The 144,179-nt window shown below is 43.9% G+C and overlaps 2 protein-coding genes across 5 annotated transcripts; both read right to left on the bottom strand.

Annotated features, from left to right (window-relative positions):
• Positions 1-1,794: 1,794 nt before the first annotated feature.
• On the bottom strand, positions 1,795-118,731 carry LOC147629903 (carbonic anhydrase, chloroplastic-like). 4 transcript variants are annotated; one of them, XM_086811415.1, is made up of 8 exons: positions 118,666-118,731; positions 117,799-117,865; positions 117,541-117,695; positions 116,900-116,948; positions 116,393-116,512; positions 5,753-5,872; positions 4,575-4,628; positions 1,795-4,118 (listed from the first exon to the last, which is right to left on the bottom strand). In XM_086811415.1, exons 5-8 carry the CDS (start codon positions 116,507-116,509, stop codon positions 4,050-4,052), a joined length of 360 nt encoding a protein of 119 aa, XP_086667541.1. In that variant the 5' UTR covers positions 116,510-116,512; positions 116,900-116,948; positions 117,541-117,695; positions 117,799-117,865; positions 118,666-118,731; the 3' UTR covers positions 1,795-4,049. The 4 variants fall into 4 exon arrangements, with proteins under 4 accessions (XP_086667541.1, XP_086667538.1, XP_086667539.1 ...); XM_086811412.1 differs by having other exon boundaries at positions 1,795-4,492; XM_086811413.1 differs by having other exon boundaries at positions 1,795-4,492; positions 117,541-117,676; positions 118,666-118,689.
• On the bottom strand, positions 102,220-105,015 carry LOC147629904 (uncharacterized). Its single transcript, XM_086810882.1, has one exon. The coding sequence runs from the start codon at positions 103,572-103,574 to the stop codon at positions 102,462-102,464; it is 1,113 nt and encodes a 370-aa protein (XP_086667008.1). The 5' UTR covers positions 103,575-105,015; the 3' UTR covers positions 102,220-102,461.
• Positions 118,732-144,179: the final 25,448 nt, after the last annotated feature.

Raw genomic sequence — 144,179 nt, forward strand, 5'->3', positions numbered from 1 at the left:
ACCTTCATTTTTTGTAATTAGTGATTCCCAAGAGACTACCTTGCAACATCACATATAAAATATATGTTGACCAAAGCACTCTAGAGCAAGTATAGCTAGTTCCATATGGGGAAATGCAATTATAGGCTCTCAAGATGTAAGCATAGACAATCTTATATGTCAACCAAAGTAGTGTCACACACAACATAACTTTCCAAGAGCAAAAAACTAATAATTTTATGGGAAATTGGTTTTTGCCTCTCAATTTCTTTTGTGATGCTACAAGCCTTGTAGATGAAAGGAAAAATTGCCTTTGATGAGTTTCTTGCTTTGCATCCGTTCATGACACTCCAAAGCTTCCGTGCCTTGTCCTTGTTTGGTGTGCTTTGCAATCAAGAGTGACCAAGGGACTTATCAAAGACCTGTTACCCTTGCATTGCATCCACCAAATTTTTTTTAATTAAACCCTCCTTGGCATGGCCTTTAGCTTTTGTGTAGTCTCTCTCTCTCTCTCTCTCTCTCTCTCTCTCTCTCTCTCAAATTTAACTCCTCTTTAGCTCACTTGCTTTCTCTTCGATTACCTTTATCTTTGTCTTTATAAATACCAGAGTTACAATCGGCTTCTAAACCCAACTTTTGTAGAGACAAGAGATTTTTATAGAACCTTCCCTTTTGAGAAGAAATCCATCACTCTTTCTATCTGGTTCCCCTTGGATCTCAACCTTCTCTCTCTTCTGTCCTCCCTTTCTCTCTCTCTCTCTCTCTCTCTCTCTCTCTCTATTCCCCCTTGCTCGTTGTCGCTCTCTCTTTCTTGCCTCTTGTGTCTTAATCTTCTCTCTCTTCCTATGTGGCTCTCTTAGTAAGCCCTACTAAGAGAACCTTCTGCACAAGGTTATTAAGTAAAGAATGATTTTCTCTCTCATGTTTGTTTCTCTTTTCTCAAGTGTGTTTCTCTCTCTCCTCGTCACTTTATTCCATGCTTTAGGGGACATTTAAAAAAAGGGACACATGAGAATCTCTCTCTCTCTCTCTATGTGCAAACCCTCTGGCAGCACACCAGTTTGTGCTCCATTGCCTTCCCCTCCCACGGATCAAGTTGTGTGCGTGTGTGTGTGTGTGTGTGTGTGTGTGTGTGTGTGTGTGTGTGTGTAGGTGTATGTGTCTTTGAAATAAATATAAATTTATAATTCCATAGATAAACAGACAAAGACAGCTATTTAAAGACCCTAGATAGTTTGATGATAAGAAAAATGGTCTAAATGTAACATGTACATTTGTTGTGATACATGGAACAAACATTGATGTACAACTAGATAAAAAGGTTCATAATTAAAAAAAATTGAAAGAACCTACTAGCAAGTAGAGACTGTAGGTCTGTTACATCAATGTTATGAACAATTAAAAAAGACCAAAAGTAACTATTGGTCCAAAAATGTTAATGGGAACTCTGACAACAAATTACAACCACCAAGACTAAGGGAAGACAAGCAAGAAACAAGTAGATGGGAGTCCAAGTCTATGACTTGTTTCTCATCAACCTATGCATATGTGGCAAGGACTATTTTACCACAATCTTCTTGACCAAGTCGTCAAGGCCCAAGGTCGAGTTCAAATATACAAAGATATCAACGGTCTCAATTTTTTGTCAATTTCTTCCGAGTCTTTGGGAAGACTTGATTATGCATAGGGCTAGCCCAAAACCATACGAGATATATAGACATTGCAATTTTGGAATCAACTTAGAGTAATTAACAAGTTATTGAAAAAAGCATCAACTTAAAAGAATGCTTAGGATCCAGCTTAGTGCTAGAAAAATTGATTAATTGATTTTTTAGTAAAACCCTATTTTGTTGATTTCTTAGAAACAAAATGTGAATATCATATATAGATTTAAGTGTGTGTGTGTGTGTGTGTGTGTGTGTGTGTGTGTGGGTGCATGCACACACATGCGTATGTGTGTGTTACCCATGATATTCTCATCAGTTACAATTTGGAACTCTAGTGATGAGCCCGCTAAAAATAAATAAATAAACTACCAAATATCCACTCATATGGTTAGCCTACTACCCCACAAATACTTAATAAGTATAAGTCATGACACCCCATAATTGGTATACCAAGACAACATGGTAGAGTGAAAACACCTAGTTAAGTGAAGTGAAATTACCTAGTTAGACATTGTTGTTATACACACTTCAATTAGAGCCACTAGCAAAGTCTGGTAGAGGTAATCAAGCCAGGTACATATCATATGTATTTTAGGATATTCTCATCCCTTTGATAGTTAAGTGGCTAAAATAGCCAAAGTGAGAAAATAATTATGTCTAGATTTATTGTCAAGTTAATCGAATAAGAGTTAAAGGTGGTTATATGATGATCATGTGACTTTGGCAGTTATAACCTCTTCTAAACTAGCCCGCATCTAGCGCATGATGGCTATGAGCCATACCACCTGACCAAGGACTTGTTGCAACTGTCACCTTAATCTTGTTAGCATGAATGCTTTAGGAGAGTGGGAGGAGACAAGTCTCAAAGTCCAAATGTATCAAGTAGGAAGATTTGGCTTTATCGAGACAGTAAGCGCTATGGCATAGGGTGTGTGTTTTCAAGATACCTATAAACATATAAACCCACAGACAAATAGACAACTATTCAAATATCCTAGCCACCTTGATGATAAGAAAAATTATCTACATGTAACATGTACATTTGTTGTGATAGATGGAATATGCATTGATATACAACTAGATGAAAAGGTTCATAATCGAAAAAAACTGAAAGAACCCAGTAGCAAGCAGAGAAGGTAGGTCCCTTACATCAATGTTTTGAAAAATGAAAAAAGACCAAAAGTAACTATTGGTCCAAAAATGTTAACGGGAACCCAGACTCGAGAACTCAAACAACACACTATAACCACCAAGACTCAGGGAAGACAAGCAAAAAAGAAGTAAACAGGAGTACAAGTCTGCTACTTGCCCAAAACTTCTTGTGGGCCAGCAGCCATCGAAAGGGCCTACTGGACATACCAGATACTTGATGGGGCCAACATCTTTGAGTCCTGGTCAATTGTGAATGTTCTGTGTACTCATGCCATTTGCTTTTAAGTGTATATCAATGGTCTATGTATAGACTGACACAAGATTTTGCACTCTATGGTATCATACATAAAATGGAGAATGAGGTGTATGTCCCCTACTTGCTGGCTTTTTGGTAATGGATTTACCTTTGAATCTATTTGTATGGCTCCTTTGAAATCGGTTAACCCCGTAAGGATTCATATCCTGTACAAGTTTTCCCACCCCCTCTCATGGCTTCTTTTTTAAGTCATTTAATCCCATGGGGGATTCATATCACAAGTTTTGGGCATTTTCCCTTGTGGGAAAGAGGCCCCCTTTCTTTTAGTGTTCAACATCATGAGCTTCTACAGACGAGACTCTCCATACCTAGCTGGGTGCGGATACCTAGCTGGGTGCGGTGGGGGGCAGGGGGCCCCTGCCCCCCCACCTCACCAGCTAGAGTTTGCTCTGTTAAAACTGATACAAAACCCGGGCAAAAAAACTCAAAAAACAGACTTTTCTTATTAAGAATTAAACTCACACATATTAAGGAAAGGGACAAAACCTATGAAAGAATATAGTGACTATCTTAAAAATAAAACTCAATCTTTTGATAAAAGGGACAAAAACTATGGATTACCAAGCTAAATACCATACAAGAAAAAGCCCATGGTACAAGATGCATTTGGATACAAAGAGAAGAGAGCTCTGAAAAGTGACTTTGTCACAAGGAGAAATAGGACAAGGGGGCATAAATGAACTAGGGGGCTCTGTAGCAATAGAGGCCCATAGGACTAGGGGGTTTTGAAAAGGACTAGAAGGCTTATTATTCTTTTTTCTCATAGGACTAAGCTAGGGGCTTAGAAAGATTTAGATTCAGCAAGCTTGTAATTGAGAGACCAACGCTCAAAAGCTCCATTCACAAAATCAAAGTAAGCTCCATGCAAGGCAAGCTTCTCTTGTTGGACCTCCTCCTTCACAAATGGGTAGCTCATACAGTATAATACTTCAACATTAGAACTTTCCACATAGTACTTTGTCACTTTGCCATTTGGCACAATCCCATGGTAGATGCGCATTTTCCTAAAGAAAAGGAGATTTGTGTAGCTATTTCATGATCCTGATTCCTGATTCCAGACAACTCTTTCATTTGTTTCTAAAAGTCTATGTGACCACTGATTACTCTAGAAGACTCTCTAAAGACACACGCAGACACGCTACGCTGAAGTAAATATTTACGCCGGCACGGCACGGACACCGAGATCTTGGAAATGGACACCCATCTCCAAAGTGACCTCTCTCTCTCTCTCTCTCTCTCTCTCTCACACACACACACACACACACACACACACACACACACACACACACCTAAATTTGTTGGACCCATCTTCCTTCATGCCAAGTAAGGCCTTGACCCCACCGCAACGGCTGTGGCCAATTATCATAATATTCTCTACCTATGTGGCACCAAAACTCCCTGTTCAATATCTAGACCACATTGTGATTTCCATGAGGGCCTTTTTGACAAAAACCTCTTACCTTCAAGTGTAGCACCGCATATTCAATGGCAGATCCACCAGAAGAATGGCTAGTCTGAAAAGCAATCCACAAAATCAACAAATTCATGTGTGATCTTCAGCAAATTTTTTATTGAAGAAGATAACTTGGTTGCCTTAAGCTAATGTTCAAGAAATATGTGTCTCAATTTGCAACACATATTTCTTAAATAAAATGATATAAAATCCAAAAATAGTCGGTCTGCTGTGGACGAAAAATGTGAATTTCTTAAATAAAATGACATAAAAATAGTGCAAATTGTGATTTACTCAGTTGAAAATATAAGTTTTACAAAACAACTTTTCCCCGACATTGCCTAAATTGTTTACATTTGCTAGAGGGCCTTGTGATCTTTACTAAAGTTGCATGAATTTCAGAGAACATGTGATACTTTTGCTTCTTCGCTGAATTTCTTGTTATTATACACTAAATTTAAATGGGCATGGGCCATTGGGACTCATGGCATTACTTTAACCTAGTCCACATAAAATCTATCACAAGCACACACGGAGAGAGAGAGAGAGAGAGAGAGAGAGAGAGAGAGAGAGAGAGAAATTTTTTAGTAAGTGTAGGTGTGTGTTTGTGTACACGTGTGTGAGTGAGAGAGAGAAACATAAGAAGTTTTAGACATTTTCCCACTATGATTCCCACATTGTGGATTACGCCAACATCATGAGCTTCTGCCAGACGAGGCTCCGCATACCTAGCTTCTGCAGACAAGGCTCCGAGGGGGCCGGCAGCCCCCTGCCCCCCCTGCCCCCCACCGCACCTAGCTAGGTATGCGGAGCCTCGTCTGCAGAAGCTCATGATGTTGTCGTAATCTACAATGTGAGAATCATAGTGGGAAAAGGGGCTCTTTCCCACGTGGGAAAATGCCCAAAACTTCTTGTGAATTAAAGAGGGAGAGTCTAAGTATAACTTTTTTCACAAGTGTATGTGTGTGTCGAGATCACTGTAGATTGTTGTGTGTGTGCACTGTGTATGAGAGAGAGAGAGAGAGAGAGAGAGAGCTTTGTAAATTGCATTAAAAAGCACTGTAGCAAAAGTAAAGTGATTGTCGAAGTTGTGGTTTGGGTGTGCCGATGTCACTCGATGGGGGTATGTGTGTGAGAGAGCTTTCACATTAAAAAAAAAAAGTGTGTGTGTGTAAAGGTGGCTACCTCTTTGGAATGAGCGGGCACCAAGCTAGCAATGTTGCGCACGATGAAGGTGTCTCCCAGCTCCAAGCCCAGCACAAGAGCCGGGTCCACTCGCGAATCTGAGCATGCTATTATCATCCACTGCACCCACCACCACCCATTTTTTTTTCCTTTTTAAAGCTTTCCATTTGACTTTATCCATATACAACATAAAGGATCCCCTTTCCCACTCCATATACAAAATAAAAATCCCCTTGCCCACTCCATATACAATTATTATATATATATATATATATTTGTTGTAATTTAAAAAATAAACAACAATGTAAGTATTGATATAAATTATGTATCCTTTTTAAAGCTTTCCATTTGACTTTATCCGGTTTCAGACGAGAGAGAGTTATCAACTTTGGAATAATCTTTGACAAAAATCATATACGCAGAAATAGCAGACTTTATTGATTTATGTAAAGCTTCCTTAGATACAATAGGGATCGTACTCTGGTGGTTCACTATATAGAAACCTAGTATATTGCGTGCATTCAAGGGGTATTTTTAAAATCCCTTATTTGTGAATTTTCCATGATTATAACACACCCTTTTCCTATTCAAATCTATAATATTTTTTTGAAATTTCTTAAATCGTACCCCTCTGTAAGTAAAAATGTGAAATTTTTTTGAATTAAAAACTCCCTTCTGTTGAACTCTCATGATAGTTACATATTTTATAGGGTGACCCCCCTCCCCCTCCCCCCCCTCCCTCCCCGAGGGATCGTATGTCCCTTATCGTTGACTTCTAAGTTAATCTCTCTAACTTTATGTTTAATACTAATGACTCTTTCTGGGAACTTAAGATGAGCTGCCATCCTATGAAACCATGGCACACCCAACAAAACATCTGGATTCAGAGAAGAAATAAAGAAATCCTCTTGATCATCCTAGCTTCACACATGCAACCGAAGCTTTCCAATCAGAGGAGTGACTGGGACTGCTGGGCCGGCCCCCCTCGAAAGGACTTGTATTAATTCTCCAAGCAAAGTGAAAGTACATGTTGAGCCTCGTCTTCTTGCTAAGTAGATTAGGAGGGCTTATGATCCTCAAAACCTACCAGCATAATGACTCAAAGAGCTTGATAATTGTCACCAATTGGTTGACCATTTGGTCCATCTCCAGTTTTTACGTCTCGTTCACAGGCCGGTGCCTCATGTGAAGAGGCCAGTATTTTGCTGACATGGACGGGAGCTAGACTGGTGCCACCCGTGTGTTATGGTGTCGTATGGACGGGAGCCAGACTGGTGCCACCCGTGTATGACTTGGACTGTGTTCGTCGACCCATGGAATTGTCACGCCATGGAAGAGCTAGTATTCGTCCCGTGCTTTGCCTATGGGACTGTCACTCCATAGGGAGACTCGTGCCTGGAACTGTCTTACCTATGGGACTGTCACTCCATAGGGAGACTCGTGCCTGGAACTGTCTTACCTATGGGACTGTCACTCCATAGGAAGACCAGGTTTTTATGTTTTACGTCGTGCCATTTTTGTGCCGACAGATATTGTGTACTTGTTCCATGAACGGGAGCTATGTCCATGATACTATTTGCACATGCACTCATGTTTTGCATGTTTGAAACTGTTTTCGCATGACTTGTATTTTTGTGTTTGCCTGCTTGATGTGTTACTTACTGAGCGGGGACGCCTGCCCCAGCGAGTCGTGAAGTCTGCTCTGTCTTCTGACGAGTTTTGGTGCATGTGAACAAGTAGTAAGTATATTGCACATGTTATTTTAATATTTCATATTTTTAACCTTTGTTTTATAAGGTCATTGGTTCACACTCACTTAAAAGTGGACACCCACTTAGGGGCCAAGGTGGGGAGTCCTACTTAAGTGTGTGTGCACCTACCCACACCCCATCGAACTTAAGTGTGCGTGGGGGTGGGGGGTGGGTGCATGGTCACCTACCCACACCCCATAGAACTGGCCACCCACATGCAATCGTGGGGGGCCAACCAAATCACTATGATATTACTCCACTTCAACCTTACAAATGAAATCCACCACCTCCATCGTGGACCATCAGCAACAATCGTTTTTCACCCTTCTTAGCGTTCATCTCTTCGCTCTTTCAGGTTGCGCATGTACACGAGCAAACGGCTCCTTCTGTACTGCTGTACCCGGCTGCTGACAGGCTGCGCTCCCTTCTCCAATAGGCGACTGCATCTCATACTGGTGGCTGCGCCTGTTTTACCTGCAGGCTGCCCACCATCTACAGGCGCCTGTTTTACAGCAGGGCTGCCCCCCATCTACAGGCGGCTGCCCACCATCTATAGGCAGTTGCATACTTCACAGGCTGCGCCTGTTCTTCAGCAGGGCTGCCCACCATCTACAGGCGGCTACCCATTCAAATCGGCCGGTTCCTCCACGCTGCAGCCAGGCAACTCCTCCCTTGCAAGTGGGTGCTCCTTCTTTCAGAGCAGGTGGCTGTGGTCTTTGCGGTTGTACTTATCTTGGTGGCTACACTAAGTTCTCGACAAGGGGCTGTGCCACCCCAACAAGGTGGTTGCTTCTTCAACAAGGTGTTATCTCTTCTAAGGCTGCCTCTCTATCTACTTTGAAAGAGGTTGCACATCTTCTCCACTGGCGACTACAAGAGGACTTCACATCTCCTGGGTGGCTACACCTTCTACACAAATACCACGGGTATTGGTCCTCTATCTGCCATCCACAAGTAAGTGAATTTCAGATTTAAGTAAAGTATTTTGTGTTAAATCTGATAAGGGATTCCCGACTCCCTATATGGCCAACACCCGTTCGGTGCCGGGTAGTCCAAGCTCTATTGGAGAACCTCGGTCCAAAGGTGCTGAGATCGGGAGAGCCAGGCATTAGTACGAGAGCGCCTGTTTGTACGTGGTCTCGGAATACCAGTGAGGCGCTCTCCGCGGAGTCCAGTGAAAGCACAGGACCGTAGAGACTGGACCACGCTAGTGGTCGTTCTGCTTCGAGCATCTACATCGAATTTCGACTTCAAGCCTATTTTGTTTGGTACTATTTTCATATGTACATGGACATTATCTGGTTCTTGGAACCCATGGAGCATTGTATTTGTTAAATACTCCCAATAAATATATCATATATTGAGGGGGGGATCGGCCCGTTCCGACCCCAGTGCTGGTGTCCATCTTTCCATTTCATTTCATTTCAATTTCAAGTTGTATTAAGTTGTCCATTTCAAATTGTGGTTTTAAAGTTGTGCTATTAAGCGTGTGGGTGTCCAACGGAGTCTTCCCACTTGACGGGATCGGTTTCATTGGTATCAGAGCACGGTTGTTTCCCTCTTCCTAGTGGGGAAACGAACCTGTGTACTGGACATCCCGCTTTCAGCACACTTTAAACACAATGGACAGCCAAGGCAACCCTTTGGAAGTGCCTAATTCGAGGGGTCCATCTAGTGCCTCTCGTGGGTCTGATGCCCTGCGAGGAAGACACAAGCCCCTTGAAAGGGTTAATGATAGTGAATCAAAGGGTCAACTGTCTCCAGGAAAGACAGTCATGCTTGAACAAGAGCCTGTGCTATGAGGGCTGAAATGGAACATATGAGAAAACTTCTGCAGGCTCAAGAGCAAGAGTTAAGTTTTTGCATGAAGATCCCCATGTGCAAAGTGCTATTGAAGCCAGGAAGGCTGATGCAATGGTAGATGTAACTTTTGAGTCCATGGCACGGGACGATCCCCATGTGCAAAGTGCTATTGAAGCTAGGAAGGCTGATGCAATGGTAGATGTAACTTTTGAGTCCATGGCACGGGAAGTGGGCAAGAAGTCGAGGGAGTTGGCACTTGCCTACCTCCTCCGCAAAGGTGATATCAAAGAGGGGGATGACGGAGAGCTGAAATTCAGAAATCCACCTCGTTTGAAGCATGGAGATCCCGCATCTCAAAGGCTGAAATCTTTTATGCAAAAGGAAGAGGTGACAGTCATGCATCTTCTCCACAAGGCACTAAGCCTGACAGATATATGTATGGTGCTCATGGAGGGCATGAACCTTCATTGCATCAACTATTGGCATAGATCTCTACTAATAATATCCATTTGAACAACTATATGCAATTAACAAACCTAGACAACACCTATAATACATCAGGCACTAGGTATTAAGTAGGGTGATAACACTATATCTATAACATATATTCTATCAAAATCTATTAACATTTCAACTTGGAGCTATATTAGCACCAAATCAACACTAGCACATAAAAAGATAGTTTCTCATATGAGGAATCATTTCCTACTCTGGGTAACTTCTAGGATATGGTCGAGTGGAGGATGAGAAGCTTGAGCCTTGGTAGCAAGAGAGGAGAGAGGGGATGGCATTGTGGTATCCAATTCCCACTCTCAAGGACTACAAGGTTACACGAGCCTTGAGTACCTACGAAGAGAAGTAGTAGTTCATGGAGTCATAATTCTCATCATATTCGGCTCTTTTTGGCTTACGGGAAGCCTAGGAACATCTCTCTGCCTTAGTTACAATAGTATATGTAGTGTAAGCAGAGAAGAGAAGAAGAAAGAGCTTTGCCATAGCTATGTGGTGACTGCAAGCATGCTTCATATGCTCTTCTGAGTCCCCACATGCAGAATAATGAAGAGGGAGGGCTAATTTGTTTATAAGGTGGAAAAGTTGAGTCCAACCACCAGAGTTTGTGAGCCAGTGCTAGTTCCACTCCCTTTTGCTTCTAGCCTTCCCTTTTTACCTAATTTAGGTAGTCTAGGCTTGTAGAGCAAGTTTATCCACTCCCCACCTTATCCTCATCTCTAGGTCATGTTCCCCCACTCTCGGGATGCTCCCAGTACTTTAATTAATACGCTCGAGGCCATTCCTAGGTTGTTTCGATCCCCGTAAATTACGTAGGAACCCCTAGGTCATTGGCTAACAGCTTATGAATGACCATTAGTACACTTGGTACATTATTGTCACTCCCGTTGAGCCCTAGCTCCCGTTAATGCATTCTCAAGTCTTCTCTCTCTAGGTCTAGAGAGAGAAAATCATCGTAACTAGCACATATGACTGTGCATCACTGAGCTAGCGGCTTATGAATGTCTTTGGGCTCATTTAGTGCCCCTTTGTCATTCCCGTTGCTTCTTAGCTCCCCTTAAGGTCTTCTGGAGTATTTTCTCTCTCTAGGTCTAGAGAGAGAAGATCATCGTTTTAGCTCATCTAACAATGTTTGAATGTAATTCTGCTCTAACGGCCTTCCGTAGAATAACATTGCATTATTGTTAGTTGCCTTACTCACTTTGTTAGAGCCATCAGATTCGCATTCATACCGGAAGATATTCATAAAATCGTGTTTTGCATGATGTTTGGTCTTTATGAGATGGTCTTTATGAGTTTCTTGTGATGCCATTTGGACTCACAAATGCAGCAACCACATTCAATTGAATGATGGAATAACATTCAATTGAATGATGGAATATATTTTTAGAAAGCATTGTGCTTACATGGGGCTATTCTTTGATGATATCATCATCTACTCCAAATCTTTAGAAGAGCACAAAGAACATCTCCAAGTAGTTTTCAAGAATTGCGAGATAATAAGCTTTACATAAATAGCAAAAAGAGTGAATTCTTTTTGCAAGAAATCAGGTATTTGGGCCGTATTATCTCTAAAGAAGGGATCCACATGGATCCCGAGAAGCTTAAGGTAATAGAAGAATGGCCTCAACCTACGAATCTTCATGAGGTAAGAAGCTTTATTGGCATGTGCTCTTACTATCGAAGATTTAGAAGTTCTCTATGATAGCCGGTCCTCTCCATGATTTAACAAAGAAAAAGATTGAATTTCAATGGACTGCTAAGGAAAACACTGATTTCTTACAGTTGAAAGCTAAGCTCATGACAAAGCCTGTTTTAGTGCTTCCGAGTCTCTCCAAGCCATTTGAGGTCCACTGTGATGCATGCAATGAATGCTTAGGGGCTGTTCTTTTACAAGAAGGACATACTATTGTATTCGAACGCTTGAATCTTGAAGAAAGAATTCTAGGCATCTATGAAAAGGAATTCCTTGCAGTGATTCATGCCTTAGATTCTTGGAAGCATTATCTTTTGGGTACACCTTTCATTATCAGGACAGACCATCAAAGTATCAACAAGTACTTTATGATGCAGACCAAACTGTCTGATAAGCAAATGAGGTGGGCTAATCTTCTTTCTCAATTTTATTTTCATATAGCTCACATCCTAGGTAAGCATAATCAGGTAACAAATGCTCTCTCATGACGACCAAGAGCGAACGCTGTATCTGTAGCATATCACCAAGATCTAACAAGCATGTTAGATGCATATGCTACTAATCCAGACTTTGCTAATGTCATGTCTAAGCTAACCAGTGGGCAGAGCGAAGATCCATATACGATAAAAGATGGATTTCTCTGTCAGAATACGCAGCGGAGGTGATGACCAGATCTGGGAACACGAGCAAAAAAACGCATGCAAAAAAACAGCACAAGAGAGAGAGAGATATAGGCGTGTAACTCTGCTCTGATATACACAAGAAGATCCCGGTATGATACAATGAGTGGTATGGGGGTGGGGGCCTATTCATATGCCCCCACATGTGTAGTCGGCCTGCTGAAAAAGGCTCCACAACTGCATGTACAGTAAGCCAGCAGCATGCAGCCAGTCGGCCAGCTCTGAGGGTCCACGACTGCATCAGGTACAGTCGGCCAGCTCCAATACACACATCTGATGTAGTCGGCCAGCAAATGGATCCTCCTGCCAACTCAAGGCTGTCTCCCAAGCCACAGAAAAATGGAAAAAATAGGGAAAAAATGCGGAGAGTGGGGAAAATGATAAAACACCTCATAAGGGCGGGCACACCCACAACAAAGGCCCTGGTGTATAAAACTGGACAGGAGATGACTTCTAACACCCCCTCTCAGCTCCTGGATGTGAAACCAACCACTGGGAGCTGGGGTGCCGCCTGAGCAAATCCTGAGAGAGCGACTTCGTGAAGAGGTCCACCGTAATGTCCTCCGTCGAATAGAACTCTAGCAAGATGTCATCAGCCACAACGATCTGTTCACGAACAAAGGGCCTCTGGATGACCATGGGTTCCTCCAAGCCCAAACCTGCAATGCAACCTCTGCATCCTCACCACCTCCCAAGCAGCATCACAAGCAGCCCGGTACTCTACCTCTGTGCTCGACAAGGCAAAAGATGACTGCTTCTTACTGCTCCATAAAACTGCTCCTGGGCCTGAAGTAGATCTCCTCGTGTCCGGATCTCCTCCCCAAACTGAGTCACTCCAACCGTGGAGTCGGACTCCATCCAACAATCCCCCTCCTGTGTACAAGAGTCCATGATCCTTCGCATGTCGCAGAAACCAGAGGAAACACAATCCTGCCTCCCAAAGAGACATCTGCAACCATGAGCTCAACGGCCTCATCAGGAAGCTCCCGTCCAATCTGGTGTCCATCAACCAGATCCATGAACCATACAGCTTCTGAGTCAAAAAGGCATCACACTGCTCACAAGGATCAACACCTGTTACGGTGCACAAACAAGTCCTGGAAACCTTATGAAGACCACGCAAGGCCTTCTAAAATCTGTCAACCACCCCCTCTGAATCCGGAACCACAAAGCCTGGAGAAACCACCTCCTTCTGCAAGTAATCACCTGCCTCCTGCTTGGCTTTCCGAAAGGTCCCCGTGGGAAGAACATCCTCATCTACTGGAGGTTCTTTGTCCCGAACACGACGAGACATGACAGCATAAGTGACCTGTTCAGTTTCCTTTGACTCACGAACACAAGAACCACCAACATCAGTACTGGAAAGTTCCTGCCAACTGCTGCCATCTACTGGTAAGCTATCCACCATCTGGTCCCAGAAAGCCCGCACCTGCAGCGTATCCACACTTAAGTGGCCATTACCAGACTGCCACTCATCACAAACCTGAGGACCTGGGAGAGAGAGTACTGAAAGCCTGTAAACTCCATTCTCCACTCCGCCTTCGCAAACCACTTGGCCTGTTGCTTAAACTCCACCCGTACGCCAGTCTTGCAAACCTGATGCACTGACAACAGATGAAAACCAAGTGCCGGAACATACAACACCTGGGAGGAATGCTTCCCCCCTCTGCCATCGGGAACTATCTCCATCCTGCCCTCACTGTTGTGAACTAGGATAGCGGACATATCCCCAGTAAGAATATGACCAGAAAGCCTGCAGAGATCCTGTAAACCGGAACGGGAAGGAGTCATGTGCCTAGAAGCACCACTATCGAGAATCCACTCCCGAGTATCCGTTGCGGAGAGTCCTCCAATCTCCTCCCTGCCTGAAGAAAATGAAACTTCGGTGTCCATCACCTCCAAGTGCACAAAAGCCAGAGTCTTCATGATTGCTGCTGAGGAATCTTCACCCTCCTCGGTCTTCCGCTTGAGACACTGCCTCCAATAGTGGCCTTTCTCGCCACAATCATTACAGGTCCTCTCTGCCTTCAGTTTCTCACGGTCAGCGTCGGACTTCTTCTCAGAAGACTTCTCCGATGAAGCCTTCCCTTTGCCCGAGTTACGGCCTTTCGACCGTTGGCCAGTTAAGGCCTCCGAACCTCCACCCTGAGGAGGGTTCGTGAATCGTTCCTCCTGGTCCAGGACCATGGGCACAAGCTCCTCCCACGTGATGGTGCTGAGCCTGCCACCACACTGGTAATCAAAGACAAGTAAAATGCTGAGTACGAAGAGGGCAAGTGCGACAGCAACGTTATGGCCATGTCCTCTGACGATATCTCCTTCCCAGCCTGAAGAACTTCCTGCTGAAGAGCCTGCAGCTTGTTAATATGCTCCCGCATCGTCAACGACTTTGTAGGGCTCATAACCCGCATCTGTACTTCTAAGGAAATCCTCTTCATGGACGATACCCTGTTGTGAAGAGAAGCCAAATGCTGCCATATACCTCTGGCCAGCGTCATGTGCTTTACATGATTGATTACCTGAACGGACCCTGGCATTGACACGATCCCACATGTGTGTCTGAGCCTCCCAGTCCTTTCGGATCGACGGTAACTCCCCTTCCTCTACTTCCGGCCGTGGAACACCAACGATGACGAAATCGGCGAGGTCGTAAGACTCCAGAACAGATTCCATCATAACCTTCCATATGCCGTAGTTGCTCCCGTCCAACTGACGGTCCACCGGGAACGTGGGGAGTGTCGGGATCTTCACATGCCTCTCGGCCATCTCAAACAGATCTGCCATTGCACAGATGTACTCTGAATAGGGTAGGTGGGTGGGAACAAAGAAGAACTAAAACCTGCAGGTGGCTGTCCAGCAAATCAGCCCGCCTTCCTCTTACACCTTCTCTTCCCAATCAGCCCAAAACAGTCCACCAATCAGCAACACAGTAGTCCCCCTCTTGCTCACACAAATCCCAAGACCTATCTAGAGCCTAGGGCTCTGATACCATGTCAGAATACGCAGTGGAGACGATGACTAGATCTGGGAACACAAGAGCAAAAAAACGCATGCAGAAAAGCAGCACAAGAGAGAGAGATATAGGCGTGTAACTCTGCTCTGATATACACAAGAAGATCCCGGTATGATACAATGAGTGGTATGGGGGTGGGGGCCTATTTATATGCCCCCACATGTGCAGTCGGCCTGCTGAAAAAGGCTCCACGACTGCATCTACAGCCGGCCAGCAGCATGCAGCCAGTCGGCCAGCTCTGAGGGTCCACGGCTGCATCAGGTACAGTCGGCCAGCTCCAATACACACATCTGATGTAGTTAGCCAGCAAATGGATCCTCCTGCCAACTCAGGGCTGCCTCCCAAGCCACAGAAAAATGGAAAAAATAGGGGAAAAATGCGGAGAGTGGGGAAAAATGATAAAACACCTCATAAGGGCGGGCACACCCACAACAAAGGCCCTGGTGTATAAAACTGGACAGGAGATGACTTCTAACATTCTCTTACATGGCTCACGGTTATGTGTGACAAAGAACCTCCGAGAGAAGGTTATGAATGAATCCCATGCTCCTCCTTATGCGGGACATAGGGGAATTCAAGCTACCATAAGTGCTATGGATACATACTTATACTGGCCTTCAATGAGAAAGGACATTCAAGAGTATGTTTCCCAATGCTTGACATGTCAGAAGGTCAAGTATGATAGAGGCAAGCAATGAGGGCTGCTACAACCATTGCCAATACCAGAAGCTTCTTGGGAGAGTATTTCAATGGACTTTGTTTTTGGACTTCCTAAGTCCAGACAAGGAAATACAGGTATTTGGACAATAGTTGACAGGTTTAGTAAACAAGCACATTTCATACCTGTCAAAAAGAGCATTAAGTCCCATCATATGGCTAACCTCTTCATTGCTCAAATATTTAAGTATCATGGGGTACCCATCTCTATAGTTTCAGATAGAGACCCACGCATACACATCGTGGCCATGACTCGTATTTGGTAACCCCACTATAAAATCCATAGAGATGCTTTCCCACTTGCCTTGGGGAATCTCTAATGGTTGCAACAAGCCACCTGCCCTGAGGCGCTCTGCCTTGTTGACTTGATATTTTTGGCATTTTAGTACGTACTCTTGCACATCGTTGTGCATCCCTGCCAATAAAACTGTCGTCTAACCAGAGCATAAGTTTTGCGAATGCCTGGGTGACCAGCGCTTGGACTATCGTGACACTCAACTAAAACATGGCGCCTAGTGTCTGAATCCGTTGGCACACATACTCTCCCGTTGTGGAGTAAGTAGCCATCTTCAATGGAAAAATGTTTCCATTGAATGAGCTCGTCCTAAGTGAGGGTGGAGCCCTTTGTGGAGAAATTATCTGCACTTGCACGCGTGCGTGAATGTGAGGGATTCCTTCTTAAAACTGCTTTCCACACTTTGTCATATGACTGATCGTGTGCACACTTACCATGTAATGACTCCAAGAATTCACTCTTTATTTCCGTGAAAGCAAGTGAATTTACTTGAGGCATCTGGCTTAGTGCATCTGCTACCACATTGTATCGCCCCTGACGATACCTTAGCTTACAGTCATAATCTTGAAGAATTTCTGCCCTTCTAGCCTTTCTACCCTTCAAGTTTGTTTGGGTAGCAAACCATTTGATACTTTCACGATCAAAAACTACCTCAAACTCGGCACCATACAAATAATGCCGCCACTTTCTTAAAGCGTAAATAATGGCATAGAGCTCCCTCTCATAGACATAGTAATTTTGTTGAGACCTATCTAGTTTCTTACTTTCAAAGGCTATAGGTCTTCCATCCTGAAGAAGTACTGCACCAATAGCCTTGTCACTAGCGTCAGTCTCGACCACATAAGGTTTAAGTGGATCAACGACAGCTAGTATAGGGGCTGTAGCCAAAGCTACCTTGAGCTTCTCAAAGCTACGCTCTTGTTCATCACCCCATTGACAGGTCTTACCTTGTGCTTTGAGCTGATCATAGAGACAACAATCTTGGCATAGTCACGAACATACTTCCGATAGAAGCCTGCCATGCCGAAGAAAATTTGAAGTTCCTCTACCGTAGTAGGACGAGGCCATCTAAGAATTGCATCGACCTCGTCAGTGTCCATCTTAATGCCTGAATAAGAGATAACATGACCAAGGTAAATGTTCCTCTTCAGTCTTACTGTAGATAAGAATGTCATCAAGGAAAACTACGACAAATTTGGACGAAGTACAGTATCCATGAGTGTCATAAACGTAGTTGGAGCATTCGTTAACCCAAGTGGCATAACCAAAAACTCATAGTGCCCGAACCGTGGTCGAAAGGCCATCTTAGAGATATCTTCTACTAAGATACGCACTTGATGGTATCCAAAACGAAGATCTATCTTAGTAAAATATCTTGCCCCGTGAAGTTGATCAAACAACTCATCCACTCAAGGTAGCGGGTACTTATTCTTGATGGTGGTAAGAGCATTTAAGCCCTGATAATAAATGCACATGCGCATAGTACCATCCTTCTTCTTAACCAACAAAATTGGTGACGCCCATGGTGAAGTGCTAGGCCTTATGAAACCATGAGCAAGGTAGTCAGCCAATTGACGCTCAACCTCTTTGGCCTCACTAGCACTCATGCGATAAGGTGGCTTACTCATCGGTTTACTGCCTTGTGCGACTTCTATGCCATGTTGCACATCTTGAACAGGGGGTAAACCCGGCAGTAAATCACTAGGAAAAACATCCTTATACTCCGTAAGTAGTTGATCTAACTTCTGTCGTGCAGGTGGAGATAACAAATCATTATGTGAAACACTTTGTTCAACCTTAATTGAATTCATAACATATTGCTCATTAGAACTCATAACATCTTGTGGTGGAGAGTCGACAGACATTTCTGGAGACAAGCAATAACACAAAAATATTTCTTCTATTTCATCTACCTTCTGTAAAATAGAAAGCTCGACCGAACAAATAAGAGGTGCAGGGGGAATATTACGCTCCCCAAGCAAGAGTACATGTTTACCATTGTCCATAAATGATAAAGAATTATGTTCGTAACTACGTTGCAAAGTGCTTCCTAAGCCGTGTAACCATTCTCTACCCAAAACAACATCGGCACGATCCATGTTCATAACCTGGAAGTCAAGGGTCATCGTATGTTCCTGAACTTTGAGCTCAACACCCTTGACATCTGTATCACAAACTTCCTTATCACTTCCAGACATCTGTTCCACCACATACTTATGTGTGCATGGAACCTGGGGAAGCTTCAACTTGTTAATGAGCTTGTAGTTAAGGAAGTTATGAGTTGCACCATCATCTACTAAAATATGGACACATTGCCCATTGATAGTACCATGCATATGATGTAACTCATACAGGCCGAAAGTGGGTTGCCACATAGAAGCAGTCACACAACACTCATGGTGTTCTTCACCATGACAAACTTCTATGATAGAATACTTTGGAGATGAATCCAAAGTGAGGCGCTGCACCATGTGCATGGCCTTTTCCTTTCCCTTGGAAGACTCAGCAGCATTACCCTGCAAAAGAGGATAGTCCTTCTTGGTGTGCTAATCAAAGAGACACTTGAAACACAACTTCTGTTTCTTTGCTCGTTCAAAATCTTTAGAAGATAGAGCTCCACCTGGACCTTCACGTGCTTGTTTACGCTTCCTAGCCTCTTGCGAATGTGGAGAAGTATGCCGTCGCTTGTTTCCTTTGAAACGAGAGGGTGAACAATTATGCCAATTGCTCCTAGTAGAGAAAACATTTCCCTTGTCATTGCCCTTCTTCTCCAAATCATCATCGTATGTATGCACATGCTTGATGGCTTCTTCCAAAGTCAATGGATATTGAGTTTTTACATGAAGTCGATATTCCTTGTCAAGACCTCGTATAAAACCGTGCATCCTGTGGAAGTCATCCATACCTTCAAGCTTAAGAGTAATCTCCCGATACAAGGAAATGTACTGAGTGAGAGATAGGCCATATATCCCAAGTATCCCAATTCTTGGACTTCTCATTGCCCGGCAAAAACTCCTTGGAAAATAATTCTTGAAACTGGTTCCAAGACTGCAGACGTGCAGCTACCGGAAAAGTCATCCACCACTTGTAGGCCTTGAGTAGGTGCAGCCATCATTGAACGCTCGATACAACAGGCTTGACTCCTTGAGCTTGTGATGAAATGGAATTTTTGAGAAGCTCAAAGAACATAGTCACGTTCTGATTGTGCGTGCAAGTAGAGCTTTGAAAACCCCCATATCCATGAGGTCATGATCTCCTAGATCGTAGCTTTTCTCCTCATGCATAACAACGTCAGCAAGTTTCTTAACGACTATCGTATTGTCTTGCTCAGAGGTGTGCATAGCAGGGATCTCTTGCTCAGCCATGCTAGGATGAGAAGCTTTACTCGCTTGATGTGCTAAACCTTGGCCCTTGGTCTCCCTTTTATAGAGCTTTAAAAAGCTACCTTGCTTTTTAGCTTTGATGTGCTTTTTTGGACAAACACAAAATTAGAAAAAGCAAAAACTAAAAAACAAACCTGAAAAAAATGTCCGTACACACGTAGAGATGTGTGTGTGTGCTTTTTTGCTTCTTAGCCCTTGGTGCTTTTTTTCTGAAAGCGGCCCCTTGGCGCGCTTCTTCCCCCCCCTCCCCCCCCTCACACAGCCCCTTGGCACGCTTCTTTTCCACGCGGCCCTGTGGTGCAAATTTTTTCCCCCCCACTGGGCCCCTTGGACAAAATTGTGGAAACACCCAACCGAGAGTAAATCAGCTCCAAAAATGCACATGCAACCATCGTACGGCAATGCACGTGACCCACTGCTTAGAAATTCGTGTTCACAACACAAATTTAGAAGCACGTTGCTTGAATCACCTTCTCGAAGAAGTGAAATTTGATGTAGAAAAACTTCACTTTTTTGATGTATGTGAATCTCCCCTTCAAAAATCCTCAAAACTTGAAAAGGAAAAGGGAAGGGTGAAAGAAAGGACTTTCCTTGAAGTTGGTGTCTTCCACTTAAGCTTATCTTTTGTTGTTTTGCGGTGTTAAACAACAAGAGTGAATAGCTTGGATGGTAAACACCCTTGGCTATGAACTTGAGGTGGAGGGTTCAAAACCTTCCTCCTTGTAGATGGAGAATCTCTCCCCTTGTTGCCACACACACAAGGGAGGGTTCTCGCGGCAGCCAACGGCACTAACGATGCCTTCTTGGTGCAAGGTCTATGCCTTGGTCGCCACCTTGGTTGTCCGCTGTGGTGCACGCCAGCTGGAGCGTGGTCGTATCTACTCTGGCTCGATTCATGCGAACGCGGACCTTTTGCTGCAGCCATGTGGTACTGACCCATGCTAGTAACCACCCAACCATGTCCTTATATAGCCCCTGGCCCTTTCATATTAGGACGCCCACCTAGCATGCATGGCCGGACCTGTGGGGACCCGTGTCCTCACATTTGAAGAATGGATGATGGAGCCGCAGCTCAAAGACTCAATGGCATTAGTTAATGCATATAATGATTCTCAAGGGTTGAGTGCCTCTCAAGACATCGATGTATAAATATGTTAATGAAGAAATATTTTTTTTTCTATCTTGTCTTCATTATGTTTTAATGTGCATGCATGAAGAACATGCTTGCGGCAGACTATGTCTCTCAAGCACCAAGTAGACTAGCAATCTACTGTGTGGGATGGTGTCAAGGCTACATGAAAAGAACAAGCTTTGTGGAAAACTGTGTCTCTCAAGCACCGAGTAGACTAGCCATCTACTACAGAAAGTGTTTTGCTTAAATATGGATCCCAAGCAAGATGGGCTAAGGCACCTTTACGAAGTATAGTTGAGGACGACTATGATTTTAGGGCGGGGTAATGTCATCAAAATTTCATTTTTATGCATTTCCAATGTTTTTATGATCTCAGCACTTTATTTTGCTGGACACACAATGCATACGTGTCATCAAAATAAAGTCAGACTCATAAAAAATGACTTTCTCTCTCTAGAACTAGAGAGAGAAAGTACCTGAGAGGACTCTAACAGAGTAAGGCAACTAATAATAATGTAATGTTATTCTACGGAAGGCTGTAAGAGTAGAATTACATTCAAACGTTGTTAGATGAGCTAAAATGATGATTTTCTCTCTCTAGATCTACAGAGAGAAAATACTCCAGAAGACCTTAGGGGGAGCTAAGAAGCAGCAAGAATGACAAAGGGCCACTAAATGAGCCCAAAGACATTCATAAGCCGCTAGCTCAGTGATGCACATTCATAAGTGCTAGTTACGATGATTTTCTCTCTCTAGACCTAGAGAGAGAGAGAGAGAGAAGGCTCCGGAATGCATTAAGGGGAGCCTAGGGCTCAACGGGAGTGACAATAATGTACCAAGTGTACCAATGGTCATTCATAAGCTGTTAGCCAATGACCTAGGGGTTCCTACGTAATTTACGGGGATCGAAACAACCTAAGAATGACCTGGAGCGTATTAATTAAAGTACTGGAAGCATCCCGGGAGTGGGGGAACATTAGCTATGGCAAAGCTCTTTCTTCTTCTCTTCTCTGGTTACACTATATATTCTACTGTAACTAAGGCAAAGAGATGTTCCTAGGCTTCCTGTAAGCCAAAAAGAGAACTCCGTAATAATGAGCCGAATATGATGAGAATTATGACTCCATGAACTGCTCCTTCTCTCCGTAGATACTTGAGGCTCGTATAGCCTTGTAGCACTTGAGAGTGGGAATTGAGATCGGCAATTATCAAGCTCTTTGAGTCGTTATGCTGGTAGATTTTGAGGATCATAAGCCCTCCTAATCTACTTAGCAAGAAGATGAGGCTGAACATCATGTACTTTCACTCCGCTTGGAGAATTAATACAAGTCCTTTCGAGGGGGCAAGCTTGCACCCTCTTTTAATGACCTCTAGCAAAAAATTTCATTGTCACCTTGTTCATTCAATCTTGGTAATCCTAAAAGTAGAAGCCCAATGGATTCCCACTGACCATGTTCTTGTCACATACCCATTCAATCTTGGTAATCCTAAGCAGTAGAAGCCCAATGGTTCCCGCCGACCATGTTCTTGTCACCTACCATCTTTGATCGACACTTCCAATCAAGGTATTTATGATGCTTGAAGAGGTATATTATTATCCTTCAAGTAAACTTTCAAATTTTGATGGTTTCTTATGCTACTTGAAGAGACATATTAGTATTCTTCAGGTTGATTTTCAAACTTTCATCGTTTATTACGATGCTTGAAGAGGCGTATTATTATACTTCAAGCACATTTTCACACTTTCATTGTTCATCATGGTGTTTGAAGAGGCGTATCACTAACCTTCATGGTCAGGGGTCACAGGAGGAGAAATCTTGACCGTACAATCAGGATGCTGTTATTTTCTGGGATAAGGCCGATGCAGCAATCTGATATTGGAGAATGGATGCAAGCCAATGCTGAACTTGCAAGCTGAATGGAGAATGTGATGAACCCAGTTCTGCCTGCCTACTAGACTGTACTGTACACCCTTCAAGCTCCCACTCCCCCATTCCCATGAAGGTCGGGAATGGCCATGGGTCGGCCATTCCCAGGGGAAAATGGGTCGCCAATTGGCGCTGGCTCCCCATTTTCCTCCTGGGAATGGCCTCCCCATGGCCATTAAGCTCTCTCAACTCAAGAGGCATAACTATCCTTGATGTTGAGGGATGGAAGACACTTGAGGATGTTTAACAAAACCCTCAGTGGGCTATTTCACATACAACTATGGACAATTGTATTCCAACCTAAAGGGATGTTGTAATCTGGATGGATAGATGGAGTTATTTATTGATGGATTGATTGTGTTTTATGATGGTTTCATGATAACCCTTGGATGAGTGTTTTGGTCATGAAAGTGTAATGGTGGCTTGCTCTGCTGGTGATGGTTGGAGCAGAAGGTAGACTAACTTTTGGTCCATGTAAATTATAGGGCTATAAGTGTGAAAGCGGTGCAAGCCTATATATACCACTCAAGAAATTGTTAAAAGGGATCTGCTCACGCAAAGGGAGATTGCTCAACCTTGTGTATGGGGGAGATTCAACCCAGCGTCGACGTCAACTCATCTTTCTCACATGCTGTCCTCCCTCTCGGACGCCTCCAGGCATATGGTGATGTTCTTGTTTATGTTTTCGATTTGGTTATGCACGTGTGTGTGTGTGTGTGTGTGTGTGTGTGTGTGTGTGTGTGTGTGTGTGTGTGTGTGTCTATAGCAGCCTTCAGGTCATACAGGGAACCAAGCCAATTTAGCCCAAAACAAGGATAAAGGAAAAAGCAAGCTAGTGGAAAATAATTCATCTTCTCACGAGGGTTGGCTGAATGCAAAGAAGACGGTGCCTCTCAAACAAAGGCCTCTCCAATCTCGCAATTGGGATGCTTCTGCTCCATCTCTTGGTCAACCTTCTACCTCTTCGGATAGCCCATCTCAAAGGCATGGGTCAATGCAGTTAAGAAGGGTATTCCACTTTGTGAAGAAGATGATTTAGTAAGGGAATTGGATTCTGAGGGTCAGCAAGACCCTGTGGCAATGGCAGAGGCTTGATGCCTCCCTTTCTCTTTGAGGACTGCTCATCTCTTGTACATATTTTCATGCGTACTTCTCTTAAATGTTTTTCTTATAATATACAGGGCCTCTGCAATCAGCATAAATGGAGGCTCCTATGGCATTATATAAATAATACTCATCCAGATGTTGTGTGTCTGCAAGAGCATAATCAACATTCTTTTGCTGGCCAGCATGGGTTCTTTTTAGGCTATGATATATTTTATGCAGGATCTGGACAATTCTCTGGGCTGTGCATTTTAGCCAGACATGATCTGCAGCCCTGTGTAGCATATATGATCTTTGTGGCCGATGGATGATTATCCAATGCATGATCAATGGAGAGATTTTTGAAATAGGCTCCTTGTATGCCTCTCAAATTTCAGCTTCCAGAGCTCAAATGTGGGACTCCATAAAAACCAATATCCTTGGTCTTCAAATGCTCTACTTAGTGGTGATTTTAATAATTCTCCTCACTGGAAGGACAATACCACACATAAATCCCATATGCTTCCCTCTGAAATCCAGCGATGGGAACATATGACTTCATCTCTTCATACTGCAGATTTATGGACAGCAACTCACCCTTCGGTTTTGGGATTCACATATCATCATAATGCTTTTACAGAATATTGGGCCAGGCTTGATAGATGGTATCTTATTCATGCTCAGCAATATGATGATTATACATGTCAAATGTGGACTGATTATTCTCAACAACTATCTGATCATACTCCACTCTGGCTCAACCTTTCTTTTGGTATGCCTCTGGATGATATTCAGCTCTCTTTAGTCAGACATTTGCAGGTTAATCAATTATATCTTTCTCATGAAAAATTCCAGCAAATGATCAGATTGGCTTGTAAGCCATTGTTATCTCATGCTCAGGAGGATCTGGATTTTGCTTGGAACTCTTTTGTACATCGTATTCAAAATGTCATTAAGGAATATGGAAGATGGTACATGGCAGAAACCAGATAGCATATCTAGTGGGCAAAATCATACAAGCAGTCCTTGGTACAGATTAGCCATCAAAGGTCTCTTTCTGCTTCTGAACAGAATTCATTATCTTGTGCTTCTTCCATAATTGATGCTAATGATAAACGCAAGCTTTCCAAATGGCGGACAAGGGCTAGAGTTAAACCTATGCTAGATAAGGGCTGCTCCTCGAAATCTTTCTTTCGAAACTTACACACGTACAGACAAAGTCAATCTATCATGAGAGTCAGGAAACATGATGGTCTTTGGACCCAGACTTTATCGCAGCTAGAAAAACAATGTTTGGATCATTTTCGGCTTCTTTTTTCTCTACCATCTTCTTCTACATCTCAGGCTGCATTGGCTCGGAGCAGATTTATTGAGCTTGTTTCTCCTATTGTTTCTTTGCAAAAAGCTTCAATGCTGGAAATGTCCTTTTCAGATACAGAATTGGATGAAGCCCTCAAGCATTTGGGTAAACATAAATCCCCAGGTTGGGATGGTTTGACGGTTGAATTTTTTGTAGCCTTCTGGGCTGAATTGAAGGGTCCAATCTTGAAGCTCGTTAATGTAGCCTGGCAGCATCAACATCTTCCCTCAGTTTGGAAGCATGGTCTGGTTAAGCTTCTGTCCAAAAAACCTCTGTGTGAGACAATGGATGACTGGAGGCCTATCACTTTGATGCCTGTTATATATAAACTTATTGCTAAAATGTTGGTACACCGGATAAAGGATATCCTTCATGATGGACTTCATCCCAGGCAATATGGTTTTGTTCCAAGAAGGCATATACATGATAATATCTCCAATACTCTCATTGCAATGGAATATGCAAAATACTCTGCTCAAGATGTCTTGATCATGTAGGTGGATGTGGCAAAGGCATTTGATACGGTGCAGTGGGATTATGTTTCTCAAATCATGTCTAAACTTGGTTTTGGGCCAAAGCTAGTTAATGTCATATATTGGCTTTACTCAGATTCCACTGCTCAATGCTTTATAGGGAAACATTTGTCTGAGTCTTGGACTCTAGAACGATCGGTTCGACAGGGATGCCCTCTTAGTGCTCTGTTCTATGCTATTTCTTCGCATCCTTTGCTTCTTTACATGGATCATCTGGTTGATACTAGACAGTTAGAGGGGCTTCAGATTTCTAGTTCACGGCCTTTCATTGCACAAGCTTATGCAGATGATTCATTCTTCATGCCAAAGAACAGTCCTTTGGAGCTTTGTCTATTGATGGATACTCTTTCAGAATTTGGGTTGGTAGCTGGTTTAAAAATTAATTTTCAGAAATCAAAACTCTTACCTCTCAAGCACTGGCATGCTATCCTGTGGCCCAGCCAGATTATTTATCCGGAAAGCATAGTAAGACACTTGGGCTATCCCATTGGCTGGAAAATCAGAAATAAGCAACAAATATCTTGGGTGCTAAACAAAATTAAGGACAAATTAGAATATTGGAAGATCTCCACTTGGCCATTACATGTACGGCTTCGAATTGTTCAGTCCATTGTTCTGGCTTATGTCCAATTCTACCTTCCTCTCTTACATTGGTCATCTCGAGATCTTTCTTCTTTTATGTCTCAAGCCATGGAGATTTTTTGGAAAACTAAGCTTCATAAAAAAGCTTTAAGGTTACTCAAAATGGACCTGCTTTGCTCGCCAAAAATGCATGGTGGTTTGAATATTATAAACATCAAATTTCATGTGCTGGCAAGAAAGATCACTATGCTCAAAACCTCTTTTCAACAAGAGCAGCCTTGGTGTATCATGTTGGCGATTTTGTGTGGTCGGATGCACACAAATGCTTATGGTCGTTGGTTGGTTGATCCATCGGAAGTAGTACTTGGCAAATTTCAAGGTAAAATCCCTGGTTGTCCATTTTCTACTTCCTTGATTCAGGATTGGAAGAAAGTGCTCTCTCGCATCAAATGGTCTCCCCATCCTGCTTCTATAGCTTCCTCGCTTCGAATGGAAAGCATACATTGGAGTGCTGTTTTTTACTCTCCCCTTGCTGTACAACAACCAATCAGAGCTTACAATCTTATGAAATTGGGCATCCGGTTCATTGACGACGTAGTGGATACTAGAGGGCAAATTCTTTCTTTTCCGGCAGCATGCCAACAATACAATCTTGGGATGCATCATAGATCTATATGGAAAGCTATTGCAGATCTCTTACACCCTTTCATTCCGATTCCAACATTGGATGTAAGAGACAGGCTTCAAGATTGGCATCTTCAGTCTTCAAGTTCAAGATTATCCTCTCAATCTTTGCATCTATTGACTTCTATACAGGCTTATCGATTGATATTACCTCCTCCATGGATTGCTAGCATGCTAATTCTCTTTGGCATCTGGATAAGTCTTTAGCTTGGTGGAAAGCAAAATTGACATTGATATGGAAGTTGAAAATGCCATTGAAATAGAGACTTTTTCTCTGGAGATGCATTGTCGGTATTTTTTCAGTGGGAGTGAAATTGGCTCAAAGAAGGATTGCCTCTCCTCTTTGTCCAAGATGTCATCATACTACTGAGAGTGTTCCGCATTTATTGTGGTCTTGTTCATATTCCAGAGACCTTCTGGACAAGATCTCCTATTTTTTATCTCTCAGATTTCCTGCACACAGGTTCTACAAGTTTTTCTGGATGTTTGGCACGTTTTCAGCTTCTTTGTCATAGTATTCTCTTTTCTTCCATTGAATCAGATACTGGGCCTTATGGACCCTCTGGCTACAGCGAAATCATGCATATCTGAATTCACCCCTTCAGCACTCTTATGAGTTCTTCCGAGCCTCGTTGCGACAGTCCTTATATGATGCCGTGCATGAGGAAGATTTGGATGTTTCTTGTGTTCAGCTTTTCTTTTACTGTTTCTGATGGATAGGGCATAGGCTCTTTTCTTGAGCACTGCCCTGATCTTGCATAGAACTTTTTTACTGCTGTTTTTTAAGTTCTAGGGTTCAGACATCCTCTTGATGTCAAACCCTTTTGTACATTTATGATATAATGCAATTTCAACTGGTTTTACAAAAAAAAGTGTGTGTGTCTATAGCTTGTATATTTTGGCTCAAGGTATGGCTTGGTTTGAGTCAGCTATGCATGCTCATCTCTTGTTTATGGAGTAAAGTTGTGTGAAACTGCCATGATTTGTTCCTTGATCATATCTATTAAGATCAGAATTGTGGGCGTGTATACGAAGATCAGAATTGAATCGGTCTATGGTGATCGAAATTGAGTGTGTTCATTTCAAGAGAAGAGAGAGAGTTTTAATTGTCTTTTGCTTGCAAGCGACAGAACGAATTTGCAACAATAAGTTTTTGTGTAATTTTATTAATGAAGAACCTTTTATAGCTTGTCCAATGTCGCATGCGCATAAAGTAGGAGAGAAAATTAATGGTGTAGCAAATGTCAGGCGAGTGCCAATAACCAAATACCTATTCTTACCGATAACGTTTTAGAGTACGGAGAGTGTTGCATATAAGACTTATCCTTAGAAAAAATTGGGGAATCCTTGGCAGAAAGTTTGCAAGTGATGGCAGACATGGGGGTGGAAGCAAGCTTACATGAAGTCATACCAAATTGAGAGAAAATTTTGTCAGAACAATTAAGGTCCTCAATTGATGATCACAAAGGACTTGGATGCCTAAAAAACATGTGAGGGTTTCTAAATCAATGATTTGAAAGGCTGAACCTATTTCAACCTTAGCTTGTGAGATAATAACAAGTGTAAACCCAAAAAAAGGGATATCAGCAACATAGAGAGCTACCACCAAGAAGTGGGATCTTACATATCAAGCATAAATATTAGGCTTAGTCTAAAACTGGGTAAAACCCCTAGACAATAGGAAAGCACATTGAATTTTGGTACCAAAGTCTACGAGACAGTTTCAAACCATATAAGGAACGATAAGTGTGAATAGAAGCCCTAGCCACTGGGCAGCGCCCAAGCTCACCCACAAAAAGCTGACTTTTTCTAGCAATTGGGGCTTGGGCAGGCAATGGACAGCCAAAGTTGGCTGGGGCTTGTGGGCCTTGAGCGGGCAATGGGCAAGCTATCAGGAAAATTGAATTTTAGGGAACCTTGGGCGTTGCCCAACCGGTGTGTAAACTCCCTGATTCCCTACCTACTCATGCTGTGCAGTGATACTTCTCCCTCTACTACACAAGTTAATCCCTCCTCACCCAACTCCCAAGAAAAATGTTTCTTGTACTCGCTCTCTTGAGGATCTCTACAATAACACTAATGCTCATTTGGCTGAGTTCGAGTCTTCCCTCACCGAGCATGCCTATGTTGCAACAGACACTAACTCTAACTTGCGCGACGATCTTCCGATTGATTCGAGCCCCGATGTTAATGAAGCATAACAGAGTCGTGAAGCCTCTCATTGGTGAGCTGCCATGTAGTCTAAGCTTTCTTCCTTGGAGGCCTACCACACATGGACGTTGGTACCTCTTCCTCCTAGACGTAAACTAGTCACTAGCCGATGGCTTTTTCAGCGTAAACTTCGCCCCGATGGATCAATTGAGCGCTACAAGGCACGCTTGGTCGCTCGTGGTTTCAACCAAGAAAAAGGCCTTGACTATAATGAGACTTTTCCCCCCATTTTTCATATGTCCTCCCTGCAGCTTGTCCTTGCTCAAGGAGCAAGATTGGATCTCGAACTTCACCATCTTGACATACAAACAACGTTTTCTTCATGGTGATTTATTGAGGGAGATCTACATGCAATGTGCATCTTCCGATCACCCTACTTTTATTTATCGTTTAGGCTATAAAATTTTATATGGTAACCTAAACTAAAGGCCCAAGGCTCATTCAGTTCTATGTCTCACATGAGAAGGGTGCCATCAAAGTATCCCACAGACGGTCAGAAACCACATGCCTAGTGTGAACCCATACCTCCTCCCTCTCTCCTCGATCTCCAGACCCCCACCCTTGAGTGGCGGTGCCCAGTTATGTTGAAGAGCGCGTAGCTCCACATAGTTACTGAGCTCATAGCTAGTCTTCTTGATGTATATACCCCGTAAGTGGGTAACCAAGAAGTGGAACAATCTTACCTTAAGACGTTCGTCATGACAAGGACCTATGCACGAGTCGCGTATGTACAATATTTGTACAAGTTATCCACATCATAAATCTTGGTAGCCTCCTTAGGCCACAGGAGTCTCACCAGACAGCAAGACACATGTGCTTACTATCGAGTGCTGTACATATCTTGTGTCCTGGATGCATCATCCGCAACAAGAATGTGAATGGATGCTCGTAGCATTCATGACACCTTGTGTCCTTTCAGCCTAAGCAGAGATAAGATAGCGCATGCCTTGCATGACTGGAGTCCATGCCATGCATGGTGGTTATTACACGCCTGCGAGCCTGCATGCACCTTTGTAGCCATGCAACCCACGCAGCAAGACTGTAAATGATGATGTCATCAAGGAAAATTTTCTCAAATTTTCCAAGATATGGACGTAGAACAACATTCGTAAGTGTTCAAAAAATAAGAGACAGTAACATTGGTTAAAGTAAAGGATCTAACCAAAAACTTTATAATGCATGAACCCTGTCCTAACGGCAGGCTTTAGGGAGTTAATACACAGAGCGCTCGCTGAAGCTCCCGCCTCCCCTCTCCCTGCTCGTCGCGATACTGCACTGCGCCTGTCGCCCCCCCTGCCTGCTCGCCCCCCCGCTCTTTCCCCCCTCCGCCTTCCCTGCATTGCCTGCCGCCTGTCCTTTTAGCCCCCCCCCCCCCCCCCCCCCCCCCCCCCCCCCCCCCCGCCTGCTTCCGCTGCTGCGCCCCCCCTCTTTTTTGTTCCGCTTGCTGCCGCCGCCTTGCTCGCTTCCTCTCCTCGCGCCTCCCCTCTTGTCTTCGCGCCCCCCTCCCCTCTGCTGCGCCTCATCCCCCCCCCTCCGCCTGCTCGCTTCCTCCCTTCCCTCTTGCGCGCAGCCCCCGCCGCCTTCCCCCCTTTTTAGGGTTTTTTTCTTTTTTTCTCCTTCGCCTTCTCCCACCCCCCCCTCCCTCCTTTTTCTTGCTTCCGCCCCCCCTTGGGGTTTTGTTTTCCTTTTTCGCTTAGTATCCCGCCTCTCTGTGTGCAGTTCGGTTCCAGCAGGATCCCGCCTTCGCCGCAGCTTCAGACTCTGATGGAGGCTCCTCCCGCCCCGCCTCAGAGGGACTCATCCGCAGCCCCCTCGCCCGCCCCTCTGAGGTCACCCCCATCAGGCTTTCTCTTTCGCCGGAAGAGGAAGCGAGCCTCACCGCAGAGGTGGAACGCCTCCAGGCTCATCCCACCATCTGCCGTATAGTCGGCACTCGCCCCAACAGAGGGGAGATCAGGGATCTTCTTCAGGCCCGCCTTCTTGCAGATGTGGGGAAGATCCTGGATGTACAGCTTCTGGGCCGGGGACATTATCAGATCGAGTTCGAGGCCGCCCAGAGCATTGCCAAGGTCGTTGCCATGAGTCCCCTTGACATCAGGGGTGCTCGGGCTTTCTTCAGACCTTGGCAGCATGGATTTGACCCAGCAGCGGCGGAGCAGGGAGAGCGCCTCTTCCATGTTACAGTTTGTTTCCCTGGTCTCCGCCGGGAGTATCTTCCGCTCCTCTCCAGGCTCGGAGCATTGGTGGGCTTGGTACTAGAGACGGGCCCCTCAGCAGCTTCAGTGGTGGCCAGAGCAGCTGGGCTACCTTCGGTCAGAGTGTTGGTGTCTGACATCTCCTCCCTTCCTAAGGTCATTCAGCTACCTAGGATAGAGGGGGGATGGATAGATCAGAGAGTGGAGTTCTCGGGGCTCCCGAACCAGTGCTTCATTTGCAGGCAGGTCGGTCATCTGGCCAGGGCCTGTCCTCGCAGGAGACCCCGACCCTCACCACAGCAGAGCAGGCTACTGATGGCCCGCCCACAGATTCGGCTCGGCAGGCTGCCTCCGGGACACCTGCTCAGGCCACAGAGACCTCGGAGTGGCAGCCTGGACAGGGGCGCCGCCGAGGGAGACAGCCACAGCAGCACGCCCAGAGACCGCTGCAGCAGCAGCCACAGTCTCAGCCTCACTGGGTCCCCGTGAGGAACAGCCTTTCTCCCCTCCAGGAGGAGACCCTCGCGGCGACGTCTGAGGACCAGGAGATGCCAGCACCCCACCTTCACCCCCCCCACCCCCGTCCCCTCCCACCGCCTCGCTTCCACCATCGCCTCCTCCCGTCTCCGCTCCAGTTTCGACAGCGGCTCCCTCTCCACCTCCCTCGCCTCCCCCTCCTCCCCCTCCGCCCGCCTCACCTTCCCGGGAGGCCCTGGCAGTTCCCTGGCGCTCACCTGCAGTCCGGAGAGCACTGAGCACTGACCTCGCTCGAGCATCACAGAGGAGACCTATGCCGATTAGGGCTTCACGGATTTCATCTATCCGCAGTTGGCTGAGTCGCCTTGGCATTAGACAGCGCTCGGAGGCTTTTGATTATACCTCCACACGGCTTTTTGGAGCAGAGGGCCCCCATGAGCCAGCACCCATCCAAGTTCATGTAGTGATACCTCCGGCCCGCGGGGAGGAGGCACTAGACTCAGCGGTGGCCTTCTCGTTCCCTCTATGTGGCCCTTGCAACCGGGAGTGGACTCTAGAGCTCGCTCTCAGCACTTTGAAGACTCAGGAAGTTGAGTTTTCTCATCACATGAGCGATCTGGAGGTGACAGATGTGATAGGCCGACTTTGGGAGTTGGCTCATTTTTTCTTGGATCCCGGGAGTGTGGATACCTCAGGGATTCGGCATTTGGTCGTGCGCATAGTGGCAGACTTCGCACGCGACCCTGGATATGTGTGTATACACGAGGTTGCTCTGTCAGAGCGGGAGGCAGTCGCCATGGGCCACAGCCACTGGCACCTGATCCGGGATTCTTGCAGTACACCGGGTGGGCAGATTCGCAGCCGTTCGGATGGGGACTACTCTCCATCCAAGCCGCTTGCGAAGGCCCGCCGTACGGCTGAGATAGCATCCACCTCAGTAGGGCATCCATGAGGATCATCTCATGGAATGTACAGGGCCTTGGCGGAGCACACTTTATACGCTATCGTGGTTGCTTGAGGCAGGAGCTTCAGAGATGCCTGGTTGGTGGCAGCATTGATATTTTGATGATGCAGGAGCACCACTTGGGTGAGAGCAGGATCCGGAGATATGGTTCGGTGATGCCTGGTAGATGGGACACTTTTTGGTCTGCAGGGTTTGGTCCTTTGGGTGGACAGGGAGGAGTATGCATGGTCATTGCAGATGTATGGCGGCAGGCCATTGTGGATCGAGGGATCATTGTGCCTGGTAGAGCACAGTATGTCATTCTGAGGATGCATGATGAGCTATTGGGTGTGCTCAACATCTATGCGCCCAATCATGCTAGTGCCAGAGCAGAGTTCTAGACTCAGGTTACAGATGCATTGCCAGAGGCCGCACATTGGTGTGTTGGGGGAGACTTCAACATGCTTGAGGACCCGGCAGATAGGGTGGGAGGCAGTCATGTTACAGTGCATGGCACGGAGCTTGCAGCTTGGGACCGGTTTTGCATGTCACTGAGGATCACCGATGCATGGCAGCATGGGGCTTTCTCCCGGTCCCAGGACAGTCTTAGTTTCTCTCGGTCGGATCGCCGGCAGGGAGGGACTAATCTATCACGGATTGATCGCTTTTATGTGGGCGACTGGTTAGGGGAGCGAGGGGGCTCCGTCGGCATTCTCGCTGGCACCTCATTTTCAGATCATGCGCCAGTTATATTGACATTGGAGGAGGGGACACGGGAGCCCAGCTTGCAGTTGAGGATCCCAGAGAGGGTACTTACAGATCCCAGTCTCGCTGAGGACATTGAGAGGATCTGGCATGATAGTCAGTGCTCTGACCAGGATGCAGCGGGCCAGTGTGCCCAGGGACTCATTGATCTTAGCTCTTTTCTACACGCTGCAGCTTTGACACGACTGGGAGAGATTCACAAGCGGGAGCAACGGCTGAGACGCAGCCTTGCTTCGCTACAGCGCCTTCAGGAGCAGCAGCCTGCATGTGAGTGGGTGGCGTCCCAGCTGAGCTAGGCACGCCAGGAGGTTAGAGAGGTAGAGGAGCAGAGACATGAGTTTTACTATCGTCGTCAGGCCTCTCAGTGGACGCAGCTTGGTGATAGAGTGACTGGAGAGTTTTTTGAGATCACTGGACCCCGTCATGCACGAGCAGGAGTCCGCCAGCTTGGTAGACCGGATGGATCAGTAGCTACTGAGCTTGGGGAGATCAGAGCCATTGCCACTGCATTTCAGCAGAGCCAGCCACCACTGAGGATCGAGATGTTTGCAGACAGACTGTGTGGGCCCATGTGCAGAGGAGGGTCACAGACCATATGCGTACAGTTCTAGGTGCGCCTCTGTCAGAGATTGAGCTTGCCGAGGCCTTGAGGGTCCTGCCGCGACATAGTTGCCCAGGGGAGGACGGACTGACGCCGGCCTTTTTTATGCGCTATTGGGACCTTTTGGGGCCAGGCCTCCGCAGGGGCTTTCAGCATGTTTTGGACACTGGGGTGATGCCGCAGAGCTTTTCAGAGGGCTTGATCTATCTTATCCCCAAGGGGGAGGGAGTATCAGATGACATTCGGCATTGGAGGCCTATTACGATCCTCAATACTGTCTACAAGGTCTTAGCAAAGGCCTTGAGTTTGAGGATCCAGCCCTTCCTGGGGGAGTTGATTCATGCTACTGCTACTCAGACAGGATTTGTCAAGGAGCGCAGTATCCTTGACAACATCTTTACTTTCTGGGAGGCGACGGCCCGAGCTAGATTTCTTGGCGAGGACTTGGTCGTGATGCTTCTCGATTTTGAGAAGGCATACGATAGAGTTGATTGGGGTTTCTTAGAGGGCACTATGCTTCGCCTGGGCTTTGAGCCAAGATGGATCAGAGGGGTGGCAGCTCTGTATTCCACAGCTCGTAGCCAGGTGCTGATTGCAGGAGGACGGGGGCCGAGTTTTGAGCTGACCAGATCAGTCCGTCAAGGGGTGTCCTCTCGCCCCTTTCCTTTTTCTCTTCTTTGCGGAGGCTATGAGTATGTATTTGACGGCAGAAGAGGTTGGTTTGAGAGGACTGCAGCTCCCAGTCCGAGGGGAGGACCTGCTTGATGCTGAGTTTGCAGACGACACGGGCTTATTTTTGCATGGCCATGAGGCCAATCTTATTCGGGCTAAGCAGTCGCTCCAGGTTTTTAGTGCAGCTTCGGGAGCATTGATCAATTGGCACAAGACAGTGGCCTTTTGGATCAGTAGTGCTCCCACTCCGGCATGGAGCCCGGACCCCGGTTTTAGATGGATTCCTCCAGGCACAGCAGTGCGGTATTTGGGATGCCAGATTGGCCTAGATTTGTCACCTGAGCAGCAGATTGCCCCGCTTCTTCTGAGCATTCGGAAGAAGCTATTATATTGGAGTACAGCTCGACTATCCTTGGCTGGGAGGGTGGTGGTGGCAAATCAGGTGCTGTTAGCGACCATGTGGTACATTACGTCTTGCTGGATTTTCTCGAGCTCTTGCATCAGCCAGGTACAGAGGTTGATCAGGAACTTTCTGTGGTCTGGGCGGGACGGTCAGCCAGCTCGGGCAAAGGTTGCATGGGCAGTGGGGGCGGTTTGGGCATTATAGATCCAGTCGATCAGAGTAGAGCCTTATTGGGGAAGCTTATTGTTCGGGGGTTGCTTCCAGGCGTTGAGCCTTGGAAAGAGCTCCTCTTGCAGCGGCTGCTGCAGGCTCGGGCGCCCCTTGCAGGGGGTACTTGGGCACCAGAGATTCGCTGGATCTTCATAGAGATGAGGAGGACAGGCCTCAGTAGAGGATGGGAGGACAGATTTGCTTTGAGTATCCTGAGAGCTTGGGAGCTGCTGAGACCGGGGCTCTCTCAGCGACCTCCTTCTTGTGTTGAGGAGCAGGCCAGACAGCCGCTCATCTGGAGCCCAGCGGTTCGCACGGAGCAGGGTCATATGCTGGGTTCTCGGCCTCGTCTAGCCTGGGGACCTCGGCAGGCCCAGCTCGTAGTTTTGGAGACTGGCAGGCTTTCTGCAGTCTACAAGAGGAGATCCAGGTGGAGAGGCTGAGTCACTTCAGAGGGGGGTTGATTATGAGGGATGATATTCAGGAGGCACTCACAGAGGAGTGGTTCACGCCTCTCGAGCCAGTGGCCCCACGGTGGATGGGAGCCTTTACACAGTTGGAGATCCTGATTGCTGTCAGAGCTAGCACTGAGGATGGCAGATGCCTCTACTATGAGATTCAGGATGAGGGCAGACTCCAAAGAGTGGAGGTGGAGTCGCCTTTGGTTGCAAAGTGCACCTTTCAGAGGATTCGGGTAGTGGCCGCCGCTTCTCGGAAGTGGCATATTGACCCCGACCCTGCTGATGTGCTTCCGGATTGGCGCATATTGGCATATGCAGCGCGCCCCTTGGCCCGGCTACAGTGGGACCCCGGGGAGTACGAGTGGCATGATCCTTATGCATCCCTTGAGGCCACAGAGATCACCTTTTTCCAGTATACTGTTCGGCTGGGGCGGCATATTTTGACGGCGAGGAGGACGGTTTCTCCAGTGTGGCAGCGGGGCACTGGCGACTACAGGGACTCTCACAGGAGTTCCTGGAGGATTTCTGGGCTCGGCTCTGGGCTAGTTGACAGACCCGCAGGATCTCGACTTTTCAGTGGCCACAGGGGCTCAGCAGTTGGCACTTGGCTTGTTTACAGCGGTCTTCCGGCGGCCTGCGTCCCGATGCGGCCACCCTATGGAGACACAGAGACATCGCCTTTGGGATTGCCCTCAGGCACAGCAGATTTGGTTGCGGATGCTGTGCGTATTCTGGGCCCCCTCTCTCCAGAGGGTATGTTTACGTGGGGTGCCGCTGCTTGGTCGACTTCGTCAGGGCCTGCTATGGGCTATGAGATGGAGCAGGGCAGTCAGGCCATCAGATTTATTAGGGGCCAGCCTCGCCTGGTTCCGGCACCGGATTTCTCGTCCGCCAGCTGGACACAGGAGAGAGATTTACGATGGAAGCTCCTCAGCAGCCTCACCATCTGGTTCACCTGGAGGGCCCGATGCTTTACGGCCTTTGAGGGGAGATTGGAGCCACCAGCAGAGACTGTACGGGGGATTTGGCAGGAGTTGATCCACACCCTGCGAGGACAGTACGACCGCATCCGGGGAGACTCGGATGAGGCGATCTTACGGCGCCAGGCCTTTCACACCACTTGGTGCTATGGCCCTTTCTACACCTTACACACGGGATCCCCCCGTTGGCACTATAGGCCACCTGTTTGTCTTCCCCCCCCCCCTATTGTATGATTTAGCCGCTCAGTTCTTTGTACTGATGCTTGTATTTTGCAGCACCTAGGGAGAGTCTCCCGGGCTGCCATGCTGTATTCGCTGCTCTATCTCTCTTAGGAGCAGGAGAGATCTTTTGTAGCCCTATGGGCGTTTTTATATAACTAATGAAAGGATTTTTTCTCGGGAAAAAAAAAACGGCAGGCTTTAGTCTTACTGAGAGACGTATCTACTACCTCGTGGGTAAGCATAAATAGGAAAAACTTTTTCCCTAAATAAGAAACCATCCAGAAAAGAATGTTAGTGTTTCACTAAACAAAAGAGAATTAAACAATTCTGAAGTAGAGTCGTACTCTAACCATATTATAACATATATGTCTAGGATTGTATCCTCAAACATAATAGAATTCAATGGAACCATTTACCGAGATCTTACTTCCGATTGTCCATTGTTTTGCGTGTGCCGAGATAAAATATTTCCCATGGCCTTCCTTAGGCCAATTGACACGTAAGTCGTATTTACGAAGAGAGCAATCTTTGTGAAAATACCAGACTGCATAAGATTTGCAAATTCGGTGAGACCTTCCACCTTCTCTGGGTCACTGCGGTCGCATTGGGTACCCTCGTAGAGCCCCACAAACACAGTTTCTTCCATCCTCATGACGGTGTTATGAGTAAAAAGAAGAACTGAAGAATCAGTCGAAATAGAACTTGTAGCACTCGTAGTGTGAAGTCTTTCTCCTGGGACTGAAATCGAGGCTTATGTGGAAAACAATGGAGCTACTACATCATCAGTACAGTGGCAATTGAACACCAAACCAAAGGTGGCATAGAACTACCCATCTGTAATGAAGATAAGCAACATCACAAAGTGCTATTCCAAAGCGAAATAACCAACAAAGCTGGCATTGAAAGACTTCAAAAAGTTCTATTGTTCTGACAAACCATATGGCTGGAATCATATCCAAAATTAGGTCCCTGGTGAAACCCATCTTGCGATGACCCAAATTTGTATGTATGCTCGTGCATACACGTAATCTTTGACCACTTTGGTTCAAATCCAAAACAATTTGCGCTATGCAATGAGTCTATTGTAAATTATGCACCTTGTACATATACTCTTTCTATCTACACACACATTGCGTATACGTAAGTATGAACTGATGGCACATGGGCGTAGATAAGCATCTTATCCCAACTTTTGAAGAGCTGTGAGTACAACGAAGAACAGCTTGCCATAGCCATTTGTGAAGAGATTTCTTGCGCTCTAAGAGCTTCCACTGTAGCACATTGTATTTCTAATCAAGTGTAAGTGCTTCCTATATGCTTATTGATTGATTAGAGTCCAATTTTATTTGATTTGTGCACTCTTTATCTTCATGATTAGTGAGCTAATTCATGTGATTTAGGGTATCAAATGATGTTTATTTTCTTGCAAACTCGATTGGGAAGTGTTTCCTCATGTTCCTAGTGCCGTTGCTAACCTAAAAACTCAGTTTTACCGCCCTGGCGAGCCAAAAATTGTGATTTTTTCCATGCTCGGAATCAAGGTTTGAGTACTTGGTTATGTTCCCTAGTGTCTTGAGAGTACGCTCATGAAGTTTTGTGGTGTTTGGAGCATGTTTTCCCATTGAAATGCATGATTGTTTGCTCGCAGATAGTGTTATTGTGTGTGCTGTTAGTGTTGTTATTCCCTGTCAAATGCTATGTTAGTGTATTCATTGTCTTGCTAGTAGACTCCATAGTTCCTGATAAGCATTATGTCTGCCTCCATGCCCTAATCGAGTCCCTCCCCTGCGTATTGACATCTTTGTGTTAGTGCTACAAACTATGCTCCATCGTCCGTCGCGGTGACCCGCCGCTAACATTGGCGCCGCTGCCAGGGACGGCGTCCCTAGATTAGTGAGTCTATTCCTTCAGTAGCGCTTTCGTAGGATCCTTCAGATTCGTTTAGAGTAACACAGTCTAACTTGAACCCTCTCCAAATTTCATCTCATTTGAATGCAAAAAGACCCCCCTATTGCTCAAAATACTACCTGAAAACTGCATTTTTCAGAGCAAACTGCATGAAATCTAGAGTTTTTGACATCCAATTGAAAATGGGACTGGCATGCATGGTCTATAAGGTGCCCTCTACATGGTTGTGAAGTCAGATCCAAGAAATCCTAAAAAGTGAAATTTCGTGATTTTTGCCACTTGCCCAGATAGCACTGAAACTGATGCCTGAGAGTAGGAGGGTGTTATGCATGCTCTAAAACATACCCCTACCAAGTTTCATTGAAATTGGACTCAAAAAACCCCATGCATTGCTCAAAACACTGCTTGAAATCTGATGTTCGAGTAGAAAATTACTTGTCTAACTGAGATTTGGTGATCAATTCTGTATTGGGTTGCACACACATGATCAGGAACCCTATTGGTAGTGAAGCTAGAAGTAGGGCCTCTACTCAAGAGAGCACAGCTAGATCACAAAGCGTTATTGCAAGGCTAGTAGTAGAGGATTTAGCTTACGAGACCCAGTCAGACTCAAGCATGGACACCACATCTTCTCACCTCTCTAGGTCTCACGGAATTGATATGGACTATGATGCCAAGATAAGGTTTCACATGGAAAACACTTATGGCGCTAAGATCTACAAGGACGTCCTCATGAATCGCTATGCGGTTAAGTCGAGGATCATCCCTTTGACTTTGATCCATCGCCATGGGTAAATTACCAGGGAGATCGATACATGGGTAGAGATGGGGTCATGTACCTTATCATAGACAACCTGGATGTGGTAGATATGCTAGGAGGTTCAGTGTCAATTGCACCACACATTGTGGATGAAGTACCGCCTATGCCAGTCCAATCAAATCTTAAGCTGATTAACTCTGTGTGGACAAGAAGAGTCCCCATAGATGACGTCACAAGAGCATTGTACAAGAGGGAAGACTCGGGTGTACAGAGTTCTTTTATGAAAAAGAGAATCCATGGGGCTACAGTCTATCTGATCAAAAGGTGTTATACATTTTTGTCCAAGAGTCTATAAGCCTTCATCGACCTGTGATCTTCGAGGACAAATATGGGCAAGAATGGAATCTCTTGTTAGAAGACGAAGTGAGGAATTTCACTTACTGGGGAAGATCTATTATCAGAGATGAAGCAAGCACTTTAGAAGTCGGGACTTATGTGTCTGTACCATGTCCTACACCAATTGCTCCAAGAGTGTCTTTCGTGGAAGGACTAGTAGCACCAAACATGCCATTTGAACCAAAACCTGCCGAGTCGGGAATCACGCATGGAATGAGTGGTCATCCGGCAAGTAGAGTGCCAACAAGACCACTTCCTTCATCTTTTACGCCAGGATTATCTACTGGGTTTCGACTAGGTAGATCCTCTTGGGAACCAGCACGCAACAAAGTGAGACCATCCCATTTTCAGAAGTGGGTTAAGAAGTTTAATAGCTCAGGTGATTTACATGATCACTTGGCATCTTTTAGACAAGTGGCTCGAGCAGAAGAGGTCCTTGATCTACATGTGCTAGTCGAAGGATTTGGATTGACTTTAGAGGAAAAAGCTCTCTCTTGGTTCCAAACCTTAGATCCGAGGGATTTTAGAACGTTTGAGTGTAAGCACTCTGATCCAAGACTTTAAACAAGTGGAGAAAGATACAGTGAGAGATTGTGCGAATCGCCCACGTCAATACATCTCCAGATATCCGGTTAGTGAGCTTCCAAGCCAGCTCAAACTGGTTTCAATTTTTTTGGAAGGTCTATTGAACAAATCTCTTCATGCTAGCCACTACAGTAAAAAGCACAAAGTGCTGAACGAGTGCATCTATGATCCCATTGACCTCGATGATAATTGTGACTATGGCGATGACGCAGCCACAAATGGATCTGCAACCGAGAGAACTCAACCGACACAGGCTGATGCCATTGCGGAGATGGTCACTTGACGCATGAATCAAGTCTTCAGACCACGACAAAGACCATTAGAGCCACAAACGAACAAATGGTGCGACTTTGAGTAGAAGTGGACTAATCATGAAACGCAAGAGTGCTACCATCGCATTAGATATCAGAGGGAACACAATAGATACCATTACTCCTAAAAGGGCTTTTGATGTCGAAGTTTCTCCACTCTCCTTAGCGTGCACATGTGCGTGAGTGTAGGACTCTTCACCACTCACCACCACTTAAGTAATTTAGACTTAGACTCTTATGCTTATCTCATCCAGCATGAGCGACACACTTAATAGCTCAACTCTCTAGCATGAGCATAATTCCACGCCAAATGAAGAAAAAGAAATAAGCTTTAAGTACATGCAAACTATGTACACAATGTAGATATAACTTGAAGCATTGGGACTGACACCTTGCACATTTGGTGGCTTGGCTACCCGCCTCTTGACTCTATGCCTACAAATATGTTTTTGTTGGTGGCGACTTTGACTTTCTTTGATTGTATCTTGAAGTACACAAATATGAAATTAGCATACCTTGAGTAGGGGATCTCCTTTGGTAGAGTTGTTGACTTTGAACTCCCCTTTATTTTGCAATGTTTGAAGCATAGCAAATGCTCCAAAGCAAACATCTCCTCCGCATTTTGATCCAAGTTTAATAATAAAAAGCGTTGAAATGGTTTGGATCAAACATTGGATTTGTAAATGTAACGATTTGCAAAGGTGTTGGGACATCTGATTCAAGTGCCCTTGCTTCTAGTTTTTGACATCAGTAGAACTTGTTTTGGGAACCCACTGTTGACCTTTGTTGGACATTGTTGTTGAAGAGCTTTGGGGTTCTTCTAAGGCAATGAGTTTCTTTGGAACCCACTTCAGTTTGTAGCAACTTGCGGTTTCGTTTCTAGCAACCTTTTTTGGTCTCCATTTGTATGTAGAAGTTGTGTCTTTAGGTTGATTTCCATTGGAGACATAGCTACTTCTTTTGGTTTGTGCCAGGGCTTTTGGTAACCACATTTGTGATTGTCCTTCATAATATCCTTGAGCAGCGATGAGGTCTTCAGAAACAATCCACTCCTTGTAGGCCTTTGACTTTATGCTCCTTGCATGAATCCGGACTAAGTTGTTGCTTTCTTTGGAAGATATTTGAGCCAAGTTGTCCTTAGGAATCCATATCTTTGTAGAGATTCCTGTTGTTACCGTTTGTCCCGTGCGGAAGTGTTGTTTCGCCATTGTCGTTTCTGCTTTGATTTCCTTTGCTTTCGTGTTGATCTTTCAGTGGTTGTCCTTCTTCCTTGAGGTTCACTTGTCAAGGTAGTCTTCTCGGAAGGCACTTTGTAAGCAATGAACTCCGGTTTTGGCATCCAAAGCTCTCTATTGCCATGGCAATATCCTTGTGCTTCTAATGACTTTTGCATAGAAAGCTATCCCATTGAATTGACGCTTTGCATGGCTTGGCGTTCTACCCATTTATGCTAGTCTCGATCACGTAATCTTTGTGCTTGTATCCTTTGTTTTGGCACTAAAACTTGTTGAGGTTGTCGTTTGTGTGCTTTTGGTGATGGATACTTTGGTTGGTAGATCTTACTGTGTTGATGGGCCCTTTGTTTTGTGCCTGTTCCTCTTGTTCTTGTCGAATATGAATGTTGCTCCTTTATGAGTTGATTTTGAAAATGTCCTTACAGGTTTGCTGAGGTTGATGCCCTTGCATTTGCTGTTGGCGACGAGTCTGGCTCTTCTTTTGCCTTCCCTTTATCAGCATATGTACTGGTGCTGCGCATGGGCTTGCTTACTTGAGACTCAAGAGTGTTTGAAGCATCTTGCAGAGTTGCTTGATCATCTAGTACAAGAGGCACACTCAAGCATAGCTTATTGTCTCCTGGGATAGACAGTACAAGCTTGCTTGTCCCTCTATAGCATTGACGTTGAGCCATCCAATGCCGACAAAGGACTAATTCTTTATCTAAATGCCCTTGAGCCATGACAAAAAACTTTCCATTTTTGGAGTGAGAGTTTATACTCAAGGAAATATTTAAAACTCCAATACATTCACCAACAAAGTTGTGTAAAATTTATATAAAATCCGTAGAAACATCAAGGTTAGGCTTACCGAGAAATCGCCAAGTCTGATGGGACATCATGTTCGTCGCTACACCTCTATTAAGTAAAGCTATACTTTGAATCTGCATCCCATTCTTACCTTGAATATCGATAGCAATTCTTGTGAGTGGAACAGAGACTTTGACATGCTTATTTGCACTGTTTGCATCTTGTTGGTTTGGTTGTGCTTGCTCTTGAATCTTTAAGGTTCTGTACCTGTTTGTGAGCTTGCACTTAAGTCCTTCAGTGGATTGTTCTTTAGTCTTGGACTTGGTTTTGCAGGTTCTTGAGTGGTTGGAGATCCGTTGGCACTTGAAGTGTCTATTGATATACCTGGTTCTGCAATGACACAAAATTGTGCCTCTTCTTGAACAGATGAAGATGTTAGCATTAGGGTCTCCTTGTCGAGTTTGACTGTTGAGCCAATCTCCGAGATGATTATAGTCTCTATTGAACTTTGAGTGTATGTTGGACGTTCTATAATCACTTCAATGACTTCCCAATTTGTGTTTTCATGGGTTTTTTCCTGTTCTAGAGAATCTACCCACTCGTGGCTTTCTTGGGTTTCGGTTTCAGGGATTACTCTTATCATTGTAAGATGAGAACCCTCTTCATCACAAAATTTTGTGGGAGTTACTTCGTTAACACACACATCTAGAGTAGCTAGGATGTCTCTCCATCCTGCTAGCTCTAGTTCAGCTTCCGAAAATGGTTCTGGAATATCGTATCTCTCTCGTCGTCCATCAGGTTCGTTTGCAGAGCCTTGTCCGTCTGAAGCTCCGCACATCCATCTCTCTTTTTTGCGAGAGCTTATCCAAGATGGAACTGAGGATTTCTCTTTTGTGGTTGCAGACTCAAAAAAGCTCAGATCCAAATGTTGAGGAGACCACTAGAGATTGAAAGAGACCAGCGTGTGACCCTCCTACAGGGATTTATGCAAAAGGAGGAGCTAGAGCAAGTAAAGGAGCTGGAAGAGAAAGACACATTGCTGCCATCAGGACCACACACAAGCAAGAAAGATCATCTCATGAATACTTTCGTATATGTACATACTCAATAAGATCGACAAGCCAAGGCACTTTTTTCTCACTGGGTTTTTTTCCCTCGGCCAAATCCGGTGTCAAGCACCAAATTTTGTTTTCCTTTCTCATGTCAATACCACCCTCAATAAATAGCCTAAGCTACTACACTCAATGGAGCTGCTATGAGCCAGATCGCCATACCCTCTTTGCAGCATTCCACCTTGCCAAAGCAGTTCCATCACCCACACGCGGGAATAATTAAACGGGAAAGTTAAAGTGCGGATTGGAGAATTGGCTGCGGGATTCAGAAAAGAGCCCACATTGTACAAATTCATCTTTCTGTAATTCCTACGGGGCCATGGGCTTCCGAATTGTACAAGTTTTGAACCCACAACCCATTTGGCCTAGGTTATTAGCCAAAAAAACTCAATTTGTGTGTATCTTTTGATAAGTCACTTTTGAAGAGCTGTGAGGACAGAGAAGAAGAGCTTGCCATAGCCATTTGTGAAGAGATTTCTTGCGCTTTAAGATCTTCCATTGTAGCACACTGTGTTTCTAATCAAGTGTAAGTGCTTCCTCTATGCTTATTGATTGATTAGAGTCCAATTTTGTTCGATTTGTGCACTCTTTATCTTCGTGATTAGTGAGCTAATTCATGTGATTTAGGGTATCAAATGATGTTTATATGCTTGCAAACTTGATTGGGAAGTGTTTCCTCATGTTCCTAGTGCCGTTGCTAACCTAAAAACTCAGTTTTACCGCCCTGGCGAGCCAAAAATCGTGATTTTTGCCATGCCCGGGAAGCGAGGTTTGAGTACTTGGTTATGTTCCCTAGTATCTTGAGAGTACGCTCATGAAGTTTTGTGGTGTTTGGAGCATGTTTGCCCATTGAAATGCATGATTGTTTGCTCACAGATAGTGTTGGTGTGTGTGCTGTTAGTGTTGTTATTCCCTGTCAAATGCTATGTTAGTGTATTCTTTGTCTTGCTAGTAGACTCCATAGTGCCTGACAAGCATTATGTCTGCCTCCATGTCCTAACCGGGTCCCTCTCCTGCGTATTGACATCTTTGTGTTAGTGCTGCAAACTATGCTCCATCGTCCGTCGCGCGGCGACCCGCTAACATTGTTCTCTCTCACACATGTATGCTTGAAGCTTGCTTCTCTAAGCTATGGAGGAATCTCCTTTCTGCCAAGATGGAGCAAAAAGCCTATGTATAGCTGCTACACTAAAGGAAATTGGTAAAACTCTTATCTTGAAACAAACTATGTCTCTTGCTTCTCTCTAAAGCTTTTGTTTCTGCAATGCGCAATGGATGCATTTTGCTGCTGCAATAAGAATGGAGTCCCTTCACAGAATTGTCAAAGGAATCCATGATGAAAGCATCAAAGAAAAGATCTACGAAATCTCTACACAAAATCAAAGAAGAACACAAAAAATAGTGAAAGAAAGGATCTATTGGATCTTCTTTGTCAGAAAGAACACCATGAGCGCTCTGCAAAAACGTCAGAGAAAGAGTTACGAAAGAAAGCTATGTGTAGGACTCCTTTCTTCTTGAGAGAAATTACTTGGCTTTGCAAAGAAAAGCAAGGACTTTTTCCAATGCCCTGTGTAGAAGAGAAACCTCCATAGCTATCTGCAAGGACTTTCTCCAAAGCCCTGTGTAGAAGAGAAACTTCCAGATTTCAGGCATTCTCTTCCAGATTCGCACATAAAAGTACGAAAAATACAAATAATCATCGAGTGGGAATAGAAATATGAAAGAGTAACCACCGTGCAGGAGTATACTCTCATCTCGGAACACCACCCCTCATACTAAAGAAGAGTTGACGAGCACTCTAAGTATGTAAGAAATGCACCCGGTGAAGCTCTCCTATTTTAGAAGATAGGGTTAGGAGGTAGTCCCACTCTCCACGAAGAGTTTGAATAATCTCTCCCCAAATCTAAGCGAGGACATGCTGGTAAGAGTAGGACTAACCTCCTAATACAAACCTGCATCTGCCTCTCCAAATGCACCATCTTGTGATACTCGCCACTATATCAGAGATCTCTATGCAACTCTCTTATGGAACCTCTAGTAATGTAGATAGAGATCCTCTAGAGCACAAGAACAAATGTTTGCCTCATAAAGCATATGTCTCCTGGAGCCTGGAAGCATCCAACAGAATGAACCCCAACTAATATATCTCATGTCCGATGTCAGTCTCTGGAAAATCGTACAAGTACCTCTCGAAACTGTATGTGCAAAGACACAAGACCATAAGCAATGGATCAAGGTCTCACCAGAAGGCAACCAAGTAGCACATATCCAAGGGCGATTCACATCACCAACTACAACTTGTCTAAATATCCATGGCATTATCTCTACCCACTTCTCTCTCATCCTCACCTCTACTCTCCCTCCTATCTCTCAAAGCCATATCTGTTTTCTCTATCTACAAACATTATTTGCTAGTCACTCATGGCTCAACTTACTTGGTGTTGTCACTTAAGTTGTCAAGAATTACAGTAGGCTTCAAAGGATGGGTTGTCAAGAATTACAATAGGCTTCAAAGGATGGGTTGGCCGACCATCAAAGCAAAATTAGAGCAATTTCATCTTGGATTAAAGGCAAGCTACCATCTTGAAGGTGTCAGTCACATAGAGCTTCAAAGTCACTAGCACTAAGTCTAAGAGAGCAAGGAAACGTTTCAGCCCCGAAACACAAAGTTTCACCTGGCAGGTGGTGCCCGATTGTTTCAACAATCAAAGGATGAGGACTTCTGCCATTTCACGAATAGAAGGCTCTTTGGGCAAATAGAGGAGGGGATTTCAGCTCTTTGTTAAGGGTGTTACTTGTATAGAGAACTTTTGCTTGCAACCCCCTCCAAGAGATCATCTTTGGAGTTATATGCGCTTAGGAGTCTCAGAATGCAAGAGTTTCACGAGTGGTACAAAAAATGGTGTGGTGATGTCAATGGTGAATGACACTTAGTGGTGAGTGTGAGAGCAAGTCGTGAATGGTGAGTAGGTAACAGTAAAGTGTAGTTGAAGTGCACAATGTGAAATTGGGAATTGTATTGTAGGTGTGTGTGCTAGTAGATGTCATGTAACACTATGCTGTGAGAAGTGACGAGTGTTAATCATTGTTAGAGACCTCTATGCTGTTGATGTCGCCCAATGTAGTATCTATCATACCATTCTAGACCTCATTGTTTTCTTCTCTTATGCTCTCTACTCTCACTCTCTTGCTTCTTGCTAGATTGATTTTGTGCATTCTATGTACTACTTGTCTATTTGTTTTTGAGCGAAAACATGAGAGGAGGATTGAGTTCAGATATGCTTGGAGTGTTAGATCATGCATTGGTGTGTCTCTTCCTCCACACTACATACAAGAATCCACATAGCACAAGGTGAGTGACACATCTTACCGGTGTTGATGTTTGAGCTTGCCATGTTATATTGGTTTGCATTAGAGAGGGGCCTCTGCTCTCATACTGCAATTTGGCAAAGCTCCATGACAGAACTACAAATGGAGATACAATGAAAGACAAGGATAGCAAGAAAGTACACAATCGGTAGAGAAGTGAAAGTACACAATAAGAGTAGAAGCAACACTAAGGCGGGTGTCACACGTGTCACGCACCCATGGCTGCCGGACACACAGGAAATGGCAGCCTTTGATTTGCTAGACAAAAAGTGGACTGCGGGTGCAGAATAATGTCAAATGGCTGATCCTAACCCTCCTGGCCATGAAAGAGGCGAACGCCTTACCACGTGGGCTAGCCTCATTTGTTGAGGGTGCCTTGCCTAGAGTGACACTAGCCTAACTAATCCAATGATAAAGAGTACATGAGCCCTCAAGAGGCCAATATATGTAAGCTCCATAAGCACACGTCTTCAATGTTTTTTTTTTCTAGAACCCCTTGTGTTTACATTTTTACTAAAGAATATTAGACCCTTTTCCTATACAAGCTATAGATTTGTTAGAAATGCTTTTAAAGAAGAAGAAGATTTATCACATAAAATAGTCAGCATGGTGAAACGAGAGCCTTGTAATAATCCAATTTATGCCCTTCCAACGCAAAAGCATCCATGTGATAATACTGGTTCACATAGGGAGGGGAATAGACAGCTGCTCAGGGTCAGCTCATAGGATGATTCACATTGTAAATCTTGTATCTCTCCGATCTTTCCACATCCTTGCAGGTAAAACAAGCCATGGGAAGAACTTTCACCATGTCACATACATCATCAATAACCGCATCATGATACAATGAGCACTTCAATACGGATGTTACACATACTATCAATCCTCCCTTGATTTTATCTAAGATGCTTACAGTTGATAGAAGCAATCTCCAGGCTGCTTACCTTGCAATGCTGCTAGGGAAAGGTTGCTTCATGACACATCCCTCTTCCAAATTGTTTATACATGTTGCCTTTTACACACGACTGGGCTTCCACGCTGAAACAGCAATCGTAGTGCGTCTAGCCCATCAACATCCATCCATTCGCATCATCATGGATGAGAAAATCCTTGTGATGATGCTGTTTCACATAGGACCTTGATCTGGACAGAATTATTGGGGGAACAGGCAACTGCTCAAAGCCAGCTTTCGTGATGCGCGCATGCCATTGCCTGTAAGTTTCGAGTCTTTCCACACCCTCACAACCCACAATGTTGAGGATGTCACAGTAGAAAAAGCTCCTTTCCAATAGAAGCCTTTGAGGGGTGTCGCCCCACAGTGTCTCTAGCATGTCAAATATATTAGCAAAGGAGTACAGGGCTTCATGGAAGCGAGAGACAAAGAAGGGTGAACTTTGTGCTAAATAAGTCCTAACTCCTGTGAGAAGAAGGTGAGGGTTGAGGCTCCGCATGAAGGTGAGCAGAGGCACTTGATGCAGTTTACAACAAGGACCTCACCTTCATGGAGGTTGAGGGAGGCCGCATCAAGGTCTTCCCACTTATCAGACAATGGCATGGTATTGGAGGGGTACATTATAAGTTTTGGCATACGCTGCCTGTGTACCCATGTACACATATCTCTGTCCCAGTCTCATAGAATAGTCCACAATGCAAAGTAGACCTCACATACCTCAATATGCGTCTCAATGCATCCAAATGCGGTTTCCGTGGAACCTGCATAAACTGACTCACCAACCCAACAGCATAGCTCAAATCTGGCCTGGTGATCGTCATGTATATCAAGCTTCATACTATGCGCCTATACATAGTAGGATCCTCCAAAATCTCTCCTGAATCTGCACTCAACTTGCCATTCTGATCCAATGGTACTGAGATAGGCTTACAGCCTGTCATACCATACTTGGACAACATGTCCAAGCCATACTATCTCTGCAATAATCTAATACCATGTGGTGACCGAATCACCTCAATGCCCAAGAAATATCTAAGCTCCCCCAGATCCTTCATCTCAAACTTCTGTCTAAGCAAGATCTTTACATCAAAGATCTCTGCATCATGGTCCCCCTGTAATGATCAAGTCATCTACATAGATGACAAGCACAACCCCTCTATCACCATGTCTCACATACAGCGAGAAATCTGCATTGGCTACATGAAAGCCAATAGTGACAAGATATTCAGAAATCTTGTCAGACCATGCTCTTGGTGCTTGCTTTAAGCCATACAAGGCTTTCTTCAACCTACAAACATGCTCGGGGTGACTCACATCCTCATAACCAGGTGGCTGCAACATATACACCTCTTCTTGCAAATCCCCATGCAAGAATGCATTCTTTATATCCATCTGATGTAAAGACCATTGCTTTGACGCAGCCACTGCTATCACAACTCTCACTGTTGCCATCTTGGCAAGTGGGCTGAAAGTTTCCTCATAATCACTGCCATATGTCTGCACATACCCTTTGGCTACCAATCTAGCCTTATACCTGTTTATCCTTCCATCACTGTTATGTTTTACTTTGTACACCCACTTGCATCCAATGGCTTTCTTGCCTTCAGGCGATTGCACTAAGTCCCAATTCGTCAACCTGAACCTCCAAGCATGGAAGTTATTCTTATCAAGCTTCTTAACCATAATCTGGGTTATCCCATCATTTGATATGTTGGTAAACACACAATTTTACCAGAAACAGCACTCTGGTTTGTCCTGCACAAACTGCTGTATTTTTTGCAGCGGTACTGTAGTACTCTCAAATGTCACAACCAGTGACATCAATGTGCATACATACACCTAGTGGCAACTGTTGACCTCTTTGCAGCACCCACAGTGTCTGCACAGTCAATCTGTCTTCCTGCAGTTCTTAAAACAGAGTTCTGCAGAGAATCGATGACTTACTCGCAGTGCTCGAAATTGTGTGCTTTCTGAAAAACGGAGGCCCAGACGCGCCCGAAACGCGTTTTCGGCCCAGAAAACTTTGTCCGATAGGACATATAGGACGGTATAGTTGCCCTATAGCTTTACTCCCGTGAAGAAAGCTCCTCAATCAGAGATCGTTTGCTGGTGTCTCCCGTAGAGCTCCCGACAAGGGTGTAGTCACCAACACAAATAGGGAAGAGTAGTTGAAGCTCTTATCCTCGTACCGCTTCCTGTGGTTCTCTTTGCAGCTCAGCCCTTAGTACGAACCAGGCTCTGATACTATGAAAAGATGCAGGAGGGAAGAGAGCTTGAGCTCTTGCAAGCACACACACACTCACAAAATCCTAATAGAGAACACACAAGGTGAGAGGCTAAAAATCTTCTTCTTCTTCTTCACTCAACACTCAACACACCATATACAAGATAAGAGTACTCACAATATGAAAGGTACTCAACCAAATACATACAAGGGTTCTCTAAAGTGTGAACCCAACTAAATGAGCTGGCGCTATAACTATGCCAGTCTCTAGAATGGCTGTCACACAGCCTGGCATCCCACTGGCTGCATATCACCCATGATCTCACCAACCATGCCAGTGGTGTAAGTGTGGGGCCTATCCCCCAGGCGGGTCATCAGTGTCCACCGCCTCACTAGACGAGCTCGATATGTCAACAGACTATACACTTAGAGAAAAGAAAGCCATTTTGCACTCGGGATCCACATTTGAGTGTCAATCACATTCCTGGACGATGGCAAGTCTAGCATGTGCTAGTGACGAAGTCATCTTGCTAAGTTGATTCTTTAAACATTCGTGTGCACACATATGAAACATAATTGCGCAAAAAGAACATTAAGAAAATGAAAAATCATTGCATTGTTGTCCTTTAAGAATCACGAACTTATGTGCATGGAACCATACCTTTAACATAGTAGCTTATGTTGCACCTAGTCTTGAGCACCATTAAGACTTTGCTTACGTCTTGTCACACATGTTCCTGCAGCAGAAGCATGACTTGTAGAAACTAACATGTACCTTGGTTTGTGGGTTCTTTTCTTTCACGCCATCGTTATCGTGTGTAACTTTTGGAAAAGAAACTGTCACAAAAACATTAGGATGCAACATGTTTATGCAATAAATATCATAGAAACATAGTTACCGTATCATGAGCTTAGATAAGTCCATCTTTTACTTAAGTAATTCATGGACTTGAAAATGTGAGGAACTGTGCAATAAATCTCTTGCATTTGAGCACATCCCAAGTAAGTTTCATAGGTCTTGGATATTCTTGGGTTAGGGTCATCATTGTATTATCTTAAGCATATCGAGATTCATGCAGATTCCCTCCTTAGAGATAATATGATCCACATAGTGAAGTTCTTTCCACTTTTGATTATGGAAATACATTTAGCATCTCACAATTCTTAGAAAATTGCACTTATGTGCTACTTATATCATTAAGGAATACCCTTGTGTATGCACTGGGCTTACAAAATATCCTTTTCATCAACCAATTAAAGGTTGCTTAAAACATTACTAATACCAAGAGGCATTACTAGAAAGTTATACAAATCGAATAGTGTACTAACTACGGTCTTGTGTATGTCTTTGGAATACTACCCTATTTGATGGTACCCACCCTTAAGGTCACTTTTACCATCATAGGATGAACCCACCCTTAAGGTCACTTTTACCATCATAGGATGAACCCTAGAACTTATCAAAGATACCTTCGAATCCTAGTATTGGAAATCAGTCCTTTATTGTGTTCTTGTTCAGTGCTCGATAGTCTACATAAATAGTAGAATCTATCCTTCTTGAGCATTAATCAACACAAGAGAACAAAAAGGTGATGATCTACAATCGATAATCTTCTATTTCCAATAACGCATTATCTTAGGACATTATTTCCTCTTATTGTGCATGAGAGATCCTATGGTCTTCTTCATCATGAGATAGAGATAGCACACTTGAGATAGAGTCAAAACAAGCAATTGTCACATCATTTGAAGGAAAGACACGTGACTTGCTTCAAATGTAGAACATATATTTAACTTTGTCTTAAGAATCCTTAGAAGACGAGGAATCTTGACATTAGGAAAATTATTCTTTGACATAAATATCATTTGCAGAGAACCTTTTGATTCTTATGAAGAATCAGGGAATACCATAGGAAGTGTATTTCCCCTTGTCTTGGCTTGGATCTTCATAGTTCTACCATTACAGCTAAGTCTAATGACTCTTTCAGGAAACTTTAACTGAGCATACATATGGTGAAACCATGGTGTACCGAGGATAACATCTTCATGCAACAAAGGAGATATGTAAAATTCTTTGGAATCCTCGCGTAACCTTGCACATGGAGCCTTAGCTTTCCAATTAACGTGTAACTGGAACTTGTTGCCCTTTGAAAGCTCCCATTGCTTCTAGTGCAGGTCACATCTCATCGGTATTGATACACAGCTTGTCTGCAAGCTCAACTGAGATAGAGTTGTGAGTAGATCCAAGATCAAAAAGGATGAAAGCAGTATGATCTCGAATCCTACCCCATGCATAACAAAGCTGAGAAGCTTCTGGATTCACATTGGTCATAGAAAGGACTTGTGTAATTTGCGGAGTATCCTTTTTGGTAGCTCTTGTGGGACAGGCACGATAAGAGTGCCCTTGTTCGCCACACTTGTAGCACCAATTCTCCTTCTAAGCGTGCCCTTGTTCGCCACACTTGTAGAACCGATTCTCCTTCTTGTACTTCTCAAGCTCTTCTGGAGAGAGCCTGTTTTGACCTTTGTAAACTCCCTTCTTGTTCTTCTTTCCATTGCCCTTATGATTTTAAGAAGAACGCTTGTTATGGAGCCTTCTCGTTCTTCTCAAGAGGCTTATTAGACGACTTGGTGGAAGGAAGAAAGACCTTTGCAGCTACCATTGAGTGATGGATAGCTTCTGATATGGTCCTTGGCGTTTGTGCATTAACATATGCATGCATATCTTCAGGGAGTCCTGCACAATATTGTTGCTTTTGCTTGGAGAAATCAATTCTTTTGAAGACAGTGGCTTTGAGATGTAAGTCCCAAAACTTGTCTACATAGTCTGTACATGCCATCATAAGAGAGAAAAGTAACATTTTTCCCTCCTTCCTTGAACTTCTCGAGCTTTAGAGCTCTTTTCCAAGCATGATTAGTTCTTGCACGGCGATGCCGTCTATGAGTGGAACTACTCCGAGTGGGGCTTGATTCTGCATCATTAGATGAAGGAGAACTTGGTGGTGGAGAAGGGGAAGGAGATGTTCTTCTTCATCAATGAAGTCGTCCTCTTTCACTTCTCCCACTCCTGGATGCATAAGAGTCGGAGCTTGGGCTAGCTCGACGTCTCTTGGATGAGCGAATAGGAGAGGGAGGAGGATGTCGTCTTCGAGGGGCTCCCTTTCATTTTCTCGAGCGAGTAGGAGAGGGAGGAGGATGTCGTCTTCGAGGGGCTCCCTTTCATTTTCTCTCCTACCATGCTCACTTATTTCGGGAGAAGTCTATCCTTTAGCAAGAACCTCTCTGGGAACAAGAGGTTCATAAATGCCAAGAGTCCTTTCTTGCGGTTGCAAACGGCGATTTTCATAAGCAATAGAGTGTCCTTCTTGGGAAAGAACTGCACCTATGCTATCACCGCACGCATCGCAATATACCTCAAATGTCTTTGTGAGGTTAGGAAGTACTAAAAGGGGTTGTGACATAAGCTTCTCCTTAAGTTGATGAAAGGTTGTATTCTCTTTTGTGGTCCATTGAAATTCAACCTTCTTTTCTGTTAAATCATGGAGTGGACCCGCAATTATAGAAAACTTCTCAATGAAGCGTCTATAATATCAACACAAGCCAACACAAGCCAATAAAACTACGTAGCTCATGGAGATTCGTAGGCTGAGGCCATCATTCTATTACCTTAAGCTTTTCAGGTTCCATGCAGATTCCTTCCTTAGAGATAATATGGCCTCGATAAGCGCTTGAACCACTGGTTGTAAGGAAGGATTACTTTGAGCTTCCTACCGCCTTTGCACCAAGTAGCGTACTGCTTGGGTGCCTTATGCAGAGGCTTCATCCTCCTTAAGATTGATATGCAGATTGACTTCATCCAGATGGTTGTCATACATAATTATCTCTTCCTTAGATTCAGGAAAGACCACACACACAAGGGCGAGCACGAGGCGCAAATCCGAGGCAAGGGGGGCAGCACTAGAAGTGTGCATGGGTGGATTGAGGGATACGAGGCGAGGAGCAAAGGAGGGGTGGGGGCGATGGCGGGCACAAGGCAAAGAGCTGAGGTGTTGGGAGGGGGGGGTTATGCATGAGCGAGTTGAGTGGAGTGAGGTGCGGAGTAGAGGGGCAGTGGGGGCAATGGTGAGGTCATGAGGGGCAAGGGAAGCAACAATCCATGAGCTGAAATGCTTCTAACAAAATGACATTTGCCTTCGATTGCTCGAGATAGAGGGCCACAGCTCAATATGTTCAAATATGACGAGACATACATATAAAGGCCTCTAGTGACGTAGTTGCAATAAGGGTTGGCGTTTCCAGAAGCTTAGTTAGGATAAACAGGAAGACAAGATGGGACGTGTCTATATATTTTTAAACCCCATTCCCCACATAAACATGGAACTTTCTTTTCTCATCATTGTAAATTTTAATTTAGCTCTTTCTTGGGTTCTTCAGTGCTAAGTCTGTATTTGAAGTTTGAATGTTTTGGAACTACTCTAATCGGTCTATATTGATTCCCAGGTGGTATGTGGCTTGAATAGCATTGAATAGTTATGTAATTGGAAAAACTCTATACACATGTAGTGTACTAGAGTCCCCTTGTGTATTCCTTTGGAAGTTTTTCTAATACAATATTAAAGCCCCTGCCCACTATTGTGGGCATTGCCAAAAAAAAAAAAAGTTAGCGCTCTTTGCACATTCTCAGAAATTCATATTTATACATACTCTTTAGTTTCTGACATAATTTTTGGGATTGAGTAAATTTATAGTGCCTTGTAAATTGGTAAATGATTGCATATGTTTACAAGTAGAGCATTCAATATCGTGATCTTTGTGAGCCAGTGTTTGGGAAAAATGTGTCTTAGCTACCAACTCTGCCTTTTAGAAATCCAAAAATGCTGGTTTGGTTAGAAGAGAAAAGGAAATTTTCCTGTCTAAAATTTTATGAAAATAGTGTGAAATTTTGAAAAAGTATGGTTATTTTCCCATTATTGTTGGTTAAAAAATGTATCAAAAGGAAATGTGCTCTTTAGAAAAATATTTTTGCCCGAACACTGTTGTGAGCCAATATAAGGGAGATATAAGGGGGCTACAGTGTATACACCTTTGCATTTTTTTGTAAGTCCCAACTCTTTGGTATCGCTATCAAACTTTACAACTTGCCATAGTTTTGCGCAACTCATTCAGGATACCAAGGAAACCATCTATGCCTTTCTTCCACTTTCCATTGGTCACTTGTACACACGCTTTCCACTTAATTTATAAATTTATAGTGGTCCTAATCTTTGCAAAATTGCAACTCATTTATAAACCAGATATGTATATTTGCTCTGACTTTCACTTGTACAACAAACTCTCCATTTGGACTTGCTCAAACTTTGACCCAGATTGGACCACTCTTTTATTTTAGGGATCGACATCAGGCCACATTCGAAAACCAGAGGATTTGGCTGCCGCTTTCTTATATCGAGCCCGTGGAAGATGAACCAATGAAGCTGCTAGCCCCTCGTAACCCATGAAGCTGTAGCGGCAGCCAAGTAGTTCAGAATCAAGCTCCTCTTCTGAATATTCAAATGTGCTTATGATGGACCCATTTCTAGATTACATCAATGAGATCCTGATGGAAGAAGGTATGGATAATGCCACTTGCATGCAGCAGGTCAACCATGTGACTTATCAGGCCATCTTCAGTGGCTTCCACAGGATCCTAGGTGAGCATTTGCCGCCCAATTCATACACTGATTCTACTAGGTATGCTGATGTCTTTGATCCACGTCTTCCGCGTCAACTCATCTATTCTGAAAGCGGCCCTGATGAGCAACATGTCAAGGTAGTTAACCCCAACGATGGGTTCTACAGCATGCGTAATGAGCCTAGAATATCCCTGCCTGCCACTGGCCATCCCCAAAGTGGTGTTCAGCAAGAGAGCGATGAAGTTGGCTGCAAACTAAAACGTGATTCTGGTTTTCAAGGCCATGTCATGCCCATGAATTCTACCCAAATCCCTGAGTGTCATGCAATGAAAAATGGCATGTACAATTCCAATGAAGCTAGTGTTTCTTTGTCTCTTCTAACTACAACACCTTGGTACAAAATTACTATAATGCTATCAAATTGAATGATGAGGTACTGGATGTGACGGTATCTTGTTGGGGTAAAGATGCTATTGTTGAAGGCCTCAATGGCCATAGATGCATGGGAGGGCAGGAACAGGGCAATGGTGATTTCAAGCGCTGCGTTCAGCGGATGAAGAATTTTCTTCGAAACTTGCAGAAGTTCATCTGTCATTTGATCATTTGAAACTAAATGATGTCTACACAGATCTCTATGCTGGAGAGCCTAGCTCTTTAGGCAGTTCAACTGGAGCTGCCAGAGATAGCAAACACAATGGGGACAAGAAGAAATCTTTGGGCAGCAAATTTGGTCAGAAGAGCACATCAAAAGTGCAGGTGTTTGCAAATGTGAGGGAGGTCCTTGTGAGCTGCGCGGAGGCTGTGGCGATAGGAGATCTGAGGAGGGCAAATTATATTTTGCAAGAGCTACGCCAAGTGCACGGTGCCTCTGCAAATGGGACTAGCTTGCAACGCACTGCACACTTTTTCAGCAAGGCTTTAGCATTGCGAATGAGAGGGATTGGAGAGCACCGCTTTAGGGCAATGTCTAATAACCTGCCATCTACAACGACCATCCTGCAGCCCTCAAATTTTGGATATAAGGTGCTCCCATTTGTAAAGGTAATGCATTACTTTGCAAATCAGAGCATTCTTAAGGCAGCAGAGGGGGCTTCAAGGCTGCATATTGTGGACTATGGGTTAAGGTATGGCATTCAATGGCCCTATCTCATAAATGCACTGGCAGACCATCAAGGGGGCCCTCCTTTTCTGGTCATTACGGGCATAGAATTGCCACAGCCAGGCATTGATCCAGCAAAAGGGCTTGAGGAAAGCGGGCGGCAATTGATGCTGATTGGGCTGGTAGTATCTCAGATAGAAGATCTACCAGTGGATTCATGCTGATTGGGCTGGTAGTATCTCAAATAGAAGATCTACCAGTGGATTCATGTTTTCTTTGGGAAGTGCTGCTGTGACTTGGAGCAGCAAGAAGCAGCCTACGGTTGCTCTAACCAGTACAGAGGCCAAGTACAGAGGAGCTGCTATGGCACCATGTGAGGTAGCTTGGTTGAGAAAGCTACTTGCAGATTTGGGTCTATCAGTGGATAGACAAGTTGTCATTTTTTGTGACAACATTAGCAGTATACAGTTGGCCAAGAACCCAGTTTTTCATGCTTGCACACGAAGCATATAGAGGTCCACTACCATTTTGTCAGAGAGAAGGTCTTGGCAGGTGCAACCGGAATCTTATTCTAGGAATTGATTGTGGAAAAGTAGAGAATTAATTCAATCATAAAAACCATTGCTTGTAAGCTTCAACTAAATCAAATCAATTGAAAAATTAAACACTTAAACAAAAATACTTAGCTCCAAAAAGACCATATTGGGTGCAATCTTTCCCCCTCTTGTGCGTGGCCTCTCCCCACACAAGAGTATTTCTTTATTAGCTTTCCTTTTCACCAAAATTAGGCCATAGCCCCCAAAATACAAGATGTGCTTTTTAGAGAGCACGGCACTCTTCTTTAACAAAAATAGAGTGTCAAATTGGGACTAGGGTAAAGCCATAGGCTTTAATAAATTCCACAAAAATAAATGTAAATCATTTGATAAGGTTACAAGCTACTATGCTTGCCAAAAATGAAATGTGATGATCCAAGACATTTCTTCCAAAGTAAACTCTTCAATTCCCATAGTCTTCATCACCTAAAAATATAAGCCCAATTAATTATTAAATTAATCCCACGAATATTAAACAGGCACAAATCATCACCAACTCATGACTACCAGGCGTAAGTACCCCAGGAATCACCCTGCCATACAAACCTAACTGAAATAATCATAGGTGGCCTCAAACATACGTCATATACCGCACGTATTAATATTTATAGTGGTATCACCCACGATATTAACCTAGCCGGCATGACGCAAGAGTAATCTAGGCATCCCCAAATTACTCAAGAGGGGATAAATAATATTTTTCTAGAGGACTTAAAATATATTCTCATGACATCCCTCTTGCTTGAGTTTGCAATTGTCCTCAATTGCGGATTTGCTGGGTTTGAAAAGAATGAAGAATTTCAGGGTAAACTCGAAAAAATTTCTCAGGCATCCATTTAGCATCTTCTTGTGGATGATTCTTGAAAGTCAAAAGATACTTGAAGTATTGATTACCTGTCCTTGTTGTTGTTATCTCTTGGTTAATGATAGCATCAGGAACTAAGACTTCTTCCTCTCCTTCAATAAGAGGTGGTTCCTCATATGTTGGTGGGTGAGTAGGAAGTGTTCCTCGAAAAGGTTTCAAGAGATGGATATGAAAAGAATTGTGGATATTCCAATTAGATGGAAGCTCTAGTCTATAGGCCACATCATTAATCTTTTGAAGGATTTTAAATGGCCCATAATATCTAGGCGCTAGCTTCACTGCAGGGAATTTTTCCACACTCTTTAATCGATGCTTTTCAATTCTCAAGAGTACATAATCACCTTCTTGAAATAAAAAATCTTTGTGCTTCCTATTTGCTTGAGATGTATACTTCTCTTGAGCTCTTTGAATACAATCACGCACTTCAGATAGAATGCGATCAAAGTCTCTAACATATTGGTCGGCTGCTTCAATCTTATGAGAGAGTCTAGTAGCCGGAATAGGCAATGCTCTTCCATAGATAATCTCAAATGGTGCTCGACCAGTAGTAGCAGTATGAGGAGTATTATTATAAGCAAATCGGAGTAGGTGTATGTACTTATCCCATGCACTAGGTTGCTGGGAAACATAGGCTCTAAGCATATCTAAGATAGTGCTATTTGTAACTTCAGTTTGTCCATTCGATTCCGGATGGAATGCCGTGGAAAAATCTAACTTAGTGCCTAAGTTTGAGAAAAGAGCAACCCAAAAGTGACTACAAAATTTAGAATCTCTATCAGAAACTATCACTTTGGGTAGACCATGATGAACAAAAATTTGCTTAACAAATATGTTCGTGGCTTGCTGAGAAGTTAGTGTCTTTTTACATGGAATGAAATAGGCTTGCTTACTAAATCTGTCCACTATTGTCCAAATCATGTCATGGTGACTGGAAGTAGTAGGGAAGCCAGTAATGAAGTCCATAGACACTTGTTCCCATGGTCTATCAGGAATAGGTAGAGGCATAAGCAATCCTAAAGCTTTGCCTTTGTAGCTTTTGATTGTTTGACAAATGTTACATTCATTTAGCTATATCATTCTTCAAATGGGGCCAATAGAATTCTCGAGAAACTACTTGAAGTGTTGCGGAAACTCCTCTATGTCCCACAAATGGTGGTTGGTGCATCTCTTCCAAGACAAGCTGTCTGTAAGGTTGAGTAACACACAATCTCTTCTCAAAGAAAAGATAGCCATCATTATGAGAATAACTTCCTTGAGGTGTCCAATTGTTTTCACGCAATTTGATCCATATTTGAGAAAAATCTGGATCAACTTCATAAGTTTCTTTCATGAGGACAAATGGTTCACTTTCAATTATAGAAATGTTGTTGATATTTGGTCTTCGACTCAAAGCATCGGCAACAACATTTTCTTTTCCAGGTTGATATTGAATCATAGGTTGGAAACTTTGAATGAAAGCTGCCCATTTGATATGCCTATCTGAAATAAGAGGTTGCGTAAGCAAATGCCTAATGCTTTGTTGGTCTGTCTTGATAAGAAATTCAGAGCCCATTAGGTAATGCTTCCAGATTTTCAAAGCATGCACTACTGCTGCTAATTCCTTGTCATAAGTGCTATAATTTTGCTCTGCAGGCTTAAGCTTTCTACTTTGATAAGCAATAGGATGGTTGTCTTGCATAAGAACAGCTCCAAATCCTTTGCCACTAGCATCAGTAACTACTATAAAGAATGGTCTTTGAAAATCAGGTAGTGTTAGAACTGGTGCTTGTGTTAAAGCATTCTTGAGTGTTGCAAAAGATTTATCTTGCTTATCAGTCCAATTGAAATTTGTAGCTTTCTTAAGGAGTTCAGTCAAAGGATGAGCAATACAAGCAAAATTCTTGACGAACTTCCTATAATAACTACATAAGCCAAGAAAAGATCTAAGATCATGTATGTTTCTAGACGTAGGCCAAGAAGCAATACACTCAATTTTCTTAGGATCTACACGAATCCCTTCAGCCGACACTATATGACCTAAGTATTCAATCTCCTCTTGAAAGAAAGAACTCTTTTCAGGATTGACATACAATTCATTTTCTCTCAAAAGATTGAACACTTGTTCCAAGTGTTGTTCATGCTCTTGTCGATCCTTGCTGAAAACAAGAATGTCATCAAAGAACACTATAACAAAACTTTGAAACTTAAGGAATATGCGATTCATCGTACGGCTGAAAGTAGCTGGAGCATTGGTCAAACCAAATGGCATAACCAAAAACTCATAATGACCAGTTTGGGTTCTAAAAGCTGTCTTGAAAATGTCAGATTGAGTCATACGGACTTGATGATACCCAGACTTTAGGTCAATCTTGCTAAAAACCTTTGATCCTCTAAGCTTATCAAGAAGATCATCTACCCTAGGAATAGGATATCTGTTCTTGACAGTAATCTTATTCAATGCACGATAGTCTACACACATTCGGTAAGTTCCGTTCTTCTTCTTAACAAGAAGTACTGGAGCTCCAAAAGGTGAACTACTAGGTCGAATAAGACCTCTCTCTAGCAAGTCTTCTATTTGGCTTTGGATTTCTTTTTTCTCTAAATTGTTGACTCTATAGGGAGCTTTACAAGGCGGGGAATTTCCAGGCAATAAGTCAATACTATGATCCTCAGGCCTAGACTTAGGTAATCCTGGAGGCAGATCTTCCATGAAACAGTCACTAAATTTGGAGATAAAAGAATCAAACTTTGGTCTTTTGGATGTGTCCAACTCAGCATCAAGCTGGTTAACCCATACCATATAAGTCTTGTCTCTTTTTCTTAGAGCTCTCTTTGCTTGAGTGTGACTCAACAAAGGACTCATTTCTCCTTTGACTTGACACTGGAGGATAATATTTTCATTGTCCTTCCTTAGAGAAATGCTATGAGTGTCATAGTCTATAATAGGATTGTATTTGTGTCTCCAAGGCATACCCAAAATTATATCTACCCCTTGTAAAGGTGCAACTAAGAAATCCCTCTTTTCCATTAAAGGTTTGATGCATAAATCCAAATCTTTCACCTCTTGCATGCAATTATACTTTGTTCCAGTAAATGTTGCTTTGACTTTATAGTGCGTAGGTGAAGGATGAAGATTTAGTGCTCTAAGTACCTTTTCAGAAATGAAATCATGTGTACTACCATCATCATGCAAAATAAGAACTTCATGTCCATTTATCGTTCCTTTTATTTTAAGCAAAGAATGAACATGAGGTTTACCTTCTTGTTCTGAGTAATCTGGATCGGAATTACCCTCTTGCTCGAATGATTCTTCTTCATTGTCGTCTTCTTCAATCATGTTGACTCGAGCTGTTGCTTGAATTCTTGGTACGCTCCGGACAATTCGGTGCTATGTGACCTTCTTTGTGGCACTTGAAACATTTGATAGGAGATGTCTTCGGTTTGCCACCATTGACTTTCTTACTGGTACTCATGTTGCCTTTAGCCTCGTCCTTGCCTTTGTCATAACCTGGTTTATACATCTTCTTTGAAGCATAAAAAGATTTAGTAAATGGTTTAGAAGAAGTACCCTCATGTGCTTTAATCTCTTTAGGAAAACCATTTTTACGTTCTGAATTAGTTGCCAAAGATATTGCAGAAGATAGTGAATGAGGTCGAAACATATTCACATCGGCCCTAATGGTAGATCTAAGGCCCGATATGAACTTCCTTTTTTGATCCTTCTCGCTGACTCTATCCACAACCTGCACCTGTAATAAAGTATTCCAGAACTTTTCTACATACTGTGACATAGTTTCCTTTTCCAATTGATGCAAAGTGTCCCATTGGTGCCTAACTTTGGACTTAAATTGTGAGGGTAAAAAGTGCTTTTTAACCAGCCGTTGAAATCTTTTCCAAGAATCTGGCTTGTCACGACCTTGCTTTATTACACTCCACCATAAAGCTGCACTGTCTACCAAATGATTGACTGCACATTTAATCTTATCATTCTCTGAAAATTTTTCTCCAGAAAAATAGTCATCTAGTTGACTAAGCCAAGCTAAAATGACCCTAGCATCCTTCTTTCCATCATAATTTTGAAATGTGAAAGCTTTCCGACTAATCTTGGATTCTTTTTGTGACCTTTGTGCTTGCAATGTAGCATTTACAGCCCTTTGAATAGTGTCATCTTCGTCATCAAAAGATAGCGAATAGTCACGCTTGCGTCTACGATTCGAGAGCTGTCTCTCCAATTCAATACGCTTCTCTCTTTCTTCTACAATTTGATGTTGTAAAGAAAGGAGTTGCTCTTGAATTGATGGCGAGATAGGCAAATCTGCCATAGTGCTTGTGCAAATGATGTAGATAAATAAAATTTTACTTTATTTGATGTAAATAAATAAAGCAAAAATGAGTACTTATCTTGTTTTTCTCCCGCAATTCGATCTTGGTTGAAGCTGAACAAGACATTGTTCAATGGCTGAATTGAATTCTCGTCGCCTCAAACAAATCCCGAACGATTCCGCGTGATTCAAGAGTCTTGGGCTAGTCGAATTGTTGATGAAATAATTTTTCTGCACTTTGAAACTTGCTGAAACAGTCCTGTAAACCTTGCCCAAACTCTGTAATATTTTTTTAAAATTTTCAGAATTTTTCAGAAGCGATTTCGGAATTTTCTGGCCTTTTCTAGGTAATTTTCAAGCTTTTTAAAACCTGTAAATCACTTTTCTGCACCCAGAAATTTTCAGAATTGGAAACCTTTGAATTTCTCCTCAAATTTGAAAATAGGAAAAAGTAGAGGTTCAAAAAGGAGTGATGTGACTTGCATGGGAATTGGGAAAAGTAAGCTTGATTAACTTTGGGATTAGGGAGTGTTTAGCTTATGAAGAGAATTAGCTTGTGGTATTTTTTTTTTCTTCTCCACTCCACGCCGTTTTTGCGCCGGCAGGCTGCCGCCGTGCGCCTCTTCCTTGGAAATTCTTTTGAAGAATTTTGTATGGCTTTTACACAGATTTATCTCCCCCGTCCATTATAGATTTGTTCATCCTTGAAGCTTTCTGATTTCTGAGAGATACCCGTGAGGTTTTTGGCTATGAGGATTTCATCCATACGGTCAGATTTTGATTTCACTGAGTATTTGGAAAAACCGCTTTTTGATAGAGAGGGATGGTTTTGCAGGGTGGTGAGTGGGTTTGAGAGTAGATCTAGTTTTGAATCTTTGACCTTTGGGTAAAGACCTGCAAAACACCCTTCTGTCCACTTGATAAATTCCTGCACTTTCTTGATTTTTGAGAAGTTGAAGCCCTTTCCTACCTTCTCCACAAATCTCCTAGCCCAAGCTCTGATACCACTGCAACCGGAATCTTATTCTAGGAATTGATTGTGGAAAAGTAGAGAATTAATTCAATCATAAAAACCATTGCTTGTAAGCTTCAACTAAATCAAATCAATTGAAAAATTAAACACTTAAACAAAAATACTTAGCTCCAAAAAGACCATATTGGGTGCAATCTTCCCCCCTCTTGTGCGTGGCCTCTCCCCACACAAGAGTATTTCTTTATTAGCTTTCCTTTTCACCAAAATTAGACCATAGCCCCCAAAATACAAGATGTGCTTTTTAGAGAGCACGGCACTCTTCTTTAACAAAAATAGAGTGTCAAATTGGGACTAGGGTAAAGCCATAGGCTTTAATAAATTTCACAAAAATAAATGTATCTTTTCTAAAGTTCAAAATGGAAAAATCATTTGATAAGGTTACAAGCTACTATGCTTGCCAAAAATGAAATGTGATGATCCAAGACATTTCTTCCAAAGTAAACTCTTCAATTCCCATAGTCTTCATCACCTGAAAATATAAGCCCAATTAATTATTAAATTAATCCCACAAATATTAAACAGGCACAAATCATCACCAACTCATGACGACCAGGCGTAAGTATCCCAGGAATCACCCTGCCATACAAACCTAACTGAAATAATCATAGGTGGCCTCAAACATACATCATATACCGCACGTATTAATATTTATAGTGGTATCACCCACGATATTAACCTAGCCGGCATGATGCAAGAGTAATCTAGGCGTCCCCAAATTACTCAACAGGGGATAAATAATATTTTTCTAGAGGACTTAAAATATATTCTCATGACAGCAGGAGACCTTGACCTTGTTTATGTCAGCACACAGGATCAGGTAGCTGACATTTTCACCAAAGCATTGGGTACAGAGAGAAGCTCCGCAGATTCAGGGCTTCACTTGGTGTACATGAGATGGAGTTGAGCTCGAGGGGGAGTGTTGGCATATCGAGCTCATCTAGTGAGGCGGTGGACACTGATGACCCGCCTGGGGGATAGGCCCCACACTTACACCACTGGCATGGTTGGTGAGATCATGGGTGATATGTGGCCAATGGGATGCCAGGCTGTGTGACACTCATTCTAGAGACTGGCATAGTTATAGCGCCAGCTCATTTAGTTGGGTTCACACTATAGAGAACCCTTGTATGTATTTGGTTGAGTACCTTTCATATTGTGAGTACTCTTATCTTGTATATGGTGTGTTGAGTGTTGAGTGAAGAAGAAGAAGATTTTCAGCCTCTCACCTTGTGTGTTCTCTATTAGGGTTTTGTGAGTGTGTGTGTGCTTGCAAGAGCTCAAGCTCTCTTCTCCCCTGCATCTTTTCATAGTCGAGGAGACGACTATCATTTCAAAAGAGAGGGGTATATCATTAAAATTTAATTTTGATGAATTAATTGCTTTAAAATGGCTTTTCTCTCTCTATAATGGCCATTCTAGAGAGAGAAAACACAAGAAGGCATATGTCCATGTTGTAAGGAGGTGCATCTGGTAATATGAAGTGCCGAGAAGAGAATGCAAGCTCCAGAAGGGCAAAAGAAATTTAACCTGGACCTCTACGGAATTTCTCGGAGTCCAAAACGAGCTTAAATGTGATACATGGAAAGGCTGCAAATGAACTGCATTCGGGCAATGGGAAGTGCCGGGAAGAGAATGCAAGCTTCAAAAGTGCAAATGGAATTTAACCAGGACTTCTGCGGATTTTCCCAGAGTCCAAAAGGGTTAAAAACGACCTCAAAACAGCTTAAAAGTGACTTACGGAAGTGACTTACGGAGTGGGAATGAGGGCTGGGACCATGGGCAGATGGGCCAGGGGAGTGCAAAAGTGGGCCAGAATGTGGGAAAAGGGGCTGGAGTGCTCCCCAAGCCGCAAATCAAGAAGGCGCCCTCGAGATGAGTATTCCACAAGCCAGAAAAGCCAAGCCCCACCTTTTTCTACTAAAAATAGCGGCTCATGTTGCTTTTTGACAAAAAGAGAGCATGCAAAGGCTCTATCGCTCAAGTGGAGGCTCTGTTTGATGCATGGAGGGGCTCTATAAAATTCTCTCTTCAAGATCTACGCACGACTACTCTCCGTTCTTACTATCTCCTAATTGCTTACGTACTTACACAAGGTAGCTCCTATAGCACTTAGGCTATGGAGGGCTCTATACATGACATACAAGCCATCTAGGCCTTCTCCTTTTCTCCGTACGAGCTCTTGATTTATATAATCATTGAAGCCTTGAGAAGAGGAAGCTGTTAGCGTTGGAAGAACCACAACAAGTTACCACATTGATGGGTTATGGAGATCTTAGCCTCTATAGTCCGCATGATGTACAAGACTCCTCATCTTACTGAGGTGATGTAAATTCTCTCTTACTTGAGAGCAAGATTAATGCAAAAGCCTTTTGAGGGGGGATCACGGCCTCATGATTTTCAGCCCCTAAATTTGTGTCTCTTTTATCTTTCCTATTGATATGCATGACTATGTGTATGAGCTGTCATAGATGAATTAGCTTGCAATTGTTTCATATTATACTGTAACTGTTATAATAAAAGGAATCTAATTGCATCAAGAGTTAATTCATATGCTAATATTGGTTTGAGGCACGTTGTGAAGCGTGAGACGAGCAGCTCTGGAGTCCAAGCTGCATGAGGGAGACCGCCTGCAGGCTACGAGCTATGGACAGTGGAGGAGTGTGTACTATGGACAGTGGTCTCTGCGCCTGCAGAGAGTGAGAGAGATCCAGTGAGCCCTATAGCCTACACCCCCATGTAGTTTGTTGGTGTGTGTAGTGCTGGAGCATATAAGAGAGAGAAATTGGCTATGTATTCAAAATGAAGAGAGAGAAAATAGCTGTTTATTCAAAACGAAGAGAGAGAGAGCCCGTCGAGCTTGGGGCAGCCTGCTAAAAATAGCCAATAGCCAAAAGAGAGTGCGACATGAGAGAGAGAGAGAGAGAGAGAGAGAGAGAGAGACTTACGAGTGAGAAGAGAGGAAGTGCATGCCAGAATTTGATAGAGAGAGAGGGTGTTTGTACTGCTGCCATCTAGTCTAAATTTAAGAGAGAGAGAGAGCACATTATAAGCATCCCAAACTCATGCCTCTCTACAACCACATGCTTGATTAAGGCTTTTATTGGCCACTTTAAACCTTAGCCTCTTTCCCTTGCCTCCCCATTGTACCCTTTCCCACAGGCCACCATCATGGAAACTTTATTAAAAGCTTTGCTTTACCTAGCTCCCATTTCCATGACTCTTTCTCGACCCCTAGTTTCCCACTTAGAAAGCCTCATAGGCTCCATTCCCACCATCCCTCCCACCTACTCCAAAACCATTTCCCATTGTTGTCATTTCTCACGGGTGCACCAGCTCCTCCCCCTCTATTTGTCAAGGCAACAATGGCGTGAGCGATGTTTAATGTATGTGTGATACTATGCATGCTAGAGCAAAAAAAGTTTCTTGAGCCATTGTGTGCACATTGTAGAGAGATAGCCCTACAAGAGGGAGCTGCAAACTTGGCCATAAAATGAGTGCAATGTGCACTAGGGAGAGATAGAAACTATTGCATGTTGTGTGTGTAATAGGCCTCACCCCACATTAAAAGCTCATTCCCTTAGGATTGAAACCTATCCAAAATTCATTCTCAAGTCATGGCAAAGGTGAATAGTGAAGAGCATGAGCCATGGTGAACTCTGATCAAGCATAGTACTTGGTTGTACACACGGAGCCTTAATTCATCAAGAAGCAAGGGGTGGGTGTAAATCATCACTAGCTTGTATTTTTTGTAGCAACTAAAGTGCTTATTACACATTCCAGAAAATCCCATCTACACCCTAGGCTTTATCGAGCTCAAGAACATCCTTTTTTGAGCTTTAGGCATTCAAAGGGGAAACAAATTCAAGGCTGAGCACTCAACTCTATGCACAAGGCCCTTCTTAGACAAAATCACAGACAACATCAAGGGTAAGCAAGAATCGAACCTCATGTGTGCATCTAAGTGCACCCAGCACTTTAATCTTCTTAGCGCTTGCAACGCATTTACCACAACCAAAAGCAAGCCAACATAAGCATTTCTAGTGACTCTAGTTACTCGTACTCAAACAACGGGAGTGACTTTGAAATCACACTCAGGGAGGCAGTGAGAGAGGAGGAAGCAAATCAGCTAGGGCAGACCCAACCCCAACGGATGCGCCTGCATTGTTATGGCCACCGCAATGTGATTCAATACTTTACCAATGAAGATGGTCAAATTTTTCGCAAGAACTATGAGACAATGGACCTTAGAGTGGATTGAGGTTGAGTCCCTAGGTACCTGCCCAGGCATGTACAAAGACGAGTACAATGCTCTCTACACACATGACCCGGAGTGCAAAATGGAGGATGTTGAAAAGCACAATTGGGACTCGATTCGGACGCAGAACACAATCCACCCAAGCCCACCACCTCCAAAAGTGTTATGCTATTATGGTCACATAAACAATGCTCGACGCCTTTATGTAGATGATGCAGGGTGCAAGTTCCTGAGAACGCCAAACTCAAACTCAGGAGAATCCCAAAATCAAGTTCGTGTAGTAACCTTGGGTAACCCGCTATGTGGAAAACAACCTTGTCAAGGATCATGAGCTTAAAGAGGTAACTCTCATTCACTCTGTTGATCAGAAACTTTTTCTGCTCATGTAACTAAGCCAATTGAACCTAATTCAACATGTGTGCTTTAGATGCTGCCATTATTTCATGCATACCATCCCCAGATGGTAGCACAAGGTGGTTTAAAACTATTTTGGGAATTACATTTGAGATGTTTTATCCGGACTTGTTGCGGGTTACAGGAGTGGTTGCGGGAAAAGAGCATTTATGGGAATTGATGCGGAAACCCACTAAGCTGCAGGAACCATTTTTTGAAGCCTAGGGCTTACCCGTTTTACATATCTTGTAGTTTCCATGGTTTTTAAGTAGTATGGGGCCAAGTGCTTCCAACTTGTATCAAGATTTGAACCCACAACCTCAAGGCCATGTTTAAAAGCCAAAAAAACCCACTTTGTTTGTTAATGAGAAGATAAGAGAGCACGTTTGTTATAGGTAAACACCTCTTCTTGTGCATTGATTCTTGAGCTCGTGGAGCTCCACATTGTGTTGCTATTGTGTCTTTGATCATTAAGAAGTGATATTCTAATGCTTAGCTTGTGATTGATGTTGTCCAATTTGTGCCCCGATTAAAGACTCTTTGTTCTCTTGATTAGTAAGCTTAATCTAGGGATTTAAGGCTGTGGGCACTGCGGGAGCACGTAGGAGCTGCGGGAGCGATGTGGGAGCACACACGGTGAAGGAGGAGCTTGAGCACACACAGAAGATAGGGTTAGAAGTGTTAGTCTATTCACAAGAGAAATCAAAGATATACAAGCTATGGGCGCCCGGCCACTATCCCGGCCATATGGGCTTTATACCCCAACAACCTCCCACTTAAAGTCCAATATGGCACTTTAAGCAAAATGGGGTATCTATGTACAACACTAGAGTACAAAAATAAGTAGAAAACCAGACTACCCAACGCCCAATAGCTCACGACAATGTGCAAAGCTTTGCCCTGGAAGTCCCTTGGTGAGTAGATCAGCAGGATTCTGTGTGGTATGAACCTTGACGAGCTGTATCTGCTTGTCCTCGATCACCTCTCTGATGAAGTGATACTTCACCCTTGATTCCCAAGTCTGCTACCAATCTACCAATCCAAATAGCTTCTTTGCAAGCCCGTCTGACGCTGCAACATACTCAGCTTCTGTTGTAGACTGCGTAACACAATCTTGCAATCGAGATCGCCATGACACTGCGACTCCAGTCAATGTAAAGACGTAGCTTGACGTGGACCTTCTCTTGACCAAATCTCCTGCATAATCTGAATCAGTGTACCCTTTGACACTCAAATCCTAACTCCCGTAGCATATGCACATGTGCTTTGTCGCTTTCAGATATCGCATGATACTTTTCACTGCTTCCCAATGTTGTGCTAAGAATAAAGGCCACGCATGCCACTGAACTGAGGGGTCTGCATGACAGGGCTGGACCCATACATGGCCCGCTTGACCAAAGACCAGGCGCTGCGTGCGCTTGTCATGGCATCCATCAGGTCTAGGTAATCCTCATGAATATATACATAAGAAGGGGGAAGACGAGCCTCTGTAAACACATGCCTTTGTAAACACATGTACCACAATATGGCGCTCTCCCAATCCTCCAGCATCGCTCAAGACTGCCGAGAACTTAGCGAGAGCCCAGAAAGGATCAAGCATGTCAATGACTCTCAGTGTGGCCCAAGTGACGTGAGAACTCCAGCATCTGCTCATGCACCAAGGCTAGAGCTGACCCTGAGGTCCAGTCTTGTGCCATAGAGTCATAAAGAGGAAAAGAGAATGCAACTGTAGAGTCAATGGCCTCGCCTCCTCTCGCAGCGAGGAGGAGGACGTGGACCTAGATCTTCACAGCGGCAATCTCAGACTCTGAATCTCCAAAGTGCCCGTGAAGCCATAATCAAATCTCCCCCCCCTCGTAAAGAAGTCAAAACTCGAAGTCTCTATGGGAACCACCGACAAGGGGGAAGTATTGACGACCAAGGGAGGGCGGATGGCCGATGACTCCTCGCGAGAGAAGCGGCTCGTGGATAAAGCGTTGCTCAAGGACGGCCTCACCTTTGGAGAAGAAAGGCCAGTGGGAGGGGGAGGACGATGGCGGGAGGGAGAGGTCTAGAGGGTTGGAGAAGAACGGCTAGGGGAGGGATGGAGGGGGGGAAGGGTGGCCGAGGGGGGGGGGTGAGGAATCTAGGGAGGGCTGGGAGGAAGAGGGAGGGGGAGGAGGCTCCTGTTCCTCAGCATGAGAAGACTGGGAAACAGGCGGATCCTCCTGACGCTCATGTAGAATATCAAATCTATTCCCTGTGGGAACCCACTACTGAGCTGGAATAGTAGGCCGCGGAGCTAGAGCTTGTCGTCCCTCTGCACCTGTACGTCGCCGTCTGGGCGTAGGCTGCTAGCCCTGATCTGTAGCATGTGCTGAAGTACCTGCCTGCTGAAGTCCCTGCCAAAGAATGCCCTGTCATGGCTGCTGAGGACCCATGGTGCGAGGTCGGCGTCGTGGGCACCCTCTAGTTAGATGTCCCAATCCACCCAATGGCTTAGTTCTACTAAGCCTCCCTTCTTTTTTTTCCATAAAAAGATATCTAGGAAACCCCTAACCCGAGGCAAAATACAAAGAAAAAGGATTAAAACAAAGGTGTGTAACCAAAGAGTATCATCAAAAAAGGGGGGAAATGCAATCCTGGGCACATAGCTCTTAAGGGATTGCCTTAATAAGGCTTCATCCTACTAAGCCTCCCCTTTACCCATGTGTGACCACAAACAAGGCTCAGTTATTTTTCAAATAACCGATAATTAAGCCCCTACCTAAGATCATCGCCCTTGTCTTTTGCAATTATGACCTACACCATGTGTGAACATCCAAGACTTTGCCACTAGACCAACTTCAGGTGCGATGCTGATTACTTGCACATTTCATGAAAAAGCAATCAGATTGGCAGTTCAATTAGGATCCATGAACTTGCCCTATGTAATGATAAATGAAAACCCAGGGTGACTTCTTTTCTGTTTTTTTTTCAGAAGAACATGGCTCATTATATTACCAAGAAAACGCAAATACTCAAGGTGGCATAGTAATCCTTGAGAGAGCCATCGAGGTGGAGTATCCTCCCATAAAGGAGTACTTGCTCTCACATGAAAGAAGAGCTAATGTGCGCTCCATGTGTGAAGAAAGTGCTCTCGCCTCATCTCACCTGTTAAAGGATCAATAGGTAATCCCACTCTCCACGAAGAGTCCTCAGCAAGAACATGCTGATAAGAGGAGTCCTGACCTCCTAGCACAAACCTGCATCTGTCCCTCCAAATGCACCAACTTGTAATACTAGCCACAATGCTAAATATCTCTGTGCAACTCTCCATCGGCTCCCCGTCAAGGCAAATAAAGGAATACAATGCGTAGCCTCTAAAGCAAAGGAGTCTCCCCGAATGTAGAGGAATGTATCCTGGGTGTCAGCCTCATATATCAAGTGATGCCCTGGCCCAAGTAACACACAACAGAAAGTGCCCCGAGTGATATATCCAATGTCCGGAGTGATCCTCTGAAAAATCCTACAGATAACCCTCCACACCAGCTGTGCAAAATGACAAGACCATAAACAGTGACCTAAGGTCTCCATAATATGCCCCGGGCATCTCAAACAATCTCCTGGCATCCCCATTCGAGCTTACCAGCTCCCCACCGGAAGCCCGTGATGCACAATCATCCAGAGAAAGAAAGAAATCTTCCGTGGGCGCCAGGAATCCCAAAGGCAAGTCCAGATGCTCTACAGGAAAACATCAGAAATGGCCTCTGCCGTCCAATGAAAGCTCCCAGAGTGCGAGTGTGTCCTCATGCGAAGCAAAGACCTCCTACTAATTCTCGCCGTATACTGGAACAAGGGCGTATGCTCCTGCTGCGCATGTAACAAAGGCCAAGTCCACTCACATGGATCCCACTCAACCTGAGCCAGGGAACATCTCTAAGCTCCAGGATGAGCTCGGAATCGCTGGATCTGAACGCCACTACTTGTCCCTACGATCCACAACCCTAACTCTTTGCCAGAGGCAAGCCTCAATGTCTAAGTCACTAGGAGCCGGCACTCTCCATAGTCTCTCTAATCGAAAAGCATAAACTGCCTATCCCTGAACACCAGTCCTTGTGAACTGTCCCTGCCAAAAAGGCTAATCATTCTGTAGCTCTCTCCACTGATCTAGTCTAAAGAACCAATGATCAGGCAGAGCCTCCAAAAACTCCGCTCTCCTGGCTGAGACACTCCTCAAGGGAACTCCTAATCTCTCTCTCTCTCTCTCTCTCTCTCTCTCTCTCTCTCACACACACACACACACATAGAGCAAATCCTTTCAACATTCACACATACACACACACATAGTTTAAAGACCTAAGAGTTCTTTTAAACAAAAATCAAGCTCTGAGAGAAGGTTTCCTTTCTTACTAAACAACTTTCACATTGTGTTGGTCTTATTAAGCCAAATTAACCAACTGAATTTAGATTCAAGGCCTTCAAATTAAACCCCAATAGCAAGGCCTTAAAAGGCCATACAAATCCTTCAATCAAACTTTTTGCACACCCTCATGCCCTAAAACACCCTTAAGACCTTCAAATAAAGGCCTTATACAAAAATCCAATTGACCAATAGCATAAACAAGGCAGCTGAGAAAAAAACTTCAAGAGTGTCTCCCCTTGAGAGCGTGCAATTCATGAATTTGAGGTAGTGTTGTTGGTGATGAGATTTTCGTATATACCCTGCCCGTCTATGGACTGCAACTCAAGCCAGTAGCTCTCCAAGTGCACGAACTTCTCCTTCACCTCTGCTATCATCTCCTCGCACGGCTTTATGTCCTCTATCGGAACTGTGAGGTTTGTCACGATTATGATCCTCACAATCTCCCCCATCTTCGTGTGTGTGTGTGTGTGTGTGTGTGTGTGTGTGTGTGAGAGAGAGAGAGAGAGAGAGAGATAATAAGCCTGATTGCGTCTGTAATATAACGTGGGTTCTCTATCAGCCAGGTTCTCTCTCTCTCTCTCTCTCTCTTTCTCTCTCTCTCTGGTTTTAAAAAGCACACTTTGTGAATGCTTGGTATATATTTAAGAACTTTTGGATTTTAAAAAAAAGCCGTGTGTGTGTGTGTGTGAGAGAGAGAGAGAGAGAGAGAGAGAGAGAGAGAGAATATGCTCTCTCTCTCTCTCTCTCTCTCTCTCTCTCTCTCGTACAAGATCTAGAGTTCAAAACCTGTCGGATATATAAAATTCGATCTCTTCAGATTGTTCCCACGATATTAAAAGCTTCTTCTCTCTCTCTCTCTCTCTCTCTCTCTCTCTAACGCCTCTGGTTTTAAAAAGAACCCACTTTCATGCTTGATAAATATATATTTTTTAAAAGAACTTTTGGATTTTAGAAAAAGCAATTGTGAAACCTGTGTCAACCTTTATGTTTTAAAAAAGGAGTTTCAAATAAAAAAATTTGACGAGCTAAATGCCCACAAAAAAGAATGTTGCATAATATTAGACAGTAATATTATGTATATTTCTAGAAGTAAAGGTATGAATAAAGGAATCTAATAAAGAAACAAGACTTTCCACTCTTGAACTCACACTTTAAGCTCTCATTAGACAAAAGGCACCGGTCCACCCACACCCTCTTGCCTACTTACCCCAATAAGCTCACACTTTACTCATGAGACACAAGACTTGCCACTCTTGAACTTACTTCTTGCCTACTTTAAGCTCTCATTAGAGAAAAGACACTGGTCAACCCACACCTTCTTGCCTACTTACTCTAAGCTCACACTTTACTCATGAGACCCAATACTTCTCTTGAACTCACTCCTTGCCTACTCTAAGCTCCTGTCTACCATCCATCACGAGACAAAATGCATGTTCCTCTTTTTTAAACATTAAGCAAGGGTATATATATGTCACAAAAACTAGACAAAGTATCATCAATCCCTAGCTTTTCAATACACTAGGACAAAGGGGCTGTTAACAACCTACTTGTCTAACACAGCATGGCACTTATGCTACGCGTAATAATCTTCCTTTTGCTAATCCTTCCCTGACCATCACATGGGGTGGCTTGTGACCCTAGGCACAATGCCACCGATGACGCGAGGTGGTGCCAAGGAACTGGATTTAAAGCCAGCATTCACAATTGCAAGAATACTGGAGGGAGAGGATACGGATATAATAGTGTTTGCTATAATCTTCGTAACCTGAATCAGCAACGTGAGGGCGGGTGTTGCTACACCTGATGTGTTGTGAGTATAACGTCTTACTTTACACATGCACCAAGACAAAAGTAAGACACTAATGGAGAACTAATTCCATTTTGTAATGATTCGTTGATTAATAAATACAAGAGATTTTGTTCTCTCTCTCTCTCTCTCTCTCTCTCTATATATATATATATAAATATATATAAATACATATATATATATATATATATATATATATATATATATATATATATATATATATATTGAAAAAGCTTCTTTCAAGGTCTCATTGCTTCGGTGAGTCACTTGAGCCCCGAGACATTTTCAGTGCCATGTTTAGCCCTGGGAATGCAGGAACCAAAAGCTTTGGGCCAGCAAGGGGCCTAGACTTCCCATTCGTCATTTGAGCCGTATGCGAGAAAACTCTTTTCGTTGCAGTTTTTCCCATGCCACGATTTTCCTCCCCGTTTTGAGATACTTCTTGTAAAATCTTTTGCTCTTTTTAATCATAATGCTATAAATCAAACCCACAAGGAAATCTTTCCCAACACCAGTTAAGATTTGTTAAAAAATAAAATAGATTTGTTAAAAAATAATGTGTGTAAGAAAAGACTCGATTGTGTATGTTTATATGGTGGCCATCTTTTGGGACCAAATTTTCAAGAGAACATGGAAAAATCACCTTAAATAATTTCTAAGCAAGTTAAAAATTACATGAAAAATCGATCCATACATTTAAAGATGCATTGCATTTTTAAGATAAAAGCTGTCAACTTTCTAATGAAGCCATTTTCAGTGATTTTTACAAAATGACTTTTTATTTTGATCTTTGTTAATCTAAAAATAGTACCCAAATTTTATATACATCTTTGTATCATGCATAAGAGGTTTCATCAAGTTTGGTCAAGATGAAACCTCTTATGCATGATACAAAGATGTATATAAAAATTGGGTACCATTTTTAGATTAACAAAGATCAAAATAAAAAGTCATTTTGTAAAAATCACTGAAAATGGCATCATTAGAAAGTTGACAGCTTTTATCTTAAAAAAGCAATGCATCTTTAAATCTATGGATCGATTTTTCATGTAATTTTTAACTTGCTTAGAAATTATTTAAGGTGATTTTTCCATGTTCTCTTGAAAATTTGGCCCCAAAAGATGGCCACCATATAAACATACACAATCGAGTCTTTTCTTACACATTATTTTTTAACAAATCTATATAATTTTTTAACAAATCTTAACTGGTGTTGGGAAAGATTTCCTTGCAAGGGTTTGATTTATAGCATTATGATTAAACAGAGCAAAATACTTTACAAGAAGTATCTCAAAACGGGGAGGAAAATCGTGGCATGGGAAAAACTGCAACGAAAAGAGTTTCCTCGCATACGGCTCAAATGACGAATGGGAAGTCTAGGTTCCTTGTTGCTGGCCCAAAGCTTTTGGTTCCTGCATTCCCAGGGCTAAACATGGCACTGAAAATGTCTCGGGGCTCAAGTGACTCACCGAAGCAATGAGACCTTGAAAGAAGCTTTTTCAATATATATATATATATATATATATATATATATATATATATATGTATATATATATATATGTATATATATATATATATATAGAGAGAGAGAGAGAGAGAACAAAATCTCTTGTATTTATTAATCAACGAATCATTACAAAATGGAATTAGTTCTCCATTAGTGTCTTATTTTTGTCTTGGTGCATGTGTAAAGTAAGACGTTATACTCACAACACATCAGGTGTAGCAACACCCGCCCTCACGTTGCTGATTCAGGTTACGAAGATTATAGCAAACACTATTATATCCGTATCCTCTCCCTCCAGTATTCTTGCAATTGTGGATGCTGGCTTTAAATCCAGTTCCTTTGCACCACCTCGCGTCACCGGTGGCATTGTGCCTAGGGTCACAAGCCACCCCATGTGATGGTCGGGGAAGGATTAGCAAAAGGAAGATTATTACGCGTAGCATAAGTGCCATGCTGTGTTAGACAAGTAGGTTGTTAACAGCCCCTTTGTCCTAGTGTATTGAGAAGCTAGGGATTGATGATACTTTGTCTAGTTTTTGTGACATATATATACCCTTGCTTAATGTTTAAAAAAGAGGAACATGCATTTTGTCTCGTGATGGATGGTAGACAGGAGCTTAGAGTAGGCAAGGAGTGAGTTCAAGAGAAGTGTTGGGTGTCATGAGTAAAGTGTGAGCTTAGAGTAAGTAGGCAAGAAGGTGTGGGTTGACCAGTGTCTTTTCTCTAATGAGAGCTTAAAGTAGGCAAGAAGTGAGTTCAAGAGTAGCAAGTCTTGTGTCTCATGAGTAAAGTGTGAGCTTATTGGGGTAAGTAGGCACGAAGGTGTGGGTGGACCGGTGCCTTTTGTCTAATGAGAGCTTAAAGTGTGAGTTCAAGAGTAGCAAGTCTAATTTCTTTATTAGATTCCTTTATTCATACCTTTACTTCTAGAAATATACATAATATTACTGTCTAATACTATGCAACATTCTTTTTGTGGGCATTTAGCTCGTCAAATTTTTTTATTTGAAACTCCTTTTTTTTAACATAAAGGTTGACACAGATTTCACAATTGCTTTTTCTAAAATCCAAAAGTTCTTTTAAAAAATATATATATATCAAGCATGAAAGTGGATTCTTTTTAAAACCAGAGGCGTTAGAGAGAGAGAGAGAGAGAGAGAGAGAGAGAGAAGAAGCTTTTAATATCGTGGGAACAATCTGAAGAGACTGAATTTTATATATCCGACAGGTTTTGAACTCTAGATCTTGTACTCTAGAGAGAGAGAGAGAGAGAGAGAGAGCATATTCTCTCTCTCTCTCTCTCTCTCTCTCTCACACACACGCGCGTGGCTTTTTTTTTAAATCCAAAAGTTCTTAAATATATACCAAGCATTCACAAAGTGTGCTTTTTAAAACGAGAGAGAGAGAGAGAGAGAGAGAGAGAGAGAGAGAGAGAGAGAGAACCCGGCTGATAGAGAACCCACGTTATATTACAGACGCAATCAGGCTTATTATCTCTCTCTCTCTCTCTCTCTCTCTCTCTCTCTCTCTCTCTCACACACACACACACACACACACGAAGATGGGGGAGATTGTGAGGATCATAATCGTGACAAACCTCACAGTTCCCCGATAGAGGACATAAAGCCGTGCGAGGAGATGATAGCAGAGGTGAAGGAGAAGTTCGTGCACTTGGAGAGCTACTGGCTTGAGTTGCAGTCTATAGATGGGCAGGGTATATGCGAAACTCTCATCACCAACAACACTACCTCAAATTCCTGAATTGCACGCTCTCAAGGGGAGACACTCTTGAAGTTTTTTTCTCAGCTGCCTTGTTTATGCTATTGGTCAATTGGATTTTTGTATAAGGCCTTTATTTGAAGGTCTTAAGGGTGTTTTAGGGCATGAGGGTGTGCAAAAAGTTTGATTGAAGGACTTGTATGGCCTTCTAAGGGTGTGCAAAAAGTTTGATTGAAGGATTTGTAAGGCCTTGCTATTGGGGTTTAATTTGAAGGCCTTGAATCTAAATTCAGTTGGTTAATTTGGCTTAATAAGACCAACACAATGTGAAAGTTGTTTAGTAAGAAAGGAAACCTTCTCTCAGAGCTTGATTTTTGTTTAAAAGAACTCTTAGGTCTTTAAACTATGTGTGTGTGTATGTGTGAATGTTGAAAGGATTTGCTCTGTGTGTGTGTGTGTGTGTGTGTGTGTGTGAGAGAGAGAGAGAGAGAGAGAGAGAGAGATTAGGAGTTCCCTTGAGGAGTGTCTCAGCCAGGAGAGCGGACGTTTTGGGCACTTTGGAGGTTCAGAGTCTGAGATTGCCGCTGTGAAGATCTAGGTCCACGTCCTCCTCCTCGCTGCGAGAGGAGGCGAGGCCATTGACTCTGCAATTGCATTCTCTTTTCCTCTTTATGACTCTGTGGCACAGGACTGGACCTCAGGGTCAGCTCTAGCCTTGGTGCGCGAGCAGATGCTGGAGTTCTCACGTCACTTGGGTCACATTGAGAGTCATTCACATGCTTGATCCTTTCTGGGCTCTCGCCAAGTTCTCGGCGGTCTTGAGCGATGCTGGAGGATTGGGAGAGCGCCATATTGTGGTACATGTGTTTAGAGAGGCATGTGTTTACAAAGGCTCATCTTCCCTCTTGTTATGTATATATTCATGAGGATTACCTAGACCTGGTGGATGCCATGACAAGCGCACGCAGCGCCTGGTCAGGCCATGTATGAGAGGCTTTCTTTGGTGCAAGGTCATCTTCCTGTTGGCTAGCATCACAGTTTTGGCTATTTTGCTCTCTCTAGGTCCCCCCTCCCCTTTTTTCCTAGAGCTTCTCCATGTGTAGCTTTCATGCATTCACTCACATGCACACTTATGGGTCCAGCCCTGTCATGCGGACCCCTCACTTCAGTGGCATGCATGGCCTTTATTCTTAGCACAACATTGGGAAGCAATGAAAGGTATCATGCGATATCTGAAAGCGACAAAGAACATGTGCATATGCTACAGGAGTCAAGATTTGAGTGTCAAAGGGTACACTGATTTAGATTATGCAGGAGATTTGGACAAGAGAAGGTCCACGTCAGGCTACGTCTTTACATTGACTGGAGGTGCAATGTCATGGCGATCTCGATTGCAAGATTGTGTTACGCAGTCTACAACAGAAACTGCGTATGTTGCAGCGTCAGAGGCTTGCAAAGAAGCTATTTGCCTTGGTAGATTGGTAGCAGACTTGGGAATCAAGGAAGAGATGCCAGCTTTGCATTGTGATAGCCAGAGTGCTATACAGTTAGCCAAGAATCCAGTGTTTCATGCAAAGACAAAGCATGTGGATGTGAAGTATCACTTCATCGGAGAGGTGATCGAGGACAAGCAGATACAGCTCGTCAAGGTTCATACCACAGAGAATCCTGCTGATCTACTCACCAAGGGACTTCCAGGGCAAAGCTTTGCACATTGTCGTGAGCTATTGGGCGCTGGGTAGTCTGGTTTTCTACTCATTTTTGTACTCTAGTGTTGTACATAGATACCCCATTTGCTTAAAGTGCCATATTGGACTTTAAGTGGGAGGTTGTTGGGGTATAAAGCCCATATGGCTGGGATAGTGGCCGGGCGCCCATAGCTTGTATATCTTTGATTTCTCTTGTGAATAGACTAACACTTCTAACCCTATCTTCTGTGTGTGCTCAAGCTCCTCCTTCACCGTGTGCGCTCCCACATCGCTCCCGCAGCTCCTACGTGCTCCCGCAATGCCCACAGCCTTAAATCCCTAGATTAAGCTTACTAATCAAGAGAACAAAGAGTCTTTAATCGGGGCACAAATTGGACAACATCAATCACAAGCTAAGCATTAGAATATCACTTCTTAATGATCAAAGACACAATAGCAACACAATGTGGAGCTCCACGAGCTCAAGAATCAATGCACAAGAAGAGGTGTTTACCTATAACAAACGTGCTCTCTTATCTTCTCATTAACAAACAAAGTGGGTTTTTTTGGCTTTTAAACATGGCCTTGAGGTTGTGGGTTCAAATCTTGATACAAGTTGGAAGCACTTGGCCCCATACTATTTAAAAACCATGGAAATTACAAGATATGTAAAATGGGTAAGCCCTAGGCTTCAAAAAATGGTTCCCGCAGCTTAGTGGGTTTCCGCATCAATTCCCGTAAATGCTCTTTTCCCGCAACCGCTCCTGTAACCCGCAACAAGTCCGGATAAAACATCTCAAATGTAATTCCCAAAATAGTTTTAAACCACCTTGTGCTACCATCTGGGGATGGTATGCATGAAATAATGGCAGCATCTAAAGCACACATGTTGAATTAGGTTCAATTGGCTTAGTTACATGAGCAGCAAAAGTTTCTGATCAACAGAGTGAATGAGAGTTACCTCTTTAAGCTCATGATCCTTGACAAGGTCGTTTCCCACATAGCGGGTTACCCAAGGTTACTACACGAACTTGATTTTGGGATTCTCCTGAGTTTGAGTTTGGTGTTCTCAGGAACTTGCACCCTGCATCATCTACATAAAGGCGTCGAGCATTGTTTATGTGACCATAATAGCATAACACTTTTGGAGGTGGTGGGCTTGGGTGGATTGTGTTCTGCGTCCGAATCAAGTCCCAATTGTGCTTTTCAATATCCTCCATTTTGCACTCCGGGTCATGTGTGTAGAGAGCATTGTACTCGTCTTTGTACATGCTTGGGCAGGTACCTAGGGACTCAACCTCAATCCACTCTAAGGTCCATTGTCTCATAGTTCTTGCGAAAAAACTGACCATCTTCATTGGTAAAGTATTGAATCACATTGCGGTGGCCATAACAATGCAGGTGCATCCGTTGGGGTTGGGTCTGCCCTAGCTGATTTGCTTCCTCCTCTCTCACTGCCTCCCTGAGTGTGATTTCAGAGTCACTCCCGTTGTTTGAGTACGAGTAACTAGAGTCACTAGAAATGCTTATTGTCGAAAATTCCGGACACGGAATCACCTGCCTCTATAGCTGTCCACTCCAACAGCCTTGGAAACACACACACGAACGGGGGCACCACCGGCTGGAACACTTCTCTCAGAATTCACCACACCACCCACACCAGAAAGACAGCACAAAACAGGGGCACCATAGACCAAGCACCCAGCAATTTATTCCCAATCAACACTGTATACAAGCTTCTCCCGACACAGAAGCCTACTCACACAACCATACAAACACTCAGGCCTGGTTTACTGCCAAGGGAATTCCACCACGGCCACACTGCCTCAGGAATTACAACCTTGCGTCTGACGACCAAGCCTCTTCAGCCACAAACCATCAACACTTTGACCTGTCATCACTGACGAGGATACACCACATCCTCAATCGCCGCGAACCTTTCGCCTGCGTGCTATGCCAACCACACCAGAAAGAACCCGGCCACTCTCTCTTCAGAGGGCGCCCCACCAGCAACCCTCAACTCTCTCTACAGCCCATCACTTCTGTGTGTGTCGCCAGCAGCAGCTACTCCAACACCTCTCTCTCTCTCTCTCTGCTGATCCTCTGCCAGCCTCACAACGAACCCAAGCACCACCTGCCCCTTGAACTCTTTCTCTTTGGCGTGCTATCAGCCCCACAGCCTCTGCACGATCCTTTTGTGGCGAACCTGCCCTCTCACACGTGCTAGCCACAGCCAAAACCCTTCATCAACACCCCTCTAGGCGGCTCCCCCACCTGTCTCTCCAAACATACAAACACTCACTTCACTTCACTCCTGCGCATCCAGCTTCTGGTCACTGCAGCAAACATTCTCCTAGGCGGCCTCCTCTGCAAGTCGCCAGTCCTTTTCTCTGGTACCGCCAAGACGACCCCTCTCACCTGCGCATGAGAGGTGGCTCTCTCACCAGCCCATCCCACACGTTCAGCCACGCCTCTGTTGAAGCCGCCAGCAGCTGCAGCAGCTTTGCTACCAGCTTCCACATCCTTCTCTCCTTGCGCTGTCAGCCACGCTACCCACTTCAAAGGCAGCCTCCCTCTGGTCTCTCACCACGCCTCTGCTCTCCGCGCTGCAGCTGTTTCCCTTGGCTTTGTCCGCTCACGAGAGCGCCTCCGGCTGCGCCTAGCCACACACAACCTCTTCTGCAGCTCTCTCCTGCGCCTGTGGCTGCACACGCCCGAGCTGCTCTGCGCAAGGCGGCACTTTTTCACTACTTCTACCCACTTCCACGCCAACCTTCTAGGCGGCTCTTCTTTCACGTGCTGGCCAACGTGTTGGCAACATAAACAAGCAGCCAAGTGTCTTTTTCATTGCAGGCCACGTTGATGGTCATTTTTTTATTTTTCCTTTAAGCCTGGAGGATGGCTACCAAGACCTTCCTTTTCACACCAAATTCAATGCGACATTGGCACCTTCCACTATTAATTGCCAATGCTTTCCACACACCTTCGAATACGATCTTCCAGTGCCCACTCCATTTAAAGGGACGCGCACACATTTCAAGCGGCCGAACAGCTAAAACCATCTCCAGCAAACCACGTTCCGGACAGGCCTACACAAGCTCAAAACAAAACCATCCACCCTGTACATCTGCCAGCGCATTCTATAGCAAGCCTTCACACATGCCATGCATCCATATGTACACCAACCCAAAACACTTCTCGAAAAAACTCCTAACACTTATGTTGTCTTGCTTTTGGTTGTGGCAAATGCCTTGCAAGCGCTAAGAAGATTAAAGTGCTAGGTGCACTTGGATGCACACATGAGGTTTGATTCTTGCTTACCCTTGATGTTGTCTGTGATTTTGTCTAAGAAGGGCCTTGTGCATAGAGTTGAGTGCTCAGCCTTGAATTTGTTTCCCTTTTGAATGCCTAAAGCTCAAAAAAGGATGTTCTTGAGCTCGATAAAGCCTAGGGTGTAGATGGGATTTTCTGGAATGTGTAATAAGCACTTTAGTTGCTACAATAAATACAAGCTAGTGATGATTTACACCCACCCCTTGCTTCTTGATGAATTAAGGCTCCGTGTGTACAACCAAGTACTATGCTTGATCATAGTTCACCATGGCTCATGCTCTTCAGTATTCACCTTTGCCGTGACTTGAGAATGAATTTTGGATAGGTTTCAATCCTAAGGGAATGAGCTTTTAATGTGGGGTGAGGCCTATTACACACACAACATGCAATAGTTTCTATCTCTCCCTAGTGCACATTGCACTCATTTTATGGCCAAGTTTGCAGCTCCCTCTTGTAGGGCTATCTCTCTACAATGTGCACACAATGGCTCAAGAAACTTTTTTGCTCTAGCATGCATAGTATCACACATACATTAAACATCGCTCACGCCATTGTTGCCTTGACAAATAGAGGGGGAGGAGCTGGTGCACCCGTGAGAAATGACAACAATGGGAAATGGTTTTGGAGTAGGTGGGAGGGATGGTGGGAATGGAGCCTATGAGGCTTTCTAAGTGGGAAACTAGGGGTCAAGAAAGAGTCATGGAAATGGGAGCTAGGTAAAGCAAAGCTTTTAATAAAGTTTCCATGATGGTGGCCTGTGGGAAAGGGTACAATGGGGAGGCAAGGGAAAGAGGCTAAGGTTTAAAGTGGCTAATAAAAGCTTTAATCAAGCATGTGGTTGTACAGAGGCATGAGTTTGGGATGCTTATAATGTGCTCTCTCTCTCTAAATTTAGACTAGATGGCAGCAGTACAAACACCCTCTCTCTCTATCACATTCTGGCATGCACTTCCTCTCTTCTCACTCGTAAGTCTCTCTCTCTCTCTCTCTCTCTCTCTCTCTCTCTCTCTCTCTCATGTCGCACACTCTTTTGGCTATTGGCTATTTTTAGCAGGCTGCCCCAGGCTCGACGGGCTCTCTCTCTCTTAGTTTTGAATACACAGCTAGTTTCTCTCTCTTCATTTTGAATACACAGCCAATTTCTCTCTCTTCTATGCTCCAGCACTACACACACCAACAAACTACACGGGGGTGTAGGCTATAGGGCTCACTGGATCTCTCTCACTCTGCAGGCACAGAGACCACTGTCCATAGTACACACTCCTCCACTGTCCATAGCTCGTAGCCTGCAGGCGGTCTCCCTCATGCAGCCTGGACTCCATAGCCGCTCGTCTCATGCTTCACAACGTGCCTCAAACCAATATTAGCATATGAATTAACTCTTGATGCAATTAGATTCCTTTTATTATAACAGTTACAGTATAATATGAAACAATTGCAAGCTAATTCATCTATGACAGCTCATACACATAGTCATGCATATCAATAGGAAAGATAAAAGAAACACAAATTTAGGGGCTGAAAATCATGAGGCTGTGATCCCCCCTCAAAAGGCTTTTGCATTAATCTTGCTCTCAAGTAAGAGAGAATTTACATCACCTCAGTAAGATGAGGAGTCTTGTACATCATGCGGACTATAGAGGCTAAGATCTCCATAACCCATCAATGTGGTAACTTGTTGTGGTTCTTCCAACGCTAATAGCTTCCTCTTCTCAAGGCTTCAATGATTATATAAATCAAGAGCTCGTACGAAGAAAAGGAGAAGGCCTAGATGGCTTGTATGTCATGTATAGAGCCCTCCATAGCCTAAGTGCTATAGGAGCTACCTTGTGTAAGTACGTAAGCAATTAGGAGATAGTAAGAACGGAGAATAGTCGTGCGTAGATCTTGAAGAGAGAATTTTATAGAGCCCCTCCATGCATCAAACAGAGCCTCCACTTGAGCGATAGAGCCTTTGCATGCTCTCTTTTTGTCAAAAAGCAACATGAGCCGCTATTTTTAGTAGAAAAAAGTGGGGCTTGGCTTTTCTGGCTTGTGGAATACTCATCTGGAGGGTGCCTTCTTGATTTGCGGCTTGGGGAGCACTCCAGCCCCTTTTCCCACATTCTGGCCCACTTTTGCACTCCCCTGGCCCATCTGCCCATGGTCCCAGCCCCCGTTCCCACTCCGTAAGTCACTTTTAAGCCGTTTTGAGGTCGTTTTTAACCCTTTTGGACTCTAGGAAAATCTGCAGAAGTCCTGGTTAAATTCCATTTGCACTTTTGAAGTTTGCATTCTCTTCCCAGCACTTCCCATTGCCCGAATGCACTTCATTGCAGCCTTTTCATGTATCATTTAACCTCGTTTTGGACTCCGAGAAATCCCGTAGAGGTCCGGGTTAAATTTCTTTTGCCCTTCTGGAGCTTGCATTCTCTTCTCGGCACTTCATATTACCAGAATGCACCTCCTTACAACATTGACATATGCCTTCTTGTGTTTTCTCTCTCTAGAATGGCCATTATAGAGAGAGAAAAGCCATTTTAAAGCAATTAATTCATCAAAATTAAATTTTAATGATATACCCCTCTCTTTTGAAATGATAGTCGTCCTCGACTATACACTTGGAGAAAAGAAAGCCATTTTACACTCGGGATCCACATTTGAGTGTCAATCACATTCCTGGACTAGATGGCAAGTCTAGCATGTGCTTAGGTGACGAAGTCATCTTGCTAAGTTGATTCTTTAAACATTGGTGTGCACACATATGAAACATAATTGCGCAAAAGAACATTAAGAAAATGAAAAATCATTGCATTGTTGTCCTTTAAGAATCACGAACTTATGTGCATGGAACCATACCTTTAACATAGTAGCTTATGTTGCACCTGGTCTTGAGCACCATTAAGACTTTGCTTACGTCTTGTCACACATGTTCCTACAGAAGAAGCATGACTTGTAGAAACTAACATGTACCTTGGTTTGTGGGTTCTTTTCTTTCACGCCATCATTATCGTGTGTAACTTTTGGAAAAGAAACTGTCACAAAAACATTAGGATGCAACATGTTTATGCAATAAATATCATAGAAACATAGTTACCGTATCATGAGCTTAGGCAAGTCCATCTTTTACTTAAGTAATTCATGGACTTGCTAATGTGAGGAACTGTGCAATAAATCTCTTGCATTTGAGCACATCCCAAGTAAGTTTCATAGGTCTTGGATATTCTTGGGTTAGGGTCATCAATGTATTATCTTAAGCGTATCGAAATTCATGCAGATTCCCTCCTTAGAGATAATATGATCCACATAGGGAAGTTCTTTCCACTTTTGATTATGGAAATACATTTAGCATCTCACAATTCTTAGAAAATTGCACTTATGTGCTACTTATATCATTAAGAGATACCCTTGTGTGTGGGCTTACAAAATATCCTTTTCATCAACCAATTAAAGGTTGCTTAAAACATTACTAATACCAAGAGGCATTACTAGAAAGTTATACAAATCGAATAGTGTACTAACTACGGTCTTGTGTATGTCTTTGGGATACTACCCTATTTGATGGTACCCACCCTTAAGGTCACTTTTACCATCATAGGATGAACTCTAGAACTTATCAAAGATACCTTCGAATCCTAGTATTGGAAATCAGTCCTTTATTGTGTTCTTGTTCAGTGCTCGATAGTCTACACAAATAGTAGAATCTATCCTTCTTGAGCATTAATCAACACAAGAGAACAAAAAGGTGATGATCTACAATCGATAATCTTCTATTTCCAATAATGCATTATCTTAGGACATTATTTCCTCTTATTGTGCATGAGAGATCCTATGGTCTTCTTCATCATGAGATAGAGATAGCACACTTGAGATAGAGTCAAAACAAGCAATTGTCACATCATTTGAAGGAAAGACACGTGACTTGCTTCAAATGTAGAACATATATTTAACTTTGTCTTAAGAATCCTTAGAAGACAAGGAATCTTGACATTAGGAAAATTATTCTTTGACATAAATATCATTTGCAGAGAACCTTTTGATTCTTATGAAGAATCAGGGAATACCATAGGAAGTGTATTTCCCCTTGTCTTGGCTTGGATCTTCATAGTTCTACCATTACAGCTAAGTCTAATGACTCTTTCTTATACCCACGGTATATACGGGTAGTCATGGTCCTCGCGTAACCTTGCACATGGAGCCTTAGCTTTCCAATTAACGTGTAACTGGAACTTGTTGCCCTTTGAAAGCTCCCATTGCTTCTAGTGCAGGTCACATCTCATCGGTATTGATACACAGCTTGTCGGCAAGCTCAACTGAGATAGAGTTGTGAGTAGATCCAGGATCAAAAAGGATGAAAGCAGTATGATCCCGAATTCTACCCCATGCATAACAAAGCTGAGAAGCTTCTGGATTCACATTGGTCATAGAAAGGACTTGTGTAATTTGCAGAGTATCCTGGCCTACAAGGAGTGGATTGTTTCTGAAGACCTCATCGCTGCTCAGGGATATTATGAAGGACAATCACAAATGTGGTTACCAAAAGCCCTGGCACAAACCAAAAGAAGTAGCTATGTCTCCAATGGAAATCAACCTAAAGACACAACTTCTACATACAAATGGAGACCAAAAAAAGATGCTACAAACGAAACCGCAAGTTGCTACAAACTGAAGTGGGTTCCAAAGAAACTCATTGCCTTAGAAGAACCCCAAAGCTCTTCAACAACAATTTCCAACAAAGGTCAACAGTGGGTTCCCAAAACAGGTTCTACTGATGTCAAACTAGAAGCAAGGGCACTTGAATCAAATGTCCCAACACCTTTGCAAATCGTTACATTTACAAATCCAATGTTTGATCCAAACCATTTCAACGCTTTTTATTATTAAACTTGGATCAAAATGCGGAGGAGATGTTTGCTTTGGAGCATTTGCTATGCTTCAAACATTGCAAAATAATGGGGAGTTCAAAGTCAACAACTCTACCAAAGGAGATCCCCTACTCAAGGTATGCTAATTTCATATTTGTGTACTTCAAGACACAATCAAAGAAAGTCAAAGTCGCCACCAACCAAAACGTATTGGTAGGCATAGAGTCAAGAGGCGGGTAGCCAAGCCACCAAATGTGCAAGGTGTCAGTCCCAATGCTTCAAGTTATATCTACATTGTGTACATAGTTTGCATGTACTTAAAGCTTATTTCTTTTTTTTTTTTCTTTTTTTTTTTTTTTTTCCCGGGAAAAAGATCCTTCTATTAGTTAATGAGAAAACGCCATAAGGCTACAAAGCTCACCTCGCAAGGAGGGATAAAACACCGTGAACTCCTGAGCTCCACCCCCGTGGCTGGCCGCTCTCTGGGGGGGGCTACCTAATAGTACATGTGGGAGGTGAGAAAAGCCAGACTGGAGGCCTGTAGTGCCAAGTGACATCCTCGCCCCTCGCGGTGAGGAAAGGGCCAGGGTGCCAAGTGCGGAGGAAAGCCTTGCGGCGCCCTCTCATGCGATCCGAGTCGCCCTGGAGTTTCCCCCAGTGTCCTCTCAATGTGTGAATGATGTCCACCCAGAGGGCCTGTATGACCTCCGCCGGTGGAGTCGCCTGGCGGTCAATGGCCTCCCTGCATCGGGCTCTCCATATGTGCCAAGCTGTCATGCTGCTGATCATCTCCCATCTGTGCCCGACCCCCTCCTGAGGGGCTGCCGATGAGAAGTCTGGCGTCGGAACCACCGCCATCGCCCTGTCAGAGACCTGGATGGTCGCGCTGCCAGGGACGTCCTCATATCCAAGGGCCGGGCCGCTGTCCGTGGCCCAAGCCACCGCACCCCACGTCACCAGCATCTCACCTGGTGAGCCTGCAAAAACCATCCTGAGAGCGCGCTGCCAGACCTGCTGAGCCTGTGGGCAATCCCATAAGCAGTGCCGCTGCGACTCCTGTGCATGGCCGCACCGAGGGCAGGACGCTGGGTGTCTGCCAAAAGCTAGCCATGCCCCCACAGCCAGTCCTCTATGCGCTGTGAGCCAGAGAAAAAGCGTCACCTTCCGGGGCCGGAAGCTGGCCCAAAGGCGCTGCCAGAAGTCCCTAAGAAAGGCAGGGGAGAGCCCCTGTCGCCGCCAATGCTCGGCCGCCGCCGGGGTGCTCGCTATCCTGTGCCTCTGAATCCGTCGCCCCAGCCTCGCTGTGTACTGAAAAAAGGGGATGCCTGGGCTGGTAGGGGCCAAGTAGGGATCTCGCCAAAACCACTCACCTGGATCCCACTGAAGGCGAATAAGAGGCCTGCTGTCCCAAGCCCATAATCTCCAAGAACAGTCCTCTCCTATCGAGGCCGGTGAGGGGTCTACATGCCACTGTCTCTGATGAAAGCCGACCACCCGCACCCTCTGAAGAATACAACCCTGGAGCCCATCCAAATCTAGTCGTGTCCTCTGAAGTTGGCCACCCTCTCCCACCTCGAAAGTGAGTGGGGCGACTCTCTCCGCTGTGCCGCAGACCGCTAGAAGGATCTCATGCCGAGTAAAGACACCCATCCACTGTGGAGGTGGAGGGTCCTGTACTGGGGTCCGCCACTCCCGGGGGATGGCCGCCTCAATGTCCTGTCTCATCAACTCTCTGCCCCTCATCCCACTGAGTCTCCTCTCCTGGGCCTCTAGAGGCAAGGTGTCAGTTCCAATGCTTCAAGTTATATCTACATTGTGTACATAGTTTGCATGTACTTAAAGCTTATTTCTTTTTCTTCATTTGGTGTGGAATTATGCTCATGCTAGAGAGTTGAGCTATTAAGTGTGTCGCTCATGCTGGATGAGATAAGCATAAGAGTCTAAGTCTAAATTACTTAAGTGGTGGTGGAGTGGTGAAGAGTCCTACACTCACGCACATGTGCACGGTAAGGAGAGTGGATAAACCTCGACATCAAAAGCCCTTTTAGGAGTAATGGTAGCTATTGTGTTTCCTTTGATATCTAATGCGATGGTAGCACTCTTGCGTTTCATGATTAGTCCACTTCTACTCAAAGTCGCACCATTTGTTCGTTTGTGGCTCTAATGGTCTTTGTCGTGGTCTGAAGACTTGATTCATGCATCGAGTGACCATCTCCGCAATGGCATCAGCCTGTGTTGGTTGAGTTCTCTTGGTTGCAGATCCATTTGTGGCTACGTCATCGCCATAGTCACAATTATCATCGAGGTCAATGGGATCATAGATGCACTCGTTCAGCACTTTGTTCTTTTTACTGTAGTGGCTAGCATGAAGAGATTTGTTCAATAGACCTTCCAAAAAAATTGAAACCAGTTTGAGCTGGCTTGGAAGCTCACTAACTGTAAACCCAGTAGATAATCCCGGCGTAAAAGATGAAGGAAGTGGTCTTGTTGGCACTCTACTTGCCGGATGACCACTCGCGAATGACCACTCGTTCCATGCATGATTATCGACTCGGCAGGTTTTGGTTCAAATGGCGTGTTTGGTGCTACTAGTCCTTCCACGAAAGACACTCTTGGAGCAATTGGTGTAGGACATGGTACAGACACATAAGTCCCGACTTCTGAAAAGCTTGCTTCATCTCTGATAATAGTTCTTTCCCATTAAGTGAAATGCCTCACTTCGTCTTCTAACAAGAGATTCCATTCTTGCCCATATTTGTCCATGAAGATCACAGGTCGATGAAGGCTTATAGACTCTTGGACAAAAATGTATAACACCTTTTCATCAGATAGACTGTAGCCCCATGGATTCTCTTTTTCATAAAAGAACTCTGTACCCGAGTCTTCCCTCTTGTACAATGCTCTTGTGACGTCATCTATGGGGACTCTTCTTTTCCACACAGAGTTAATCAACTTAAGATTTGATTGGACTGGCATAGGTGGTACTTCATCCACAATGTGTGGTGCAATTGACACTGTACCTCCTAGCATATCTACCACATCCAGGTTGTCTATGATAAGGTACATGACCCCATCTCTACCCATGTATCGATCTCCCTAGTAATTTACCCATGGCGATGGATCAAAGTCAAAGGGATCCTCGACCTTAACCGCATAGCGATTCATGAGGACGTCCTTGTAGATCTTAGCGCCATAAGTGTTTTCCATGTGGTTAATGATGGCATGCAAAGTGTAGATCCTAAGAAAGACCTTGGATTTTTTGCGCTCGCTGAAGCTCCCGCTCTCCCCCCCTGCTCGCGCTGCCTGCACGCCCTCCCCCCTTCCCACCCTCGCGCCCCTTTCCCCCCCTGCCTGCCCTCTCGTTTATACGCCCCCCCTCCGCCTGGCTCTCTTGCGGTGAAGCGCCCGCCCCCATCTTCTTGCCTTCGCGTCCCCCTCCCCTCTTCAAACAGTGCCACGTCCCCGCCTCCGCCAGCCCTCTCTTTCCCCCACCCCTCCTATCGCGCTGCTTCCGCACCCCCCTAGGGTTTTTTCTTCGCCGCCTTCCGCCCCCCCCTTCTTTCTGGTTTTTTCCGCCCCCTGGGGGTTCTTTCCTTTTTTTTTACCTTCCGCCTTCCCCCTCCGCCCTTGGTGTGCAGCTCGGTTCTTGCAGGTCTCTCCGCTTTCGCTCAGCCTTCGCGCCATAGCTTCAGACTCTGATGGAGGCTTCGCGCGCCCCACCTCAGAGGGACTCTTCCGCCGCGCAGCCCCCTCGCCCTGAGGATACCCCCATCAGGCTTTCTCTTTCGCCAGAAGAGAAAGCGAGCCTCGCCGCAGAGGTGGAACACCTCCAGGCACATTCCACCATCTGCCGTATAGTCGGCACTCACCCCAGCAGAGGGGAGATCCGGGATCTTCTCCAGGCCCGCCTTCTTGTTGCAGATGTGGACAAGATCCTGGACGTTCAGCTACTGGGCCGTGGACACTACCAGATCGAGTTCGAGATAGCCCAGAGCATGGCCCAGGTCCTAGCCCATGAGTCCCCTTGAGATCAGGGGCGCTCGGGCATTCTTCAAACCCTGGCAGCATGGCTTTGACCTAGCAGCAGCGGCGGCCGAGCAGGGAGAGCGCCTTTTCCATGTTACAGTTTGCTTCCAAGGACTCTGCCGCCGCGAGTACCTTCCGCTCCTTTCGAGGCTAGGAGCACTGGTAGGCTCGGTGCTCGAGACAGGCCCCACAGCAGCTTCAGTGGTGGCTAGAGCAGCTGGGCTACCCTCGGTCAGAGTTTTGGTTCCTGACATCTCCTCCCTTCCGAAGGTCATTCAGCTACCTAGGATAGGGGGGGATGGATTGATCAGAGAGTGGAGTTCTCGGGGCTCCCGAACCAGTGCTTTATTTGCAGACAGGTCGGCCACCTGGCCAAGGCCTGCCCTCGCAGGAGACCCCGACCTTCACCGCAGCAGCAGGCCCTTGATGGCCTGCCCACAGTTGCAGCTCGGCAGGCAGCCTCCGGGACACCTGCTCAGCCTATAGAGACCTCGGAGTGGCAGCCTAGACAGGGGCGCCGTCGAGGGAGACAGGCATAGCAGCACGCCCAGAGACCGATGCAGCAGCAGCCACAGTCTCAGCATCACTGGGTTCCCGTGAGGAACAGCTTTGCTCCCCTCCAGGAGGAGACCCCAGTGCCGACTGAGGACCAGGAGATGCCAGCACCCCCTCCTTCGCCCCCACCCCCCCCCTCCCGTCCCCCCCTCCCACCTCGCTTCCGCCTTCGCCTCCTCCCGTCCCCGCTCCGGTTTCGGCAGCGGCTCCTTCTCCGCCCCCTTCTCCCCCCCTCCTCCCCCCTCCGCTCGCCTTAGCTCCCCGGGAGGCCCTGGCAGTCCCCTGGCATTCACCTGCAGTCTGGAGGGCTCTGAGCACCGACCTTGTTCGAGCACCGCAGAGGAGACTTACCATGCCGATTCAGGCTTCACGGATATCCTCTATCCGCAGTCGGCTGAGTCGTCTCGACACTGGACAGCGCTCGGAGGCTTTTGATTACTCCTTCACATGGCTTTTTGGAGCAGAGGGCCCCCATGAGCCAGCACCCATCAGAGTTCATGTAGTGATACCTCCGGCCCGCGGGGAGGAGGCACTTGATTCAGCAGTGGCCTTCTCATTCCCTCTCTGTGGCCCACGCGACCGGGAGTGGACTCTGGAGCTCGCTCTTAGCACTTTGAAGACTCAGGCAGTTGAGTTTTCTCACCATGTGAGCAATCTGGAGGTGACAGATGTGATAGGCCGACTATGGGAGTTGGCTCATTTTTTCTTTGATCCCGGGAGTGTGGATGCCTCAGGGATTCAACATTTGGTCGTTCGCATAGTGGCAAACTTAGCACGCGACCCTGGATATGTATGCATACACGAGGTTGCTCTGTCTGAGCGGGAGGCAGTTGCCATGGGACACAGCCACCACTGGCGCCTGATCCGAGATTCTTGCAGCACACCGGGTGGGCAGATTCGTAGCCGCTCGGATGGGGACTATTCTCCATCCAAGCCACTTGCCAAGGCCCGCCGTACGGCTGAGACAGCATCCACCTCAGCAGGTCATCCATGAGGATCATCTCATGGAATGTACAGGGCCTTGGCGGCGCACATTATATACGTTATCATGGTTGCTTGAGGCAGGAGCTTCAGAGATGCCTGGTTGGAAGCAGTATTGATATTTTGATGATGCACGAGCACCATTTGGGTGAGAGCAGGATCCGGAGATATGGTTCAGTGATGCCTGGTAGATGGGACACCTTTTGGTCTGCAGGGTTTGGCCCCTTGGGGGTGGGCAGGGAGGAGTATGTATGGTCATTGCGGATGTATGGCGGCAAGCCATTGTGGATCGCGGGATCATTGTGCCTGGTAGAGCACAGTATGTCATTCTGAGGACGCATGATGAGCTCTTTGGCGTGCTCAATGTCTATGCACCCAACCATGCTAGTGCCAAAGCAGCAGAGTTCTAGACCCAGGTTACGGATGCATTGCCAGAGGTCGCACATTGGTGTGTCGGGGGAGACTTCACAATGCTTGAGGACCCGGCCGATAGGGTGGGAGGCAGTCATGTTACAGTGCACAGTACGGAGCTTGCAGCTTGGGAGCGATTTTGCATGACACTGAGGATCACTGATGCATGGCAGCATGAGGTTTTCTCCCGCTCTCAGAACAGTCTTAGTTTCTCTCGGTCGGATCATCGGCAGGGAGGGACTAATCTATCACGGATTGATCGCCTCTATGTGGGTGATAGGTTAGGGGAGCGAGGGGGCTCCGTTGTCACTCTCGATGGCACCTCTTTTTCAGACCATGTGCCAGTTATTTTGACACTTGAGGAGAGGACACGGGAGACCAGCTTGTAGTTGAGGATCCCAGAGAGGGTACTTGCAGATCCTAGTCTCGCTGAGGACATTGAGAGGATATGGCATGATAGTCAGAGCTCTGATCAGGATGCAGCACGCCAGTGTGCCCAGGGACTCATCGAGCTCAACTCTTTTTTGCACGCTCCAGCCTTGACACGGCTAGGAGAGACTCGCGAGCAGGAGCGTCGGTTGAGACGTAGCCTTGCTTCGCTTCAGCGCCTTCAGGAGTAGCAGCCTACATGTGAGTGGGTGGCGTCCCAGCTGAGCCAGGCACGCCAGGAGGTTAGAGAGGGAGAGGAGCAGAGACATGAGTTTTACTATCGTCGCCAAGCCTCTCAATGGACGCAGCTTGGTGATAGAGTGACCGGGGAGTTTTTGAGATTAGGGACCCCGCCATGCTCGAGCAGGAGTCCGTCAGCTTGGGAGGCCGGACGGATCGGTAGCTACTGAGCCAGAGGAGATCAGAGCCATTGCCACTGGGCTCTATAGAGACCTGCTTTCAGCGGAGCTAGCCACTGAGGCTCGGGATGCTTGTAGACAGACTGTGTGGGCCCATGTGCAGAGGAGGGTCACAGATCGTATGCGTACAGTTCTGGGTGAGCCTCTCTCAGAGGTTGAGCTTGTTGAGGCCTTGAGGGTCCTTCCGCGCCATAGTTGCCCAGGGGAGGACGGATTGACGCCTGCCTTTTTTATGCGTTATTGGGACCTTTTGGGGCCAGGCCTCCGCAGGGGCTTTCAGTATGTTTTGGACACTGGGGTGATGCCACAGAGCTTTTCAGAGGGCTTGATCTTTCTTATCCCCAAGGGGGAGGGAGTATCAGATGATATTCGGCATTGGAGACCTATTACAATCCTCAATACTGTCTACAAGGTCTTAGCAAAGGCCTTGAGTTTGATGATCCACCAGCCCTTCCTGGGGGAGTTGATTCATGCTACCCAGACAGGATTCGTCAAGGAGCGTAGTATCCTTGACAACATTTTCACCTTCTGGGAGGCGACGGCCCGAGCTAGATTTCTTGGTGAGGACTTGGTCGTGATGCTTCTCGATTTTGAGAAGGCATACGATAGAGTCGATTGGGGTTTCTTAGAGGGCACTATGCTTCGCCTGGGCTTTGAGCCAGGTTGGATTCGAGGGGTGGCGGCTCTATATTCCACAGCTCGTAGTCAGGTACTGATTGTAGGAGGACGGGGGCCGAGTTTTGAGTTGACCAGATCAGTCCGTCAGGGGTGTCCTCTCGCCCCGTTTCTTTTTCTCTTCTTTGCTGAGGCTATGAGCATGTATCTGACGGCAGAGGAGGTTGGTTTGAGAGGACTCCAGCTCCCAGTCCGAGGGGAGGACCTGCTCGATGCTGAGTTTGCTGATGACACGGGTTTATTTTTGCATGGCCAAGAGGCCAATCTTCAGCGGGCAGAGCAGTCGCTCCAGGTTTTTAGTACAGCTTCGGGAGCATTGATCAATTGGCGCAAGATAGTGGCCTTTTGGATCAGTCGGCCTGTCCTCCTCATCTCTATGAAGATCCATCGTATCTCTGGTGCCCAAGTGCCCCCTGTTGGGGGAGCCCGAAGCCGCTGCAAAAGAAGCTCTTTCCAAGGCTCAGCGCCTGGAAGCAGCCCCCGAACAATAAGCTTCCCCAATAAGGCTCTACTCTGATCCACTGGATCTATAATGCCCAAGCCTCCCTGGGCCAACGGAAGTGTAATAACTGCCCAAGCAACCTTTGCCCGGGCTGGCTGACCATCCCGCCCAGACCAGAGAAAGTTCCTGATCAGCCTCTGTACATGGCTGATACAAGAGCTCGAGAAGATCCAGCAAGACGTAATGTACCACATGGTCGCTAAAAGCACCTGATTTGCCACCACCACCCTCCCAGCCAAGGATAGCCGAGCTGTACTCCAATACAAAAGCTTCTTCCGAATGCTCAGAAGAAGCGGGGCAATCTGCTGCTCAGGTGACAAATCTAGTCCAATCTAGTATCCCAAATATCGCACTGCTATGCCAGGAGGAATCCATCTAAAACCCGGGTCTGCTTAGTAGAGGATGGGAGGACAGATTTGCCTTGAGCATCCTGAGAGCTTGGGAGCTGCTGAGACCGGGGCTCTCTCAGCGACCTCCTTCTTGTGTTGAGGAGCGGGCCAGACAGCCGCTCATCTGGAGCCCAGCGGTTCGCACAGAGCAGGGTCATATGCTGGGTTCTCGGCCTCGTCTAGCCTGGGGGCCTTTAGCGGCAGGCCCAGCTCGTAGTTTTGGAGACTGGCAGGCCTTCTGCAGTCTCCTAGAGGAGATCCAGGTGGAGAGGCTGAGTCACTTCAGAGGGGGGTTGATTATGAGGAATGATATTCAGGAGGCACTCACAGAGGAGTGGTTCACGCCTCTCGAGCCAGTGACCCCATGGCGGATGGGAGCCTTTACACAGTTGGAGATCCTGATTGTTGTCAGAGCTTGCACTAAGGATGGCAGTTGCCTCTACTATGAGATTCAGGATGAGGGCAGACTCCAGCGAGTGGAGGTGGAGTCGCCTTTGGTTGCAGAGTGCACCTTTCAGAGAATTCAGGTAGTGACCGCCGCTTCTCGGAAGTGGCATATTGACCCCGACCCTGCTGATGTGCTCTTGGATTGGCGCATATGGGCATATGCAGCGCGCCCCTTGGCCCGGCTACAGTGGGACCCCGGGGAGTACGAGTGGCATGATCCTTATGCATCCCTTGAGGCCACAGAGATCACCTTTTTCCAGTATACTGTTCGGTTGGGGCGGCATATTTTGACGGCGAGGAGGACGGTCTCTCCAGCAACAGCGGGGCATTGGCGGCTACAGGGACTCTCACAGGAGTTCCTGGAGGATTTTTGGGCTCGGCTCTGGGCTAGTCGACAGGCCCCTCTCGACTTTCCAGTGGCTGGTCGCCCACAGGGGCTCTGCAGTTGGCACCTGGCTTGTCTACAGCGGTCTTCCGGCGGCCTGCGTCCGATGCGGCCACCCTATGGAGACACAGAGACATTGCCTATGGGACTGCCCTCAGGCGCAGCAGATTATGCCTTAGGACCGTAGACAGAGGTAATTACATACACCTTAGGGGACAGTACAGCACCCTGAGCCTCTATTTATTGAGGGTGGTATTTACATGAGAAAGGAAAACAAAATTTGGTGCTTGAGGACTGTAGACAGAGGTAATTACATACACCTTAGGGGACAGTACAGCACCCTGAGCCTCTATTTATTGAGGGTGGTATTTACATGAGAAAGGAAAACAAAATTTGGTGCTTGACACCGGATTTGGACAAGGGAAAAAAACCCAGTGGGAAAAAAGTGCCTTGGCTTGTCGATCTTATTGAGTATGTACATATACTAAAGTATTCATGAGATGATCTTTCTTGCTTGTGTGTGGTCCTGATGGCAGCAATGTGTCTTTCTCTTCCAGCTCCTTTACTTGCTCTAGCTCCTCCTTTTGGGGACTCTTCTTGTCCACACAGAGTTAATCAGCTTAAGATTTGATTGGACTGGCATAGGCGGTACTTCATCCACAATGTGTGGTGCAATTGACACTGTAGCATATCTACCACATCCAGGTTGTCTATGATAAGGTACATGACCCCATCTCTACCCATGTATCGATCTCCCTAGTAATTTACCCATGGCGATAGATCAAAGTCAAAGGGATGATCCTCGACCTTAACCGCATATTCATGAGGACGTCCTTGTAGATCTTAGCGCCATAAGTGTTTTCCATGTGAAACCTTATCTTGGCATCATAGTCCATATCAATTCCGTGAGACCTAGAGAGGTGAGAAGATGTGGTGTCCATGCTTGAGTCTGACTGGGTCTCGTAAGCTAAATCCTCTACTACTAGCCTTGCAATAACGTTTTGTGATCTAGCTGTGCTCTCTTGAGTAGAGGCCCTACTTCTAGCGTCACTACCAATAGGGTTCCTGGTCATGTGTGTGCAACCCAATACAGAATTGATCACCAAATCTCAGTTAGACAAGTAATTTTCTACTCGAACATCAGATTTCAAGCAGTGTTTTGTGCAATGCATGGGGTTTTTTGAGTCCAATTTCAATGAAACTTGGTAGGGGTATGTTTTAGAGCATTTATAACACCCTCCTACTCTCAGGCATCAGTTTCAGTGCTATTTGGGCCAGTGGCAAAAATCACAAAATTTCACTTTTTAGGATTTCTTGGATCTGACTTCACAAGCATGTAGAGGGCACCTTATAGACCATGCATGCCAGTCCCATTTTCAATTGGATGTCGAAAACTCAAGATTTCATGCAGTTTTCTCTGAAAAATGCAGTTTTCAGGCAGTATTTTGAGCAATAGGGGGGTCTTTTTGCATCCAAATGAGATGAAATTTGGAGAGGGTTCAAGTTAGACTGTGTTACTCTAAACAAATCTGAAGGATCCTATGAAAGCGCTACTGAAGGAATAGACTCACTAATCTAGGGACGCCGTCCCTGGCAGCGGCGCCAATGTTAGCGGGTCGCCGCGAGCGACGAACGATGGAGCATAGTTTGTAGCACTAACAAAAGATGTCAATACGTAGGGGAGGGACTCGATTAGGGCATGGAGGCAGACATGATGCTTATCAGGAACTATGGAGTCTACTAGCAAGACAAAGAATACACTAACATAGCATTTGACAGGGAATAACAACACTAACAGCACACACAACAACACTATCTACTGCGAGCAAACAATCATGCATTTCAATGGGAAAACATGCTCCAAACACCACAAAACTTCATGAGCGTACTCTCAAGACACTAAGGAACATAACCAAGTACTCAAACCTTGATTCCGGGCATGGAAAAAATCACAATTTTTGGCTCGCCAGGGCGATAAAACTGAGTTTTTAGGTTAGCAACGGCACTAGGAACATGAGGAAACACTTCCTAATCGAGTTTGCAAGAAAATAAACATCATTTGATACCCTAAATCACATGAATTAGCTCACTAATCACGAAGATGAAGAGTGCAAAAATCAAATAAAAGTGGACTCTAATCAATCAATAAGCATATAGGAAGCACTTACACTTGATTAGAAATACAATGTGCTACAGTGGAAGCTGTTAGAGCGCAAGAAATCTCTTCACAAATGGCTATGGCAAGCTGTTCTTCTTTGTACTCACAGCTCTTCAAAAATTGGGATAAGATGCTTATCTACGCCCATGTGCCATCAGTTCATACTTACGTATACGCATTTTTAAGCGACGTGTCATGTGCATAGCCGTATGCCGATTACATGTGATTTTTTGAGAGCCGTTCTACTCTCAGTTGGGTGTTTCGGCAATTTCTTCAAAAAAATTTGGACTGCATAGCTTTTTGGTGATTTGGATGTCTGGCGTATGCAACAAGGTTGATCAGTGACGACTCTCTTCCATCCGAGTCCCGCTACTCCAGTTCTTGTATTTGTGATGCGCTACACAGAGGTATTTCTCTTGTTCATAGTACATTGAGCTTCATGGCCTCTATGCAAGATCACGTGATGACTACTACAAAGGGCTACATCATCACCCTCTTACTCACGCACAAGGTGCTTTAGCCAAGGGCTATTCTCTCCAGCTTCCGCACTAGCCAAGGGTTATCTATCTTTCTTTTCATGGCTGAAGGCCTGAATCTTCAATTTGACTTTGAAGACGACGCTGCAGCTTCCATGGCCGCTGCTGCAGCAGTTTCAGAATCTACAGATGTGAACATGCACGACCGTGTGACGAATTAGAAAATCATGGGTTTGTGGACGTCGCGGGCTTTAAAGCTCTCATTGCACGGCAAGAGGCTTTGGACAAAAACTTCACCACTCTGAATCAGAACCTCACTGCACTTATACTGATTTAATTAAAGGCTTCATGTAGAACCAGTCTCAAGGAGCCACAGTTCCAGCATCATCTCGTCATGCAACACATGGTGCTCCTGACACTACAACTGATCCTGCTATCACTCGTGAGGCACGGGCCCTACACGTGAGAAGGATAGCAATGAAGATCTTTTGAAGAACCTCACGATCCTTGAGTTCAAGGGGGAAGAGCGTGAGCGTAACAAGGATGCCGTCGACCCTTTTCTCCATAAGTGCTGTTGGTTGTGCCGGTCTATGCCTTGGTCGCCACCTTAGTTGTCCACTGTGATGGACGCTCCCGTGCGCGCGGTCGGGTTGGCCTGTGGCCACTATTGCTTCGCCTCGCTTTTCGTGCCGCCCTCTTTTTTTTTTGCTGCAGCGCGTCGCCTTCCCCTATGTGCTGTCTTCTTCATCGTTGCGCGTACATCCTCCATGGCGCCCTGCACCCATACGAGGAAGGAGACCGCCAAAAATAGCCATGCTATTTTGGACGCTCCCCCTCCCTCGCTCTGATACCAATGTGAGGAGCGTGGTAATGACCCATGCGATTAACCACCCAACCATGTCCTTATATAGCCCCTAGTCGGCCCTTTCACACTAAGGACGCCTACTTAACTGCATGGCCGGACACCTGTCCGGGGACCCTGTCCGTAGGACCCTTGTCCTCACAGAGTGTATGTATGTTTGTAAGTATATGTGCATATAGGTGTATGCTCTTGCATGAGCATAAAGTGTGCGTACATATTGGCAAAGTGTGTGAATATGTAAGTATGTGTGCACATCCATGTACGTGTGTACAAGTGTGCATGTGTTTGTGTATATATGTGTGGGTATGTGTGTAACATCATGTATATTTTTTACAAAAAAGAAATTGTATAATCTCTCTCTAGCTCATGGCTAACAAGTCATTGTACCCCCCTTTCACCTCAACCCATCACTCTACTCTAACTCCCTCCATCTATGAGAGGAGGCATCTAGGGTGTTTACTTTTCTATGCTTTAATAATCATGGTTTAGGACTCACCCTAAGCCATGCATGAAGTGTATAAATAGCCCCCCCCATTTCCTCATTCAAAAGGGGGGGAGAAGGGGAAGAATTGAGCATTGCACAAGCAAACCATTTGCACACTTGCACTATAGTGCACTCTCTTAGAAGGTGCACCCTAGCACTCACTTGAGCTCACCCTTGAGCCACCACCACCACCAATCTCATCTCTCATAGGAAAACTTTAGCGCATTTGCATTCAAGTATTGAAGCTCTCTTCCACCATAGCACCCAAGCTCTTGCCAAGCATAGAAGGTAAGACTAATTTGCATTTGGAGCTTTCCCCCCTCCCAAAACTCACTCCCCACCTTAGTGAGTCTTGCATCAATTCACTCCCCACCTTAGTGAGTCTTGCATAAATTCACTCCCAACCATATGCACTTAGTAAAAGTACCTTTAGCACACTCATCACTTACCTCTCCATCACCCCGTTAGATTGTGAGCACAAGCAAGGGCCAAGCACCCTCCAAGCACCATTCACTCCACTCTCTTTTTTTTAGCATTGGGCACCCACATCCACTCCCTCACGCATAAGGCATCAACTCTCTTGTAAAGAAAGTCACTTGGTGGCGTCAAGGCCCCTTCCATCTTCAAGTGAAACAGGCTCCGTTCTCGCTCCAAAAAGGTTTTGTGCAAATGTTTTTTTTATGTTTGTCTCATTGGGTTCATGCATAGGTGTTTGTCTTTCTTTTGTGCCGTGCATAAGGTATTGATTACTTTTCCCCCTCCTTCCCTTCCCCTCTCACATAAGGTAGAAAATGATCACAAAATGAAATGTTGGGAATTGGTCAAGCTTTGGCGCTAGTGATCTTGTATGATTTTCTCTTTGTGTTTTGTTTTGGATATGTGTAGCCATTTGAGTTTGTGGTGCAAGAAGTTTGAGCACGGGATTTAGCATGTTTGCTTGTGTGGTTCATTTACCGTATTTATTTCTTAACATCATGGTTCATTAGAGCTTGTCCATTTGATGAAAGTTCACCCATGCTCCATTAGACCACTTGTGGTGTTCGAGTGCTTCCTTGTTTAGGAAGGTGTGTGTTCTTTGTTTGTCTAGCATGGTGAGTCATTTGCGCACACTAATACTTTAATTTGTTTACTTCCTTGCATAGGCATTGCATAGGAAATGAGGCTCAGGTGATCATGAGGATCACCTGAGCCACTATATTTCTTAACCCACTTTTGGAAATGAGTTGGTTTCACTTTACTACTACGTGTGGGTTCCCATGATGATCTACCTAACCTAAACCCTGTAGACACCATCGGTGTGTGGTAAGATGATGGTGGTCCTATTGGCACTCTACTTGCCAGATGACCACTTGTGGCATGCGTTATTCCTGAACCCATTGGTCTGGTTAAGGTTGGAGCTCTTGGAGCTACAAATCCATTTGCAAAGGATACTCTTGGTAAGCTTGGTGTTGAAAATGGCTTAGGAGCCATAGGGGCACTAGGTGCTAGATAAGATAATGGTGCACTAGGCACTGGATAAGGAGTTGGACTTGGCATGTATCGTGGTACAAGCATAGGAGTTCTGACCGCCGAAGTGCTTGCCTCTCCTTTGTTAAGCATAGTCACTGAGATTCCCATGTCAGTAAACATCATTGCTTCGTCTTCTAGTAGTAAACTCCATTCTTGGCCAAACTTGTCTAAGAAGATAGCTGACCTTGTTGGACCAACTGCTTCATTGAAGTACACATATAGGACCTTCTTATCAGGTAGGATGTGAGGTAACGGTTTGTTATGTACGTAGTAGAAATCAGTCCCTGAGTCTTCCCTTTTGTACAAGGCCTTGGTTGGATCATCTATAAGGACTTTCTTAGTCCGTACAGAGTTGACCAACCGAAGTCCTGGTTGGGTGGCGGGTGGTACCTCTATTCCAAAATGTGGATCAAAAGGCACTACACTCCCCAACACATCTACAATGTGAGGATTGTCGACTACTAAATATATTACTCTGTCCCTACCCATGTAGCAATCGTCTTGATAGTTCACCCATGGTGCTGGATCAAAATCTGAGGTATGATCCTCGATCTTGACCGCAAATCGATTCATTGCATCACGGTAGGTCTTAGCACCGTAAGTATTCTCCATACAATAAGTAATTTGGTCATTGTACACCAATCCGATATTCAAGTTTCCCATTGGATTTGACATCTCTGAGGCCATACTTGAATTGGATTGTGTATCATAGTTTAGGTCCTCTATGGGTGCACTCACGTTAGGTTGTGACCTAGCTGTGCTCCCTTCGGTTGAGGCTCTGCTCCTAACAACACTCCCTACCGGATTTCCCTATCTAATAATTGCTCCCGACCTTAGGCGCATAGAGTAAATCTTAAATGATGCAATGAGCAGGTGAGCCGTCTACCTGGCCAAACAAGTCGAAGCAAACTCCAACTCCTCAGCTTCTAATACTACCTGCCAAGAGAACCTTGCTCAAAACACAGCTCAATTGCAATCTCTCAAGTCCTGAACCTACAGCTGTGTAAACACAAGCTTATGGTCAAGCATTGCACGTCTAAAGTCTAGCAATGGTTTCAACAACTCCAATGCACTGCCTGAGAGGTTCAATGTGTGCTGCTGCTATTAAACACTTTTTGCTTGATAATTTGAAGCCTGCTGTGATGATTTTTGGGATCTGAAAGCATATGGGGATTGTTTAGGGCTTGCTTAACAATGCTTGCTACTCAGTTCAACTCTGCCCCTCTCCTAGATCCACATCATGAAGTTTGCGAACTTCATAGAGGTGCTTATTTTCACTTGAAAATTTCCCTGGAGCAAGTCCCTGCACAGTGTAGTCTCTCTCAAGCTCTATAATACAGTTTTGATGTCTAGAATGACCTCAAATGCTAGCAAAATGCTGGATTTTCACCAGCTTTGATGCTTATCTACTCAAAATATCCATTTGAATATTTGAAGGCATATGTGGTGTAATCAAAGCATGTACATCAACCCTGGGTAGTCATAATGGTTCTGCACCCTCTCCATCTCTAGATCATGAAGTTTGCGAACTTCATAGAAATTGAGATTTCATGAAACTGATGTTACAGCTGTGTAGCCCTCAGTGAATACAACAATGCCTATGCTTTACAATTTGCAAAAAACTTTTAATACGCTCCAGAGATCATCAAATGAATGAAGATCATTAGATTTTTACACCTTTCTCTTCATAACATGGGTCAATCCTAGCACTTCAGGGCATCTACTGCTGCTACTAAGCTCTCAATCACATGAAGTTCGCAAACTTCATAAATTGGGGTTTTTTTTGCAACTTTGAAGCATCACCCTTGTTGGCAAGTGTCCCAACAACTCATATGCAAGAGGATTCCCACTATAGAGTCAAAAACAATCAAATTTAGCGCAGTTTAGTCTTTTTCCAGAGTTTAAATCATCAGAATGACTCAAGCATGGAGCAAGATGTGTCCAAATGACTTCAAACTTGGTAGGGGTGCTAAACAAAATAGCTAGCCTTGTCTGCAGGTATCTAAGCAACATGCATGCAAGAGGATTTCATAAATGGACTCATAAATGATCAGTTTTATTCACTATAGCCTTTTCAAGCTCTCTGAAATACTAGAATTGATCAAGCATTAAGCAATATAATTCCAAATGGCTCCAAAATTGGTAGGGGAGCTAATCAAGATGCTTGTAATGACCCCATCAAGTCAGACTTGAATTCTGATGTGTGCAGGTAGGTTTTCATGAAGTTCGCAAGAACTTCATGGAATCTGGACATACATGAATTTTTTGTAATTTTTTAGTTTGGGAGGGGTATATGGTGTTCGCAAGAACTTCATAGAATCTGCACATACATGAATTTTTTGTAATTTTTTAGTTTGGGAGGGGTATATGGTGTCTGCACACTGCCCCTACTATCAACTCAGAACTGAAGCTGGAGCACAAAAGATCATCCAAATGCACAATCTAGTAAATTTGCGACAAAAGCGCTATCTTTGTCTATTTAGTGCAAATGATGCCCAAATGCAGGTTCAGTAGGTTTCCTACTTACCCTACTCCTATCAAACATGAAACAATCCTAATCTACAAAAAATGATGCGAAAATACATGAAAAAGCAACAAAGGCGCAAAAAGCGCTACAAGAAGCCTAAAATCTAATCTTAAAGTTGCGAGTCGCGCAATCGATGATGAAATGGATGCACTCAACCATAACAACACTCAATGCACACTCCCTAACCTATGCGAAAGTCCTCGGTAGGTCCCCGCCTCTTGGCTACTCTCAAGAGCCTTGGAATCCCCGTTCCAATCTCCCAACTAAAACTAAAAATAAGGTGAATGATCCTAGCCTATCATCACAAACATACAAAATGCTCAAGGTAGATTCTCTAGCCTAAGTCCGCGCTCCCCGGTAGCAGCGCCAATGTTTGCGGGTCGCTGCGACGGACATCATAGTACAACTTTACCGCAAACGAACACTAAATGTCAAAAACGGGGAAGTGACCCGACTAGTGCATGGAAACTACGTGAGCATGATGTCAAGCATCACGGAATCAACACCTACCATCTAAGTCAAGAGGGACATGCGTACAATGCAATAATCACAAGCGTAAAAGACATGTAAAGCTACATAGACAATAACCTTATCCTATGCTCAATTGAGTGGAGAAAAGAGTATTTGAAGTAGTGGGTTCACTCCTTACACTAAGCATGCATCTAGGAACAAGATAACACTCTGAAAACACAGTTCTGAGGCTGTGTGAAAATCGCGAACTTCATGCAGACCCTCAACAAAACTGAAAATCAGGATTACCCAATTCTAGAGCTACCTCAATCAGTCCCAACCAATGTTTAAACCACAAAGAAAGACTTCAAATCACTACTCAAATGCTCGATTTAGACACATTCAACAAGAGGCAAAAATCATGAACTTCATAGTTTCTTCAACAATAAAGCATGACTCAAGCACATAGAAACAAAGGTAATGACAATGCTAACCTTTGCCATTCATCAATGGAGTGATTGCATACAATGTGTGCGCGTAGGAAGCACCGCAAGACACACTCTCTTCTCTTTGATAAGAGCTCTTCTATAGACAATGAGTTAACTAATAAAATTGGATCCTTCCACAAAAATAATAAATTGGCTTATAACCCTAGGGCTCTCTTCAGTCAATTTCTAATTGTGGGTTGCAGTTTGATACAAATTGGAAGCTCCTGGCCCCATTCATAGGCTAATTACACGGGTTTAATCCGACTATACATAAGTATCAGGATTCACTTAACCAAAAATTCGTCAAAAAATAGTAGCCGTAACCCTCGTCCGCTTTCCGCTTCCACTTGTAGCTCTCTCTTCTTGGGCTTGTCCTGTTCTCCCGGAACAATTTCCCAGGCAGTAAGTGCATTGAATGTATTCTTCAGTCGTGTGATTGCTCCTTCTGCATTTAGTGCACCAGACCAGTAGGTGCAGGTTTCGATTGAGCTAATGCTTGAATTTGCTGTGTCATTTCTTCGATATGCCTTTCCAATACACTGGTTGCCTTGGCTTTGGGTTTCACCTTCTTCTTATCCTTTTGCGAGGCTCTTCGTCAGACGATTCAGGAGTTTCTGAACTAGAGGCAGAATCTTCTTCATCGGCAGATGCTGATTGATGCTTTGAATGTTCCTTTTTATCTGCCTGCTCCATCTTCAGAGCTCCTTTTACCAGTTGGCTGAATGTCTTAGTGGGGTTCACCACTTCTTGCTTCCTAAGCTCTTTATTGTTAGACCCATTTATGAATTAGGCTTTGAGGGCTTTATCTACTGGTGGATCTTGTAGTTGTCTAGTCAGGTCTTTGATTTTATTCATGTACTTTTTGACTGACAATTTTCCTTGTTTAATCTTGCCCAGTTCTTTAAAAAGTTCTTCATCAGTGTGTTCATCGGTGAACTCCATAATAAAGGCATTTCTGACTAATTTGTATGGAGGAAGGTCAATAGGTGGATAATGAAAGTACCACTTCTTGGCAGCACTCTTCAAGGTTTGTAGAAAATATTCTATGTAGTCTTCTCTTTCCACACCTTTCAGTCTTGCCCAGTGCTCAAAAGACTTGGCATGCACATCTGGATCCTCCTTCTTTTAAACCCAAAAAATAGGTAGCTCTAGCTTAAGCTTAGGTTTGGTGTTAGTAGTATAGGGAGTGTGGTGAGTACAATGACTGCATGTAGGAATTTCCTCCTCCTCTACATGAAGATGAACACGGCCAGCACGAGAAGCAGGTCTAGAGGGTCTTCCTGAAGGACCTAGTATTGCTTCTGGTTCTGAAAAATCTTTTGGTAGAAGCTCTTCTGGCTCCTCCTCATTATGTGCAACGCATTAGGGGATTTTTGGGGTCAAAAAAGGGCCCTCTAAGGGAGTCCATGTCATAATATTCCCTGAGAAAATTTTTACAAACGAACTCCAAATTTGAATGTTCCTTTTTATCTACCTGCTCCATCTTCAGAGCTCCTTTTACCGGTTGGCTGAATGTAGGGAATATTATGACATGGACTCCCTTAGAGGGCCCTTTTTTGACCCCAAAAGTCCCCTAATGTCTGGGTCAGTGTCAGCATTGGCGGCCATATCTCTTTTCTATTGTTTTTGTAGTCTTTTGGCATGTCATTAAGCACGCGAGGTTTCCATGGTTATCTTTATAAACTCCTGAATGGACTTAGACTTCTATTACTCAATGCAGTAAACTTATGTAACCTAGCATCGTGATTGCCAAAATGGAAATGCTGATTTTTGTGCTTTAGTATAATCAGGTGATCAGGCTAATTATGACTAAAACAAAGTGCAAGACATTTCTAGTTTTGTGAGTTTCTTGTACTGCAGTAGAGTGAGTTACAAGCACAATTAGTGAATGTGCTTTAAGTAATAGTAATTGAGTTAGCAAAATTAGTATCGATGACATCAACATGGCATAGACAGACTGCAGACATGGACTTCAGAAAGACTATGACAAATAGACAAAAGTTCAGAGTAGACTGCCAGGATGTTGAAAATGCAGGGATTAGGTGAAACCGGCCTCTGGTAGAAACCAAAGTACGGTAGACTAGCAGTCACCCTTCCACTTGTAGTCCAGATATAAAAACAAATTTGATTGGAGCTAGAGTGCCCCAAATCTCAAATGAAAACGACACCTGTTGGCCCCAAAACTTGGCGCCCCTTGCGGTATTTCTTTATTCAATTTCAAAAAGATGTAGAGCTGAGTACAATAAAACCAGTCAGGAGAAACACACCTGTATGTCCAATCTGGCAGTCCACAATACCTCTTGGCACAGAGGATTCACACACAGATCTATGTCCCACAAAAGCAACACTCTGTGTTTCCCTCTGATCAGCCAAGACCATTCAGCAGGGCAGCCTTGAGCATACACCTGGCATATCCCATGTACATGATGGTTCCACAACTCAGCACAAACATACATTCACTGTCCAATCTCTGTTTCCACCCTTTCAATCTGCCATACTCCTCTCACAAGGGGCCAGATAGTACGACTCTGCAACAGACATAAGCCAATGGGAAGAAAGATAGAAGGACAAGTTCAGAGCTTACCAAATCAGCTCGAGGTTCTGCACTTGGGAAGCCAATCGTACCAATCTGTACTTGCCTTCTTGCAACCACTTGTCTGATGTACCAGATAACTCTGGGAAAGCTTAGCCTGCAGCTGGAGATGCACTGTTCCCTACTGTTCAGGTCTGAACAAATCTGTTCAGGTCTGAACAGATCTGCAACCAGCTGTACCTGCCTGTACAGGTCAGTAGAACACTACTGTACCTGTCCGTACAGTTTCCACATGTGCCTGTACTGTACTGGTCAGTACCCAACAGCAGCCGCTGCTGACTGTATCTGTCAACGCAACCTGCACCTATCCTGTCCAGCGTCGCTTGCACCTGTCCTGTCCGTACGACTGTACCAGCAGTCCACATGGCAACTGTACTTGCCTGCGCTGCCTGAAACTGCAACTGTAGTCGCCTGCAATAGCTAGCAACAGAGATAACATCCGCCTGACCTACAGCAGCCGTACACAATACCTACTGTCCATACAGAGCTGTACGGCCTGGCTGTACGGCCTGTTTTGCTCAGAAAACTCTAGCAAAAACAGCCAGCCACACCCTATGCAGCAGTCGACTTGGCTTCCCCTCTTCTCCACGCTTGAGAACTTGCACGCCTCCCCAAAAAGCTAGAGAGAGAGATGAGAGAGGCGTGTAACTCCAAAAGTGGAGTTGCCCCCTCTCCAAACTTATCCTAGGGCCCCAACTTTAATAAACATTAAAGTTCCCTAGGGGCCACTAAGGCCTAGGGGCAACCCATGAATAAAACATCAAAACATTAATGTTCATGTTCCTCCCTTCACACCTGGAGATGTCCACACATCATTATCTCTGTCCGGGCACCCCAAATGTGAATCATTCAATATTTTTGCTCAGCAACCACCATGCCCACACTTGTGCTGTTCCATTTTCACAGGGCCATGACATACCCCCCTCTTGAAAAATGGCAAGCGTCCTCGATTGCATTCTGGTGATACAGCAAAATATCCAAAGTGAAATATACAATATGGCAAGATCAGCGTCCCAATCTCTCTAAGCCATCCTCCATCCACTTCGCATCCATCGGTGAATAGTTCTTGAACTTCACAAGATAGCAATGGGAAACTTTACCTCGTACCTTTCTTTCCTTATGTGCCAGTATCTGCTCTGGAATAAGAACCTCATCAAGTTCCTCAACTTCCGGCTGAGCCTCATCTGATACATCCTCAGGCACATCTCCACGGAAAGGTCTAAGGAGACTCACGTGAAAAGCTGTGAATCCTCCAGTGATCTGGTAGCTTCAAGCGATAGGCCACCTCACCAATCTTTTCCAATAGCTGAAAAGGCCCATAATATCGCATACTCAGCTTAGGGAATAAGCGCTCTTTACCCTGCATCTTCTTGAGTCTAGCCTTTTCAAATCGCAAAAGAACCCAATCACCCAATGCAAACTCTAATGCACGTCTGTGACGGTCTGCCGCTTTCTTTTGCTTCTGCTGAGTTTTCTGGAGTGCCAACTTAACTCTCCTATAAGCTTCATCCATGTTTTCCACATACTGATCAGCCTCAAAGATCTTATCCTTTGTGTGCAAAATAGGTGGTACCTTCTTCCCTCCTTCCACAATCTCAAAAGGCGCCTTGCTTGTCGAGGTATGAACAGTGTTGTTATATGCAAACTCCGCCAAAGGAAGATACTTTTCCCATTGTTGCTTGTGCTCTGACACATAACACTTAAGAAGATCTAACACTATAGAGTTAGCCTCTTCCGATTGACCATCTGTTTGTGGATGAAATGATGATGAAAACTTGAGAGTTGTACCCATGTTGTCAAACAACCCTCTCTAGAACAAACTCGTCATCCGTGGATCACAATCACAATGATAGACGTAGGCAAGCCATGATACTTGAAGATGTTCGCCATGAACAACTTCACCATATGATCCACTTTGATCGTCTTACGCACGGGAATGAAATGAGCCTGCTTACTGAACCTGCATATGATAGTCCAAATGCCATCATTACCCGTTTGTGTCCGTGGAAGATCAAATATAAAATCCATGGCAATGCTCTCCCAAGGTCTATCTGGAATAGGTAAAGGCTGTAGTAACCCTGGTGTCTTTTGACGGTCAAACTTTACCTTCTGACATACGATGCATTGCCTAACAAAGGCATCAACATCTCTTCTCAAGGTTGGCCAATAAAAGAAAGTCTCCACTGCTTTTACCGTGGCGTCAATACCTCTATGACCTGCATACGGTGGAGCATGACTTTCAATCATAACCTTAAGGCGCGATGGCCTGGTAACACACAGTCTGCCATGCATCAATAAAAACCCATCTCTGAGAGTATAGTGCTCATGCCACTGACCTTCAGACATCTGATCATACACCCTGCCAAAGTCCTCATCATGGGCATACTGCTCTTTTATTTCATCAAGCTCATGATGATAAGCAAGTGAAACTGCTGAGACCTGTGGCTTGCGTGACAAAGCATCTGCCACTACATTCTTTTTGCCTTCCACATGCACAATCTGGAAGTGCAACATAGACAAAAAGTTTGCCCATCGCATATGCTTCTCTGAAAGCTTAGTTTGTGTGAGGAAATAACGCAAGGTCTGATGATCTGTCTGCACAGTGAAATCAGCCCCAAGCAAATAGTGTTTCCACGTAGAAAGAGCATGAATTACAGCCAACATCTCTCTCATAAACCTGTAAATGCTTCTCGGCATCTTGCAATATTCTACTCTCATAGGCTATCACACGTCCCTCCTGCATGAGAACTACCCCAATGCTACTTCCACATGCATCACATTGGACAACAAAAGCCTTTCGGAGGTCCGGTAACACCAATACTGGATCCGAAGTAAGCTTTTCTTTGAGCTTTTTGAAGGCTGTAATTTCCCGATCAGCCCATCTAAACGGAGTTGTCTTCTTTGTTAAGGCATGAAGGGGTGAAGCAATTTCAGCAAAATACCGTATGTACCGCCTGTAATAGGAACACAATCCTAGAAAGCTGCGTACATCATGCACGGTCCTCAAATCTGGCCAATTAAGAATTGCTTCCACCTTCGCTGGATCCATACGAACTCCATGCTTAGACACAATATGCCCCAAGAAGTGTATCTCTTACAAGAAAAACTCACTCTTCTTGCCATTAATAACCAGCCTATGGTTCTTGAGTTCTGCAAACACAATGGCCAAATGCCTTCTATGCTCTTCCTCAGTTTGTGAATGCACAATCATATCATCAAAGAACGTGCCCACAAACGCTCTATGAGGTCGGAAAATCCTGTCCATCATTCTGGTAAATGTGGCAGGTGCATTTGTCAAACCAAACGGCATAACCAAAAACTCATACAACCCAAACGTGGTTCGAAATGCTATCTTATGCACATCCTCGGGTCTAATACGTATCTGATGATACCCGCTTTTCAAGTCAATACGACTAAAGACTGTGGAGCTCTGTAAGCGGTCCAAAATGTCATCGATCCTCGGAATGGGAAATCGATTCTTGATGGTATTCTTGTTCAGCACCCTGTAGTCAATACACTAGAACCATCCTTCTTTTGCACTAAGAGTACAGGTGAGCAAAAGGGTGATGAGCTAGGCTGTATCAACCCTTTATTCAAAAGCTCCTGTACCTGACTCATAATTTCTTCTTGTTGGGTTGTACTAACACGGTACAGCGGTCTATTTGGTGGAGTACTACCAGGAATTAGATCAATGGCATGATCTTCTGGCCTTTCTGGAGGAAGTTCCCCTGGCAATGACTCGGAAAAACAATCTTGGAACCCACATAAGAAATCAGTCCTATCCTTATCTAACATAGACAAATTAGACTTAGACTCATCATCTTGTGCATCCTTTACATAAATCAAGTACGCGGAAAGATGCTTTTTCATTACTGATGAAATTACCGAAGCTGTTACAATAGGAACAGATTCCCCTTTAAGTTTTACATCCAAAACATGTTCTTTCCCTCTATGAGTCAGAGTGATCTTCCTATTGTATGTATCCACCACCGCATGTACTCTATGGCACCATGGCATACCCAACAAAACATCACATCCATCAAGTGGCATGATGAAAAACTCTTCGCTGTCTACATAACCCTGCAAATGAAGCTTGAGCTTCCCAATAATAGGAGTGACGGGTTCTGCATACCCTGGACAAGCCATGTTAGCCTCATATAACGGCCCCATCTCCTCTGCACGAATCCCCAATCGGCCAGCCAAATTCGGTGAAATAAAGTTGGCTCTAGCACCTGTATCAAAGAATATCAAGGCATTTTGATCTCTCACTTTGCCCCATGCCCTGCACAACTCTGTCTCTTCACCACCTGGCTATTCCCCAACAAGATCAGGAACTAACCCTGCAAAAGGTTTTGGTTTCTTTGACTTGGGCTCTCCTTTATTGCCAGAGTCCCTTTGGGACTTTCTCTTGGGACAATTAAAAGACATATGTCCCTCTTCTGTACAGTAAAAACATTTTCGAGCATCCCTCAAAGCCTGTCTCTCCTCAGAAGTTCTCTTGGGCATTGGCAACTTCTTATACCGCGTCTCTGTAGACCCTTTGGCATCATGCGAGCATGCCCAGACTTTTCAGATTTCTTGCTCGAGTTCTTACTGCCTTTAAATCCAGACGAGACTCCAGTGAGTAACGCATTAGCTGTCATAGCATTCTCTATCATCTGTGACATGTTCGTTACTCGAGTCTTGATACAATAGTCACGCACCTCTTTGGGCAGCCCACAACAATACTTCTCTACCTGCTCAGACAAAGGCACTGCACGGTAAGAAGTCACTGGGAGTAAAGCTTCCCAAAACTTCTTGTTATAATCTTCCAAATTTTTACACTTTGAAGCATCCAACTTGTGCCATGCAGTCATAACATCCACCTCAAATGTAGATGTGAGCCATATGGAAGAGAGCACCTGTTTAAATTGTACCCAAGTAGTTGGTGCTATGCCCTGCAGAAGAAGAGTAGACCACCACTGCAATGCATTGCCTTTGAGAAAAGTGGCAGCTTTTCTCACCTTTGAGGACTCCGTGTAATTACCACCAGAAAAAGCAGCACCAAACTGCTGTAAAAAGGTAAGTGCTTTTAATTTATCTTTGGCTCCACTGAATGTATCAAATTTCACAGCAGCTCCCCCTTCCTTATAATCCTTCGCCTTTCCCATAGGCGTTAGATTATCATATGGAAGTGGCTTCGCAAGATTGCTGCCCCCAACATTCATGCCCATCATGGGGTCATCAACATTACCCATTCCCACACCTAGCATGCCATACATTCTAGCCATGTTTCCAAACATTCCACTATGCATACCGGGCTGCATGCCACCATACATATTTGCTTGCATTCCAGGTTGCATGTTTCCTTGCATTCCGGACTGCATACCACCATACATATTCCCCTGAACACCGAGCCACCACCAAAATAACCTGGATGCATAGTCTGCTGAGGAATAGATGGCTGTCCAAAGAAGGAGCTCTAAGAGTTAGCACCATAAGCATGCTGCATGTTCGAAAACTGTCCAAAAGATGGATCCTGTGGGAAGGCACCACTATGACCCTGAGGAAGGTTCTTAGAACGCACCTTCTTCTTCTTTTCAGGCTCTGTACGGGATCTCATAAATTTAGCAAACTTCTCACTTTGTGTGAGCTGCATAAACACATCCATAACACCAGCCAAACGATTTTTAAAGTGAGCATCATCTTCCTCTTTACCAAGCACATCTTCTGGCTGTGTTACATCCTCATATTGCTCAACATCTGCAGCCTGTTCTCCTGCAAGAATATCCTCGGATTCGTTTCTCTCAGGAGAGGTCTCTTGCTCTTCCTCTTCATGATAAAAGTACTCGTCTTCTGTATCAGACATGTTGCTGAATTTTTTTCAGCGATGACTTTCCTCGAGTCAACCACGAGCTCACCTCCTTAAGAAAGTTGATGATAGGTCCCGACAAACGGAACCTTGAAACCGGCATCTGGTAGAAACCAAAGTGCGGTAGACTAGCAGTCACCCTTCCACTTGTAGTCCAGATATAAAAACAAATTTGATTGGAGCTAGAGTGCCCCAAATCTGAAATGAAAACGACACCTGTTGGCCCCAAAACTTGGCACCCCTTGCGGTATTTCTTTATTCAATTTCAAAAAGATGTAGAGCTGAGTACAATAAAACCAGCCATGAGAAATACACCTGTATGTCCAATCTGGCAGCCCACAATACCTCTTAGCACAGAGGATTCACACACAGATCTGTGTCCCACAAAAGCAACACTCTGTGTTTCCCTCTGATGAGCCAAGACCATTCAGCAGGGCAGCCTTGAGCATACATCTGGCATATCCCATGTACATGGTTCCACAACTCAGCACAAACATACATTCACTGTCCAATCTCTGTTTCCACCCTTTCAATCTGCCATACCCCTCCTCTCACAAGGGGCCAGATAGTACGACTCCAACAGACATAAGCCAATGGAAAGAAAGATGGAAGGACAAGTTCAGAGCTTACCAAATCAGCCCGTGGTTCTGCACTTGCGAAGCCAATCGTACCAATCTGTACTTGCCTTCTTGCAACCACTTGTCTGATGTACCAAATAACTCTGGGAAAGCTTAGCCTGCAGCTAGAGATGCACTGTTCCCTACTGTGAAGGTATGAACAGATCTGCAACCAGCTGTACCTGCCCGTACAGGTCAGTAGAACACTACTGTACCTGTCCGTACAGTTTCCACAGGTGCCTGTACTGTACTGGTCAGTACCCAACAGCAGCCGCCTGCTAACTGTATCTGTCAACGCAACCTACACCTGTCCTGTCCAGCGCCGCCTACAGCTGCCACGTGGACTACTGGTACAGTCGTACGGACAGGACATGTGCACGTGTAGTAAGTGTAGGTGTGTGTTTGTGTACACATGTGTGAGTGAGAGAGAGAAACACAAGAAGTTTTAGACATTTTCCCACTATGATTCCCACATTGTGGATTACGACAACATCATGAGCTTCTGCCAGACGAGGCTCCGCATACCTAGCTTCTGCAGACGAGGCTCCGAGGGGACCGGCAGCCCCCTGCCCCCCACCGCACCTAGCTAGGTATGCGGAGCCTCGTCTGCTGCAGAAGCTCATGATGTTGTCGTAATCTACAATGTGGGAATCATAGTGGGAAAAGGGGCTCTTTCCCACGTGGGAAAATGCCCAAAACTTCTTGTGAATTAAAGAGGGAGAGTCTAAGTATAACTTTTTTCACAAGTGTATGTGTGTGTCGAGATCACTGTAGATTGTTGTGTGTGTGCACTGTGTATGAGAGAGAGAGAGAGAGAGAGAGAGAGAGCTTTGTAAATTGCATTAAAAAGCACTGTAGCAAAAGTAAAGTGATTGTCGAAGTTGTGGTTTGGGTGTGTGGATGTCACTCAATGGGGGTATGTGTGTGAGAGAGCTTTCACATTTAAAAAAAAAAAGAGTGTGTGTGTAAAGGTGGCTACCTCTTTGGAATGAGCGGGCACCAAGCTGGCAATGTTGCGCACGATGAAGGCGTCTCCCAGCTCCAAGCCCAGCACAAGAGCCGGGTCCACTCGCGAATCTGAGCATGCTATTATCATCCACTGCACCCACCACCACCCATTTTTTTTTCCTTTTTAAAGCTTTCCATTTGACTTTATCCATATACAACATAAAGGATCCCCTTTCCCACTCCATATACAAAATAAAAATCCCCTTGCCCACTCCATATACAATTATTATATATATATATATTTTGTTGTAATTTAAAAAATGTACAACCATATAAGTATTGATATAAATTATGTATCCTTTTTAAAGCTTTCCATTTGACTTTATCCATATACAACATAAAGGATCCCCTTTCCCACTCCATATACAAAATAAAAATCCCCTTGCCCACTCCGTATACAATTATTATATATATATTTTTTGTTGTAATTTAAAAAATGTACAACCATATAAGTATTGATATAAATTATGTATCCCACCTTTGGGTGCTGTGATTCCGCCAACGCCTTGAATAAAGTTTGCTCCTTCCTGTGTGAAGAAATTCCTCATTAATATACTCATTTTGTCAAAGGCTCCACCTTATATATTCATTTTGTCAAAGGCTCCACCATTATAGAAAACCATTCATAGAAAGAGATGTGTGTGTGTGTGTGTGTGTGTGTTTGTGTGTGTGTGTGTGTGTGTGTGTGTGTGTGAATTAACAATGTAAGGGCTTGTGTGGCTAAATGCATCATGGTGGAGAAAGGCAAGTTTCTGTTTGTGTATGTAGGTGAGAGAGAGAGAGAGAGAGACTTGAGTGAGTGAGAAAGTAGGGAGATGTGTATGTGTGTTTGTGTGTGTGTGTGTGTGTGTCTCTCTCTCTCTCTCTCAATTGACAATGTAAGTGTAGGTGAGAGAGAGAGAGAGAGAGACTTGAGTCTGAGTGAGTGAGAAAGTGTGATCACATTGAAGTGAAATTGTGTGGAGTGAACAAGTCAAATAGGTGGTTGGGGAAAACAAATAGAAAATGAAAGATGGGCCCCAAAAGGGCAATAAATTATTTTAGGCTCAATTAATGGAAATGGTAAATTAAGGTAAAAACAAAGAAAAATTAAATGGTAAAAGAGGGGAGGAGGGGTACTTGAAGTGGGCTTTGAACTCTTGAAAGCCCTTTTTAATTTTCTGGAGGGGGTCAAGGTCCACGTGGGCAACAAGGGCGTGGTCCCCCTTCTTGCCTTCCGGAGACAGCTCCTTCCCACCTTCTTGCCCGCTTTGCCCTTCAATTCAGGGCACTCCCTGTCAAATTATTTCTTAAAAATTATAATTATATAATTAAAAGTTAAAAAAATCATAATAAATTTTATTTTCTACTTTAAAAAATTTAAAATAAAAACCCCACTTCAGCAGATTGTCGAGTGCGTCCACTGCTGCCTCGTATGTTCCTTCATTCTCGTAGCGACCATTCTCTACATAATTTGCAGCACGCAAAAAAAATAAAATAAAAAATTTAAATAAAATTCTCAAAATAACTAAAATTCGAAATTTACATAGCATCGACGACAGCTAAGATTAGCATAAATTCCTGCCTTTAATTTATATTCGTTAATCAATCAGTGGCACTGAAAATTCCATTGAAAAAAATGCACCGAAAATTTCATTGAGAAAATGCAGCACGCACAAAACTGCTGATATGTGACGTGATTATTAATATCCACAGCGAGGAGGAAAAATTTGCATGTGATATGCAGAAATGATCTATCTTTATCCAATCTTGTTATCTGTGCTCTCTCTCACTCTCTCTCTCTCTCACTCTCACACACACACATATTTCTCTCTCACACTCTCTCTCTCTCTCTCTCACACACACACACGATCTGTACAAATACACTAGATTACATGCGCACAGCAGAAATTGCCCAAGATTGAGCCCTCCAGTAAGATAAAGAGGCACCTCAAATTGTAAGGACAAAGGCAGCCCAAGAGACTAGCAACACAGAAGATCAAAATTGCAGGCAGCTTAAGAGGGACACAGACTTATAACCAAATAATAATAGTAATAATGATGCGATATTTCTATAAAGAAAACATACAAGGCTAAAATTTCAAATTGAATAGAAATAGATTCAATTGAACAGAAATAGATTCAATTGAATAGAAATAGACTGCTACAATTCTATGAGTTAGATAAGATACATTAGAAGAGAACCTTGGAAATTCAAGCAACTTGCTAAATTTTGTGCATGAAAATAATAAGAAGGACGCACACCTTTAGAGAGAGAGAAAATGTCTGGTGGCTAATGTGGTAAGAAGAGAGCTTGAAGGTATGGTTTATAAGGAAAGGGAAGAGGTGCCACGTGGATATTGAAAACAACCTTAGAAGTTTGTATATAGTGGAGGGAGCGGCAATACATTTATCTACCACAAAGGAGGTCCTCTCCCATTTGGCCCCCTACCTATCCACTACCCACTACCTCGTCCTTTTTTGGGTGAGTAGAAAAAACGTTACCATCACCCATGTGGCCCCCTCACCCACTACCTCGTCCTTTTTTGGGTGAATAGAAAAAATTGGAGCAACTGCTTACTCCTTCCTCATCCCTTTACTCCTGCCTCATCCCTTTTTTGGGTAAGTAAAAATTTGGAGCAACTTGCTTGATCCTTTCTTTAGGTGAGTAGCAACGTGGTGTAGCCGTGCTTAATCCGAGACAATTTTAAGCAATTGTGAGAACTCTTAGAACATGTGCGACGGTAAATTTCAATGTAAGTTCTTCACATACTCTCTCTCTCTCTCTATACAAATATGCTCTCTCTCTCTCTCTCTCTCTCTCTCTCTCTCTCTCTCTCTCTCTCTCTCTCTCTCTCTCTCTATATATATATATATATATATATAGATATATACATATATAGATTTATACATATGTATATATATATTATATGTGTGTGTGTGTGTGTGTGTGTGTGTGTGTGTGTGTAAACACACACCACACACACACACATATATATATATGTATGTATGTATAGATATATATGTGTGTGTATGTATGTATGTATAGATATATATGTGTGTGTATGTGTACAAACATACACACACACACACACATATATATATGCATGCATGCATACATACATACATGCACATACATACATACACACACACACACATATATATATATGGATGCATACATACATACATGCATGTATGTATATATGTGTGTGTGTACATATATATATATATATATATATATATATATATATATATATATTATATGTATATAGTATGTACATTTAATATATATATATTTATATATATTTATATTTATATATAGTCTGTATATATGCAATATATATATAATTTACAATTTTACTAGACAAAATCAAATGTATTACCCTCCACCACTAGTTTTTGAAATTTTAGTAACCATTCTTCTTGAAGTGATTTACCCGACATGTTTAAATTTCTTTTATCATTTTACAAGACAGACATAATTTCAAAAAGAAAATGTAGCCCTTGGATAAGGTAAAGAAAACTATGAAAATAAAAGAAAATGTAGCCCTTGGATAAGGCAAAGAAAACTATGAAAGCATAGACTTGTCTTCCTAAGGTCTAAGATGAAACCATTCAAAGAATCCTCCACACCTCTACCCTTATTTTCAAAGCATAAGGCACCTTAGGGATTAATTTAAGTTCATAAGTCAAAGTAATCCCATCAATGATTTCATATTCTTCATCAACTCTAAGCATCTCCTATATGGTGATAGCTCATGATAAGGTCCTAGCTCTCTGATTTCTCAAAAGACAAAATTAGACTCCTCAACGTTTCCTTTTTATTTAGGCAAAATATCCGATGTGCCTATTTTAACATTTAATAAGACAAAAAGAGGTACTATAATACCTTTTAGATTTTTTTCCCTTTATATTTAGATAAAATACTAGACGTGTCTATTTTAACATTCAAAAAGACAAAAAGAGGTCCTATAATTCCTTTTAGAAAATGTAATTCTTATCGAAACAAGTTTGGCTTTGCGGTTTAGCCCGATCGAATGAGTTCGTATCCAAAAAATGTAACTCTTGAATAATGAATAGTTAAGGGGCTCCCACATAGTTTACACTATATTTCTTCCATAGTTTTAATAATTCTACCACTTAGACCTTTTCCATTTTAGAGAACTAGTGGAGTGGCTTAAAGAAACTGGGGTTGCATGTAAATTCATCAGCTAAAATTCTTAAAAATTGGATAGATTTCAAGCACGCCCTTAGATTTAAGGACTAAATTTTGCCTATATTAGTTACAAAAACTGGCAATCTACTAGAAATTTCTACAAAATAAGGGCTAGAATCAAGGGCTACCTTTCAATTTAAAGGTCTCAAAAAAGGTTTTGGTAGAGCCCTCTAGTGGACTTTCCTTTCTTTTCAATTTCCTTGTCAATTTAAAATCTTTTGTCCTTTTCCATCTATAATCTTTATAGTAGAGTTTGTCACTCATACTTTATGATACCCTTACATCTTTGTTTTGGGGTGGAGGGGGTGGATAGGGGTCGGGGACAGTGTTCATGAAAAATATTTTTTCCAACCAATAGAAAAAAGAACATGGCTGTAAATCTCTCGGTTTTTTCGCTAAAATTTGAAGGATTTGCCAATTTTTACACTAAAATGTGTAAATATTTGTCAGGTTTTTTCAAGACGAGGTTGAAATCTAGCCGGGATTTTGGAATTTCAATCGGTGAAAAATATATTAAAGGTCGTTTTTTTGTGAACACTAGTCGGGGGAGATCACTCATAAATCTATAAGCATATCATGTGGGTTTAATAGAAGGAATTTTTAAACTCTTATTTTTACATATTTTTTACATATAGAAGGATACTGTTTAAAGGGGGTATTCATAGATTGAATAGAAAAAGGGTGTAATTTATTCATGAAAAATTCACAGTTAAGGGTTGTTTTGAGTAGGCCTTAAATACACGCGATATAGAGGGTTTGCATATAGTGAACTCCATAAGTCTTTTTTTTATTATCACCTGTAATTCATAATATTACTCCTACTTGCTCCTAATGCTACAGAAAATCATAGCTCTCTATCCACTAGGGCTATCAACAATGTGTCTCCTTAGGTATGTTCAAAAAATGCTAAATAAAATTCCTATGGAGGCAAAATCTAAGTGCTCAAGTGGATGTCGTCCGGGAGTGATAAGGAGGTTTTGGGACACGGATGCCAAGGGCGTTGAGCTCAAGGTTCAAGAACATACGATGACCCTTGACTTCCAGGTTATGAACATGGACCGTGCCGATGATGTTTTGGGTAGAGAATGGTTGCATGGCTTAGGAAGTACCTTGCAACGTAGTTATGAACACAATTCTTTATCACTTATGGCCGATGGTAAACACGTGCTCTTGCTTGGGGAGCGCAATATCCCCCTTGCACCTCTTATTTGTTCAGTTAAGCTTTCTATTTTACAGAAGGAGGAAGATTTAATAGAAGAAGTCTTTTTGTGTTATTGCTTATCTCCAGAATTGTCTATCGACTCTCAAACACAAGATGTTATGAGTTCTAATGAGCAAGGTGCTATGAATTCTGTTAAGGTTGAACAAAGTCATTCAAATAATAATTTACTATCTTCCTCTGCACTATAGAAGTTAGATCACTTACTCACAGAGTATAAGGAAGTTTTTCCTAGTGATTACCGCCAGGTTTACCACCTATTCGAGACGTGCAACATGGCATAGATGATGCACAAGGCAATAAACCGATGAGTAAACCACCTTATCGCATGAGTGCTAGTGAGGCCAAGGAGGTTGAGCGTCAATTGGTTGACTACCTTGCCCGTGGTTTCATACGGCCTAGCATTTTGCCATGGGTGTCACCAATTTTATTGGTTAAGAAGAAGGATGGTACTATGCGTATGTGCGTTGATTATCGGGGCTTAAATGCTCTTACCATCAAGAATAAGTACCCGCTACCTCGAGTAGATGAGTTGTTTGATCAACTCCACGGGGCATGGTATTTTACTAAGATAGATCTTCGTTCTGGATACCATCAAGTGTGTATCTCAGCCGAGGATATCTCTAAGACAGCCTTTCAAACACGGTTCATGCATTATGAGTTTTTGGTTATGCCGTTTGGTTTAACTAGTGCTCTAGCTACATTTATGACACGTATGGATAGTGTCTTACGCCCATATCTTGGAAAGTTCATCATAGTTTTCCTTGATGACATTCTCATCTACAGTAAGACTGAAGAGGAACATATATAACACTTAAGATTAGTGTTGAGCTCACGCACTCTATGCTAAGGAAAGCAAGTGCGACTTTTTTAAGACAAAGATACATTACCTTGGTTATGTAATCTCTTATTCAGGCATCAAGATGGACACTGACAAGGTCGATGCTATTCTTAGATGGTCTCATCCTACTACGGTAGAAGAACTTCAAATTTTCTTGGGCATGGCAGGCTTCTATCGGAAGTATGCCCGTCCTCATGACTATGCCAAGATTGTTGTACCTATGACAGATCAGCTCAAAGCACAAGGTAAGACCATTCACTAGGGTGATGATCAAGAGTGTAGCTTTGAGAAGCTCAAGGTAGCTTTGGCTACCACCCCTATACTAGCTGTTGTTGATCCACTCAAGCCTTATGTGGTCGAGACTGATGCTAGTGATAAGGCTATTGGTGCAGTTCTTCTTCAGGACGGAAGACCTATAGCCTTTGAAAGTAAGAAATTGGATAGGGCTCAATAGAATTATTATGTCTTTGAAATTGGATAGGGCTCAATAGAATTATTATGTCTATGAGCGGGAGCTCTATGCCATTATTTATGCTTTACGAAAGTGGCGCCATTATTTATGCCATTATTTATGCTTTACGAAAGTGGCGGCATTATTTATATGGTGCCGAGTTTGAGGTAGTATTTGATCATGAAAGCATTAAATGGTTTACTACTCAAACAGATTTGAAGGGACATAAGGCCAGGTGGGTTGAAATCCTTCAAGACTATGACTGTAAGTTTCGGTATCGTCAAGGGCGATATAACATGGTAGCAGATGCACTAAAGCCGGATGCCTCAAATCAATTCACTAGCTTTCACGAAAATTAAGAGTGAATTTCTGGAGTAAGTGTGCACACGATTAGTCATATGAGAAAGTGTAGAGTGCAGTTTTAAGACAGGATCCCTCATTGCTACAAGTGCAGGACATTCATCCACACCGGGCTTGCTCCACCCTCTCGTAGGACGAGCTCATTCGATGGAAACATTTTTGCATTGAAGATGGCTACTCACTCCACAAGGGGAGAGTATGTGTGCCAACGGACTCAGACACTAGGTGTCATGTTTTATATGAGTGTCACGATAGTCCAAGTGCCGGTCACCCAGGCATTCGCAACACTTATGCTCTGGTTAGGCGACTGTTTTATTGGCCAGGGTTGCACAAGGATGTTCAAGTGTACGTACTAAAATGCCAACAATGTCAAGTCAACAAGGCAGAGTGCCTCAAGGCAGGTGGCTTGTTGCAACCATTAGAGATTCCACAAGGCAAGTGGGAAAGTATCTCTATGGATTTTATAGTGGGGTTACCAAATACAAGTCGTGGCCACGATGCTATTTGGGTAATAGTTGTGGGTAATAGTTGATCGACTTATGAAGATGTGTCATTTCATTCCCACAAAGACTACGGTTAAGACATCGGAGTTAGCAAGACTGTTTGTAGAAAATATTTACAAACTTTATGGTCTTCCAGCTAGTATCATTAGTGATCGGGATCGAAAGTTCAATAATCACACCTTAGCACAGTCGATCATCCGCAGACTAATGGTCAGACTGAAAGGGTTAATCAAGTGCTAGAGGATATGCTACGAGCATACATTAGCAAAGAAGCAAACCAATTGGGAATATTACTTGCCTATATTGGAATTCGCTTACAATAGTGCAAAGCACGTGAGTTCGTTCATGCTTATGTATGGTTTTTACCCTAGGTCACCAGCTACGGTGGGGTTGGCTACGAAGAAGATTCAACAAGCGAAGGATTTTCTCCACACTTTGATATGCTCCGAGTTGCTCGACAGAATGTTAAGCAAGCTCAGGACCATTACAAGAAGTACGTAGACAAGCACTGTCATCCCGTTACTTTCCAGAAGGGAGAGAAGGTTTTCCTCAAGGTCCCTTAAGAAGCATTTTCCTACCTTGGTTTTTGAGGACAAAAATATTTCTCCAAGGGGGGGGTAATGTGAGGACACAGGTCCCCGGATAAGGTCCGGCCATGCATGCTAGGTGGGCGTCCTAATGTGAAAGAGCCAAGGGCCGGCCAGGGGCTATATAAGGACATGGTTGGGTGGTTACTAGTATGGGTCATTACCACAAGTCTTACAGTTGATAGACTAGGATCACTCACCTTACGCTTTAGTGTAAGTTGAGAGGTTGGAACGGGGATTCCAAGGCTCTTGAGAGTAGCCAAGGGGTGGGGACCTACTGAGGACTTTCACATAGGTGAGGGAGTGTGCATTGAGTGTTGATATGGTTGAATGCATCCATTTCATCATCAATTGCACGACTCACAATAATACTCTTAGATTTTAGACCTCTTTTAGTGCTTTTAGCGCCTTTGTTGATTTTTTTAAATGTATTTTTGCATTGTTTTTCATAGATTAGCATTGTTTCATGTTTGATAGGAGTAGGGTAAGTAGGAAACCCCATTGAACCGACATTTGGACATCATTTGCACAAGTTAGACGAAAGGAGAGTTTTTCTCGCCATTTAAGTATTTTGTGCATTTGAGTGGCTTTCAATAGTCCATTTTTAATTCTAACTTGATAGGGACAATGCACAAGCATCATAGACACCTCAGGATTGATCAGAACTCAAAAATCAATTTTTTGCAGAGATATGGATGAAAGTCGCGACGTTCATCTCCTTAAGAGCAGGAAAAGATACATTAGGGGATTTTTGGGGTCAGAAAAGGGCCCTCTAAGGAAGTCCATGTCATAATATTCCCTAAAAGTTGGGCGTCGGGTAAAATTTTTTGCAAACGAACTCCAAATTTGTCGGAGTTTACAAACTTATATTCTACTCATCAAGAGCTTTCCGAAATCTTTCTTAGGGTGAAAGGAATCCTTTGTGTAACATCCTTGTCCCACATCTAAACCCTATCAACCCACATATCATCGGAAAGCTCTTGATGAGTAGAATATAAGTTTGTAAACTCCAACAAATTTGGAGTTCGTTTGCAAAAAATTTTACCGAACACCTAACTTTTAGGGAATATTATGACATGGACTTCCTTAGAGGGCCCTTTTTTAACCCCAAAAATCCCCTAATGATTTGCAATTCTGACTAGCCACAACTGTTGTACATACTCTAAAAACTCCCCATATGCCCTCAAAAGTGAGAAAGCAAAAGGCATCAAAACTACATGACTGTCATGATTTTCATGATTTCTGGACTAATTTGAAAGGCTAATTCAAGTTCCAAAGAATTAGCAGTACTACATACAGTAAGCCCCACACACATATCCTGTCAAGTTGCAGAAAATCCCCTTTCGGAATGAAAGTCGCGACTTTCATCCCTGGGAGCTAGAGAGGTCCAGTTGCACATCTGATAGGCTAGGGCTATTGTGCATGGTCTAAAACTACCCCATAAGCTTTAAAAAGTGAAAAAATCATTTCCTAAGCTCAAGATATCAGTTGAATAGCTCCAATTTAGCCCTAAACTGGCATTTTGATAGCTTTTTGGATTGATCCATAGTTCGATTGTATATTCTAGAGCAAGGGTAACGTAGTGATCTATAGAGCAAGGGCTACACACTGGTCAGCTCAAAAAAGCAATTGGGTGCATCCTGATGAAAGTCGCAACTTTCATCAAGACACCCTTGATTGACTTTAAATTTATGCCATCCATGGTCAGAGCCTTGTGTGTACACAGCTGATAAATCTAAATTTGAAAATATTGCATTCTGAGTTGTTTTTGAGCAAGATTCTTTTGCCAGGAAGTTGAGATGAGAGCAGACGCTGAGGAAGTTGGAGTTTTTACCTTCGACTTACTCAGCCAGGTAGATTGCTCATTGCATCTTTAAAGCTTTACTCTATGCACCTAAAGTCAGGAGCATTCATTAGATCAAGAAATCCGATAGGAGCAGATGCTAGAAGAGGAGCCTCAACCCAAGAGAGCACAGCTAGGTCACGACCTCACGCTAGTCAACCATTAGAAGACTTAGCCTATGCGACACAGTCCGATTCGAGTATGGCCTCATAAATGTCTAACCCTTCGAGACACTCGAACATTGGATTGGCGTACAATGACCAGATCACGTATTGTATGGAAAAAACCTACGGTGTCGAGACTTTATGAATCGTTTTGCGAGCGATCAAGATCAAGGATCACCCCTCAGATTTTGATCCAGCACCATGGGTAAACTACCAAGATGATCGTTACATGGGTAGGGATGGAGTGATGTATCTCGTGGTAGTAGATGTGTTTGGAAGTGTGGTACCTTTTGATCCACATTATGGAAATGAAGTGCCTCCTGTAGCCCACCCAGCAGAGCAGGTCTTAGATTGGTGAACTCCGTGTGGACGAAAAAGGTCCTTATAGATGACCCAAGCAAGGCCTTGTACAAGAGAGAAGACTCGAGGACCGAATTCTACTATGTCAGAGATAATCCTCTACCTCAGAGCTTGCCTGACGAAAAGGTCTTGTATGCTTACTTCAATGAAGCAGTAGGTCCTACATACTCGATCAGCTGTCTTTTTAGACACGTTTGGCCAAGAATGGAATTTGCTGTTAGAAGACGAAGCAACAGGGTTCACAAATATGTGAATACCTATGACTATGCTTGGGAAGGGAGACACGAGTACTTCGGCTATCAAGACTCCCATGCCAACACCACGTTATACACCAAGTGCTTTACCTTGTCCAACACCTAGTGTGCCGAGAGTATCATTTAGGGATGGACTAGTAGCACCAAGTGCTCCAATCATGTCCAGACCAGTGGGTTTCGTAATCACACACGCAACGGGTGGTCATCCGGTAAGCAAAACGCCATCAGGACCACCACCATCATATCATACACCAATGTTGTCTACAAGGTTTAGACCAGGTAGATCATCATGGGAACTGATGTGCAACAAAGTAAGACCATCCCATTTTCAGAAGTGAGTTAAGAAGTTTAACGGCTCAGGTGATCCACATGATCACTTGGCATCTTTTAGACAAGTGGGTAGAGCTGAAGAGGTTCTTGACCTGCATGTTCTAGTCGAGGGATTTGGATTGACTTTAGAGGGAAAAACGCTCTCATGGTTTCCAACCCTAGATCTGAGTACTTTCAAAAGTTTTAAAGCTTTGGAGGAGGACTTTGTAGGAGCCTTCACTAAAACGGATATAAAGCATAGCGTAAGTACTCTAATCTATGACTTTAATCAAGCAAAGAAAGAAACAGTGAGAGATTATGCAAACCGCCTATGCCAGTACATCTCCAGATGTCTGGCTAGTGAGCTCCTAGGCCAAGAAAAATTGGTTTGGATCTTTTTAGAAGGCTTGTTGAACAAGTCTCTTCATGCAACCCACTATAGCCAAAAGCATAAGTTGCTAAAAAATGCATCCGCAGTGCCATTGACCTTGACGATAATTGCGACTATGGCGATGATGCAGCCACAATTGGATCTGTAGCTTCAAGATCACGAAGCAATGCAGAGATTGAAAGAACTCAGCTGGCACAAGCTGATGCCATTGCGGATATTGTTATAAGGAGGATGAATTAGGTATTCAGACCACCGTAGCAATGACCTATGGAGCAACAAAGGTATCCATGACCAGAGAGATGCAGAATTTGTGGACATGACCATCCTACTTCACAATGCCCACAAAAACCAGAAGCGCAACCCATGGCTGCTCCAAGAACGAACAAGTGGTGCGACATTGAGCAGAAGTGGATGAACCACAAGACCAACGAGTGTTACCACCGAATAAGGTATCTGAGAGAACAAGGAATAATCCAACATGCGGGTGGGGCACCACAATACCAGAGCTGGGCAAAACCATCCTGGGGTAGAAAGAGCTCCAACCAGTCTTAAGGAATCAACGAGAAGCTAGAAAGCAAGGACAGCTAGGCAGGTAGCATCTATAAGGAAACAAAAAGAAAAGGAGCAAGCAGCTCCAGAAAAACCAAAAGATACTCAACCCCAAGAAAAGGAAAAGGAACAATCCGCTCATGATGAGGAGCTGAAACAGCCACAACCTCTAGAAGAAGAAAAAGAAAAGAGCTTAGGAGGATCAGTTCTAGCTGACAAGCACTTTGAGCCTTTGGAAGGACTGCTAAAAGCTTACGAAGCTAGATTGAAACCTTTAGAAACCTTAGAGGAGCGGTGGAGGCAGCTGGAAATGTACAAAAAAATAATGGAAGCCACTCAAGCCCTAGCGGATCGACTGAAACCTAAACCGCCCATAGAGCCAAAACATACAAATGAAACCAATGAAACCGTAATGGGGACGGGATTACCAGTGATACCCGAAGAAGAAAACGAGACAGGAGACATGAGTGACTTGGATGAGAAAGTAGAAACCATTCTAGAGCCAACGTTACACGTGCCCGAAGTACATGAAGAGTCGGGTAACAAGCTATGGGAAACTATCCGAAAAACAAAATTGGAAATAGCACCTTCAAACGAACCTCCTATCGCGATGAAATCGACTTCGATCAAAAGACCATAGAGTTGGAAGTGAGAACAGAATATGGAGATGCGGGTTATGAAAAGTCTGAGGAAAGCAAAGCAGAAACCTTAAGGACTTTATCGTCCTTTCTAGGTGACTACGAAGCTCACTCCGACATTCAGAAGCTACCATCTCTCAAGCTAGAGGCGCCTCCAATGCTAGATGTGGCCAATTTATCAGCTTTGATGGGCGTGGCTGCACCTATCCACAGTGCACGCTAGATGTGCTTAAGGTAAGACCTGACTTATGGAAGGATGTAGGCAAGTGCTTGAAGAAGATGGGGATTCTTGTGCCTATCTTGAATAGTATCCCTACCATCAAAGAAGATAAGGCTAAGAAGGTCTTTAAGCCAGTGCCATTGTTGAACAAAGTTGGAGAATATTATGAAGGAGAAGATGGGAACACCACCCTACCGGTAAAGTATGCAGGGCATAGCACCTTAGCTATCCTAGATAGCGGAGCGGGCATTGCCATTGCCACGAAAAAAGTTTGGGAAACATGGGGGAAGCTAGCTTTGAGGAAAACGCGATTGAAATTGCAGTTGGCTGATTGGTTACTTCGAAAGACCCATAGGTCTTCAACAAGAAAGAGTTGTAGTCACTCCTTGTGGAGTGGAGTATGAACACACATTTGCTGTGATAGATTTTGGGAAGAACCCAAATTATGACATCATTCTTGGACAACCATTCATGCGGCAACTCAAAATGATTCAAGATTGGGGCTTTAACTATTTACCTACGGCAACAAGAGGCCATCACACAGATTAACCTAGCAAACCACTCCTACCGAGACGTGGCTAGAACTCCGGTAGAAGACTTTGAGTCCGCTACTACGAGAGATAAATCCTCAGTTCCATCTTGGATAAGTCCTCACAAGGAAATTTGGATGTGTGGAGCTTCAAAAGCAGGGGGCTCAGACAAGGATTTGGAAACTAACGAGGAAGATATGGGCGATGAGGCCTATATTCCAGAACCTTTTCCACAAGAGGAGCTAGAGCCAGTAGGATGGAGGGACATCCTAGCTACTCCAGATGTGTGTGTAAACGAGGTAACTCCCACAATCTTCTGTGACGATGAGGGCTATGACATAGCACCCTTCCAAATGATTCGGGTAGTTCCTGAGGTTGAAACAAACGAAAATAATGAGAGAAACGAGCACCCAAAAAATGAGGAAACAAACACTGAGATTTCGGTTAGACAACTGGGAATTCGAGATAAAGTCTCCATTAGAGACATGAGTGATGAAGAAAATGAGGAAACAAGGGATGAAGTCTACTATGACGCTTCAGACGAGCTTGAAGAGCTCAACAATGAAGTCCCTGACAGAGAAAAGCTCAAGTTGAGGCTTACAAGAGGAAAAGAGGTATAAATACTTCCATCCAACTCTCCGAACCGGGAAAAAGAACAATGACAAAGACAAGGTCATTCTAAGGGCCAGAAATAAAGAGAGATGCCTCGTATCACTGGGAAAATTAGCTACCTTAGGCTAGTGAATGCTCATGATTGTGTCAAAGACAAAATCACGGGAAGATACCTAACACCCAAGTCTGAAGCCAGGACTCGGAGATCAAAGGCTAAATCTAACGAGAGCCAAAAAGAAACAAAACCAAAGAGCCTGTCATGATGAGGGTCGAACGAAAGGCTAAGTACAATGAGCTAAAATGAGAGATAAAAGAAGTGTGGACCATGGAGATGGAAACCTCTACTGACACGGAATACGGGATCAGTGTGCCTTCTCACTTCAAGTACACGAGAAGTACATAATCCAAGAGAGAAAGATAGTGGTACAATAACCAGTCAGGACACAACAAACTCCTGGCCAGTCTTATGATGGGCCGGAGGATGCAAAGATCAACCTGGCTGAAGAAGGTGAATAGCCAAAACCAGCTTACATTGCCATGGATCTAGATCCAGGAGAAGAGGAGTTCTTGATCAAGATGCTGAAAGAGGGTGTTCGCTTGGTCATACAAAGATTTAAAGGGCGTAGACCCTGCCATATGTCAGCACACAATTCCGATGAAAGAGGATGCTAAGCCTTGCACAGCAGGCAAAGGCCGTACACATATAATGACACATTTGCCAAAAGGATCAAGGAGGAGATAGACAAGCTTAAGGAAGTAGAGTTTATCTACTTCCTTAAGGATGAAGGAGGAGATAGACAAGCTTAAGGAAGTAGAGTTTATCTACGAGATAGAGCATATAGATTGGGTCTCACCCATACAGTAAGCTACGTGTATGCGTCAATCTCAAGAAAGTAAACGCTATGTGTAAGCTACGTGTATGCGTCAATCTCAAGAAAGTAAACGCCGCCACCATTAGGGACAACTATCCTCCTGATCACTGACCACGCTACTTATAACTTTTTGGACAGATTCTTAGGTTATAACCAAGTTTCCATAGACCCTAAGGATTAGAATAAGACTGCGTTTGCCACATAATGGGGTATGTTTGCATACAGAGTCATGCCATTTGGCTTGACCAATGCACCCGCCACATAGAGGCTAATGAGTCATGCTTTTAAGGAATATCTGAGAGATTTCCTTGAGGTTTATATGGACAGCTTGTGCATACACTCCGGAGAAAGAGCTTAGCACATAAAGCACTGTTTGGGACATCATAGCATAGCGGAGGCTACACTCCAACCCACACACTTGTCAATCCGTGAATGCAACCCGGTTAGCGCATAGAGGCTATCCCAAATGGGAGAAGATGAGTTAACCACACACTAATGACTTCTAGTCCTACTCAATCCTTCTTCATCACTCAAGCAATCAATCTAACATAATCAAAGCATCAAGATTAGGCTACACTTAAGCACAAAAATGCAACTTATGCAAAGAACCTAACATGCAAAGAGCTATCACACAAGCCTCAACTACACATCATTTCATGCACAAGCTTCATCACATGCACTCTATAACTCACAAATCAAAACATCATTAAGAAATCTAGATTAGCAAGTGTGTAGACCAAAACCTCATATCATTGAAAATGTAGAGAATAGAGAGTACAAGATTGAAGCATGAATGGAGATGGAGAGCCTTGGGAGAGCACTTGAGAAGGAGCTATGGAGCAAGCTCTCTATATGAGCCTCTCAACCAAATGACCAAAGAGTCCTCTCTAGCTCTCAAATGGGCCACCTTTTATACAAAAATTCTAGAACTCCCAAAAGTTCCCATGTGGGATTATTGTCAAGCCCTCTCCCACATTCATCTACAACTTTGAACTCTTTTCAAGAGCCCTAAGTGTCTTTTTTGTTGCATCCTTGTATTGATCTTCATTCGTCATGCAACACTCCCCCCTTCCTATTTTGCGCACGTCCTCGAGCGCGGTAGTAGCAAGAGCTGCAGCAAAAAAAACAATGGATACAAGTAAAGTCTTTTATTGAAGAAAAGAAAAGAAAAGAAAAAACCACCAATGATAATTTCACACGTGAGCATACAAGTGCAAGGCTGATTAAAGTTTTAATGAGTCCTAAAATAGGTGAGTAAAGACTAGTCAAAGTGAGACTTAAGTGGTAGATAGTGCTATGCAAAGGCAAGTGTGCTTTGTACACCGTCGGTTATAACCGCAGTCTCAATGTCCTACAAGTATGTAAGTTATTCCTAAGTGGCAAACCTACTCCTAAATATGAGCAAAGGTGATTGGAACTCAAATTTTTTTTTTCTCTTTTTTTTTTTCTTTTTGATGTGTGTGTAGAAGGTGATAAGGATTAAGGTTCCATCCCAAAGAGACCCAAGCAATGGCCAAGAGACCTCTGCCAAGAGAATCTAAAGACCGCTAAGTATCTCAAGGGCGACAGACCCTTTTTCTTTCTTTTATGACCTAAGGAGTACCCCATGAAGATGAGGGCATCGGTCTCGAGGGCCCATAGTGTACCCCAGAGTCCTACCAACATCCATCAAGGCGATAGATTCCTCAAAGGTCTTTTTCTGAAGCTTTTAGACATCAGTGTTCACCCCATGGAAACCAAGGCATCGGCCCCAAGGTGCTAAGACAACCCCAGGTCCTACCAAGCATTTCTCATGGCTGTAGACACGCCATGTCTCAATTTACTTTGTACATTTTTTTTTTAGGGTATAATTTTTTTATAAATTATTATTACTCCTAGCACCTAGCTCATATCTAAGAGGTAGCTACCACTAGGGATAACTAATATACCTTGAAAGCATAAGAACTTGGCATATTCCCTTGGTATATATCCTACACTGTCTTTAGATAGAAATATCTTTTACTAAGTCTTCTAAGACTCTAGAATTCACTCACCATATTTTAACAACTAATCAAAAACTTAAACCAGCCAACATTGTGTGAACATGCAAACCATATATTCGAAAGATAAGAGCACATAAAGAAATAAAGATTAAGATTTGAATACACCTGTTGTAGTGCCCTGTTGATGTTGTTCGTTTGCATTGATGCATTGCTGATTTTGTGCAGATTGCTCCTCCTTGATCTTTGTAGGCGTAGCATGTCTCGCCCCTTCCTAATTTGTTTGCATGATAGGTGGACTATTGGGGCGTGTTTGATGCTCTTGTTTTTTTCGGAGATCTCTGCAAAATTTTTATTAACAAACAAGAAAAGAAAAGAAAAGAATAAAATTTGCCATTGGTGCCAAACACCGAATATAGCCGAGGGGAAAAACCCAGTGGGATAAAAGTGCCCTGGCTTGTCGATCTTATTATGGAGTCACTGAACTTACCTTTGCGCTGGTGGTGGATCCGTGTCCTCGTCTGCTGGAAAGATGGTATCAATTTCCTCAGGATGCAGAGACAACCCCTCACAAAAACCTGCCGCTGGAGAAGGTGGTAGAGGAAGGAGTGCTTCCTCACTAAAATATGGCATTGGTTCTATGGGAAGGTTAATCAGATAGTTTCGATTTTGGAACTGCGCAATATAGGTACTCATATTTATCCAATATTGACATGTTGAGGCTTGGGGAAGGAGGGCTTGCAAGATCGGTGGTTGCAAGTCATTTAGGCTTGTATCCCTCCATTGTTGCGCTTGAACCTCCTCAGGTAATCTACGTTGATTTGGTCCTCTCTCTGGTATTCTCACATTAAGAAGATTATGGCGTTGGGGTGTAACTCCCACAATTTGCTTCATTAAGCCCGTGCCATATCGTCTAAAGTAAGAGCGGCATATCCAACAAATATGTGAAGCTTCTTCTAATACAAGCCGTGCACACTCTTGACAATGTGGAAATGGGTGATGCTGTTGATAGAATAATGTGACAAAGTGATGCCCACAGCAATTTTCACCTAAGGGAGCATAGAAGTACCTAGAATGTGTTTGAAACGGAGGAGCACTATAACCCCCGCGATGATCTGGTCGAGCACTATCAGGGTCAATGCATGGTGGACATGTATCTCGCCAAATATCCATCAGGAGTTATCTGGACGTAGAACAATGAAATTTAGAACACTCATATCCATCATGACAATTCCAATCAAAAACAAGATTATCTCAAAGAGAATACATCTTCTAAAGGCATAAGGAACTACATTATTCAAACATTGATTTACCAAAGAGCTTTAATTGTAGTGTTAATGCCTTATCTTTAGTTTTTGGTATATCCTTTTTAAGAGGTGGAAACTTTAGCAATTGTCTTAGAATTTGAGCAAGATAAGAGGTTTTAGGCATTGAAATGCTAGAATCTATGCTCAAATGAGACTCATTTGGACATGTCGTAGGTACACAAGTTGATGGTTGAATTGTGTAACAAGGAGAAATCAGGACAACCGGTGTTTCAATACATGTTTTAGGAAATCAACACAAGTAGTTTTGTAGGTGCTATCACAGCCACCTTTCCTTTCTTGAAGAGTTTGTGTTGATTTCTTTTGCACCCACTGATATGGAAAATCAAGGGTGGCTTTTGGAATCTTTCTGAAACACTCTGTTACCCCTAGCAAAGCATGGCATTTTGGAAGCCAAATTGCTGTTGCACCCTCATAATAGCCTTGTGCTTTAAGAACATGTTTTGGGACCCATCGATTAACAATCCGAGGTTTAGGCTTGGAAATGATGTGCTTCTTAAGAGGCTTAGCAACTGGACTAGATGGTACAAGTTTGTACGCATCTTTGGGTAGCCACATTGATAATTCCTTCTTGCCTGGCCTTCTTTGAGCAGCAACTAGAGTAGTTGGAACATGCCAGCCGTGGCCCTCACTTGAGTACTCATCAGTTATCCACATCATTTGTTTTGGAGCTTCAAGAGCAAATTTTGATTGTGGGTTGGGTAAGGTAGAAACATTACCCCTTTGACACGATAAAGCTCGTGGAGTAGCAGATCCCAAGATGCAATCAGAATCAATTTGCAACTTGTATTGTCTATTCTTCCAATCTAATGAGCAATTGGTAGCACTTAACCACGATCTACCGAGAACAACCTCTACTACTGCCTTGGACTTACGTGCCACATAAAAGGGCACTGACATCTGGTGATCCTGAATGGTCATCATAATGACACATTTTCCCTCTATAGGGTTATCTTCTCCGGAGAAGCTTCGTAGGTCCACAGGAATTTGCACAAGTGGTGGTTGACCCAAGGCTATCCAGGTGTCAAACGAGAGAACATTATAATCTGCACCAGAGTCAATTAAGGCAGAGACAAAGTAGGTAGTCTCATGAAGATGAAGGCACACTTGAATATTGAATGGTTCGACATATGGCTCATCAGTAGCCAACTGTATGGCTAACATAGAAGCTTTGCGACGCTCCTTGGCTTTTGCAACTCTAGCTTTAGCCTCCTCTTGAGCCTGACGTTTAAGTAGGTCAAGTGCTTCTTTCCGTGTTTGTGCATGGCTTCAGTTAATGGTTCATTGTATTTCTTGAGACGACTTCCATTAATGAAGTTAAGCATTTGCTCACCGTCTAGTGTCTCTAAACGCACTGCACCACTTGGAGTAAGCTCATTAATCACAAATAGTCCTAGGCCACGTTTCTTGAGCTTTCTCTTATGCTTCTTAAGTGTGTACAAGAGCACCAGGTCTCCTTTTTTGAATCGGCCAGTTGTTACATTTCTATCATACCATTGCTTTTGTCTCCTCTTCTCGGCATACATCCCCATTACCGCCAATAAGCGGGTCTCATCAAGCTGTTCCAATTCGTCAACGCATTGTGAAAGCTCATGACCAGTCCAATCCAATTGTTTAGCTACTCGTAGAGTAGGTACAAGAAATTCCATGGGAAGAATTGCATCTAGCCCAAAAGCAAGTTCAAATGGGGTTGTCAGATGTTTTATAGGCTGTCCTATATGCCCAAAGAACTGAGTGCAACTTTTGCTCCCAATCAGTCCTATGTCCCTCAACAATCTTTGTGAGTGCTGTGCAGAGAATCTTGTTAGTACTCTCGGCTTGTCCATTGGTCTGGGGATGATAGGGTGCAGAACGCTTGTGAATTACCATAAATTCTTGAAGCAAAAATTCTATGACTTCATTTACAAAGTGTACACCTTGATCACTAACGATCTCAATAGGTAAGCCATAGCGTGTAAACACGTACTCATACAAGAACTTGGCTGTGGTTCTGGCATCATTTTTGACTGTTGCCTTTGCCTCTACCCATTTGGTCAAATAGTCGGTTGCGACTATAATATATTCTGCATGCGTGTTACGAGCTGGAGGTTTAATGGGACCGACAAAATCAATACCCCATTTTGCAAAAGCACGTGTGCTTATCATAGGTCGCAATGGCATATTGTCCTTTGTGATGGGAGGTTTGGTCCTTTGACAATCGTCACAACGTTTCACATATTCTTCGGCATCCATTTGTAAGGTTGGCCACCAAAGCCCAGACCACCTAATCAACTTAGCTGTGGTATTGCCAGAAAAGTGTCCACCCCCAACACCTGCATGTGCATGAGTTAAGATTTTCAGATAGTCAGCTTCACATACACACATGCGTAAGTTGCCATCCTTGCCCCTCTTGTAGAGTTGGCCCTCTATCAGCATATAGTTTGCCGCTTCAATTTTAATAGCATGCTTTCGATGTTTAGGAATTTTTTGATCCGTATGACCATGCTGAAGGTAGTCCACAATATACTTACTCCAACTTGGTGTAGTTGAAATTTGGAATAATGTGACATTATGAATTGGCTTCTGAATTTTACATGAAGCACAGTTACGAACAAATGTTTCAGCATCTGCATGCATGGTAGGCCACCATTGCCCATCTTGAGATATATGTCGCACACAAGTAGTAGCTGATGCATGGATTCCATCGATACCCGCATGTGCCCATTCCAAGATCTCCTCATATTGGTCGGGGTTAGGTATAAGCCTCAACACTCCATCATTACCCTGACGATATAATCTCCCTGAGATTAATGTGAATGGTCGCCATAGGTCCACATTAGGACCCGCTAGTTGTATTTGGCCACTTGTCAAAATTTCTAAAATGGATTCAGACCATCTAGGAGCTGTCTCTACAAGGAAAAGTGTTGAATCTAACATATCATCATCCACACCCACAGGAGCTTCGCCAGAGGTGATTCGAGACAAATGATCTGCCCTTAGATGAGTTGTTCCTTTTCGAACTGCAACTTCAAAATCAAACTCAAGAAGGATGATAAACCACCTTACTATCCTTCCAGTTGCACAAGGCTTATTCACCAAATATAGCAATGCTTGATGGTCCACAAAAAATATGAATTTGTTTGCCAAAAGGTAATGGCGAAACTTTTTCACTGCATATATCATGGACAATCCTTCTCTTTCTGTTGTGGTGTAATTCTTCTCAGCATTGTTCAACTGTCGACTAGCATATGAGATTGGGAAATCCTTATTGTGTTCTCCAGATTGAGCCAAAATACATCCAATTGCAAAGTTTGAAGCATCAATATGGACATGAAAGATTTGGTTCCAATTTGGTGCCCGTAAAATGGGTGCAGTCACTAATGCTTGCTTCAACTTTTCAAAGGATTCCTCACACTCATCAGTCCAATTAAACTTTACAAGAAGAGCATATAACGGTCTGGCTAGGACAGCATACATGTAGATGAATCTACAGTAATAGCCACAATGTCCCATGAATGTTTGTACCCCTTTAGGGTTGATAGGCCGAGGTAATGAGACAATGACATCAATTTTATCCATATCTGTTGAAATCCCATTGCGAGAAACAATATGGCCCAAAATTTTCCCTTGTCTTACCATGAATTTGCACTTGTCAGGATTCAAGCATATACGATAAAGTTGACATTTTTGAAACACAAGTCTCAGGTGTTCTATTATTTACGTTTAGGTCGGCTTCGAGGGATCTCTACCTGAACCTCCCGTCCTCTCAAGAGTAGGCGTGCCTTTCCTAACTCTTCCTCAGGGATTGTCACATCATTATTAAAATCAGAGTCCCAGCCATCTTCCTTATCAGCATCATTAGCAGATTCGAGTGTTAAGTCCTCTACTGAGACTTCCTCGACATGCAGAGCTGTTGTGAATGTATCTCTATAGTACAAATCATCTAGAAGGGCACGTGGTTGTACCATTCGTATAGGAATAATATCATATCCATCTGAGTCACAAAATTGAATTGGCTTCGGTAAAGCACATGTCGATAATGTTGCAAGGACATGACTCCATTCTAATGGATCAATTAAATGCTCAGGGAAGGGTTGTGGAATGTATGCCTCGTCTGATACACTTCGATTACCCTTAAGTCTCTCAGTGTTGAAATCCCTACATGAGGCTCCACACATCCAGAGATCTTCTCGTCCGTCTGATAATGTAACTCTTGAGCCCTCAGATGAAGCAGAATCAAAGTGACCAATATGTTCTCAAGCAGCCCAAGGGGATGTTCTAAGCTTCCATCTGCTAGCTGCAAGCGCATCCTGGTACTCCTAATAGCTGGTTTGTCCCATTTTTCCCAAATGGACCTTGTCACAATGCCCACTCCTGCACCACTATCAAGTATTGCAGTTGAAGATACTTTTCGCACTTCTAATGGGAGGGTAGCATTTCCCTGATCGTCCTCACAAAATTTTCCTACTTTGTTGATAGGAACTGGCATTACATGCTTTGTCTCAGGGTGTATAGTACACTCATGGTGACCCTTTTGTAGCAATACCTGCTCTGACAAACATGTGGCAATATCATTCCACAACTCAGGTCGAATTTTAATCAAATCAAGCAAAGGTAAGGTACAAGCCACTGGTGCTGACAAAATAGCTTGCACCATACTCATATCCCTCTCCTTTGTCAACCTTTTATGCATGGAGGGTATCCTCAAGGTTTGAGAACAGTTCTCATATTCTCCCAGATATGATGGTAAGGTTTTCATTGTATGCTTACTTCTAGGAGAAACAATTGTTTGAACTTCCTCCTGGATGCTTGGGCGTCCAAAGTTGTTTTCCGTGCCCCATGGTAAAATCCACCTCAGAGAATGGAGGCGAACTAATAGAAGACATGTTCTCATTAACTTTCTCATGAATTACAGCCCACATCTCATTTGCCATGTCCTCATTAGCATCAATAACTTCATCATTGCATGGGAGGACAAGGCTAGGTGGTGGCAGATTACCCCCTTTCAATTGGGTGTCAATTGGTGCAAACCTTTCGCTATGAGCTTGTGAAATGAGCTCACTTTTCATTTCCCGACTTGATGACACTTCTGGTATGGTTTCTAATGTTGGCTTAAGAGAGGTTGGGCCCCGAGGAATAGGTGGTGGTGGTCCCTCAAGTATTGACTGAGCTTCCCTAATGAGTTGCTGATGTACAGCTAGATTGATCTTCTCCTCACGAGGGTTTGGGTATTCTTGAAACTTCTTGGGTAGCTCAGATAAAGCTGCAATGCGACTTCTATGAGCATCAATGATGGCCTCTAGAGTCTCATTCACTTTATTCACAAAAACAGAACCCCTAGAACTATCCTCAGTCGTACTAGCCTCATCTTGTTTAACACTAGGCCCAGGTTGAGGTTGATGTTCCTCATGCACTTCTTGGGATGTAAAAGTTTTATCCCTCATGTTTGTTTTGAGGCTTCTTGAGAACTAGTGGATGCACTTTTAGTTTGCTTGTTTCGGTTCTTCTTCCTCCGAGTGGTTTTTTTTCTATTGGACTGTAGGGTCTTGTCTACTAGATTTGTTTTTGCATCCCTAGTTCGAGGTGTCTCATCAGTTTGCATTTCTGCATTTCGTGTCTGTGATCTAGTCATGACTCTAAGTGGCACGACATCCTCATTCTCAGATGAAGGTGGTGATGGAACTGTGCCTACAAGGTTGAGTGAGACCTTTGGTTGAGAGGTGCCTTCCTCATGTGGTTTCAGCAGACAGTCTTTTGGGAAGTGTTCTACACAACACCCTAGACAATATCTTTCAATTGGTGGAAACTGTTGTACTGTTGTATTGGACCGAGATGCTTGCCTTGAGCGATGTGGACAATCACGAGCCCAATGGGGTTCTCCGCACTCATAACAGGGGCCCATTGGTTTGGCCTCTACTTTCCTTGGCTGCCATTGACCTGAGGGGCCTGGAGTCCTAGGTTGGTAGCCGCCTAGCAACATTAAAGAGTTTTGTTCCCCTGGTTGAACGTCCAGTGCTGGGCTTGGGTATGCGGGACTTTCAAAGATATTTTCTTTGGATGAATATGATGCGTATTCCTCCTCCACATAGCCCGGGTTTATTAAGTCTCTACACATATTTGAATTGTCGTAGTCGACAACCCTCACAGGAGCAGTCCCTGGAGCAGGAGGTTGAGCACCAAGAACAGGTCGTGCTTGCTCTTGTGCCATCGGTGGCTTACGTTCAAAATTAGTATACTGTTGATACATTTGTGGAGCCACTCCACCCCTTGGCTGCTCACGTTCCTGTCTCATTCTCGCAATGCGAGTACATTCCTGTGTGGTGTGGGTAAAGTTCCAAGCACAGGCTTGGCACCACTTTTTTGTGGGTTGGTTTGTGACTAGAGGAGAAAAGGTATTACAATCCTCTGTTTTATGGTTACCGCCACATGCTCCACAAAGATGAGGACCTGTAGGAAGTACACTCCTCATTCTCTGCTGCTGTTGTTGTGGCTGCATGGGTGGACGATAGGTCTGTCCCAATCTCCGTAGTACTAGGTTAGCTATCTGGTCTGGATTTACTAGTGCGCTAGACCCTGAACTTTGGTCGTCTCCCCACTGATCTCTAGGTTTCACCTCTGGGCCAGAACCATCTTGGAACTTGAAGTTATCGGTGAAATCCATAGCATCATGGCAACACTCATTGAAATTTGTATGCTTCTTCGCATAGAGATGTGTATGCAGAGTGGAATTTTTGAGTCCTTTTAAGAAGAGAGAAATTAATCGACTTTGGGCGGGCTTCTCATCTTCAGGGCAACGATTAATGTACTGCTTCATTCTATTTACACAGTCTCTAACACTCTCATTCTCGCCTTGTTTGAAAGAGTAGATGTGTGCTACCGTGTCATGTTGAATTCCCATCAAGGAAAAAGCAGCAATGAATCTCTCTTCCAAAACTCGTAAAGAAGATTTGTCTGAAGCCTCTAATGCCTAAAACCAAGCCAGGGCTTTTCCCTCAAGAGTGAGTCCAAATCCTTCAATTTGAGTATGCTTATCAGCCACTTGCTCAGCTCGAACTGCTTGCCTAAATGCTGCTACATGATCGTATGGATCTCCCGACCCTTCATACTTCTTTACCAGTTTCTGAAGAGTTGATGGCCTTACTTGTCTTGAATACTCATCATAGGGCCTACGGCCTCTTACTCTCAGTGGGAATTGTTCCTCTCTTTGGAAAGATGGTCCACATGTTTCCAAAATTGGTGTGGGTACCCTATTACCAGCCTCACCAAACCCCTCCAAAGATCCTGTCACCCGCATTTCAGGAGGTGCATTAATGGGAGGCCGAGTTGGCTCTCCTACCCTCCGATTGTTATAGTGAGAAAGATGTTGGTGTGGTGTGACCTGTGGTCGCACATTTGGTGTAGGACGATATCTTGGTGCTAGAGTTGGGCTACTAGCAGTGGTCCACTTAGATGTTGAAGGTCCCTCTCTAGTGAACTCTCGTAGGGGAGGAGCAACAGTTTCTCCAAGAAAGGCTGTCTCTCCCGGTTTGGCTGTATTTGTTGAGAACACTTCCATGAATAATGGATGTCCTTTCCACGTGAGTTCCCGAATCTCTTTCCAATCTAAGGTTCGGTATTCATTGGCCCATTTATCAATTATTCTGTTCATGTGTCCTGCAAGCTTCTCAACTACCACCACATGAGCTAGAGGAAGATCCAGCTGTGGCAATCTAGTTGTGGCATAATATCCCTCTAACGAGTCCTTATAGACCTCTTGAAGTGGGTCATCCTGTAAGACCTTTGTCACAGGAATTTGTCGTACAAACTCCCCTTGGCATTCAGCCCCCTGATCCATTTTACTCTTGCCTTTCCTATCCCTTTCCAAATTTAGATCTACAAGAAGTAAATCATCTATGGATGGCTTTGAGGACTGGGCATTGGATGGTCCAGGCATGTCCGGCTCAATGAGCCAATCATCTCTAGACTCCCTTGCTCTGGAAAGTTCTGATAAGTCTAAGAACTCGGTTTTAGAGAGCTCCCCTAATTTGTCTACCTTTTCTGGATGGTAGGTGACTTCGTAGCGAACACCATCTCCACCCATGTACATGTTACCCTGGTCATTGACTAGAGGTGCTCTATCAAGTTCTGAGAAAATGTCTGCGATCTTAACAAGATACCGTTGTTGTGGATCCCTAAAGATCTCAGCTCCTTGAGCATTTGTGTAGACATATTGGAGTCTCACATTGAGTGTTAACCCCATGGTGTCGGCTTCAAATGGATTAAAAGATCTTGAGGGTGTCCTATTTGGGGCTACGGGATGACTATTTGTCGGCCCTAGATTGTCCATGGACAATGAACTAGTCGTTCTGGAGGAAAGGGTATCGGATTGGGATTCAGAAAGGGTTTCAGCAATATCTGCCAAATTGCCTACCGATTGGGTCCCACTTTCCTGCGTAGGTACTCTAGAAGGTGCCCTAGGTCCTATGGCAGAATCTACAAGGCGTCCCGACCGCAAGTGCATAAGGTCAAATTTTTTTGGTTTTTTTTATGTGTTTTTGTTTTGTTTTGTTTTTAAATAAAATATATATATATATATGTATATGTATATATATATATTTTAACCTACCTAATCACTAAATGCAACTAAAATGAATATGTGTGGCGTAACTATCTATCCTAATTTTTTTATTATTATTTTTTTAAATGATTTTTTTTTAAATGATTTTATGATTTTATGATTTTTACTTTTTTTTAAACACAAAAATTATGAATCACACTTAAAAAATACTAATTATGCACAAAGTTACAAAAATTAAAAAAATGCAGAAAAATACTAATTATGCAAAAAATTAAAAAAAATGAAGAATTACAAATTATACAAAAAAATAGACTCCTAAAAAACACTTAAAATTTTATTTTATTTTTTTTTTAACTTTTCTTTTGTTTTCTTTTGTTTTTTTTTCTCCTTTTTGTTTTGTTTTGTTTTGTTTTTTTTTTTTAAACTAATAAATTTCGTGCCTAATTACAAAAAATATATAAATCGTAAAAATAAAAATAAAAAATGCACGCTACTTTACTTATGCAAAAATTTAAATAAGGAACAATGAAAAAAACAAAAATTGTTTTCTTTTCCTTTCTTTCTTTTAAAAAAAAATAAATTTATTGTTTTAAGGGGTTTTTTTTTTCTTTCTTTCTTTCTTTTTTTCTTTTTTCTTCTTTTTTTTAAAAATCTCTTTTTCTCTTTTTTTGTTTTTTTTTAAAATATTTTTTTTGTTTTTTATATTTATTATTATTATTTTTTATTTAAGAATACAAAAAAAAACATGAAAAATTAAATAAAAGAAATAAAAAATAAAAAAAATTGAAAAGTGCACTTACCTCATCCGCCACCACCGCTTCCCGGATTTCTTGGCGCCGCACCCACTCGCCGGATTTGTCGCTGGCGCCTTCAATGCACCTTCATCATCTTCTTCTCCACTGCTGCCGCCTACAGCAGCCGGCCACAGCTCGATGCCGACGGCCCTTCAGATGAAGCTCTCTTCTCCTCGTCTGCTCTGCAGAGCTCGCCTTCACGCTTGCTGCCGTCTTCAAGCTACGC

This window comes from Cibotium barometz, chromosome 17 (assembly GCF_041138505.1).
Source record: "Cibotium barometz isolate CiBa-2024 chromosome 17, ASM4113850v1, whole genome shotgun sequence".
Lineage (NCBI taxonomy): Eukaryota > Viridiplantae > Streptophyta > Polypodiopsida > Cyatheales > Cibotiaceae > Cibotium > Cibotium barometz.

Coding starts and splice junctions, on each gene's coding strand:
- LOC147629903 (XM_086811412.1), bottom strand. CDS start 116,509: ATGATAATAGCATGCTCAGATTCGCGAGTGGACCCGGCTCTTGTGCTG. Junction 5,873..116,392: donor TGCCCGCTCATTCCAAAGAG/GTAGCCACCTTT, acceptor TGGTGGGTGCAG/TGGATGATAATAGCATGCTC. Junction 4,629..5,752: donor TGCCCGCTCATTCCAAAGAG/GTAGCCACCTTT, acceptor ATTGCTTTTCAG/ACTAGCCATTCTTCTGGTGG.
- LOC147629904 (XM_086810882.1), bottom strand. CDS start 103,574: ATGGCCTCAGAGATGTCAAATCCAATGGGAAACTTGAATATCGGATTG.